Below are 117,088 nucleotides of genomic sequence, written 5' to 3'. Positions count from 1 at the left end.
TACAGAAATTGAATAATTAGGTCCCCTCTCCAGGAAGACACAGTTGAAGAGGAAATCCCAACAAGCCAATGGATGGTTTCAATCAAACATAAAGCCCTCTTTGGAAAATATCCAATTGAATTGGTAGAAGCATTTAAGACCAATCTGGTAACACCCATCAGAGTTTTAAACACATCCCCTCCCCCTCGTCCTTTGACCTAGCAATTCCACTTCTAAGGATTTCCTCTTATTTTCCACATACAGTCATATCTGCAAAATGACATTTGGATGGTACACTAAAACATTATTTAACACAAAAGAAGTTGGTAATGGAGGAATTGGTGGAGGGAGAGACACAGACACATAAAGAGCCAATAGTCACATGGCAGAAATAAGTACTTATCGGTAATTATTTAAATGTAAATAGATTAAACTTTTCACTAAAAGGGCAGAGATTATCAGATGGATTTTGTAAAAATGATCCAGGGGTGCCTAAGTGACTCAATTGGTTAAGCGTCTGACTTTGGCTCAGGTCATGATCTCGCGGTTCATGAGTTCGAGCCCCACATCAGGTTCTCTGCTGTTGGCACAGAGCCTGCTTCAGATTCTCTGTCTCCATTTCTCTCTATCCCTCACTGTGCATGCAAGCTTGTGCGCATGTGCTCTCTCCCTCTCTCTCAAAAATAAACATTAAAAAAACACATTAAAAAAAATGATCCAACTATATGCTGTCTACAAGAGACTCACTTTAGGGGTACCTGGGTGGTTCAGTCGGTTAAGCCTCTGACATCAGCACAGGTCATGATCTCACGGTTCATGAGTTCGAGCTCAGTGTTGGACTCTGTGCTGACAGCTGTCAGCCCTGGAGCCTGGAGCCTGCTTCGAATTCTGTGTCTCTCTCTCTCTCTCTCTCTCTCTCTCTCCCCCTTCCCTGCTCATGCTCTCTCTTTCTCTCAAAAATAAACATTAAGGGGCGCCTGGGTGGTGCAGTCGGTTAAGCGTCTGACTTCAGCCAGGTCACGATCTCGCGGTCGGTGAGTTCGAGCCCCGCGTCAGGCTCTGGGCTGATGGCTCAGAGCCTGGAGGAGCCTGTTTCCGATTCTGTGTCTCCCTCTCTCTCTGCCCCTCCCCCGTTCATGCTCTGTCTCTCTCTGTCCCAAAAATAAATAAAAAACGTTGAAAAAAAATAAAAAAAATAGATAAACATTAAAAGAAATGTTTAAAAAAAGAGAAACTCACTTTAGATTCAAAGACACAAATAGGTTGGAAGTAGAGGGATGGAGAAAGAAATCGAGCTGGATTGGCTATACTAATATCAGGTAAAATAAATGTTAAGATTAAAATTGTTACTCAAGACAAAGAGCACCATATAATGATAAAAGTTTCCATCTATTAGGAAGATATAATAACTATAAACATACATGGACCTAACAACAAAGTCCCAAAACGCATAAACAAAACGTGATAAAGTTGAAAGGAGAAATAAACAATTTAACAGTCTCTGTGGCTTACTTTAGAGAAAAGAAGCCAAAGGCTTACCAGAGGTTAGAATGTTAGAGTGGATTGCAATTTAAGACAATCCTCAGAGGGTCCAGAGGACACACCTTCCGCTGGGACTTTGAGAAGTGAATTTGCAGGGAGGTGGGGGAGGGGCCCAGCGTCCTCGAACTCTCTGATCACTCATTTCTGCAGACCAGAACTTACAGTGGTGACTGCTGCCACTGAATTGAGAAACCTAAATGAAATGAGAGTAACCGGAAGGGGCCAAGTGGTGGCACTCAACCACCAAAGGCAAGGCAGGTATGGTTACCATAATGGATAGCAGAGTCGAAGCAGCCATGAGAAAAGTCTGACCCACAGACTATTCTGTGGCTTTAGCTAGCTGATCATTCTACTCCCAGAAGTGAAATAAACGTGAAGCTTACTAAGTCCTTATTTGCTCTACACAAGCAGAAGAGTCCTAGATCAAGTGAACAAAAGTCCATCTTGAATCATAAAAAACAGAGTCGGGGCGCCTGGGTGGCTCAGTCGGTGAAGCGTCCGACTTCGGCTCAGGTCACGATCTCGCGGTCCGTGAGTTCGAGCCCTGCGTGGGGCTCTGGGCTGATGGCTCAGAGCCTGGAGCCTGCTTCCGATTCTGTGTCTCCCTCTCTCTCTGCCCCTCCCCCGCTCATGCTGTGTCTCTCTCTGTCTCAGCCCCTCAATCAACTTCCAGACTTGAACCAGTTCACAAACCCAAGTCCTTTGAATGAAGGGGAGGCTGGGTCACCTTGAGGAAGGACTCCAGCACACTAGTGAAAATTTATACTGTTCATCTTTCTCTCAGCCTTCCACCACAGGACCTCTGGCCCTTACCAGGGTGACTGTGCATTGGGGAAAAGGCAATAATCAGACCTTTCGGGGATTACTGGACGTTGGCTCTGAACTGACATTAGTTCCAGGAGACCCGAAATGTCACTGTTGTCCACCAGTCAGAGTGGCCCTCCATAGGCCCTTATGGAGGTGAGATATGGGTTCAGTGGTTCCCAAAACCATCCTGTGGCTCTTCACCCGGTTCTGGAATGCACAACTGGAATGCACACTTAGCAGCTGGCGGAATCTTCATATCCGTTCCCTGATCTGTGGAGTAAGGGCTCTTATGGGGGGAATAGCAGAGGGAAAGCCGCTGGAACTGCTTCTACCTGAGAAAATGGTAAACCAAAGCAATACTGCATTCTTGCAATTCCGGAGATTAGTGCTGCCACCAAGGACTTGAAAGAGGCAGGGGTGGTGATTCTCACTACATTCCTGTTCCCCTCTCCTCCATGGCTTGTGCAGACGACAGATGGAGCTTGGAGAATGACCGTAGATTATTGCAAGCTTAACCAGGTGGTCACTGTAATTGTAGCTGTTCTACCAAAGTGGTTTCATCGCTTAAGCAAATGAACACCCTCCCCTGGTACCTGGTATGCAGCTATTGGGCTGGTAAATGCCTTTTTCTCCAGCCCTGTCCATAGGGCCCCCCAGAAGTAGTTTGCTTTCAGCTGGCGAAGCCAGCCGTACACCTTCACTTTCCTATCTCAGGGGCGTAGCAACTCTCCAGCCTTATGTCATAAGTTAGGTATCAGGAATCTCGATCGTCTTTCCCTTCCACGAGATACCACACCAGGCCATTACACTGATAGCGGTATGTAGATTGAGCCTTGTGAGTAAGAAGGAGAAAACGCTCTACACTTATTGGTAAGACAGTTGCATGTCAGAAGATGGGAAATAAATCTGACAAAATTTCAGGGACCCTCTATCTCTGTAAAACTTCTAGGGGTGCAGCGGTGTGGGGAACGTCGAGACTCCCCCTTCTAAGGTGAACGATGAGGTGTTGCATCTGGCCCCTACCACAAGCCAAAAAGAAGCACCGTGTCTGGTGGGCCTCCGTGATTTTGGAGGCAACAGATGCCTCCTTTGGGTGGCCCACTCCGGCCTGGGTGACTCAAAAAACTGAGTTTTAAGTGAGGCCCAGAACAAGAGAGAAACCGAAATGACGGCCCCAAAAGTTGCCCTGCCACTTGGGCCATGAGATCCAGCCATCTCGATCATGCTGGAAGAGGCAGTGGCCGATAGAATTTGCTGTAAGCAAATCGCAGTGCAGGCCCTTAGGATTTGGGGGAGAGGCCTGCCATCCTCTGCAGGCCTCTGTAGGCCTGCTACCGGGCCTTAGTAGAGACTGAATGCTTCACCATGGAGCCACCAAGGTACCATATGACCTGAGCAGCCCAGCATGAACTATATATTGTCTGACACATCAACGTAAAGGTGGATGTACACGGCAGCCCTCCACCATCGTATGGGAGTGGTATATACACGATCTGGCCCAAGCCGACCCCAAAGGCACAAGTAAATGCCACAAAGAAGCAGCCGGTTGGGGCACCCGGGTGGCTCAGTCAGTTAAGCGCCCGACTCTTGGTTTCAGCTCAGGTCATGATCTCACGGTTCATGGGTTTGAGCCCCGCGTTGGGATCTGCGCTGACAGCACGGAGACTGCTTGGGTATCTCTCTCTCCCTCTCCCTCTGTCCCTTCCCCACTCACTCTAAATAAATAAATAAATAAATAACAGGGGTGCCTGGGTGGCTCAGTTGGTTAAGCGTCCAACTTCAGCTCAGGTCACGATCTCACACTCCGTGAGTTCGAGCCCCGGGTCGGGCTCTGTGCTGACAGCTCGGAGCCTGGAGCCTGCTTCGGATTCTGTGTCTCCCCTCTCTCTGACCCTCCCATGCTCGTGCTCTGTCTCTGTCTCAAAAATAAATAAAAACATTAAAAAAAAGTTTTTTAATAAATAAATAAGTAAACAAACTTAAAAAAAAAAAAGTGGCCCAAATGCCCATGGTCCCCACCTCTGCTATATGGTCTCCTCTCGCCTGTAGCTGTATCTATGGCCTCATATGAAGTTTATTATGATCAGCTGGCAGAGCACGTGATCTCGGGTCTGGATTATACGATATACAGGCACCACCTAAAGGGGACAGCTGCAACACTACCGTCCCTCTGGGACATCCCTTAAGGACAATGGTGAAGGGCAGTCTGCCCAGTGGCAAAACTTCAAGCCGTGCACTTAGTTGCTCATTTTGCTTGGAAGGAGAAAAGGCCAAACATGCAATTTTATGCTGATTTATGGGCTGTGCGAACGGTTTGTTTGGATGGTCAGAGAATTGGAAGGAAGACAATCGGAAAATTGGTGACAAAGAAATCTGGGAAGGAGGTATGTTAATAGGCCTCTTTGAACAGGGGACATGTGAAGATATTTATATCCCATGTGAATGTTTACCAAAGGGTGACCTCAGCAGAGGAGGCTTTTATTTTGTTTTAAATGTTTATTTATCTATTTTTGAGAGAAAGAGAGAGAGAGAGTGAACAGGGGAGGGCAGAAAGAGAGACAGGGAAAGAGATTCCTAAGCAGGTTCCCCAATGTCAGCCCAGAGACTGACGCAGGGCTCGATCTCATGAACCGTGAGATGGCGACCCGAGCGGAAATCAAGAGTCAGATGCTTAACTGACTGAGTCACCCAGGAGCCCCAGCAGAGGAGGATTTTAATAATCAAGTGGATAGGATAACCTGTTCTGTGGATACCAGGCAGCCTCCTTCCCCAGCCACCCCTGCCCATTATCCAGTGGGCTCATGAACCTTTTGGCCATGTGGCAGGAATGGAGGTTATATATGGGCTCAACATGAACTTCCACTCACCGAGGCCAGTCTGGCTTTCGCCACCGCTGAGTGTCCCATCTGCCAGTAGCAGAGACCAACGCTGAGCCCCCGATATGGCACCATTCCCCGAGGTCATCAGCCAGCTACCTCGTGGTAGGTTGATTACAATGGTTCCATTATGGAAAAAGGAGCATTTTGTCCTTACTGGAATGATACTTACTCTGGATACGGAATTGCTTTCCCTGCATGCAACGCTTCTGCCAAAACTACCATCTGTGGACTTAACAGAATGCCTTATCCGCCATCATGGTGTTCCACACAGCACTGCTTCTGACCAAGGAACTCGCTTGCCAGCATATGAAGTGCAGCGATGGACCCGTGTGTATGAAATTCGTTGTTTTTTCCCATGCTCCCCACCACCATGGAACAGCTGGTTTGGCAGACCAGTAGTGGAACAGCCATTTGAAGACTTGGGGCGGGGGGGGGGGGGGTGCCAGCAAGGTAGCAATACATTTCCGGGCTGGGGCACGGTTCTCCAGGAGGCTGCATGTGCTCTGAATCATCACCCAATATGCGGTGCTGCTTTTCCCACAGGCAGGATTCACGGATCTGGGAATCAAGGGGCGGAGATGGGAGTGCCACCACACATTTTCACCCCCAGTGTCACCCTCGCAAAGTTTTTGCTTCCTGTCCCCATGACCTTCCGCTTTCCTGGCCTAGAGGTCTTCATTTCTCTTTTTTCTTTTAATGTTTATTTATTTATTTTGAGAGAGAGAGTAAGGGAGGGACAGACAGAGAGAGACAGAGAATCCCAAGCAGGCTCCGTGCTGTCAGTCCAGAGCCTGACGCGGGGCTCGAACTCAGGAACTGCGAGCTCATGACCTTGAGCCGAAGTCGCAAGCTCAACTGACTGAGCCACCCAGGTGCCCCTAGAGGTCTTCATTTCAAAGGGAGGAATGCTTAGACCGGGAGAAACAACAATGATTCCACTGAACTTGAAGTTAAGATGACCACCCAGCCACTTGGGGTTCCCCGTGCCTTGGAGTTAATAGGTGAAGAAGGGAGTTACTCTCCCGGCTGGGTTATTGATCCTGACCACCAAGGGGAAACTGGCCAGCTACCTCACAATGCAGGTAAGGAAGAGTGTATATGGCATGTAGGAGATCGCTGAAGTTTTCTCTAAGTATGACCATGCCCTTTGGATCACCATTAAGGTCAATGGAAAATTACAACAACGCAATTCAGCCAAGACTACTAATGGCCCAGACCTTTGAGGAATGAAGATTTGGCTCATCCCGTGAAATAAAGAACCATGCCCACTCAGGTGCTTGCTGAGAACAAAGGGAATATGGGATGGGTGGTGGAAGAAGGTAGTATATACCAGCTATGGCCACATGACCAGTTATGGAGATGAGGACTGTCACTGTCATGAGAATTTCTAACTTCTTTTGTTCCGCATGTGTGTGTATAATGTATACAGCAAATATCTTTATTTTCTTCCTTATCTCCTCATCATGTGATGTGATGTATTGACTTTATATCATAGTATGTAAGTATGGTTAGCTTCGCATCATAGTAATCAACTTACAAGATATCGAGGTCAAGAGTAAACATCCCCCAAAGACTTTGCACTCTTTCTGGAGAAAGGATTAGTTCATTCTCAGTTGTACTCAGGAGAATTGTATCATGTTTTGTGGTAACAGCCCAAGCAGACGAAGATAGCACCCTTCTTGAAAATCAACTGATCACGAACTTCAGGCTTTATTTCTGGATTCCCCATCCTGTTGCATTAATATATTTGTTTGTCCTCATGCTAGTACCCCTCCATCCTGATTACCGTGGTTTTTTAGTAATTTCCAAAATCAGGAAGTGTGAGTCCTCCAATTGTTTTTAAGGTTGTTTTCTGGAGGAGAAATGTCTATTCAAGTCCTTCGTCTCTTTTAAATTATTTATATTTTTATCAGCATTGTAAGAGTTCTTTCTGTATTCTGGATACAAGTCCCTTGTCAGACGTGTGCTTTGCAAATGCTTTCTCCCAGTCTGTGGCTTGTCTTTTTCACTCTCCTGACGGTATTTGTCATAGCAGAAATGTTTTAAATTTTGGTAAAGTCTACCCTACCTGTTTTCTGTTTTGTTGATTGTGCTTTTTATAACCAAGTAAGGGACTGTTGCCTCATCCAAGGTCACAGATATCCAAGGTCTATATGGTAGGGGTCCAACCTCATTCTTTTGCATGTGGACATCCAGATGTCCCAGCACCATTTGTTGAAGAGTTTGTTCTTTCCCCACTGAATTGTCTTGGCACCCTTGTCAATGTTTTTTTAGTGTAAGTATGTGCCATGCAATATTTGGAATACGCTTAGGCTAAAAAATTATTATACGTTCATCAGAAATTCAGATTTGCCCTGGGCATCCTGTATTTGTATTTGCTGAATCTGGCAACTCTATACTGGCATCTAGTGGGTAGAGACCAGGGGTGCTGCTAAGTGTCCTACAACCCACAGGTCAGTCCCCTCAACCTCAACATGAAATCTGGCCCCAAATGTGAAAAGTACTATTCCCCTGCTGTGAAACAAACATGGGGACAGCATCACCTGACGACCAGCGAGTTAGTGGCACTGGCCCGTTTTTCCGGGAGTAGAAACAGAGGCTCAGAGCAGTGAAACACACTGCTTTTGAAATCCAACGCTAGGGGATTTGGGGGTGGGATTTGCCTGGATAGTCTTAAAAATGGTCCAGGAGAAATTGTCCCAGAAGGGAACCATGAGGCGTTTCAAAGGGGCTGGGTATCCCCCTTGGTGCAGGCATTTCAGATTTGAAGGACTCAATCTCCAAGGAGCCCACCACACCCCCCACCAGGGCACTCAGATTGAGAAGGTTCTGGATGGTCCCAGATACCTGTATTGTTAACACTGACCACTGCGCGCCACCCCCCCCCCCCCCCCCCCCCGCCGAGGGCTTTTTTTTTTTTTTTTTAGGATGTGACATGGAAAGGATTGAGAAAAAATAATGCTTGGTTTGGCCATATTCTCATCACTGGGAGTTCTGCGACCACTTTTGTTGACTTGGTTACTAGTTGTTTTTAAAAATCTAACAGGCGGGGCGCCTGGGTGGCGCAGTCGGTTAAGCGTCCGACTTCAGCCAGGTCACGATCTCGCGGTCCGTGAGTTCGAGCCCCGCGTCAGGCTCTGGGCTGATGGCTCGGAGCCTGGAGCCTGTTTCCGATTCTGTGTCTCCCTCTCTCTCTGCCCCTCCCCTGTTCATGCGCTGTCTCTCTCTGTCCCAAAAATAAATAAAAAACGTTGAAAAAAAAAAAATTTAAAAAAAAAAAAAAAAAAAAAAAATCTAACAGGCAAAGGATGCCTGGGTGGCTCAATCGGTCAAGCGTCCGACTTCGGCTCAGGGCATGATCTTGCAGTTCATGAGTTTGAGCCCCGCATCGGGCACCACACTGACAATGCAGAACCCACTTGGGATTCTCTCTCTCTCTGCCCCTGCCCCGCTTGTGTGCACAACCTCTCTCTCTCTCTCAATAATAAATAAATAAACTTTTTAAAAAAACCTCTAACAAGCAAAAATTAACACTTGCTTCCTATAATAGGTTGAATGGTGTTCCCCCAAAAGATATGGCCAAGTCCTGCCCCCCCCCCCCCCAGGACCTATGGATGTGACCTTATTGGGACAAAGGGCCCTTGCAGATCTACTTAAGTGAAGGACCTCTAGAGGAGATCGTCCTGGATTTAGGGTAGGTCCTGACTCCAATGACAAGTGTCCATATGAGAGACAGAAGAAGAGACACACATAGCGAGAAGGTCATGTGGACACAGAGGCGGAGTTTGGAATGATGGGACCACAAGCCGGAGAACACCTGGGGCCCCCACAAGCTGGAAGAGACCAGGAAGCATCCTCTGGCTTTGGCAGGAGCACGGCCCTGCTGACACCACGAGAGGATAAATTCATGGCCTAAAAGCCACCCGGTCTGGCGTGACTTGTTACAGCAGCCCCAGAAAACTAATACCCCCACCAGGTACCCTTCATCTAGAACCCTCCATTCAACTTATGCTCTATTTGGGGGGGGGCGGGTAACTCTATGTGTTACTACAAATGCATGTCCATTTTTAGCTGGATTGTGTTTAACTTTATAAAGGTCATCATGCTATCTGTGATCTTAGGGACACTTACTCTTTCTTACGTGGTGATTCTATTTCTGAGCTGTGGCCATATTGGTGCCCATCTCTCAAAGCTTCTGATGGCTTTCTGGTCTCCTCTAATCAGCACTGAGCCATGTTTGCCCAGCTGTGGACACCTCCAACATATCCAGCAACTTCTCTCGGCCAAATTGCAAGGCATGTGAATATTCCACTGGAAGAGGGGGAACCGGCTCCTGGTTCGGCACGGCCACCGGAAGTAACACCAGCAACCCCTTCCGGCCCCATCTGTGAGGTTCCCCAGGACCCCCATTCTCACCACGCTGGGTATCATCTCACTTGGTCATTTTTTCCAAACAGCTGGATGCGAAGTGGTATCTCACTGAGATATTCAGGTTATTCTGACGCAACTTTTTAAAAGATTGAATTGAAAAAATTCACATAACATAAACTTTACCGCCTTAGCAATTCTCAAGTGGACAATTCAGTGGCATTTAGTGCATCCATGACGTTGTGCAACCATCGGCTCTATCCAGTTCCAGAACATTTTCGTCACTTTAAAAGGAAACCCTGGGCCTTTCATGCAACTTTCAAGTAAAACTAAGCAGCTGTTCAATTGGCATTCAATCTTTGTTTGTTTTTCCTATTTGGGAGAAAACCAGGTTTGTGTGTATGAGACAGAGGGTCCCTGACTGTAAAAGTAGAATATTCTTTTTTTAATTTTAATTTTAATAGTTTAAAATTTGTTTATTTTGAGAGACAGAAAGCGAGCGGACATGTGAGCAGGGGAGGGGTAGAGAGAGAGAGAGAGGAAGAGAGAGAATCCCAAGCAGTCTCCACGCTGTCAGCACAGAGCCCAATTCAGGGCTCGATCACACAGACTTTGAGATCACGACCTGAGCTGAAATCAAGAGTCGGACACTCAGCCGACAGCCACCCAGACGCCCCTAAAATCATTCTCAGTATATTCTTTTTTTTTTTTAATTTTCAAAAAATGATTCTTTACTTTTGAGAGAGAGACAGAGCACGAGCAGGGGAGGAGCAGAGAGAGAGGGAGACACAGAATCTGAAACAGGCTCCAGGCTCCGAGCTGTCAGCATAGAGCCCGACGTGGGGCTCAAACTCACGGACCACAAGATCATGACCTGAGCTGAAGTTGGATGCTTAACCTTCGACTAAACCACCCGGGTGCCTCCATTCTCAGCATATTCTTGATGCTGAGAAAGAAAGAAAAAATCAGACAAAACAGAAGAGTGGAATATAAAACCACCTGGAGGGGAGCCTGGGTGGCTCAGTCGGTTGAGCGTCCGACTTCGGCTCAGGTCACGATCTTGCGGTCCGTGAGTTCGAGCCCCGCGTCGGGCTCTGGGCTGATGACTCAGAGCCTGGAGCCTGCTTCCGATTCTGTGTCTCCCTCTCTCTCTGCCCCTCCCCCGTTCATGCTCTGTCTCTCTCTGTCTCAAAAATAAATAAATGTTAAAAAAAAAATTAAAAAAAAAATAAAAAAACATAAAACCACCTGGAGCCTCACAACCCAGGACACAAGGTCGACCCTGATCTCCTGCCCGGACGGTAACATGAAAAAAGCTGACACGAGGAAGTGATGGCAAGGATGAGGAGAAACCAGAACTCTCTGGCACGCGGGCTGCCAGAAACGCAAAACGGCCCAGTGGCTTGAAAAGGCAGGTTGGCAATTTCTGCAAAAGGTAGTGACGGACCCACCACGGGGCTCAACTCTTCCCTCCTTGGTGTCTCCCTGACAGAAACGAAAGCGGGTGCCCATCAGAGATCTGGGACATGAAAGCTCACAGCATCGTCCCCTATGGGAACAAGCCCAATGTCCATCATCCGGGCAATGGATGAACCACAATGAACCAGGGACACTCACCACAGCACAGATGTGCCTTCAGGGCATTACGCAGAATGAAAGAAGCCAGACCCAAAAGGTTACGTACTGCAAGGTTCCGTTTATTTGCCATTATAGAAAGTGCAACGTGATGTCAACTGCCAGAAAACAGATCAGAGGTTGCCCGAGGAGAGGCGAGAGAGAGGCACGACAAAAGGGCAGGAGGGAACGTTTGGGAGTGACGGCTGGGTTCACTGTCTTCGCCACGGGGACAGCTACGCCAAATGCAGCAGATCGTTCACTTTGGCCACGGAGGGCAGCCCATCGATGAGCTAACTAGAGCAGGCCCGGATTCACATCCCTGCCCTGCCACTGGCTTGCTGTGTGTGTGACCTCTCTCCCATGTCTCCGCCTCCCGATGCCTCACCTGTGAAATGGGATTCTAGTGGCCCCAACACCCCGCGGAGTATAACTTAGGGCAGCACCTAGCCCGCAGCCATCAAGCACTGGCTCGTGGCGAATGCTCGGCTCTGCTTTGCTTTGTCCACATTTTAACAACTCGTCATTGAAATTAAAAAAAAAAAAAAAAAGTCATTTCAGACCATGCCAAAGTCCCATCGGGTTTCCACCATGGGTGCGTATGGTGTCTCTCTCTCTCTCTTGACCCCTGGCTGGGTCCCCCCCGTAGGTCTTGGCCAATCCGGGCCCATCCCACTTGGTGACTTAAGCCAGCGTGGGCTGCACTCCTGAATCCACCCGCCAGTCCCGAATTCGGAGCTCTGCCCCACATCCTGGCCCAGCCCCTCCTCGAGTTCCCTGCCAGCCTGCGAGTCCAGGAAACTGGAATTCTTCTCTCGCACCAAGAGAGGTCCCTCAAGGGTAAGCAGCGGCCGTGGCCACAGGGAAGTTCCACAACTCCGGAGGAAGGCTACTTGGGATTACAGCCGCTTCTCCCAGCCCAGCCGCCAGCCTTTTTTGCAACCCCCTCTCGTCGGGGTCCCGGCTTCCGCAGATGTGGCCCTCACCCTGCCCTTGCTGAGATGGGGCCAGCTCCGGCAAACCCGGACCCCAGTGAGGGCCCCCCCCAAGAACAGTGGGCTCTTGTGGGTTTCTGTGGGCGCCCCTCTGGGGCCCCATTCTTGCTTCAAAGGAGTTCTTTGTGAAACATGGATGTGTGGCCAAGGCCCCAGCGATGCTGGTGGGGAAAAGAAAAATAGGCATGTGTGTGTATTTTATAGCTCTTCTCTGCTCCCTGAACGGCCTCTTTGAAGGTGACGATGGGTCACAGCAGGCCTCGGGTGGGAGGACAGCTGGCGGCCACCTTGGTTCTAATTTGACCATACGTTGCTTTTTTAGGGGATGTGCTGGGGCGTCTGGAGAAGTGGGTTTTGGCTTGGCCTCGAAGCTCGGTTCCCACAGAGGCTCAAGGCTCCGATTGTGGGCGGCAAGGCTCCGAGGAGGAAAGGCAGTCCCTGGGGACCCCCTTCGAGCCTCGCACGAGGCTGCAGGCTGGGAAATGTCTGGGCTGGGATTCCGCTGTGGCCATTTCAGAAGGTGTTGGGGTGGGAAATTAGCCCCTCCTCGTGGGTCCCGACGGCATGTCACTGCCACCGGTCCCCAGATAGCTGTGTGGCCTCTTCTAGCAGAGAGATGGATAAGCAGAGTCCTCAGAAGCCAGGAGCTGGTGTATTGTGTTTGAGGGTAACAAACGAATCAAAAGGAAAACGGACCACATCACACCCACTAGGACGATCATCATCTAAAGCGGAAAAGACCCAGCGTTGCCTCCCGGAAGTTTGTTTGTTGGTTGGTTGGTTTTAACATTTATTTATTTTTCAGAGACAGAGAGAGCCAGAGCACGAGTGGGGGAGGGGCAGGGAGAGAGGGAGACACAGAATCGGAAGCAGGCTCCGGGCTCTGCGCCGTCAGCACAGAGCCCGACGAGGGGCTCGAAGTCACGAACGGTCAGATCATAACCTGAGCCGAACTCGGACGCTCAACCGGCTGAGCCACCCAGGCGCCCCTGAATCTTCCGCTTTAAAATGGTGAATTCTGGGGCGCCTGGGTGGCTCAGTCGGTTGAGCGTCCGACTTCGGCTCAGGTCACGATCTCACAGTTCGTGGGTTCGAGCTCCGCACCGGGCTCTGGGCCGACGGCTCAGAGCCCGGAGCCGGCTTCGGATTCTGTGTCTCCCTCTCTCTCTGCCCCTCCCGCACTCACGCTTTGTCTCACTCTGTTTCTCAAAACTAAATAAATGTAAAATTAAAAAAAAAAAAAATTTAATGGTGAATGGGATGTCATGTAAATATCATCTCAACAAAAAGAGGACAGAGAGTGCTCGGAGAATCGATAAGGTGTTACTTTCAGGATATGTTGTAAGTGACACGGCGCATGCCGGGATAGAGGAAGTGACCCTCCGCGAACCCCATGTGCGCAGGCAGAGGTGTGAGAGGTGGGCACGGGTCATTCCGAGCATGGAGGATGTCTGTGGAAGGACCTTATATCCAGATGCACCTAGAAGGGAGTAGATGTGCGAGAGGTTTGCGGGAGCTGATGGAGGCTGGCAGGGCCATCAGACCACGCAGCTGCCACCCCGAGAAGGAGGGGAGGAAGGGGGGTGGGGAGAAGCTTGGGGTGGGAGCCATGAGAAGGTTCAGGCCAGGCTGAAGGAGTGCTCCTATTCCGGCCCTGCTCTCTGTCGCTGATAAGCGGGACTATTCCAGAAGCAGTGGTAGCCGGATCATCATCGTAAGCGGGAGTGCCCGCTGCTGACCTATGCGTCGCCCTTTTCTGCCCCACGACCCCTCCGTTCATGAGCCTCTCACGTGACAAGTGATAAAGGCAGCCAACATCACCTGGCTGAGTCACGTGGTCTGTGTGGTTGCTCCGAGCCCCTTCCTGGTGGATGCTTTCCGGAAGGTGTTGATGCTGATACGAAAATCCTCACGCCTGGTCCAGTCCCGTTCGCCCGTGGATGCCTCTACCCCTGACTTCCTTGTCTCTGTCCTTTTCCTTATGGCCCCGGCCCGGGAATCCATGTAAGCTCTCATCCTAGGTCACCTCCCCCTCCCACAAAGTGGGGGGCTCAGGGGCTCCCTCACAGATCTGCTTACGAGGAAGGGTGCCTTTCCACTGCCCCTCAGACCCCCCCTGCACGAGGCTGGACAGCAGCCACTGGCTTGTGCCTATGTGCTCAGAGCAGGCTCCAGGCTCTGAACTGTCAGCACAGGGTCCGACGTGGGGCTTGAACCCACAAACCGCGAGATCATGACCTGAGCCAAAGGCAGACGCTTAACCGACTGAGCCACCCAGACGCCCCTCAATTTTTTAATTTTTATTTATTCATTTTTTTAATGTTTATTTATTTTTGACACAGAGAGAGACCGAGTATGAGTGGGGGAGGAGCAGAGAGAGAGGAAGACACAGAATCTGAAGCAGGCTCCAGGCTCCGAGCTGTCAGCCCAGAGCACAACGCGGGGCTCGGACTCACAGACTGCGAGATCGTGACCTGAGCCGAAGTCGGACGCTCAACCGACTGACCCACCCAGGCGCCCCTCAATTTTTTAATTTTTTTTTTTAATGTTTATTTATTTTTGAGACAGAGAGAGACAGAGCATGAATGGGGGAGGGTCAGAGAGAGAGGGAGACACAGAATCCGAAGCAGGCTCCAGGCTCTGAGCTGTCAGCACAGAGCCCGACGCGGGGCTAGAACTCACAGACAGCGAGATCATGACCTGAGCCGAAGTCGGATGCTCAACCGACTGAGCCACCCAGGCGCCCCTCAATTTTTTAATTTTAAAGGCTGCTCAAGGAACCAGCCCTTTGTTCCAGCAATACCCGAAGGCAAGCCCCGTCTCCCAGCCTCTGGGGGGTGTAGGAGCGAAACTTCAAGAAGCATCCCTTAGCAAACCCAGATGGGTTTCACAAGGACCAAGCCCTCCCTCCTGCCAGCTTTTTGCTCACTTCTCTGTCTATGAAGCCCACTTCCCTGTTCCCCCATTCTCCCTGTGAAAGCCAAACTGATGTTGAGTTCGTGCCACACTGGGCCCTTTTCTTACTGCAAGAGTACGTCCTGACTTTAGCTAGGGTCTGGCTTCATCTTGGACAAGCTGGAACTTGTTCCTCCGGAGGGAAACTTCAGTTTTGCCCTCGAGACCTTTCAGCTTACTGGATGAGGCCCACCCCAATGCCTTAGGGCCAACTGGTGTGGATGATAATCACATCTACCAAAATGTCTCCGTGGCGACACCCAGGCCAGTGTTGACGACTTAACAGCTTAGCCACGTTGAGATGTAACAATGTCCATTGCACTGTCTTGGGATCATCAAGGGCTCTGGCAGGATGAGTCCCTTCTTCTTCTTCTTTTTTTTTTTTAAAGTTTATTTTATTTATTTTGAGAAAGAGAGAGTGAGAGAGAGAGAGAGAGAGAGAGGGAGAGCACAAGTGAGGAAGGGAGATTCTCCCGAGAGAATCCCAAGCAGGCTCCGCACTCTCAGCGCTGAGACCTATGTGCGGCTCAAACTCCTGAACCATGAGATCATGACCTTAGCTGAGGTCAAGAGTCAGATGATTAAGAGCCACCCAGGAGTCCCAGGACGGGTCCCTCTTGTTCCCACTGTGTCCCCAGCACTTGACAGGAACCGGTGCACAGCGGGAGAATAGCAGGTGTTTGTTGAGTGAATACACAATGGAAAATATAGCAGCTCCCGGCTTTAGCCCAAGCCTCTAGGGAATTGTTCCCCAGTCTGGGGGACAGGGGTGAAGGGGGTTTGCTTAGCTGGAGAATCTGCAGAACCTGGGCCTCCGAGGAGGGCAAAGGAGGGCGGGTGGGGGTCTGAGCCACTCTGCAGAAGGAACAGTGGGGTGACAAGGCCTTTCCACTCTGCGGTCAGACTCCTGGCCTCGAGAGCCATAAAACAGCCCTGCTTGGGCTGGAAACATTTTCCTTTAATATGTTCCTGGAGGCGTTGGCAGGGCCTGTAAGGAAAATTCCAGGGGAATAAGGAGAGAGGTCTTCAGCATCCACTGAGGGCTGAGAGGTGGTGGCTAGACCCGGGGCTTTGGGGGGACCCAACTGGCCTGAGGGGAGTCCAAGGGACCCCGGGCAGAGCCAGGCAGCTGTCAGTGCGTTATCTGGGTTCTGGGAGGATCCCTCGGCCTGACGGACCTCCCTGAGCCTTGTGGTGGCGGCGACGGCGGGTGGCCTCACCGGTCGGTCGGAGACAGCTTTCCGCAGGAATTTGCATAAGGCTGTTTGGAGATGTTCTCAGCAAGCATGAGCACGTTGAACCCACAGGGTGCTGAGGTCTGGGGAGGGAGCCTCCCAGGGCCCGGCACAGGGCCACGGGGGTACGGGTCCTATGTGCCTTCTGCTCATTCACCTCCTATGGCTCCCCACTGCCCTGGGATGGAATTCAGACATTCCACGTCATTCCACGTGCTGCCAGACCATCCAGCTCCACCACCCCGGGTGAGCTGGGCCCCACCAGATCCAAGAACGCCTCCTTGTTCTCTGTCACCGCCAGGCCTCTGCTCACACTGACGCCTACCACCCCAAGCACCCTCTGTGGCCTCTGACCTGGCTGACCCTTACCCTTCCTTCAACTGGAGCTTACAGGTGCCTCTTCCTGGCCCCCCACGGCTACCTGTGTATTCGCCATCACAGCTGCACCCGCCCTGGCAAGTAGTGAGAGCAGTTCTTGGTTATAAGTCCTGGGGTGTTGCTGCGGGGAGTGAGGGGACCTCGGAGGGGTAGATGTCTCTCCAACTTTGTCATTGGGGCCGGTATGTCCCTTTGTGCCCAGGAAGACACAACCCCACCTACTACGTGCCAGGCACAACGGGATGCACTTGGGCGGGGGCGGTGGCGGGGGGGGGGGGACGGTAAAACACAGTGCGTGTTGGCATGAACATACAAAGATGATAATTTCGAAGACTGGAGAGTATTTGGAAGAAAGTTGGGTGGTGGTATTTATGCTCAGGGGTCGGGGGAGACCTCCTGAGGTGGTAACATTTAAGCTAAGATTTGAAGGATGATAGGAAAATATCTTGTAAATATAGAGGATGAGCATTCCAGATAGAAAGGATGACTGGCTCGTGGGGCCCCGGGGCAGGAAAGGGCTCGGGAGCTGGAGGAACAGGGAGGGGGCTGGTATGGCTGGAGCAGAGTGAGTGAAGGAGGAGGAGACAGGCCAGAGGGATGGGCTGAGGCCACGTCACGTGGGGCCTTGCAGGCCACAGAGAGAAGGTGGGTTTTATTCTGAGAGAAATGGGGAACCATGAAGGGTGTGTGAGCGGGAGGGAAACACGATCCGATTTATGATTTTGAGACATTCCCTGTGGCTGCTTTGGGGAGGAGGCTGGGGCAGCGTCCAGGCAGGAGTCAGGAGGGCAGACACCGGGGCCGGACGGCAGAGGAGGAGAAGTGGTTGGATTTGTGTATTTTGGAAGCCGAGGGGACGAGAGCTATTGGAGTACTGGACAGAGGGGGCCAGGGAGGAGTCTCAGACGCCACCCAGGTCTCAGGCCCAGCACTGAGTGAATGGTGGGGTCGCTGCCTGAGACAGGAAGACTTGGAGAGGTGACGTCAGGGACCAACAGCCCCACCTTGGCCGTGAGCTTGTGGTGTCTGGTTGGACCCATGTGCCTGGGCTGGCTGGCCAGACTCCAGATGGAACCGTGGGCTTTGGAGGCAAAGAATGGCCTTTGATGTCTGGGCCTGGATGGCGTCCACCGGGGAGAAGCAGGCAGGGGGCATGGGCCAAGCCCTTTACGCCCAACTTTTGTGCAAGCAGGCAGGGCCCGCCCCGGGCCCTTTTATTCCAGCTGGAAACCGGGACCAAATTGAAAAGTCCAGATGTGGAGTTGGACGCAGTCCCGTGACCGTGCGGTCTGGGGAGGCCCAGCGGCCAGGCGTCCAGTGGGTCAGGCCTCCGTGTGGCCTCGCTGGCCACCGCCTGGCCGGGTGTGGGGGGCAGGATGGCTTCGCCTTGAGTCTCTGGCTGCAACAAAGGTTAAAAAAATAATCACCAGGCCCGAGACCTCGCCCCTCCCGTCATCAACCCCAGCGCCGGGTGGAAAACCGGGCCCCGGGACCCCCGCCAGCCCACAAGGCTTGAGACTTGCCCAGGGGCCTGTTCAGGATCAGGGGCAGGGGTCAAGAGGGCAGAAAGCTGGATCCCAATCTTTCTGTACCCATGAGAGGTGATTCAGTTTTCCATCTGGAAAATGGGGCATTGTTCTAGAACCACATCATCCTCAAGTTCTGAAACACCTACTGTGCACTAAGCCCGGGGCCAAGTGCTGGGGACTTGAATGTTGGACAAGCCAAGGCCAGTTCTGCCCTCACAGCTTCCTAGGTGGGCTGTGGAGGATTCGTTGGGGCACCTGGGGGGCTGTCGGTTGAGCATCCGACTTGGGCTCAGGTCACGATCTCAGGATTCGTGGGTTCGGGCCCCATGTTGGGCTCTGTGCTGACAGCTCAGAGCCTGGAGCCTGCTTTGGATTCTATGTCCCCCCCCCCCCCGCCCCTCCCCCACCTCTCAAAAATAAATAAACATTTAAAAAAAGTTTTTTTAAGATGAAGGATTTGCTGGACAAGGGCTGTCACACCCTTGGGACTTGGTTGTTCCATCTCTATGATAGGGATAAGAATAGCCGTCACCTCTGAGAGCCACCATTATTCCTGGGACAGCTTCTTCTTGCTGGACTGTGTATGACCCAGCTTGGAGCACCACGGTCAAGACCCCCATGGTCCCAAATGTTCCAGGCCAAGGGGGCAAGTTGACTGTCGAAAATCAGGTCTTCTGCGGTGCCTGGCTGGCTCAGTCAGCGAGCATGTGACTCCTGATCTCGGGGTTGTGAGTTCGAGTCCCATGTTAGTTGTAGCGATTACTTAAATTTTTTTTTTTTAATTTTTAATGCTTATTTACTTCGAGAGAGACACAGACAGAGCGTGAGCGGGCAAGGAGCAGAGAGAGAGGGAGACACAGAATCCGAAGCAGGCTCCAGGCTCCGAGCTGTCAGTACAGAGCCCGACGCGGGGCTCGAACTCACGGACCGTGAGACCATGACCTGAGCCGAAGTCAGACGCTTAACCGACTGAGCCACCCAGGCGCCCCAAAGCTAATTTTTTTTTTAAAAGGGCGGGGTGGGGTGGGGGTGGAAGGTAGAGATTGGAATCAGATCTGCCTCGTGTTGACTGTGTGGTCCTGGGCAAGTGTCTTACCCTCTCTGGGCTCCCTGCCTCCCTCCCTCCCAGCTCTGGATCATGGTCACCAACCTGATCTTAATGATTCCCTTCAATTGTACATTTTCCCATTTCAGCCCTTTGGGGCTTGAGGCAGGGCTGGGAGCAAGGGAGCCAAACATCATTTGAGCTGCCTTGGAACTGGTGATGGTGTGAGAAGGCCCCTCCTGTGGGCTCCTCCACTACTCGCCAGCCATTGGGAAATAACAGGCTGGCGGTGCAGCCGTTCTGGGCGAAGCCCGTTTCCGGTGATGTTCAAGGTTGCCTGGTACCCGGGAGAGGTCAAGAGGCCACCAAAGCAGGGAAGGGCCTTGACGGGGCCTGGAGCCGCCCTCAGCGGCACCCTTCCGGCACCCTTCCGGCACCCTTCCTGGGTCAGATCTGGGACTGTCCCCCTTCCCAAGGGCAGAGGACAGCAAGAAGGGCTTCTGACAGCGATTGGAGATGGAGGTGGAGGACGAGGACTTGGCACCCCGCCAGGGTCGTCCCCATTAAAGCAGGTCAAGCCTAACAGCCTGGGATCCAGAAAGCCCACGGAGGCAAGAGTGAGGGGTGGGGGATCCAGTCTCTACCGTTTGCCTACTGAGAGTGGCGTCCAGGAGGGGCTCACCGCCACCCCTAGGAACACACACTCACACCTAGAGAGGCCGGCTCAGCCCAGACCACAGTGATTGGCTCGGGGAGGGGCATGGGACGCGAGCTGGGCCAATGAGAGGCAGCCCTGAGACCCGCTGGGCCTATCAGAGGAAAGATGCTCTGTTTCCTCTAGACCTTGGCAAATGTAAGCCTGGCCCTGGCCCACCTTGCTGCCCCAAGGGGCCTGAAGAGCACCGACCAGGGAGGTGCAAATCAGAGCTTCGAGGAGATACCACCTCACACCCGCTAGGATGGCCATAATCACAAGCCTGAAAGCGAGTGTTGGCAAGGAAGTGGATAAACTGGAATCCTCGCGAATGGCTGGCGGGGCTCGTCAAGTGGCGCGGCCACTGTGGAAAATAGTGTGGCAGCTCCTCAGAAAATTAAGCATCGCGTTGTAGAACCCAGGAAATCTCACGCTCAGGCATGAGACTCAAGAGAACTGAAAACAGGTATCCAAAGAAAACTTTGCACAGACACGTTCCGGGCATTTGTTATTCGCAATTGCAAAAAAAAAAAAAAAAAAAAAATCCAACAAACCCAGACGTCCGTCAGCTGGAGAATGGATAAACAAAACGCGGTCTATGTGGACGATCAAATGCTATTTAGGCATAAAAAGGAATGAGGCTCTGATACGTGCCGCAACACGGATGAACCTTGAGGACGCGCCCAGTGAGAGAAGCCAGACACAAAAGGACACATGTTGTATGATTCTGTTTATAGGAAATGTCTAGAACAGGCAAATCCATAGGGACAGAAAACAGATTAGCGGTTGCCAGGGCCTGGGAGAGGGGTGTGGGGGGAGGGGTGCCTGCTAATGGGTACCAGCTTTCCTTTTGGGAGGAAATGAAAATGTTCTGAAATAGATAGAAGGGATTATCGCATGGCATTGTAGAAGTACTAAAACCCAATAATTGTACACTTTAGAATGTCGAAATGATACATTTTACGTCATGTGTATTTTACCACAATTCTTTTTTTTTTTTTTTAAGGAAGAAGGCAGCTGACCCAGAGATCCTGGAGGCTTCATTTGGGGCTCTAGATCCAGCCATGCCTGAAGGCAGCCCTGCCGTTGAGGTAAGGCAGCAAGAAATGGGCTGTCTCTCTGCCTAAAACTTGGCGTTTCAGAAAGTCGGCTGTGTTTGTTCTTGCCCACGTCCCCATCATGAGGAGAAGAGCCTCACCGAAGGTGCTGGGGGCCTCAGGAAGGGCCAAACCCCACTCCCTGGCCCTCTGCTGTCCCATCTATAAGAGGAGAGGGGGCAAGGTCCCGCCATGCCAGCAACAACAGGTCCCAGTATGGACTCACTATGGTGATGTTTCATTGCCCATCACAGGCCTGTGAGCAAGGTGTTCTGAGCTCAGCGAAGGGAAGAAATGGAGGAGGCCCACGTTCCTGCCTTCCATGCGGTGCCACTTTTGGAAGCAGACTGCTGGGGCCTCAGGAGGAGGGTGGCTGGGGCCCCAAGAGGCAGCCCAGCTGGGTGCTGATGAGCTCGCACCTAGCATCTGATAGCTGTGGGTTCAAGTCTTGGCTCCGGCCCTCTGTGATCCTGGTCCTGCGGTTTCTACTTCTGGGCCTCAGTTTCCCCTCTGGCTGTTCTGGGTATCAGGTGCAGCGTCTGCTGGGTGCATAGCTGCTGTCTCAGGGGATCTCATTAATACATGGATGTGCCTGGTGGAATCCGAGCTGGGCTAGGACTGCTGGCATGGGCAGAGGCGGGTGCTGGGTGGGGGAGGGAGGGGGGACAGCTTGCCAGTTTACTGCCACCCGGAGGGGGATGCAGCCAGGGTACAGGGTACAGCCTCCCCTCCATGCCGTGTTGCTGTTGGCTTCTAAAAGGATATGGATGTAGAAGTCACTCCTTGACTCTTTTTCCACTTGTTGCCCAGCACTCAGCGTTCCGGCGCGCCTGGCCGGAGGCTGGCACTGTTTCCGGGCACCTGGACAGCCTCACTTGGCCCTGAGACAAGCACTCACTGAGTGGCGGCTGGCGGGCTCCAGGCGTCGGCAGTGGCGTGGCCCTTCTCTCCTGTGGCTGCTCCAGAGCTGGGGAAGAAAGGGCCTCGGAGCTCCCGTGGCCTCCCGGGGCATCCTTGGACAGCCGACAGGTGAGGGTATGGCCAAGAGGGAGGTTCTGTTAGGGTCAACTCGGAGACTCCATCCTGTGGCACCTCAGATGTGGGATGCCCCAGTGCCATGTCTCAGCCTCCCCAGGGTCCTGTGGCTTCCTATGGCTCTGTGTTTTCATTGAATGGTAGCCACATCACCCTAGGTCTGTGGCTCCGCACCATCATAGCCCCGTGGCTCGAGGGTCCCCACGATCCTACGGCTTTAGCAGACTGTGGTCCCACGGCCCCATCAACCCATGCTGTTATGACTTTGTCCCTCCTTAGTTCTGTGTTTCCTTGTTCTGTGGTCTCATGACTCTTGGATTATTTGCAACTTCATGGCTCTAGGAAAAGGTGAGTTATTCAACCCAGTGGGAAATAGACTCAGGAAGCCTCAAGGGGTGGGTGTTCCAGTGACCCCCCCCCCCACTTAGCACCATGTGGACCAACGGCAACACTGACATCACCCCTTTTCCAGAGGGCTCCATGTGCTTGTTACCGTTCTACAACTCCCGCTCAGAGTATGCTGACGGTTGCTATGGTCTGGCCGTTCCTGGAGGGTTTTTATTAAACCTCAGTCTCCCTCTGTGGCGCAGGAATATGGACACACAGAGAGCCTGGTCTGGCCTAAAGGAATGACCTTTAAGTCAGGGTAAGTAGGGGTCAGCCAGGTAAAGAGCCAGGTAAAGGAAGAGTGCTCCAGGCAGAAGGCACAGCCTATGCAAAGGTCCTGAGGTGGGGAAAAGCCTAAAAGTAAGAGGCACAGAGGCAGCCAGTGAGGCTGGGCTGAAGGCTAACTGTTCACCTCCCCTTTGTCTCATGTAAGGCAAAGGGGGCAGAGAATGGACAAAAAGCTCCTACTGTATGCTTCAATTTCATTCTCTCATTGACTCATAGTGATCTCTGAATGGGGTGGCCACATACCCAGAGAGGTTCCTGGGGGTCCAGCCCGCCAGCCACCCACCGACCCATCCAACTATTCACCCACCCACCCACCTATCCACTCACTCCTCCATGCATCTGCCCACCCATCTGTCTGGCAATCCATCCATCCACCCAGTCATTCCATCCATCCACCCATCCATCCATCCATCTACTCATCTATCCGCCCATCCACTCATCATCCTTCCTATCTGTCCACCCATCCATCCATCTATCCATCCTTCCATCCATCCACCTATTCACCCATGGACTGCAAACATGGCTCATGGCTCTGTCCCTGCGCAGGGACACCACACCCCTTCCTGTGTTCCAGCCCTCCTCCCCCTCCACTGCTCCCTCACCCCTCTGTCCTGGCCACACCTGCCTCCTCCGTGAACCTCCAGTGCATCAGGCTCGTCCCACCTCTGGGCTTTTGCCTCTGCTGTGCCCTCTGCTGGGTGCTCCTCATCAGCCGGAACCCATTCATCTGCCCCGGCCTTGGCACCAACATCCCCCCACGGTGGCTTCCCTGACCCCTAGGCTCCGTTTCCTCTGGCCCAGCCGGCTCCTACTTCTGTGTGGCAAGCGCTCCAGGCCACTGTATGCACTTGTCCACCCTCGAGGCCGCCCACCTCGGGGCTGAGAATCGGAGAGCACCTCCTCCCTGTTGGCTACGAGGCAAAGGGTCTGTATGGTGGATGAAATTATTTGCTTTCACCCCACTGATCGATAATCATTTATTTGGCCCCCATTGTGTGCCAGTCTTCCCACACTGGGGCTGGGGCTCCTCCCCTCCCAGTAGCCTCCCTCCCCCACTGGCCCATGCCCTGGTCTGGGCCTCTGCCTGCCAGGCAGCCGGTGAGTAAACACACCCCGCCCTCGGCCTCCTGCCCCATCCATCACTGACCCGAACAAGGGCCTCCTGTTAATGAGCTGGGGTGGGGGCCAGAGAGGGGCAGGAGGACGGAGAATGAAGAATCGGGATCAGGGCTCTGGTTCCTGTGCTCCCTGCTGCCCACCCACCCATCGTCCCCAGACAGCTGCAGAAACCTGGGTGGGGGACCCTCTCCCTACAGCCTTCACGGGGAGGGGAGCGTGTGACTTCCTTCTCTGAGCATCCAGTGCCCAAATCGAGGCGACAGGACAAACCTGCCTCTCTGAGCCTCCGTTTGCCCATCTGTAGACGGGGGGGGGCATGAATGACTGCCCCCGTGGAAAAGTCTTCACTTTTTATAGAGTAACTTACTCACTTCTGGTGACGACCCTAAGATGTGGGGGGGCTCTTGTCCCCCCATCTCATCTGGGTTTTTACTGCTCCTGTTAAGGTGTAAAACTTTAGGTATTTAGGTATCCTGTTAAGGTGCAAAACTTTAGGTATTTCCATTCTCCACTTCATTAAACAGAGAGAGAGAGAGAAAGAACAAAACTTGTGTAGTTAGCCACACAGGCTGTCTCTCTCCCCGTAACACAGACACAAGTTTGTTTTACTATTACCTACAAAACTCTCATTAAATGTCAGAGGAAAGGAGAGAAGGGCGGGGTGGTCATTTGTCCCTTCCACAGCGATCTCTGGAAACTTATGAAAATAACGCCTGTATAATTTCATTCTCTAAAATCAATACCCATTGAATGCCGCCATTGGTAAATTCCAGCAGGTTCTTAGTAACGCTCTTTCTCCCTTGTAGCAACTCTTCAGTACGCTGGCTGACCTGGACACTTAAAAATTTACATTATAATAAGCGTTTGAACGTGGCTCTTCTCCCTCTCCCCCCCCCCGCCTCCCCCCAAAAAAAGAAAAGGAAAAAGAAGAAACTGAGGCACAGGCAAGTTAAGCAACCTGCCTCAGGCCTCACAGCAGAGCTGGGGTATGAAACTCACGGTCCCCACGCCAGAGAACAGGACCTTCATCACTGTGCCCTGCTGCCCCCTATGGTGATGAGTTCCTGCCTCCCGGGGCTGGGAAAGGGGGAGCAGAAAGGGGAACCCCACAAAAGTGGTATGGCAAGGTTTTTGAACGTTTGGCACCTGCTCAATAAAATTGTAGCCACTATATTTATTGTTTATCTCCTTTCTCTATCGTCACCTTCCTGGGAACCTGGGATGGTACGGGGACAGGGTTGGGGCAGATGGAAAGTGGGAGTGTAGGCAGGGCTTCTTGAAGTTCACAGTGTAAGTCAGGGTGGGTGTGCCCGACTCCAGTGCCTGGATGTCCCCCTGGCGCCCATTCCCGCGCCCCCAACTCCTTGGTCCTTCTGGAGAGATGGGTCCAGTGGGGCTGTCCGAGGCAGGCTGGGTCAGGCTCCTCAGTTATGGATGTAGCAGTGGCCAAATGGCTTCCCTCACTGCCCTGATGAATTCCCCAGACCCTGAGCCTGTGGCCGGGCCCGCCCAGGGCAGGGCAGCTGCCTTCCCGACATACTTTCCCTCTGGATTCACGAGGAGAGGCGGCTGGGTGAGCTGGGGGCGCCCGCATGTCTCCTGGCCCGGCAAACCCCTGCCAGGAAGGGCCCCGGGGCCCCATCACACAGGCACCAGCCCCTCTGCCCCAGCCTGGCCAGGCTCCCGGAACCACTGGGTCTGGTGTGATGGGAAGGGGAGCTGGCTGGGGCGCCAGCCAGAGAAAGGCTCGGGCCAGGAGGTCCTGGGCAGCAGAATCTTCACAGCTAATGAGGGGCCTGGGCCAGCATTTCTCGTCTGGATTCTGTGGCCAAGGGCAATGAGGGGGGTGTGAAGGCCTTAGGGGTCCCGCCTTCCCCAGTTCTAATTCCTGCTGTGTGACCTCGAGCTGTCTCGTCTCTTTTCTACGGAAAATGTGAATAAGGACAATTTGAGGTATAAGTGACAGTGTATAAGTTCCATATTGTATAGCAAGGCTAATGCCGCAGCCAGACGTCGGGCACACGGTAGCTCATTCAATTCTCTCAACAACGACCGCTCCCGTTTTATAAGCGAGGCACAGAGGGATCACGCAACTTGCCCGAAGTCACACAGCAAGGCTGTGCCCAGCCGACGTTTGAACCTAGACCATGTGTCCCCCAAGTCTGTCCTAAAGTACAGTGGTGGCAGTTATAACTATTATTAATAGTAATGATGTTCCACTAATGATAAGGAATAAGAACATGATATGCTAATCCTAGTAGGTAACTTCACGGCTCGCCAGCCCCTTCTCTCTCTGAACCGGGAGATCCCCAGGCTGTGACAAACAGAACAAAACACAGACAATCCCGGGGCGCCCGGGTGGCTCAGTCGGTTACGCGTCCAACTTCGGCTCAGGTCATGATCTCACGGTTCGTGAGTTCGAGCCCCACATCGGGCTCTGTGCTGACAGCTCAGAGCCTGCTTCAGATTCTGTGTCTCCCTCTCTGTTCCTCCCCAGCTTGGACTCTCTCTCTAGAAAATAAACACTAAACACACACACACACACACACACACACAATCCCAGTTCCCAGAGTCAGGGCATCCCAACCTTCTCTGCCAAGAATAGTCTGCCAGGGGTCCCAGATGGCTGTCATACAGACAGCCGCCAGCCCCTGAGCCCTGCCCAGGAAGAGCAGGGAGGGCTTCACGGAAGAGGGGGCATCAGAGCCCAGACTTGAAGGATGGAAGAAGGAGCCCAAGTGTCTTTTTTTTTTTTAATGTTTATTTATTTCTTTTTGAGAGTGAGAGAGACAGAGAGAGACCGAGCATGAGTGGGTGAGGGGCAGAGAGAGGAGACACAGAATCCAAAGCAGGCTCCGGGCTCCGAGCTGTCAGCCCAGTGTCGGGTTCAAACTCGTGAACTGTGACAGCATGACCTGAGCCGAAAGTCTGCCGCTCAACCGACTGAGCCGCCCAGGCGCCCCCAGAAGGATGGAAGAAGGTATTTGGGGTCAGGGGGAGCAGTAGGTGCAAAGACTGGGAAGGACACGTAGAGAAAGTTATTCTGTAATGTGAGGCCGTGTGTGGTGCGCATGAGAGAAGGAGCCACTGCCGGACGGGGGATCTCAGGGTTGGTGAGATCCAGGAGGTAGGAGCACGAACCCAGACTGCTCGTCCCTGGGCCCCTGTTGTTTGATCTGCAGGCTGGGACATCCTCGGGACCTCTGCCTTTGCCGTTCCCCCTGCCCGGAATGCCCTTCCCCGCATTTCCCCGTGGCCTGGCCATGAACAAGGCCACGTGTGTCCAAGTCTCAGCCCCGTGCCCAGCCTGTGGCTTCCATGTGCTCTTGTCTCAGCTGCATGAGGCGCACGCAAGCCCACAGGCCCCGCCGGAGTTTGTGGTTTTCCCAAGAATTCCAGTGCCGGCCGGGAGCGGCCCCCAGGTGTGCTGGACGCCAAGGAAAACAGGAGGTGAGCTCATGGCCCGGCCGCAGGCAGCAGGCAAGGTGGGCACTGTCAGGGCACAGGCTTCACTAGAAATGCCCAGGTTGGGGCTGACTGTTCCCACCCAGCCTCCCCGCCAGGCCCGCTCCTTCTCCCTCACCCTCTGTGGCTCCCTATTGCCCTTGAAGACAGCCTGAGCTCCACACCGCTGGCACTGCATCCTCCTGAGCCCCCACATCTCTCCACCCTGAGATCATTCCTTGTAACAGACCAGACTCCTCTCTGTCTCGGAATCTCCACATATTCTGTTCTACCTGGAATGCCTACCACCATTTTTTTTTTTTTTTTTTTTTTTTGCCTGGCCATGTTCTCCTCACCTTCCTGGTCCCAGTTTAGCATTCCCTCCTCCTCGGAGAAGCCTACCCAGATTCCCCCCACACCGGGCTGGGTCCAGCACCTTGTTGGGGCTCCCACTGCTCTCTGTGTATCCCCATCACAGCTCTGGCGCCTTTGGGTGATTATGCAAGCGGCCTCCCCACCAACCTGGGCTCCCCTAGGGGAAGGGGCCCCCTCTGGCTTGTTCGTCCTGTGTCAAGAGTCCAGCGCAGGACGTGACACACGGTAGGTGTCCAGTGTGTGTTTGTGGAGTAAACAGATGTGTCTGAAACTCCCCCCTCCCCAAGCCACACGTGCTTCACTATGTCAGAACTGTCTTCACTTCGCTCTGCTGATCCGAGTCCTTCTTTTCCTTTAGGTTTCCCTTCCACCTCCTCCGGGAAGCCCTTGGTGACTTCTCTGGAACCTCCCAGGAGAACAGACCGGGCTATGACCCTGCTCTGATTTCACCCTTGCCCCTTGCGGTGGCCTTGGGCTAGCCACTTCCCCTCTCTGGGCCTCAGTGTTCTGGTCCATACGACCGAGGCTTTGAGCACTTGGAAAGCGGGTGGAGAGGGTTAACTCCAGAAAGTCGAAGTGTTTTGTAGCTCAGGAGCGAGGCTGAGCTGGGAGGGACGATTTTCCTGATTAGAAGTAATTTTTATTTTTATTACAGGCTGTTCCCACAGCGGCTGGAGCGGAGCTCGGAAGGTATGGCGAAGTCTCCGCAAACAGAAGTCCTGGCCACCCCCCTCAGACCTCCTCCAGCGGGAGCCCTTTAATTTGCGCACTCCTCTGCTGGGGATGGAAACAGGCACCGAGAGATGTCATTTGCCTCATTTTGAAGCAAGTGAAGAGGGAGTGGAGGGCCAGTCGGCCTGACTGAAAGCAGAGTCGGGGGTGGGGGTCCGAACTTTTAGCGTCTCTTGACCCGTTCCCCAGGTGTGAGCTGAGGGGAGCCGCCGTGCGGATTGCTTCCTACTCAGTTAGGTCCCAATCTTGGCATACAGCAGGCACTCAATAGAGAAGTGAGAGAGAGGGCTGGAGGGTGGTCCCACTTGACTCCCTGCCCTATCGACCCCTACCCCGGCTCCCCGTGACTCAGTTTCCCCGCCGTGTCCGGGTTCAGCAACACCGGGCGGGGCCTCGAACGCAGAGGCCAGCGCCATCTGTTTACCTTGCGGCTGGACGCTGGGCAGGGCCGCGGGTGGGCCGTCCCCGGAGCCGGCTGAGCCGCCGGGATAAATACGCCCCGCGGGCCTCGTGGGCAGCAGAGAGCGAGCTGCAGTCCAGCTCCCCCGCCGCCGCCATGGTTCCTGCCGCCGCCTGCGTTCTCCTGCTCACCCTGGCAGCCCTCCGTGCGTCGGGCCAGGGCCAGATACAGATAGGTAAGCCGCCCCGTCCCCCACGCGTGGCCTCGACCCCCAACCGTACCGGAGGACCCGTGAGGCCTGGGGTCGCGGCTTCTTGGGGGCTCAGGGACTGCTCATCGGGGCATGCAGGTCGGAGAAACCAGGCAGCAGGGCGGACGCTCAAGAAATGAGGGAGTCCCAGGGCCCTGCCGCGGTAAGGACTGGTGTGGCGGGGGTCCCCAAACCCCGACGCCCCACCAGCGCCCCCTGTCGGCGCAGGTGCAGATCTGGGCCCGCAGATGCTTCGGGAACTTCAGGAAACCAACGCGGCTCTGCAGGATGTGCGGGAGCTGTTGCGGCAGCAGGTGCGGACGGGGGGGGGGGGGGGGAACGGAGAGTGCGGAGGAGGGGAGTGAGGCCTGGAAGAGGAGGAGAGGCAGGGGGATGGGAGAAGGAGGTGCCGGTGGAGATGGAGAGGATCGTGGGTACCAAGATCCAGGGAGGAAGTTGTAGAAAAGAGGGAGAAGGGAGTCCCAGGGGTAGAAGGTTCCGCGGGAGATGACAGGGGTCTGTGGAGGGGGGGAGTCCCAAGGAAGGAAGAGAGGTGCTGGGAGGATAGGGAGTCCGAGGGGGTGGAGGGAGGGTCCGAGGGGAGTGGGTGGGTCTGTGGGAAGGGAGTCTGGGGGAGGGGAGAGGAGACTCAAGGGAGGAAAAGAGGGATGGGGCCTCGCTGACTACACCCCGTCTCCCCCTGCACCGCAGGTCAAGGAGATCACGTTTCTGAAAAACACAGTGATGGAGTGTGACGCGTGCGGTGAGCACAGCTGGGGCGGCAGAGGCGCGGCAGGCGGGGAGATCGAGAAGAGTTGGGGAGACAAAGACGGAGACAGCGAAGGAAAGACCGGGAGGAAAAGGGACAGGAAGAGACGGAGGCTGCCAGATGGAGAGACTGGATGAGGGATGGAGAGAGACGAACAAGGAGGGGGAGACAGAGACTATGGGAAGGGAGAGGGGGACACACGAAAAGAAGCAGAGGCCGTGCGAGAGATGGAGGGAGATGCAGAGACGCTCTGGGAGAAGCAGAAAACTGACGCGCGCGGAGATGCAGAGACTGGAAAAGCCTAGCGGGCCTGGAGCGGGGTCCGGGGCGGGGTCGCAGAAAGCCCGGGATCTCGCCACGCCCCCAGGGGCGGCCCTCCAGGAAGGGGCGTGCTCCTGATAGACTCCGCCCCCGGGGCTGGGCCCTGACCCGCCCCACTTCACCACCCGCAGGGATGCAGCCAGCGCGCACCCCAGGTCTGAGCGTGCGGCCCCTCTCCCAGTGCGCGCCCGGCTTCTGCTACCCAGGCGTGGTTTGCACTCAGACGGCAAGCGGCGCGCGCTGTGGACCTTGCCCCGCGGGCTTCACCGGCAATGGCTCGCACTGTGTCGACGTCAACGAGGTGCGCCCGTCCCCCACCCCACCGACGACCCCCCTATAACACCGGTCCCTACAACTACCGACCTCCCCAACGATTTCTTCTTCGGCTGAAAGTGTTCACCCGGAGGCCCTCTTCACCTCCGGGGGCGCCCGTGCGGACGACCCCTTTGACGCCGGGGCGGGGGGGCACTCATCCAGGCCACTTCCCTTACCACCAGTGACGCCGGTCCCGCCAACCCCCTCCGTAGCCAGTGACGGCCGCCCCGACCACTCTCCTACAGCCGAGAGTGGTCCGTCCCAAAGGCCCCCCTCACCTCCGGGGCTCGGAAGCCCCAACGACCCTCCCACCACCGCGAGGAGCCCGCTCGGACGACCCTCCTACGGCCGGGCACGCACGCCTCGACGGCCACTTCCCCCCTCTGCTGGGGACGCCCGCCCTCACAATTCCTTCCCCCGCCCTTGAGCACCCAGCCCATAGGCTCCCAGGAACAGCCCCTCTCTCCGCCAGGTCGCTCCCCTGCCCCCATCAAGGCGAAGTCGCGTCTGACCCCTGGAATAATGGCCTTTGCCCCACAAGCCCCCTCCCCCCTCCAAGTGCTGGCTCATGGCCCTTGAATTTCCTAAGTTCAAGCCCCCAAAATCTTGAGGCGCCGCTCTCGACGGGGCTCTCCTCCTGCGTCCTCTCACCCTCCGTGGCCTTTCCTCCCCCAGTGCAACGCGCATCCCTGCTTCCCGCGCGTCCGCTGCGTCAACACTAGCCCCGGCTTCCGCTGCGAGGCTTGCCCGCCCGGGTTCAGCGGCCCCGCCCACGAGGGCGTGGGGCTGGCCTTCGCCAAAGCCAACAAGCAGGTGAGGGCCGTGGAGGGGTGGGCTTCATCAGGGAAATGGTCCGCTAGCCTTGCGGCTATTTTCCTGCCCGGCTTCAGTGGGAAGGGGTGGAGCCCGGGCCCGGGGGCCCGGGGGATGGATGGAGGAAGGGTCCTCATCAAGATGGTGGAGGTTGGGGGAGGAATGAAAGGGGAGAGGTAGGATGCAGAGGAGACGTGAACCGGGTGGGAGGTATGAGGGGTTTCTGCGCGGGGGCGGTGACCTCTGCGCTCCCTGCCATCCAGGTTTGCACGGACATTAACGAGTGTGAGACCGGACAGCATAACTGCGTCCCCAACTCCGTGTGCGTCAATACCCGGGTAAGGCACGGTAGGAGCGGGGAAGGATCGAGACACTGGGGGAGGGTGAGAAGTGGCAGGCAGCCCGAGCTCACTGCCCGCGCGGCCCGGGCCCAGGGCTCCTTCCAGTGCGGCCCTTGCCAGCCCGGCTTCGTGGGCGACCAGGCATCTGGCTGCCATCGGCGCTCACAGCGCTTCTGCCCCGACGGCACGCCCAGCCCGTGCCACGAGAAGGCCGACTGCATCCTGGAACGCGATGGCTCGAGGTCGTGCGTGGTGAGTGCGGGCGAGCAGAAACGACCTTGGCATGGGGTACGAGGGGGTGGGGTGGGTGGCGAACACGCCGGGGCACCTACTCACCACCCCACCCGCAGTGCGCCGTTGGCTGGGCCGGCAACGGCCTCGTCTGCGGCCGAGACACGGATTTGGACGGCTTCCCCGACGAGAAGCTGCGCTGCCCGGAACGCCAGTGCCGCAAGGTGGGCGGGGTCTGAAGGGCCAGAACGGCGCGGTGGTGGGCGGGGCTCCCTAGCCACGCTCCTCACGCCGGCTGTGCCCTCCCCCCAGGACAACTGCGTGACGGTGCCCAACTCAGGGCAAGAGGACGTGGATCGCGACGGCATCGGAGACGCCTGCGACCCGGATGCCGACGGGGACGGGGTCCTCAACGAGCAGGTGGGGCCAAACGTCGGGGCCTAGGTTAGGCAAGGTGGGGCTGTGGCTTGGGTGAGGGAAGTGGCCTCAGAAGATGTGGACTGGGGCGGGGGGGGGGGGGGGGGGCGGGGTCCAGGAAGGATGACCGCTGCTCTGCGGAGGAGGCGGGGCCTCGGAGCTGGTATGGTCTGGGCAGTGACATTTGCCCCTCTAGGCCTGACCGGCCCCCCCTCCCCCCGTAATCGGCCCTGTCCCCCAGGACAACTGTAAACTGGTGCGGAACCCAGACCAGCGCAATGCGGACGGCGATAAGTGGGGTGATGCGTGCGACAACTGCCGGTCCCAGAAGAACGATGACCAAAAGGACACAGATCAGGACGGCAAAGGCGACGCCTGCGACGACGACATCGACGGCGACCGTGAGAGCAGCAGAAGGGAGGGGGGGAGGGAAGGGCAAGCACCGAGGGGCGCGGCTTGCCTGAGGGCGGAGCTCGGCTAGTTTTTGAAGCTGCTGCGGGTGAGCTCGGTCCAGGGCTCCAGGGACCACGGACTGTGCTCCTGCGGGCAGAAAAATAAGGCGGGGACACGACGCGAAGGGGCAGCGGCAGGAACATTTGGAGGAGGGGAGGGCGGCCCTGTGTCAGATGCTGCAAGGAGTTAAGTAGTTGAACAGAGACGTGAGCCTGCAGTTTAGGGCCAGGGAGGTGCCAGTTTTATACCTGGGGCAGACACTCAGCATGGTGCATTCCCAGTGCCAGCGGAGGGTCCAGCTGAGCTTCCTCTGTGAGTGAGAGCCAGTCCCTTCGCCCGCCGTCCATCAAGTCTCTGAGGCTTGGGCCAATGCCCTACTTGATTTAACTTTGTAGCGCTGGGAGCCCCAAGAGGCGCACGACTGTGTCCCAGGCTAGCCCCAGGTTTGCTGCTGCCTTGCCGAAGTTAGCCTGGTCCCGCCCCCAACCTGGGATCCTGTGCTGTCCCCCTGCTTCTCGCAGGGATCCGAAATACGGTGGACAACTGCCCAAGGGTGCCGAACTCAGACCAGAAGGACAGCGATGGTGATGGTGTAGGGGATGCCTGTGACAACTGCCCCCAGAAGAGCAACGCAGACCAGGTGAGTGCCGGAGGCACCCCAGCTGGGTCAGATCCCTGAGGTGAGCTCCAGACTAGTTAAGGAGACTGAAGCGCCGTCTAAGCATGGTTCCTTGGGGTCAGGAGGACCTTGGTTCTGGAACTCGGGGTCGGTGGGAGGCTTCTGAATTCCTCTGCCTTGATTTCGGACTCCTGCATCCACCTTCCCTAGAGTGATGTGGACCACGACTTTGTGGGAGACGCTTGCGACAGCGACCAAGACCAGTAAGGAGGCCATCTGGGGTGGGGGTGGGGACTGAGGGTGGGAGACCCCGACGCAGCCCTCTGGGAAATCTCACTGTCTCTCTGTCCCACCCACCAATTCTAGGGATGGGGATGGGCACCAGGACTCACGGGACAACTGCCCTACAGTACCAAATAGTGCCCAGCAGGATTCAGATCACGATGGCCAGGGTGATGCCTGCGACGAGGATGATGACAACGACGGGGTCCCTGACAGTCGGGACAACTGCCGCCTGGTGCCCAACCCAAATCAGGAAGATGTAGACCGTAAGGGCAGGGGGCAGGGCCTGTGGTGGGTTAGAGGCTGTTGTGGAGACCTTGGCACGTATGGGAGGGGCTGGGACGTGGTATGGGCGGGACCTATAGCAGATGTGGGCGTGACTAGGCCCTGGGCGGGGCTGGCGCTGACTCCACCACGGGGGTCTCTCAGGGGACGGAGTGGGCGACGTGTGCCAGGGAGACTTCGACGCGGACAAAGTGGTGGACAAGATCGATGTGTGTCCGGAGAACGCCGAGGTCACCCTCACTGACTTCCGGGCCTTCCAGACGGTCGTGCTGGACCCCGAAGGCGACGCTCAGATAGATCCCAACTGGGTGGTGCTCAACCAGGTGGGGACAGGGCCCCCGCGGAAGGTGGTGGGATTGGGTCCTAAGCTGGGGGCTGGGGAACCGAGGACCCATGCGGCAGACCTGAGGCCCTTCTTCCCTTGACCCCATCAGGGTATGGAGATCGTGCAGACGATGAACAGCGACCCTGGCCTGGCTGTGGGTGAGACATGGAGAGGGGTCCAGGCCGTACAGCTAGCCGAATAGGGGGCGGGGCCAGGGGCGGGTCTGAAGTTAGGAAAGGCGGAGCCAGGTTGAATCTGGGCTCTGGGGTCCAACAGTTCTGGACTCTGAAAGAGCGTGACCCAAGGCATGTCACAGGCCCAGGGATGTGGTCGTGGCTGGACTCGGCCGGTAGGGATGGGGCGGGTATATGGGTGGGGATCTGGGCCTAGGGGCAAGTTGGACTCCAGAGGGGCGGGGGCGGGGGGGAGGCAGGGCCCCAATGGGGAGAGCCCCACTGCTCCCTTCTCTTCCCCAGGTTACACGGCCTTCAATGGCGTGGACTTTGAAGGCACGTTCCACGTGAACACGGTCACGGATGACGACTACGCAGGCTTCATCTTTGGCTACCAGGACAGCTCCAGCTTTTATGTGGTTATGTGGAAGCAGATGGAACAGACATACTGGCAGGCGAATCCTTTCCGTGCAGTGGCTGAACCCGGCATTCAGCTCAAGGTGTCCGCGGCCCTGCCTGACCTCCCTCAGTCCCTGAGCTCTCTAGGAGGCCCCAAATCCTCCCAAGGTCTCCCAAAGCCTTTACAGCCCCCTAGCATCATCCTGTGGACCTTAGAGTCCTTTCAGCACCCCCCTGGATTCCTACAGGCCCTCAAACACTCCCCTAGGGCCCCCAAACTTCCTTCGGGCCCCGAAACCTCACGGAGCCCTAAACTTCCCCTCAGGGTCCAAATCCTCCTGCAGAACCCCTAGACCCCAGTAAGTCACTGAAACCCTCCAGCAAATTCCCCAAATCCTGTAGAGCCCAGTTTATCCCATGGACACCCAAAACTTTCTATGGGTCACTAAGTCATCTCGCAGACCCCTCCAAATCCTGTCAGACTCCAAACCTGTCCACGGACTCCCAAATCCTCACGTGAGCTCCCAGACCATCCCTGCCCCCCCAATACCCGACCTGCAAATCTCCACGTGGCCCCCAAGAAGGCTTCCTTGCAGGTATCCCATCCAGGCACCCGAGAGCCTCCCACCACTGCCAAAACCCGTCCCACCAGGCAGGGTTCTGCAGGGCTCCGATAGGCTGTGCAGTCTCTGACTCTGTTCCCCTGTCCCTGGGCATGGCAGGCTGTGAAGTCCTCCACAGGCCCCGGGGAGCAGCTGCGGAATGCACTCTGGCACACGGGGGACACAGCGTCGCAGGTGCGGCTGCTGTGGAAGGACCCCCGCAACGTGGGTTGGAAGGACAAGACGTCCTACCGCTGGTTCCTGCAGCACCGGCCTCAAGTGGGCTACATCAGGTGGGGACCTCGCCCCTTGCCAGTGGACCAGAAGTCCCTTGCTCTGTCCTGGCTCCTGGAGGTTCAGGGGACCTCGGTACCCTTACCTGTAAAATGGGAATGATACGGGCAGGTAGAATTAGCTGTGTTTGGCTCTGGGACATGACACTTCTCCTAGGACGCAGGACACAGCAGGTCCTCAGACGGTGGGGTCCTACTCTGTTTCTCAGTCCCCACTGCACTGCCAGGAAGTCCATCCTGTCACGCGGGGAAGCTGAGGCTCAGGTCAGAAGCCCCACCTGCCCTGAGAGTGGCCCAGGCGGGGGGGGGGGGGGGGGGACACACGGCCTCCACTCCCAGAGAGGAGGGGACTCGTCTTCCAGGGCAGACGCCAAGGCCTCAGAGGGGAGGGCCTAGCCCAGGGCCCCACCTCGCTGTCCCATCCTCCCCCCAGGGTGCGGTTCTACGAGGGCCCTGAGCTGGTGGCTGACAGCAACGTGGTCCTGGACACGACCATGAGGGGTGGCCGCCTGGGGGTCTTTTGCTTCTCCCAAGAGAACATCATCTGGGCCAATCTGCGTTACCGCTGCAATGGTGAGGGGAGAGCCCTGCTTGGGGGGCGGGGGTGGGAGTCCATCCTGCCCAACCTCACCCCCTCTCACTCGCTGGCCCTTTCTCCACAGACACCATCCCTGAGGACTACGAGACTCAGAGGCTGCTGCAGGCCTAGGGACGGGCGTGGGGACCCACTGCTGGAGGAAGGTCGCCCCCAGGGCTGCCCTCAGCACGCCAAGCAGGGAGCTGAGTGCCCGGCTCCGAGGGGTGGCTGGACTGGGGGAGGGAAGGCTGAGGGGCTCAGAGAGGACGAAATAAAGTGTGTGCAGTGGAGTGGCTGGCTGTGGTCTCTGCTTCAGAGAGATCGTGGGGTGGGGCCAGGAAAGGCTGGGCCAGGGACCCCAGACCTGCTAATGACTACCCGTCCCCTTGCCCCGAGTGGCTGGGGACCAGCGGCCTGACTAGGAGTGTCCAACACTGACTGGGGAGGCCCCGGGCCTGCCACTGCATCCTACCCACTTGAGGTCACAGGGCTGGATCCCCACCACTGAGTGCCTGCCCCCAGGATCCTGGGGTCCTTCCCCTTCCAGGCAATAGGCCCAACTAGCTGGCTAGGGGTCGGGGTGAGGGGCTCACACCTGGGTGTCCACGTTCGTGTGTGTGTGTGTGTGTGTGTGTGTGTGTGTGTGTGTGTGTGTGGCGGGGGGCCTGTGTGTGGCTCCCACTTGATATACCTACTGGCCCACGTTCCATCCCCAGTGTAGGGGAAGGGGCAGGAAAAAAGGAGAGGAGGCAGGGACGAAAACATTGGATTTTTATTATGTTTCATTACAAAGGATGCAAAGGTACAAAGACAAAAGCGTCCACGCCAGAGAGGATGGGCAGGGGCCGGCCGAGTGCGCCCTGAGCCGCCCGCCCCCACCCACCGTGGGCACCCAACCCACGGCCCACGGACATCCACAGCAGAGTGTACATGCTGGGGGCAGGGGCAGAGCCAGCCTGGGGACAGAGGGAAACAGGTGGAGCAGGGCTTGGACCGGCAGGTTTGCATATATCAGTGGTGCCGCCCAGCCCCTTGGGGGGCAGTTTCCTATGGGGGGGGGGGGCACAGCGGGGCCAGTGGACCTTGGCTGCCAAAGCCCTCCCTCTCAGGGACTGGTGGCAAAGGCCACAGCTGTGTCCACTTGTCCCGAGTGGACAAGAGGTCGGAAGTGATGGGCTAGGATGGGCTGGGCATTGATCGGCCCCAGAGTCCAGAGCCCTGCAAGATGGGGGCAACACCACGCCCTGCATGTGCCACATGTCCCTGGCATCTTGGGACGGGGTGTTGAGGGCTGGCCAAGAGGGCGGGTGGAAAGAACTATTTGGAGCCAGCATCACTCTCATGTCCAGACCTCAGCCCCCACCCTGTCGGGGAGGACCCTGAGGCCCGAGACCCATGGGTCTGAGTCAGTGACAAGAGGGAAACTGAGGCCCAGGTCACAAGGGTCTTTTTCTCACCGCCGCCCCACCCCCACCCCCCGCCAATGCCTTTGAAGAGCGCCCAGGCCTGGGGATACAGGTTACCCCATCTCCCTCTCCTGGGAGTGGCCACTTCGGAGAGAATGTGTCTGTGGCCAGTTGCCTGTGGCTAAGGGTTATGAAAGGGCCCTGAGCCCCACCCAACCAGGAACCTTGGAGGCCAAAGGCCAAGAGAAACCAAGGAGAGTCAGCTCAGGCTGAGATGACAGGGCAGGGCCTGACGGAGGAGTGTTCCAGGAACCCCTAGTCACACACTGTGAGACCCCCAGAAGGTGGAGGCACAGGTTCCAAGGAGAACGGGAGCAGAAACAGACCTAGCTGCCCACTCACCCCGGGCAGGCCTCCAGCAGTGGGGGGAGGTGCACAGTCCTCCCCACAGTTCTGCAAACCAAGTGGGAAGGGCTCAGGGGGCCACAGCTCCCTCTCCTGGAGCATCACCTGCAGGGGTGATGGGTCAAGACCAGGGGCACCGGACACCCTTGACCTTGTGGCCCCCCCCTACCCTACCCCCACAATGAGAGCCTCTGTGGCCTCTACCTAAAGGTCCATCAGAACCCAGTGAGGGTGGTGGGTGCAGGTGCTGCTCTGTCAGGACTGGGGGTGGGGAGTGGAGGGCTCCCCAATAACCGCCAGGCCTTACCACACCCAGACTGTACCTAGGAGTGGGGATGCTTTCTTTGGAAATGCAGAAAACCCAGAATCCAGAAGGGGCTGGGAGTTTGGAAGGATGCTTGGTTATGAACCAGCTCAGGGTCGGCTGAGATGTGGAGGTCTGGGGAGGGGGCACGTTCCCATGTGTCCTCGGCTGCCCTGGGGGCCCCTCTAAGGATAGTCCCTCATGGGGGCTCATTGGGCCCAGGATGCTGGACGGTGGGGAAGGCAGTCTCTACTGCTTGAGCCCCACTCAGCCCCCCGGAGACCCGACGCCTGCTCCCATCCTGACCGGGCCACAGCTAGCACCTGGCATACAGCTCAAAAACTGGACACCCACCGCTGGACATACGGATGGACACAGAGCCTCTCACCCTCCACGTGGGGGTCTCAGAGTGTTCGACGTCCATTCTCATCTGCCCCACTCTGACACACGGGCCTCACAACAGGGCCCACTTGGCTAGGCATCCTCCGGGGAGCTCAGCCACCCAAAGAAATCATGCCAAACACACAGACATCAGAACCCTCCTTTCCCAGCCCCCCAAAACCCACAAGTAGACAGGAGCAGAAAGAGGCTGCAAAGGCCAGCCTGAGTGTCTCAGGACCCCTGCGCTCAGTGCACACCCTTGGGGCAGGCAGGTGGCTCAGAAGCCAGCAGGGAGGTCTGGGTGGAGGTGCTGCTGGGGAAAGGCCCCAAACACACACGGCTGCCCTCCCCTTAGGCCTTGCTAGTCCCAGGGAGTCCTATGGACAGCAATGGCAGGGGGGACTGGACCCACCACAATTAGGGCTCCTTCTCTGGCTTATCCCCCACAGGAGAGTGTAGACAGTTTTTGGATACTGTCAGCTGTGGCCCCTGAATTTTGCTAAAGGGTCAACTTGCCCCAAGGGGCCGCCCCACCCCACCCCCACCGCTTCCTGCCCAGAAGTATGTCAGAAGGAAGCAGGGCATGTGAGGAGAATGGCGGGGGTGGGGGGAATGCGGGATGCCCCGAAGAGTGCTGCCTGTCTTCTCCCTGGTAAGGACATAGTGGGGGAGGAGGTTGGCATGGGTACCTGTGACAGGGAACACGATCCCGACAAGACCCCTTCTCCTCCCCCACATCAGCCCTGGACACTGTGTGTGGGGGGTGACTTTGATGGGTGGTGGCATAAACCCTCTTCTCTGAAGGACACAGAGAGGGGCTGACCCTGGGCTCTACTTTGGCCCACAAGCCTCTGTGGGGGTAATAAACTCATTGCCCTGGGGGCTTGGAGGACAGAGGGTAAACTGAGGCAGGTGGGAACACACTGTTAGGTTTGTGTTCCTGGGGCAGAAATTCGCACAGCTGTAGGGGACTGAAATCAGGAGCACTCAGGGGGCAGCAGTGGGGGGACAGACAGGCCTAGCCTCTGACTTCATGTGGGCTGAGCATCCAGGCCTGTCCAGAACGAGCGAGCGAGGACACAGGCGGCGGGGTCTATATACAATATTCAGGGGCCCCGGCCCACCCCTCACGGCGCAGCTCGCCTGAAATCACAGTATTTTCACATCACAAGTTAAAGGGCTGGTTCCCTTAGGCTGTCCTGTTTCAGGAAGTCTTGGCAATTCAAGAATATTTAGTAGAGAAGCAATATTTAAGAAATAAACAAAATCCCCTGTTGCAGACCTCAGGAGGCCTGCCCAGGCCCAGGCAGGGATATGAACCCTTTGAGGACACAGGGATGCCTGGCCACTGGCTCCTGGCTGGGACCCCCTCCCTGGGAAAACTGCACCTATGCCCCTCATGAGCCGAAGTGGCCATGTAAATACAATGTCGCCTGTGCCCCTGGCCAAGAGGATGCTGGAAACAGGCTGCAGGGGTGGACACCCTCCCTCTCCTGCCCATCTGCACTGAGAACTGGGTGCCGGGCAGACAGGAAATACGGGCTGACGAGGCTCCCACATGGGGTCCACGATGCCTTGTTTGAAAATTGCATCCAGGAAGGTTTATAATTTTATTAAGGCCATTTTTTTAAAAAGTTCTACATACAAGTCTAATGGTAATCAAACTCTTCTATGTACATGTAGTTTTCTTAAAAAAAAAAAAAAAAAAAAAAAAAAAAAAAAAGTCTCACTCTTTGCTCCCAGCCCCTACCTCAGTAAGAGGCTGGGCCCTTGACCTGGACGGACTAACCCCGGACTAACCCCGTGTCCCTTAGCCCAGACGAGGGTATCAGGGGCCAAATGACTGAGGAGGGGGCCTTCTTACACCTGTGGCAGCCCAGTCACTTGGCCACGTGCTAACAGCCCGGCCCAGGAACAAGAGAGATGGATGTCATTAGATCAAATCTGGCTCCCACGGACAGAGGCAAGGGCTCTTGAGACCCAGAGGCAGTGGCTGTGACGCCACAGAGAAGAATCACACCGAGCAGAAGGTATGGGCCCGGCCTGCAGGCCAAGGAGCCAGCAAGAGCTCAGGATGCGGCTTTGGAGGGACTGCAACAGAAGTTCCTATTTCAGAGCAGCTGACAGAAAACAAAGATAGCCCCGTCACCCCTCCCGGGGCCTGGAGGGTACAGGGACAGCCCCCCGCACGGTGGCCGAGCCCTGATGGTCACCACGGCCTCCGGAGGCACTTCAAGAGGCACCTGGAAACCTCCCGCTACGACAACACTGCTCTCTGCCCCCCCAATCCAGCCCTGCCAGGAAGAACCATGAAAGGGGTAGCTGAAGGGGACGGATGTCAGCTGGCTCTCGGGGTGGGGGGCAAGAGGACAGCCTCATCTTGGGGACGTCAGGACAGAGGGGCTGCAGTTGCCACCAGTCTCGGGGTCTGGGACTAGTCTTCCCTGAAGACCAGCGGACACCTTGAGGATGGCCAAGCAGAGCTGGGTCTCGGAGGGACCCTTCATAAAAGCCGTGGCTCCCTCCTGGAATTCTGCCTCTCACGTGGCTGGAGCGGAGGCACCTCTAGCCACCTCAAGCTTCTGCCAGAGAGCCTACCAGGCCCAATCCGCCCTCACTCAGCCCTTCCGTTTTGAGATAATGTGGGCCTTAGCTAAAACGGCCAGAGACACAGCTCAGATCCGGGCAGGCAGCAGACTGCTTCCAGTTAGCTTAAAAAATATATAACATGGGATTTCTGGAATAAAAACATGCTCTCAGGCAAGTATTGGATCAAAAGAGTCAGCTACTTGTCTACAACCAAAGTGGAAATACAAACCAAAAGAAACAAACAAACAATAACACAACAAAAATGCCCTGGCCGCCCCCTCCCCACCCCATTCTTTAAATAACAGTGACAGTGACCAAGGTACAGAGAAGAAAAGATGAAAACAGGTTGAGAGATGAAAACAACCCCCAGAAACAACCCCTGCCTGCACATGCATCCCCCCTGGAAGGCCCTTTCGTCCTGGCCGGGGGCTTCACTTTCAGGGCAAAGGCGGCCACAGAGGGACCTGGCTGGGGGTGGGCAAAGCGGGAGCAAGGGCCCCAGGAAGATTTAGCTGCTTTGCATGCTCTGTTCACACCTTTTATGTTCTACCTCCATGGGATGGATTCTAGCATTCTCTGAATGTGCTCAGAAATATAAAAGACAGCAGTCAAAATAGTGTTTATTTCGCTTTGTGTCTGCCCCTCTCTCTGGTGCCTTCTCCCCTTGGCAGGGTGGGGCTGGCTCTCTACCTAACCTCAGGCTGGGGGTGGCGGGCAGGTCGGGGGACCAGGAACGAAGGAAGGCAGTGAGAGCTGGACAACAGTCGGAAAATGCACCTCAGCCCACCGCCACCGTGGACCACAGCGCCCCCTCCAGGCCGGCGGCCCTCCCCAACACGCTTTCCGCATTTTACAGGGGGACGGCTCATGGCCCAGGGTGGGGGGCGAGAGAGCACGCGCAGGGAGGCTCCGCGGGGGTGACACGCGGCCTCCCAAGGGAGGTGGACAGCTGGGGGGCGGGCGGGTGGGCAGGGGGCGCTTGGCGGCATTGCAAGCTCAGAATCACAAGCTCGGCCGTTTGCGAAGGACGGAGCGCGGCCGTCCCTGGGCTCAGGGAGACGCCGTCGGGACCACTGACCGGCGGGGTGATGGAGCCGGGGGCTGGGCGGCGGTGTGCCGGGTGTGCAGCTCACAGACGGTCCATCCGGAAGGTGTCCTCGGTGGCCGGGTCGGCCAGGACCATGTCGGGGTCGTTGAGCATGTGCAGTCCATCCAGGGTCAGGGGGTCAATCTTGAGTTCGTCCAGGGGGAATTGGTTGTCCGAGTCGAAGCTGACATCACCGACCCCGGCCAGTGTGCTGGTCAGTTCTTTAGAGAGGCTGGGAGGGGACTCTCCCGTCACTGGAGCCGGGGGTAGGGGGGGAACACAGGACAAACAAGCCTCAGCGTGGCCCTGGCTCTCTGACCCCACGCCCTGTGCCTCCGCGGCCCCTGTCAATGCTCAGGGAAGAGGGGCTTGGGCCACACCAGGGGTGCTTACGTGGGGGGTTGCCCTCTAGGGGACACTGGCAACGTCTAGGGACATTTTTACTTGTCATGACTAGAGAAGAAGGAATGCTACTGGCATCAGGTGGGTGGAGACCAGGGATGCTGCTCAGCACAGGATGGTCCCACCACCCCAGAGAAAGATCTAGCCCCTCGTTATCAGCAGTGCCAAGGCTGGGAAGCCCTGAACTAGGAGCCAGGTCAAATGTTTAGTGTGACCTGGCAGGAGCAGGGGCCTCTCCTGCTCTGCCAGGAGGTCTCCTCCTTGTACGCCACTGAGAAGCAAACCGGGGTGTGTGTGCACGTGTGCATCAGGGACCCTCCCTGTGGGTTGGGGGGATGTCTGAGTTCTCCCCAGAGAGACCCGGATTCAAACCTAGGCTCTCTCCTCTACTTGCAATGAGACCTTAGGCCTTAGTTTCCCAGTCTGAGACAGGGGTATAAAAGTCCTTCTGGGCTGTTGTGGCAATCACAGGTGCCTGATCCTTCTTTCAAGTCTGAAGCTTCCACCCCCAGAGCATCTCCTGCAGACCACTGCTCACACCCCTGGGGTAGGGAGGAAGCACTAGGCCTCTAGGGGTCCTGGCCACGGACTTCTCCGTCCTGGAGATGTCAGTGGGACCACCAGGGGGTGTCACCCTCAATCCTGAGACAGTCCTGGCTTATAAAGAAATTGCTTCTTTCTTCAATAAAACCCACAATCTACAGGGTGGAGCAGAGGCAGCAAAGGGTCTGGGTTCTATGCCACGTGGAGCAGGGACTTACTCACATGTGCTATGCATGTCCCTAGGAGCCTGGGCGCTGTGCTCGTTGGGATGCTCATTGCTGTGTGGCCTGCCGCATGTATGTTGGCTGCATGTGACAAGCCCTGCCATGCAGGGCCCACCCCCTAGTCACCTGCAATCCCACTATTCTCAGCTAATGGGGTTCAGGGACCTGGGGAGCAGATGCGGGGCCGGGTGAGTGACTGGCTCTGTCCTGTTCTTGCTCTGAGCATGGGACACTGGAAGCCTGGTTCAGGGTCTGGCGTGTGTCCCCCTGGCCTGTCCCACAACCCGGCAACGAGTCAAAGTTGGTGGGGTCTGGCCTCCTTTGGCCCAGTCCTGTCACGACTCATCGTGCAGGGCGGGGGCGCCGTCTCTCCGGGGGATGAGGCCTCTCGCAGCTGCCGGGCCCCCCACTCTGCCCGAGACCCCCGCCCAGGATGCCACACACGTGGCCTCACCTGTGAGGATGATGTTGGGGATGCTGCTATGGCTGGGGTAGCCAAGCTGCTGTGTGTCTGGCAGGCTCCCGTGGCTGCCCGTGAGGCCCATCATGGCCGCCTGCGAGTAGTTGAGCGTCGAGCCCGGGCTGTACAGGCTGCTGGAGCTGATGGCGTTCTCCATCATGTTGAACTGCTCCAGCTGCCAGGGGAAGCACACAGGCGTGAGGCCGGCCCTGCTGAGCCCCTGGCTATTGCCGGCTGGCCTGCCCTGTGGCAGCCGGGACCACCTCCTCTGCAAGACGCCCAGCACCCACGCTCACTCGGGGCTGCTGAGCGTGAGATTCTATGCCCAGGGTCTCCCCCTCCGCCCTCTCTGAACCTGCCCAGGCCTGCCTGCACACGGCCCCCTCAGGGCTCACTGGATGGATGGATGGATGGATGGAAGGAGGGACGGGTGCGTGACCTGCTCCGGGAAGCGGCCAACCCTTCTCATGCCCACACGCCCCGGACCCTGGCCTCCACGCGGAGCCAGCTCTACCTCCCGGCAAACCCACATGCACGGCCCACGCTGAGGCACCGATGCTACAGCCGCTGCCTGTCCCTGCCAGTGTTCACCGCCCACCCTTCCTCCCCCTCTGCTGTTGGCCTCATTCTGTGGGCCAGGCACAGATGCCTGGGGAGGCAAAGCCAAGCCACCCCTTCCAAGGCCTGGAGACAGGAGGGAGCCTTAAGAGCGAAGCTCACGCCCGAGGGGCGGGCGGGGTCCGGGTAAGCGTCCGGGTAAGCTGTGGGCGCTGTGACCCGGGCACCCGCTCACCTGGTGGGACAGAGCATTGGCCTGCCTGGCCGCCATCTGCTGCTCATAGTACGAGTCCCCAAACACGCTGCCCAAGGTGGAGGAGTGCTGCAGACAGAAGAGAGGCCTGCTGTCATCACGGTCCCCCGGACCAGGTCGGGGGCTTGCTGGGGCTCAGGCTGGTTGTGCCCACAGGGAGGCCCCTGGAACTTCCTGGAGGATGCTCAGGATAAAGGAGGCTGAGCATCTACCTCAGGCCTCTTGGGAAAGCCCACAACTTCCAGGATGGAGGGGTGCCTGGCTCACTCTGAGCAGGGTGCTCCCCAATCTCAGGATGTTTCTTTCTGCCACCTGCTCCTGGGGGGGCCTCAGTACCCCAATAGCCCCCAAAGAGCCATCCCCCATCTCCTCTACTTGAACCCAGGAATGGGTGACCTGGTTTCCAACAGATGGAAGACAGGGGGGCCACAGGGATTGGGAACCCCGCCTGAAGGGCTCCAGAGTAAAATATGTGATCGGGGCCAAGGCAGTAGGTGCTCTGAATTTCAGGATGAGAAGCGTACTTGGCGAACCTTGTCAGGCCCCCAGGGAGACATGGGACATGGTAGCAGGCCATACATGTGGACAGGACAGGCACACAGAGCCAGATGCTGGCCAAGCGAACATAAGACAGGCACACAGAAAGCCCCGTCTACCTATCTGTCCATGGCTGCCTGCCTGGGGGACCCGAGGACCCATGGGTGGGCAGGCAGCCCAACTCCCATTCTTCCATGGCTAGCCGGGAGACAGGTCTGCTCCCAGCAGAAGAGCAAGGGACTGGGGACCCTCATAGGCAAAAGAGATACCAGAAACAAGAGCTTGGAGCCCCTGCTTATTCCTATGATGCCAGAGAGAGAGAGCAGGATGGAGCCCGGTGGGACAAGGACGGGAGGAGGGACAGCCAGTGCATCGTGGCCAGACCTCACATGAGGCACCAGGCCACAGGAAACAGATCCCCAGCCCGGACACCAAGTCTGTTTCCTCCTTGGTCAGTGGGCTGAGAGCAGAAAGAAAAACGGCCAATGTGGCAAAAATGCCACCTTTGCCCTAAATATAGCCAGCTTCAGGTTTGGAAAAGGGGGCTGCAAGGTTGTGGATGGGTTTCCCCATAGAAGAAGCAGCAGGTCTGTTCTAGGGTACCTGTTTCCATCCCCGTGGCTTTGGACTCAAAGAGGCCCAACACAAGCAGGGGACCCAGGCTAAGGTTTCGTTTGCGAGGCTGCCATCAGAGTTTGCCAGAAAGGTCTGCTCAGGGTGGAAGGGAGGAGCACAGCACACAGTACCAAAGGCCAGCTGCCTAAGGCCCGAGGTGCAGCCAGACAGACACAATGTCCACTCGAGGCCGGGGAGGTGAGGGGAGGCCCCGGCCCACGGGGCCACTGAGTGCAACCTAGGGATCCAGGTGCAGCATGAAGCCAGGCCTGGCGCCGCCCACCCAGCGTGGTCTGCCCCCTAGTGGGCCTCTTGGCCATGTCAGGCCCGTGTCTGGCTCGGTCCAGGTAACGTGACAGCCCTGACCTCACAGCCACTTGAGCGGCCCACCTCCCTTGCCAGCACCCAGTGGATGGATGGACAGACCAACACACAGACACGGGCTTCACAAGACGGCAACACGCTTTCTGCCGAGGATGGACCAACCCGCCTTGGTCTAGGCAAATCTCTACTGAGAAATCTGCTCCACCCCCGAATTCCTCTCCTGCCTCCTGTACAAAAAGAGACATTATTCAAGGACCAGCCTCAGGAATAGGCCCCACTCGCCATTTCCCCTGCCTGGACCAGCTTCTCCCCTCCCTCGGCATCCCATGACACCACGTGACCAGACTAGACACTTCTCGGGAGCCACCAGGGCTCAGAACCGGTGTCGATGTATCCAGAGCCCACAGATACCAAACTGACCTCTGGCCTGCCCTGAGCTCACTGATGCCCTCCCCACCTGCCTATGGAGCAGGAAGCTGCACACAGATGGTCCCAGCAGGACCCTAGGCCACTGTTGGGTGGTGGAGGAAGGATCCTAGGAGAGCTCCTCCTACAGCAGATGGAACCATGAGAACAGCCTTTCCTGAACAGGACACCTGCCATCTCAACACACAGGGCCCCATGTGGGCGTACTTCTGAGAGCTGGGGAAATGGGGACAGCGGGCCACACGTCCCCTGGACCAGGGAACTCAACACTGTTCTTGCACAGTCCTGCCTGGTGAGACAGCTCTTCTCCTTCTTTAGGAGGGGAGGAAAATCCTTTCTCTTTTGTGCCCTGGACCAAAAATGAGGCTTCAGGGCCTCGGGCACTGCTAAGAGGCTCCTAGGAGCTTCTCAGCGTGGTGACATTTTGGGGACGGCATGGCGGGGTCCTGAGGAGGCTCTATAGCCTGGAAATTTCGGGCCCTGATGTCAGCTCTGTGGGCACCTCCTCTCTGGTGGAATGTTGCAGACAGAATTTGGTTATAAGCTGAGAGTTGTGCTAAGGGGACTCCTGAGGAACCCAGATGGGGTATGTTGCATGTATGTGTGTCACAGGTTGGGGTCCAACCGCGTTGGGGAAAAAACCCAAATCTGATGGATGTGGTCGAGCCCCGCCTGTTGCCTGGGGCAAGCCGCAGTCTCCTCGTCTGTGAGATGGGGACATGGACCCCACTCAGAGAAGCTTCCTGCGAGGACACACCCTTCTGTGAGGCAGAAGGAGAAGAGTCTGAGGAGTCAGAGCCCCAGTCACAGGCCGGCCACCGCCTCAGCTATGCCCCAGAGCAGGTGGAGCCCTCCTCCACTCTGGGGAGCCTCGGGCGGGCAGGCCCGCGTGGGGATGTGTGCACAGGCTGTGGGACCCCGGGGTGACCCTGGCAAGAAGCCTGGGGGTGTGGCCAACACCGAGGTCACGAAGGCAGGTGAAGAGCCCACCGCCTCCAGCTCGGGCTCCGCACCGGCCACAAAGACACGGCGGGAACGTGGCAGCTCCTGAGCCGGGCCTGGTGGGGCGGCGCCTTCTCCTCCCCGCCCCAGCGGAGTGGACGAGATGGGATGGAGCGAGGCACAGATGGTGGGGGACGTGGGGGGGGGGGGGCGCGAAGCAACGCTGGGGCGCGGGGTGCCGGGAGGGGGGGAGGCGGTGTCCCTTACTTGCGGGGAGCTCCCGGGGGAGAAGCCTTGATTGGAGACAGGTGAGGTGGGAGACTGGTTAGCCGGGGAGCCGGCACTAGTGCGGTACTGCTGCAGAGCCGGCGCCTGCGACGACAGACAGGTCAGGACGCGCGAGGGGCCCCGGGCCTGGCTTCCTGGGACTGGCCGTTCCCCGCCGAGCATCCCCCCCGAAGACCCCCCGCCCAGCGGGTGAGCACGGTACCAGGAGCACCTGCAAGTGGTGCGGGTCCCTGCGCCCTGTCGGAGCCCGGGGCCTTTCGGGCACGTGTCTCCAAACCCAGCTCCCGGAGGCTGGGGGGGGCGGGGGGCGGGGGGGGTGTGGTCAGAGAACCCAGCTTCACGGAATTGCGCCGGAGGACCGTCGGGGGGGGGGGGGGGGCGGAGGGGTCCACCTTAGCTTGGCAGGCTTCAGAGCACCCACACGAACACACACCCGCACCCACATACACACGTGTGCACACAGCCATACCTGTGTACACACAGACACACCCACACGCACGTGGGCAACACAAGGCCCAGGGCCGGGCAGGCAGCCGCCGCCTTCTGCCGACTCTGGGCAACAGCACAGCCTGCCCACCTCGAGGGGTGGTGGGACCGACAAACAAGGCCATGCGGGGCACACCGCAAGACGTCCGGTACCCGGCAGTCATTACACCGGCACCGCTTGGGACGAGCCTGATGCATTTGCTGTCCAGAGACCTCCCAGGGGCGGCCACCTCCTCACCTGAAGGACAGAGGGCCTTAGCTTCTCACCAGGGGCAGGACGGGCTGGGGCAGGACGGACTGGGGCAGGACCTGGATTTAGCCCCTGCTCTGGTCCCAGTCCACCCAGGACCTGCTGTGTGCCTCTGGGCAAGCTCCCTGACTTCCTGTGCATGTTGTTCACTGAGGCCCGGCTGACCAGCCCAGGGCCCCATAAATGCTCGGTCTCCTCCATTTCCTCAGTGGCCTGTTCTGAGTAGTCTGGAATAGGGGTTGAGCCTGGGAGGGGCACGGGGGCACAACTGGCAAGGTATCAGTGTGGGAGGCGCCAGCACGGTCACTTGGCAATGACCGGTTCAGGCCTTCTCAGAGTTGGAAAGAGGAAACTGTCCAGAGGGATGTTCTCCTTGCTCATTGGAGGCTGCACGAACTCAAGAAAGAGGCAACCAGAGCCCTTGCCCCCAAGGGGCGCAAGGCAACAGAGAGCCCCGGGGGTGGAGGGGTAACATCTGTGCACCTGGCCCAGACATCCCTGCCTCCATTGTCTGCCCAGCTCAAAAGTGAGGCATCACCGCTGGAGGGCGTCAGGGAATGAGGTACTCCAAGCAGGCTCCGCCATCAGAGCTGCCCCCACACCAGCCATGTTTCTGACAAAGAAAAGGCTTGTGCACATTCTTGTCCGGGGGACCCCTGGGGTTTGCCCTCTGAGGGGTCAGAGCAGCTTGGAAACAGGTCTCTCTCCACCTACCCCACCCAGCTCAGGGGGCCTAGTCTCTGCAGAGCACATCATGTTTTGATGACATTTATCTTGGGGTTGGCAGCCAAGGGCTGAGTGGAGAGGGCTTGCTGTACCCTAAACGTAGTCCCTATTGCTCTAAATATAGTCAAAGATAGCCGAGACCACTCCCTTCCCACCAGGGCAACCAAGGTGAAAGTCTGAACACTCGAGAAGGTTTGGGGGTGCAGAGGTCGAAATCAAGCACCCATTACCCTGAGCCCAGGTCCAGGCAAAGGGTCCCATGGTCTGAGCTGTAGGACCCCAGGCCCCAAGCAGGGAGTCCCATGGTCTAAATTGCACGTCTCTGGCCCAGGGCACTGTGCTGCATGAACCGCAGGGCTGGATTCATCCCTTCTCCTCCAAGTTCAACTCTGTCCTTCTAAGTCCCAGCAGTCTGTTCCCCAGGCCCTGAGAGTTCTGTGTCCTCCCTGCCCCCAAGGGAGCCGTTTTTGGATGGGAAGGGTTCAAGTACTGGGCATCAAAGGGCATGGGAGAGGCTTTGCGGTCAGACACAGTATAGTCCATCTTGGGTGAAGTTTGGGACAAATGATCCCTGCTTGTGTCTCAGCTTCCCCATCGGTACAAGGCATGACAACCTTGGCCCGGCAGTGCTTGCTTCAGCCCTGACCCCTGGCCAAGCTGGTCTTGAAGGGGAGCCTTGAGGAGGCTTCAGCCTCCTCACCTGAGTCTTTGGGCCTTGGGAGCCCAATGAGGGTCTCCCACAGCCCCTGGGATCCATGAGCCGCCCCCCCCCCCCCAACCAAGCCAGGCCCCACACGACCCCATCTTAGGCTTACCGAGGTGATGTCGATCCCCATTGGCGGCTGGCCCGGGTTCTCTGGGGGGGACTGGGGGAGAGAGGACGGTACCGTGACCGCGAGCGGGGGCAGCTGGGGCCCCCGCGTCAGGCTGGCGCTTGGCATCAGGGGGCCGCCTGGGGGGAGGCCGACGGGCACCTGTGGGGGTGGCGGGGGCGGCTGCTGCTGGGACGCAGGTGGTGGTGGTGGAGGGGGCTGTGGCTGTGGCGGTGGTGGCTGCTGGGAGCCCGCCTGGGTGAAGAAGGCGTAGGGCAGCTGCTGCTCCAGAGACAGGGCATCCATGGCCACAGCCTGGGGGAAGAGGAGGGCGTCACGTGGGAGGCCACTGGGCAGAAGAGGCCAGACTATGAGTACCTGGTCCCCAGGGGGGCCCCATGGCCTGGCATGCTCAGCAAAGATGTTATGGATAAACAAAGAGACATCCAGACCTTGGACCCCCTAGAGAGGATAGGCCTTTCCCAGGGCCACAGAGGGTTAGGCTGCACCTGGACAGGACCTGGGCTTCTAATCCAGCTGTTTGTGCCCTGCGCCCAACGAGCCTTTCCTTTGCCACACACCGAGAGGCGGGCACTGCCTTGCATACCCGCTCAGGCTCAGGGCTCCACACTCCGGCAACCCAGCAGGCAGCCTGTGCCTAGACCACTCTGGGTGATGGAGATGGTGGTGTGGCCACTCAGTAATTATCAGCTCAGGCCTTCTTGGGGTTGGAAAGAGAAATTTTTCCTGGTTAGAGGGAAGTTTTCAACATTTGTGAGTCTATATGGACAGTTCCTGGGGCAGGCTGGGGCTCCTGCCCTCTGAGGGAGGTTGGATGTGACCAGGAGCTACAGGATATAACAGAGAACAGAAGGCCCAGCCTCTAATAAGTGGCGGTTACATGAACAAAAAACAGTTTCCAGAAAAGGCAGGCAGGTCTAAGGGAGAAGGCACAGGGGTCACAGATCGAGAGACTGAAGACACATTGCCAGAAGCTACCCATGGCTCTGTCTGGATCCTGATCTGAACAAGCAGGCGGGAGACACAGAGGGGAACGGGCTGAGGCCAGGCAGTGGAAGGTATGCCTATCAGTTGTGTTATAGGTAGATAGTGCCATTGAGGTTATGTTAAAAAACAGACAACAAAAATATTACCTATTAGGGATTTTTAAAAAAACAGGCGAAACGGACAAATTCCTGGAAACACACAAACTACCAAAACTGATCCAAGAAGAAATAGAAAATCTGAATAGACCTATATAGCAAGAAAGGAGATTGAATCAGTCATCAAAAACCTCCCAATGGAAAATATTTGGAAATCACATACCCAATAAAGGGTTAGTATCCAGAATATATAAAGAACTTACAAAATTCAACACCCCAAAACCAAATAATCCAATTAAAAAATGGGCAGAAGACATGCATAGACAGTTTTCCAAAGACATACAGATGGACAAAAGACACATGAAAAGATGCCCAACATCACTCATCATCAGGGAAATGCAAATCTATCACCTCACACCTGTCAGAATGGCTAAAATTAACCACACAAGAAACAACAAGTGTTGGCAAGGATGTAGACAAAGGGGAATCCTCCTGCACTGATGACAGAAATGAAAACTGGTGCAGCCACTCTAGAGAGCAATACGGAGTTTCCTCAAAAAGTTAAAAATAGAACTAACTACCCTACAATCCAGCAATCCCACTACTAGGTATTTAGCCAAAGGATACAAAAATACTAATTCAAAGGGATACATGCACCCCAGTGTTTACAGCAGCATTATTTACAATAGCCAAATTATGGAAGTGGCCCAAGTATCCACTGATTGATAAATGGATAAAGAAGATGTGGGGGCTCCTCGGTGTCTCAGTGGGTTAAGCATCTGACTCCTGATTTTGGCTCAGGTCATGATCTCACAGTTCGTGGGCTTATGCCCCAAGTCAAGCTCCAGGCTGACAGTGTGGAGCCTGCTTGGGATTCTCTCTCTCTGTCTCTTTCTCTCAAAATAAATTTAAAAACTTAAAAAAAAAAAAAAAAAAAGGAATACTATTCAGTCATAAAAAAGAATGAAATCTTGGGGCACCTGGGTGGCTCAGCTGGTTGAGTGGCCAACTCTTAATTTCGACTCAGGTCATGATCCCAGGGTCACAGGATTGAGCCCTGTGATGCTTAGCATGGAGCCTGCTTGGGATTCTCTCCCCCACCCCCAACCCCCGCTCAAGCAATCTCTCTCTCTCTCAAAAAATGAAATATAAATAAATAAGTAAAAATAAATTTAAAGAAAGAATGAGATCTTGCCATCTGCAATGACACGGATGGAACTAGAGAGTATCACGCTAAGTGAAATAAGTCAGAGAAAGACAAATACCATACGATTTCACTCATACGTGGGATTTAAGAAACAAAACAAACGAGCAAAGGAAAAAAAGAAGAGAGAGAGAAACCAAGAAACCAACTGTTAGCCACAGAGAAGAACACACTGATGGTTGCCAGAGGGAAGGCAGATCGGGGGACGGGGGAAATAGGTGATGGCGATGAAGACGTGCACTTGTGATGAGCAGCGGGTGATGTACGGAATGCTATATCACTATATCATACACCTGAAACTAATGTTACACTGTACGTTACCTACCTGGAATTTAAGTTAAAACTTAAAAAAAAAACCCTCAAATTTCCCAACAAGGACAGGCTAAGACCCAGGGGCTTTGCTGGTGAATTCCACCAAATATTTAAAGAATCCACACCAGCGTTTCTCAAATGCTTCCAAAGAAACAAAAGAGGAGGGAATGCTTCCTAACTTAGGGCCATAAAGGCCCTAAATTGACTAAGTAAAAAAGAGAAGAATCAAATTACTGAAACCAGAAACAAAAGTGGGAACATTACTACCCACTTCAAAGAACAGAATTAGGAGTGCTCTGAATGATCATATGACAGCACACTGTACAATCTAGATGAAAGAGACCAATTCCTAGACACATACGAGCTACCAAAAAAAGCAGAGGAAACAAAATTATGGTAAACTGAGAAAACAAAAAACCTCTCTGAACATCTCATTTTGGAGAAATTCAACCAGATCCTCAAGAAGGGGAAGTGACATAAAGAAGGACACCCAGTCACACAAATCTGCCCATGACAGCTACAAGAGACTCCAGGCCAGTACTTAATCCATTTTCACGCGCTTGAAATTTTGACAAATAGCCAGAAATGTTGGGAACGTTTGTCTTCAAGGTTCTATAGGCCCCTGGAAGGAGAGGGAGGCCTCCCTGAGGGGCAGAGCAGGCCACGCCTCCCCGCCCCACCCCACCACGCCCTCACACCTGAGTGATGGGTGACAGCTGGGAGAGGGTGGGCGACACCTGCTGGGCCTGCTGTCTCCTTGCCTCTGTGTTCAGGGACAACGGGCTGACGCCAGCTGGACGGTGCTGTGGTGAGGAGCCTGGCGTGCTCATTCCTGAAAGGGAGAACAGGAGAGAAGGGTGGGCATGACTCTGGCCTCCAGAGGGCTGCTCACACACCTTGGTCACTGCTGGGAGCAGCCCAATCACTCAGACAGAATCCATTGCGTCCTAATCACCAAACCCAGGGTGCCCCCCTCCAAGGCCCCAATACCTGTGTAGACTCTGTTCTCTTTCCTGCTCCATCCCCATGCTGGCTAGCACTATCCCACTGATCCTGCCATCCCTCCCAGGGACGTGTCCCACAGGCCCTGCCAATCAGCACTTCCCTGCCTCTGCACCACCACATGATTGGCCCCCAGATGGACATGTGACCAGACTGGCCCAATGAGAGCCTGCCCTGGGACTTCTGATGGAACTCCGAGAAGGGAGGTCTGGAGCTGTGTGAGGAGAGCACCATATGGCCGCAAAGGGAAGAGCCAGCTGGAGAATCAGGGGCTGAGGAGAGGCAGCACCTGAGCTCTAGATCCAGCCACAGTGGTGCTTCCTGGTTTTGGGAGATAATCGGTTCCCCTTTTTTGCCTAAACTGGCTTGGGTTTTGGTTAGCTTCAAGCAAGCTGGTCCTGCCCAGAGGCTGCAGTTTCCTCTACAGCCTCATGCTCTCAAAATTGTACCACCCTGTAACGAACTATTCCTTCAGCCAGATCTCCTTTCAGCCCCAGACCCGTGTATCTGGCAGCCCCTCCCCCATCTCATGTCCACAACCTTCTCCTCTCACCTCATGTGCTCTCCATGCTGGACCATCAGCCCTGCTGGGCTGCCCAACCTAGAAACTCAGTTACTCTCTCTCCACTTCCAACACCCTTGCTCCCGATCGAGCTCCTGTCAGGAGGGCTCCGTGTTGCCCCTTCCGTCACCCTGGCCCCCTCCCCCCGGAATCCCATCCCTGGATGTGTCTGTCGTGAAGGAGCTGAGTGAGGTCAAGTTCAGTATGGAAGCAGTTGGGGCCTGCTGGGTTATCCTGGGGCATGGTGCCAGGGAGAGACCTCCTGATGCTTGCAGGAACCCTGGGGGATTGGCTTGATCTCCCAGTCGGTCTCCTTGTCCTTGCGATGGAAACGATAACAGCCACCCTCAAGAGTTCACTGTGAGGCCCTAATGAGGTTGGGAGCAGGCTCTCAAGACAGTCTGGCCTGTAGTCAAGGCCGGTGGTGTAGAAGCCTGACTCACCTGGGGTAGCTGGCCCCATTCTGCCGAGGGCCGTCAGATTAACCTCGGTCCAGCAGGTGAGATGGCAGGTTCACAGGCCAGTGGGAATGTGCCCAGCACACACTGAGGGGAGATGACGGGCGGCCTTCTCTCCGCCCAGGGCAGCTGCTCACTGGCTGTGTCATCTGTGCGAGGCAAGCCCGGTCACGCCTGCACTTCCCCTCAGTCGCCCTGGCAGCTCCACTTAGCCGTGCACTGCAGGAGGGCCTGGCAGAGCGCTCCCAAGGCAGAACCCCGGGTTCCAAGTTATACACAGAACTCGGGCCCCAGAATCAAGCTGCTGCAAACACAGCAGCATCAAGGGGGGTGCGGACAAGAAGCCTGAGCAGGAAGAGTCCGGGAGATGCCTAGTCAAGGAACACAGAGTCGGGACCACAGGCTGCTCCCTCCTCTTCTCTGAGCATCCACTGCCTCTGACATCCTTCGGGTTGTGAGCACTCAACACCCAGGGAGCAGACGTCAGGGCTCAGTGAGCAGCAGAGGCAAATACCAAGAGAGGGTCAGTGGGGCAACAGGGGCAGGAGGGGTCTGTGGCATACGAACTCGACCCACCACTGCTGGGCCTTCTGATTCTTCAAGAGAAGCCAGAAGTCTAGAGTTTTACACACACTCTCCTGATTTTCAGATGTTGATTCAAAGCATCACGCATGCAATCACGGGCCAGACAAAACACACCGGTAGGCTGGATTTGGTGCTTGGGTTGCCAGCCTCTGTCTATCTTGAGCACAAGGGAGTTTTTAATCCTCCGCTGGGCTGCAGAGTGAGCTCCTGGTCTCACACTGGGCGGCCACCACCCCAGGAGAGGCCAGTTGGGCTGGGAGGGCGGACGGACGCCTTGCTGTTGAATTCCTTTTGGCAACCTGGATCACCTTTGGGAAAAGGAGTGAGGCCAGCTGGAAGGGAAGTCTGGGGCGGGCAGGGAAAGCTGCCAGGGGAGGGCAGGCCAGGTGGCAGGGGCCCAGCCAGAGGCACGCAAGCCTCGTATGCGGGGCTGGCAGGCCTTGGAGCTGTGCCAGGAAGGAGGACCCGGGCCTGCCCTCCTCCAGGTTCTGGCCAACGACCAGGAAAACGACCTCAGCAAATGTTTAAGAGAACGAGAGGGGCCGCTGTCTCCTTGGAGGCAGAAGCCTCCCATTCTTCCTCGAGGGGCTCACGTTCCAACTGGCGGGTGGGCTGGGGGGGCCATCTCCACGTGTGCCAGGGGCCAGCGGCTCGGCTTGATTTAAAATGAGCCCAGAAAGCGGAGCCCCTGCCAGGCGAGCAGCTAGAGCGGCAGGTTCGCAAACAACCGAACACATGTCAGACATTACTGGGCTGACGCTCCCAGCCAGGCGGGCCAGGGTCTGGGCCCCACGCTCGGGGTCTGCGCTTGTTCCCGCGTCTATGGCTTTCACATGTGTTGTGTTTTCCTGTGCTTGTTTAGACTCGGCATGGGCTGGAGGTGCACAGCTCCTGGGCGGGTGCTGGGGGGCTGCCAAGGACCCTCTGGAGGAGGGGGTGGTGCTCTGGAGGCCACAGCAAGACGTGAGGAGAAAAGGGGGGACCAGGAAACAGTGGTGCCTACAAAAGGGGGCCCCTCCAGTGTCCCCAGAGCCAACCTGCTGATTTCTTGCTTTGCATAGGCCTGTGTGGACCCTCCCTGCCCACCCACCTCTCAGGGGGCCATGGGTCTCAGGCTCCCCTGAATCTGCTCACTTTGTCCCGGGGTTGGGGGGGACAGTGGAAGCTGACGCCCTCTGCCTAGCGGCTGAGCCTCGGTGGGCACGGGGCCAGGTATGTACACGCAAGAACAGAGCCTCAATGCTCTTAGGCCAGGGTCCTGCCCCGCTTTTCACTGTTCTGGCCTCTATTTCCTAGTCTGGAAACCTAGGAACACTTGCACTGTCCATAACACCCCTCACCTGCCTCTGGTCCTGTCAGCACCAAAGGCCGGAACACTCCGGCTCAGGTGCCTCTGTTCCCCGTAACGTGGGCCAGACAACTTCACCTGGAAGTCTCTCTACAGTGTTCAGTGGGGCCCTGCCCTGCCACTGGCACCCCTCCTGATAGCCTATTCTCCCTGGGTGGTTAGAAGGGCTGTGGCAAATGTGAATTAGAGCGTGTGATTCTCTCTCAGAAAACCCTGCATGGTGCTGCCCACCACGCTTGGGACAGAGGTAAGACAGGCAGATGGACTGGGCGAGCATCGGCTCCTGGGCAGGATGCAGGGCAGCAAGGTAGCGCTCTCACCGGTCACCAAGTCCTGACATGTGCGGACTCACAGAGGGGTCCACATTCTGCCCATCCCACCATGAGGCTGCTGGGGCTGCCTTGTGTCCTCCCTGGATGCAAACCCACACATCCCACAGTCAACATGGGTGCAAGAATCACACTGGGGACATGCGGGTCACAGTGGGGACGTGGGAGAGCCAGGCATGGCCCAGGGAACAGATGAGAGCAAAGTAGTGACTCAACAGCAGCAGGGTAAATGAAGAAAAGCAAGAGTGAGAGGCTGGAGGTGAGAGTGTGGGCAGGGGGCCACGATGGCTCATCGAGAAGAGGTGTGAGCAGGGATGGGGTGGGCGAGGGGTCCTGCAGCCACCTGGAGGAAGAGGTCTGTGGAAGAGAGGTGGCACATGCCAAGGCCCTGAGGTGAGCTCGCTGGCCAGAGAGGAGATGGTGGGGGGGGGGCGGGAGACAAAGTCGGAGGGCGAACTGTAGTTGATCTCCCGGGCCCCAGGGGTCTCAGGTTTTCACTGGGAGGGAACCGAGGACCCGTGCAAGATCCTGAGCAGACGAGAGCCATGAGGTGATGGCCATCCTGGCTGAGAAGAGGCTGAGAGCTGGTGGGGGAGGTGGGCAGGCAGGTGGAGGCCATGTAAGGTAGAGAAGGTCCAGGTTGGCCCGGGTCCCAATGGTGGGGCTGACGGGATGCATCAACAGGTCAGGGCAGGCAAGAGAAGAGAAGAGGCAAGCCACTGGGAAACCGTGCTGCTCGTCCCCAGGGAAGCAGGGTTGGGCAGCACTGGGAGCTATTAGGAAGGTGAGGGGCCCATGGGATGTCCCCATGAATGTGGCCTGGACTGGAGTGTCCCAAGCAGGTGGAGTGTGGGGGGAGCAGGTCAGGACTGGTCCTGGCCCTCCACGAAGAGCTGAGGACAAGGAGAGGTGGGGGGAAAGCCCGGCACACCCCGGCCGGGTCAAACTCTTGGGGGCTCCCCTCCTAGAATGTTCTGGACTCACCCAGACTCTCTGAAGCCCCCAGTACACCCTCAGAACCACTGTCTGATCCCTGGGGACACCGCTGAGTTTTCCCACCTCCAGGCCTTCACCAAAGCCGTGCCCTCTGCCTGGGATGCCTTTCTGGGCGATACTGGGAAAGCCCAGCCCCTGTGGTAGGTTCTGCCTCCCACTCCATGCCCAGCATTTTGGATGTCACCCTGCCAAATCTTTATCCAAACCCGTGCGTTGTCCTCACTAGGTGTTCAGCTCTGCCAGGGAAGGAAGTTGTCCCGCCTTCTGGCCTGGCCTTACCCTGGTTGGCGCCACCGATGCCCAGATGAGTCAGGTTGGCCGCGAGGTTGCCGGTGCTGCTGGAGCTGCTGAGCGCGGGGAAGGTGGGCTCCTCAGGGTCCAGTGGGGTCGGGAGGGGGGAGGGGAAGTGTATGTTGGTCAGGTCGGGCAGGGAGCCCCCTGTGTTGTGGGTGGCGGGGATCAGGGCTGTAGTGTTTTCCTGGTCAGCGGATGGAAAGATGCTGGGGGGAAGGCCAGACAGAGGGGGGAGGTGAGCTCTCGCTGGCCCATTCTTCCCCAGAAGCTGTGGCGGGGGAGCGAGGTGTCGGGGGAGACTGGTGCAAAAAGATCAGGCGCTGCCATGCTCAGAAAATGACCGTCAACCTACACCTCCAACGGGACCTCAGGAAGCAGCCTACCTATCTATGCAGGATAGGAGGCTGGGATGAGGGTCCTCCTGCAGCTCAGGGACGGGGGGTGTCTGAGGAGCGGGCAAGCTGGAGCTGGGCAGGGGTGGTGGGGGCGGGGCTCGGCCACCTCAGGCAGGGAAGGGGAGCAGGGCCCCATGTCCCCCCCGCCCCCTGTGAGGCTTGTTGACTGGCGGCCAGCGGCGGGGCGCCCCTCTTGTCAGGACTTGCAGCCTGTGAGCTAGCGGACGGGAAGCCCTGCGGTCATCTGAGAGGCCCTGACAGCCCTGGGCATGCAGGGTGGGCCCTGCTGAGACTTACTTGATCCCGGGGACCTCGCAGGACTTGGGCCTGGACCCCGTCTGAAAGAGAAGACAGCGGACACTGAGCGGGCCTCCTGGCGTGCTGTGGCTCCTCGGGGCATGCCTGACCATGCCACAAGGGCCGGAGACGCTCAGCAAGAAGGGAGTTTATCAGGTCCTGGAACGTCTCACAAACCAGAACCAGGCAACCTCAAAGGCAGAGGGGCCTGTCCCAGACATGCCCAGGGGCAAAACCAAGAGTTATGTGCAGAGGGGTCTCTACAGCCCCCACCTCCAGCCCCTGCCCTTGGTGGCCAGCAGGCACATCCAAGCCTAGCTGTCTGCCCATAAGGTGGGCACAGCAGAGGAGTGACATGGTCCCTTGTCAGCAGGCATTTGGGGAAGACGGTGGTTTGTCCGGTCTACACACCTGAAAACCCCAGGCACCACCTCAGCAGTGGAGCCACTGGAAACGTGGGCACCCCAAACCAACCCCCCATTCCATTCCTGGATCGGAGTGGGAGGGGATCCCGGGGCAGGGGCCACCTCTGCTCAGCATCCACTTGTCTACGGCAGGAAAGTACATCATGTGGGGCAGCATGAAGAGGCTCAGATCGGGCACCATGAACACACAGAGGGCGCTCCCCATGCCCCTAGCTGACTCACCTTCCCGTGGTCCCTCAGCTATGGCTCCCACAGGGACCGTGGGGCTGTGCGTGCTCCCGCGCACCCACCACCTGAGGATGAAGACTTTGCCTGCCCTGTGGGGCTGGGAAGGGGGTCCCAGGGAAACCCTGTTGGCAGCAGGACCCTGGCTGGTTTCCTCCTCTTCGAGCTGGGGCCACTATGCCAGCCAAGAACTGTAGGCTCTAGGCAGAGCCCCTAGACTCTCATTCAAGGACAAAGGAGGAAACCCGCCGGATGGCGGCAGACATGACCGGACAGAGCCCGCGTGCTGACGGAGGGCTCTGGCTGTGTCACCTTCCCTCATTCTCCATCCACCTCACAGGCCCTCAGGCTGATGTGTTCTTTAGGGATTATCAGATAAGAAGGTGGATGCACTGGCGGAGAGCTGTAGACTCCATGTGCACACCTAGTGTGTGTGTCGGGGGGAGGGGCTGGGGGGGGGGCCCACAGTGACTGGGGACCCTGAGGGGTGGTGTGCGACCAGCAGCATTAAGCCTCTGCAGAAAATGCCAGAGGGACAGGTTTGTACTTGGCCACTGGCTCCTTAATTCTGTGAGTAAACACTTGCTTCATTACCGGATTTTTTCAAAGCGTGATGACAATGACTTTCTAAAGAACCTTTCAAAAGCATTCCACGAACATTATGGAGATAACAGTGGATTTCTAAACAGTATTAAAAATTCACCCATCATTGCTCCCCCCCCCGCCCACCCCACTCCCCACAAATCCAGTGGAATTCCTTTACTGACATCCTTGCAGCCACAACATTTTGCGTGCTAGTTAGAAGTTTAGCCATGATGCTGGGCTCTGCCGCCCTCTTTTCTCACTCCCAGGATGTCGAGTGTGTTTGCACCAACCCCCACCATCTTCCCTGTCTTCATGGTTCAGCAGCACATTCGGCTGCTTGTAACCCTGATGTCTTTCTTTACCCACTCACCTCTCTGCGACTAGGTGTTTCAGTGGCTTCCCGATTTTGTTCGGGTTGTTAGAATTCTTTTTGAATTATTTTTTTCCCCCTGAATATGAAAATCCTATGCCTTCTTTGTGCAAAACTGGAACATGCAGACATGGATAAAGGGCTGACAATGGCGCCCGCACCTGACACTCGAGGGCACACGCCCCGTTTGCACGTCTCCCCTGGGACTGGTCCTATCACACCCAGGCATCTGTGTGTACACCCTGGCATACCTTGGAGATACTGCAGCTTCAGTTCCAGAACACCCCAATAAAGCAAATATCACAGTAAAGCAAGTCAAATGAATTTTTTGGTTTCCCAGTGCACAAAGAAGTTATGTTTACACTATCCTGCAGTGTAAGTATGCAATGACGGTGTTTTCAAAAAACAAGTTATGTGTCTTTAATTAAAATACTTTACTGCTGGGGCGTCTGGGTGGCTCAGCTGATTAAGTAACGGACTCTTGATTTTGGCTCAGGTCATGATCTCATGGTTTGTGAGATCGAGCCCCACATAGGCCTGACAGCACAGAGCCTGCTTGGGATTCTCTTTCCTTTCTCTCTGCCCTTCCCCCACTCATGTTCTCTCTCTCTCTCTCTCTCTCTCTCTCTCTCTCTCTCTCCCTCCCTCCCTCCCTCCCTCCTTCCCTCCCTCTTTCTCTCAAAATAAATAAATAAACTTAAAAAATACTTCACTGGGGTGCCTGGGTAGCTCAGTCAGTTAAGCATCCAACTCTGGGTTTCAGCTCGGGTCATGATCTCACAGTTTATGAGTTTGAGCCCTGCATCAGGCTCTGCGCTGAGACTGGAGCGCCTGCTTGGGATTCTCTCTCTCCGTCTCTCTGAGACTGGAGTGCCTGCTTGGGATTCTCTCTCTCCCTCTCTCTGCCTCTCCCCTTCTCATGTTCTCTCTCAAAGTGAATAAATTAAAAACAAAACAAAACAAAACAAAACAAAACAAAACAAAACAAAACAGTTGGGTGCCTGAGTAGCTCAGTTGTTAAGCATCTGACTTTGGCTCAGGTCATGATCTTACAGTTCATGAGTTGGAGCCCCGGGTGAGGCCCACTTCTCTCTCTCTCTGCCCCTTGTTCACTCGCACCCTCTCTCTCTCTCAAAAAAAAAAAAAAAAGAGTTAAAAAAATTATTTCTAAAAATGCTAATCATCTGAACCTTGAGTGGTGATCATTAATCAAACGTCACATAACAAATAATGAAAAAATATGAACAATTGCAAGAATTACCAGAATGTGACACAGAGACACAAAGTGAGCAAATGCTGTTGGGACAATGGTACTGATATTCTTGCTCAACACGGGGTTGCCACAAACCTTCAATTTGTAAAAAAAACGCAGCACAATAAAGCAAAGCGCAATAGAATGAGGTGTGCCTGTCTATCTCGAAATGTTTTATGCTTTATCCTGTTCTTTCCACAGAACAGTACCATCGTGAGTGTCACTCATGCCTTTAAAATTCCTTCAAAAATCCCAACTCACCATGTGCGGAACTTTCCGCACGGGGGACTGAGGATACTTTCCTTATAAGACCCCCTTACTGTCGAACATTCAAGTTGTTTCCAGTTGATTTCGAAAGTTCTGAACATCTGCCTTTGAGGAACACATCGCTGTTTGTTCATTTGTCACCTCCCTACGATTTCCTGGGGGGGATGAGCAATGCATGTTGCTGCCCCTTTCACCACACCCTGACCAGCAATGGGTTTTAGTTTTTTGTTGTTGTTTTTTTTTTTTTTTTAATATTCAAAACAGATTTGGTGTTAAGTGTATTTTGTTCTATTCAAATTCTTTGAAATTTGTACTCATGGCACAAATTCTATCTTACCACTAGACATTTTGTAGGTTGTTGGGAAATTTGTTTCTGGACCTGGAGGTAATACAGAGATTTCAACTCAACTGGAAATTCCAAGTAGACTTAATGGAAGTTTAAGGATGACTGTAACCATGTATAAACAATGACAATTACCCAATACTGTGGGTTAGCAGAAAGATCACAGGCTAAGAATTAGGAGGTATAGGTTCTAAACCCTGAGTATCTTCACAGACTTGGACAAATAGGTTCACTATTTGTATGTACTGTGAAATGATCGCCACAGTAAGTCTAGTTCACAGCCAACGCCATACATAAAAATACGGCGCACTTCATGAATCTGCGTGTCATTCTTGTGCAGAGGCCATGCTAAGCTCTCTATGGTTCCAATTTTAGTATATGTGCTGCCACAGTGAACATGGGTTTTAATTCTTCATGGCTTCTGACCAGTATAGCAGGTCTATTTAACACTAATGGCAGGCCTGGTCAAATCTGAGTGAGGTTCACACTTCAGGGAAGGTGTGCTATTTCTCTACCTTTGGCTAGGCTATTAAAAAAAAGATCAAGAAGGAAAACCGTTTTTGAAAGCCCTTAGACTCTTACCTTCTTGGTATCCCATGCTTGCTTGGGAAGATTCTTATCTGTCTCCGATGTAGTTTCCTCCATTCCTGGCACTGTTAATAGTAAGACTGGGGTGGGGTGGGAAGAGAAAGAAAATCAGAACCTTTTCACTTTGAAGCTATGTGGCACCAAAGTGGGGAGCTTCCCTGACACACACAGGGTCATAACCATGACACAAGTGTAACTGCCCCAACAGTAACTTCTGGGGACTGCACTAGAGTACAAAAAAGGGTTTCGTTCAAAACAAAACAAAAAAAACACTTAAAAAACAAAAAACAAGCCAGAGACCCTGTGATTCAAAAAGAAATGAAAACGGGAGCTCTGGAGCTGAGGACATGTATCGATTCTGCCTCCCATGGCAGGTCCTGGAGGCCTCAGGTTGCAGAGAACAGCAGAGAATTTCTCCCGGCCTCCTCACCCTACCTGCCTCTTTGTGGTCACCTGCATCCTAAGCCATGCTGCTCAATATGAGCCGGGGCTGGCTGGTCTACTCATGGTAGCTGTGGCCTCATGAATTAGTTGCAATGCCAGCCAGCCCCAGAGGAGGAGAGGAGGGCAGGGAAGGTCTGGAGGACTGGATGGGCATCATTTAAGGCCCTGGAACCAGCTGTGCCTGAAGGCCCCTTTCTTAGGACCTTTTGGTTAAGGTGAGATTAAACACTTTCTTTATGAGACCCAGTTTCTTTACACCTATTGGAAGTTCAGTCTTTCACTTTCAATAGAGCCATACTGAACACAGCCAGATGGGTCAACTCCTCCTTCTTAAAAACCAGAGAGACTGAACTGTGGGGGGGTGGGAGGGAAGCCAGGCTAACCACCTCCCTCCCTCCTGCCCCCATCACTTCTTGGGCCCCTCGTGGAGAAACAGGGGCAGGTAACATGTCTCCCCTCTCCCCAGGCCAAGGACAACTGGACTCTGAGCTGCCAAGGGCCTCCTGGGTTGCAGCTCCTTTCCATGGTCACAGAGTCCCAAGAGATGACACTTGCCCTGGAGAGCCTACCCTGAAAGTCCCATTTTCCTGGGGAACCCACCAAGGAGACAGCCCCTTCAAGAACAGCTTCCAACATTGGGAACAGGAGTGGAACACCAGATGCCCTGTTCTCTTCACCCCCGGACATTTGGAATCCTCACTTTTATTATAGAGACAGTTCCTTCTGCAATTTCACCTTTGCTGTCTGATGAACAGGGATCCCAGGAAGATGGCATGCGGAGACCTCCCCCCCCCCCCCCCCCACCGTCCCAAGGGGCGAAATTCTGGTTGATAATCCTTACTCTATAGCAGAAGCTCCCTGGTATGTTTACATGTTCACACAGCGCAATGCTACTCCAAAATGGGTGTTTGGACCTTAACTGTACGTGATCAATTCTCTGGTTTCAGTGCCTCTGGGCAGATCAAGCCTGCTGGGGTTTCCTGAGGCTGGCCACACAGCACTGTCCTTCTCTTTAGGTGATGGTGCCCCAGTTTTTCAGATGGCATGCATCGTCCTAGAAGGTCCTGGGGACACTGCCCCAGTGCCCAGCTCTCCCTGAGGAGAGACCAGGGGCCTAGGCACCGATCTGCCCCAGGGGTGTATGCATGGCTCGGTCAGAGAGGAGCCTGGGGAAGAGGTGGGAAAGCAGCAGCCCCTTTCCCACCCACAGTAGGCAGAATGGGCACATTCTGGGTGAATCAAGAGGGTTCTGAGCAGCAAAGCCAGGAAGTATGAAGCCCTGGATAGAGCTGCACCTAAAGCCGAACCTCTCTAGCTCCGGACTCCTTGGTCATGAGCTGATAAATGCCTCCTTCTGCTTGGCTTGCTGCCCACTACAACTGACAGAACGTGTAAGGCCCCCATCTGTGGGGCTATGGCCTGAATCCATGAGTGTTTGCAGAGGCTGTTTTCTCTGCCTAGAAAACTCCTGGGTACTCTTGAAAACCCAAATCAAGCAGCACCACCTCTACAAGTTTCCACACCCCTCCCCTTGTCCCATAGCACCCACTGACTCGTCCTTTGCAGGTCTCTCCATCTTCGAGCTTGTGACCTCTGGGAGCATAGGGGCCACCCACTGGACTCGCCTGACCCAAGGAACGATGCCCGTCAATACCTCTTTTCTGGTGTGCATCCTGGGACCCGCCCGTAAAGGGCTCTGGTTGGGTGGGTGTCATTGTGCTCTGGTGCAGGGCAGAGTCAGAATTGGTCCTGAGGAGAGGAGAGAGACAGTGAGCCTTGGCCCCAAAGCGGACAATGGGACAGTCCTGGCTCCACTCTATCCAGGACATGATCAATGGGACAGGGTGGGAATAGTGGGTCATTTTTGTGAGCTGTTGCACCTGCATAAAACCCTAAGGACATTGTTCTCAAAAGAACCACAGGAGTGACCGTTGCTTTGATCTGCAAAGCCTGTTGAAGACAAAAGCTGCAGCAGAGACGTCCCTCCGTTCCTAACCAGCTCCTCCCTACCCCCATCCCCTCTGTAGGCTTCTCAGCTTTAGGGAAAGGATAGTGCCTTCCTGCTGATACTCTCTGGAGAGGGGGCCCAACGGTCCCACAGTGGCCCAGTCTTGGGGGTACAAGTCCCCAGGCCATCACTGGGTCTCCTTCTGGTGACAAAGACCAACGGGCAACCCTGCCCCCGAGGATAATCAGTTACAAACCAGGGGTAATAGGCAGGAAGGGGAGGCAGTGATACGAGGCTCAGAGAACGACCCAGAAAGAATGCAGCCTCTGGGGAGGGGAGGTGGCATGAGGCACTATTTGGGGGGCAACCAGCCCAAAGGCTGCCAGGAGCCCTGCCTTCTGCACTGGGGACAGAGTAACTCAATGTACTGCCAGCTGCAGGTGCCTGGAGAGAAAGTCCCCAGAAGACCCCCTCAGGCACCCAGGAAAATGTGGGCACCCACGGGGAGCTGAGCAGATGAGCAAAGGTGGATCCAGCCACATGGCTGGCACTCTGGGGATGAAAGCAAGAGCAGCATGAATCCAAAAGGGACATGCCAGCCGCTGAGAGTGACATGGAGGAAACGATTCAAGGAGAAGAGCAGGCTATAAAGGACTAGGCTGGCTGAGTCTCTGACCCTGGGGCCAGCCCAACAGTGAGAGGGTGGTCCGGATCCTGGCTCCCCTACCAGCTGTGTGTCCCTGAGCAAGCATTCTGACCTCTCTGTGCTCAGTTTCTTTATACTGAAAATGCAGAGAATAAAAGCTCACCTACTCCACAGAGCTCTGTGTGTTTTATGTTATTTAATGAATATGACGGTTGAAATATGGCCCGATATATAATACATGCTTGGTAGGAATCTAATTACGTTATTGAATTACCCATTACATTATATATCGTATTTCATACTTTTTTTTTTTTTTAACAGTTTGCTTACTTTGGTCTTTGTTTAATGAAATCATTCATATATATATATATATATATAGATATATATATCACAAAATCTACCATTTTAACCATTTTTAAGTATACACTTCTCTGGTATAATTGTATTCAGACTGGTGTGCACCTATCACCCATTATTTATTATAGGTATTAACTATGGTATTATTATTCTAGACCTCTGCAGATGAGGACATTATTTTTTTTCCTCTTTCAGGTACCATTTATGTGTATTCCTAATCTTCTGGTAATAAATATAGAATACTTTTATAATCACATTTTCAATGACTGTTCAACAATGTGGGAAACCACTCAATATAGTATTAAATGGAAAAAGGCAAGTTACAACACTGAATATCTAATGTAATCTCAACTCTGTCTATGAAAGAAAAAAAAAAGTCATGGAAGGAGGAAAAAAAATTCCTGGAAGACTCTGAAGCTATGACCTTGGTGTTACAGGGATAGAGCTAATTTCTAGAAACTTCTGGATACTTCTTAGTTTTGTCATCTTAAAGTGACTGCATATTGGTTTTCCAAGCACAAGCATGATATGATGTAAGTTTGTTTTTGTTTCCAACAAGAGGGCTGAGGGCCGGCTCTGGGTCACTGACCTTCTCCAGCTGGTGTCCGCGGGCGGCGAGAGGTACACGGTGCCGTATGGGCAGCTGTCCGCTTGAGTGTGAGTTAAGGGGACAGCGCTGTTGGCTCAGGCCCCACCCCGAGCCCCAGGAACCTCGTGGCCAGGCTGCTGGGAGCCTGTGAACAGCTGGGGCCGCAGGGCGGGGGCCTTTCCTGCCTGGCTGCGAGCAGCCCCCGGGGTTCAGCCCTATCCACCTAGCACTCAGCACTCACCCCCTGCAAGCACACGTGCAGGCTGCACCCTTTCCAAGAGGGGCCTCGGCTGTGAAACTGGGGCCCATGGGGGGCAGTGGGGAGTCTGGTTCAGTTGACCTGGGTCTTGACTCTTAATTCTAGGCTGACAGGGCGGCTCCCGGGGCCCGAGGGCTCTGTCTGAGGCCCAGCTGGTCAGGCTGCCCCAGCCACGGAAATGAGAACCGGGAAAGAACAGGCTTCTCTGTTCTAGAATGCTGGGGGTCCCGAGAGCAGCCACTCAGACTCCAGTGATGGTCGGGGGCGGGGGGGCCTGGCTGGCCAAGCACCAAGGGGCGGCCAAGTCTTAGGGGGTGGGGGAGAAACTCCTGACGATCTCTGCTTGGCCAAGGTGCAGAGGCGAATTCTCTGTCTTCAGATGGAGCCTCCCTTGGATGGGTCTGGGTCTGGCTCAGACCCCCCCTCAGCCCCACTGCCTGGGCTGGGCTGCCTTCCACATGGCCCCAACATGTGGACACCCTGCTCACAGCCTTTCTGGGTTCCACTGCCCAGACAGACGTCCAACATAGAGTGGTCCGACCTCACGTTACCCAATCCTCGCCTCACGCTGCGTGCTCCAGCAGCCTGTGTCCCCGTTCCCTGTGTGCCCCCCAGCCCCCAGCCACAGGCTCTTCAGCCAGCCACACTGCCTGCCTCCTCCAGGGTGGCCCTGCAACTGCGCCCTCTCCTGGTGCTGCCTGGGAGGGCTGGGACAGCCCTTACTCCATCTCCAGAGCTGGCAGCTCAGTCAGCTAGACTCAGGGTCCCGCAGTCATCCCCCACTCCCGTCCTCTGGGTAAAAGATATCTGCCGTCCATGTTTGTCCACTGACAAGGGCCGGCGATGTGGGGAGCCGAGCCGGCCACGCTCTCGGTATACTCTGTCCACCAGCCCATGGTGCCGGGTGGTTCGGCTGGTGTCCAGGCCCGAGGACTGGAAGGGTGTCTGGGCGAGGGGAGGGGTAGGGGAGAAGGAGACCAGAAAAGAGAGAGAAACCCAAACAGTTATCAGCTGTGGCCTAAGATCCAACCCAGCTCTGCCCCCAGGATCTGACCTCAGGGCCCCCCGCTCCTGAGACACCCTTTGTCACCACTCTGCAGCCCAGACGGGCTTCCTCCTGCAGCCAGGGCCCCCAGCCTTTAGCACTGCCAGGGTAGGGGCGAGCTGGGGATCCTGGGTGCCGGGTGGCAGGCGTGCAGTGCGGCCGGCATGCACGGGCCAGGCAGAGCAGCACAAGCTCGGGGCCCGGTGCCGGCTGGGGTGCCAGGGGTGCAGACGGCCCAAGCGCCCCCCAGCCTCGCCAGGTGCAGACAGGCCTCCGCCTTCTCTCTCTGGGCCCGGCTGGCCTCCTCTCCCCACCTACGTCATCCCCGGAGGGGCCTGCCAAGAGACAGCCCCCAGGGCTTCCAGCCGAGGACGTCAAGGGGCCCACCTGGCCAAGTGCTGGCTCCCCAGAGGCTCCTTATTGAGCCCTGGCCGGTTCTGATTGAGATAAGCCCCCACTCGCCCTCCCCCAGCACCTCATCCCTTTACCACTGGAGCCAAGTGCAAGCACTTTCCGGAGCCCTGGCCCACGGCGTGGTGGAAGGGGCTTCCTTCCAGCACCTGGGGCTGGCACGAGGCCCCCCACCAGACCCTGCTCTCTCTCCCAGCTCCATGCCCCTGGGGCCCCTGGGAGCCTGCTCCCTGCCTTCCCTGGTGCCATGGGGCTCCTCACCACCTGACTGGGACGAGACTGGCAATCTTAGCCAGCTCTGGAGGCAGCCGGTCCCCCCACCCGGCCATCTGGCCCTTGAGCCCTTCTGTCTTCTCTGGGCAGCCAGGCAAAAGCAATTTCCTTCCGGAAGACTGCCACTGGCTGGAATCACTGCTCTTCCCTACCCGTCCAAATGCCTGAGCCAGTGTTCAGGGCTGACTGCTCTCCCTGGAGTCTGGGGCCCCCTGTCTCTCTCTGACCCAGAAAGGACCCTGCCAGCTTGGGTCTTTTTACACTTTTTGCCGCCAAAGGGCCTTGGGCCTGAGAGACTTCAGTGGCCGAAGGAAGGTGGGAACCTTGCCATCCAGGCACAAACAACAGAGGGCAGGGGCTGTTCATCTCCTCCCAGAGACGCCTAGAAGGCCAGAGGGGAAACCAAGACAGCTGAAGCAGAGCCAGAGGCAGAGAGAAGCTCGGGCCCGGCCACAGCCCAGCTCACCAGGCTGCACCTAGGATCCACACACTCGTAAGTGTGCATGTGTCACAGGAACGAACCATGCAGCATTGATGCCCATGCTCGGAACCCCCAGGCGGGGGTCTCTCGACACAACCACACGCACTTCCCCATACGGGGCAGGGGGAGGTGCAGAGTGGATCCACTTCTGTTTGGCGGACAGGACACATCCCGCCAGGCCACTGGGGGACCACGCAGTGATACCCAGCACCCGCGCACGTGCCAGGGACGCCGAGGCCTCAGCCCAGGGGCTCATTTACCAGAGAGACAGGAGCCGCTGCCAGGGCCTCCCCCAGATATCCGCTGGGCTGAAAATGCAAAGAACCGAGACTTTGAGACACTCCTGCCTCATCCGGCCCCCCAGTGGGATGCCCGCCAGGCCCCAGTATACCCTTGGCCCGAGGGGGCTCTATGCCAGCCCTAGGCAGGGCCGTACTGGGGGGCTGCCCAGAGAGATGCTCTCCTTGAGGGAGAAGGGGATGGGGGAAACAGAGGAAGAGGAGAGGCGGGAAGAGGGGAGAAAACTCGAACCAGGAAGGGCCTTGACAAAGAGGTCAGGCTCCCGGAGCACGTTCAGGATCGGCGCAACGGCTCCACGTGTCTGCTCCAGCGAGGAGGCCATCTGAGGAGGGTCATGCTCCGAGGTGCCCAGGGGAGGCAGAGCTGAGCCAGGTGGACCCAACCTGAGTCCAGGTGCCCTGCTGCACTCCAGCAGCGTTGTGGGAGGAGTAGGAGCTGGGGAGTGACTCGGGTGGGTGGGGGACTGAGCTCCATGAGGGACGAGTCTGGCTACACCTGACCTGTCAACACATGGACAGACGTGGCTGTTTCTGAGGCCCTGTCCCAGCAAAGGGGCGGGTGTGTGGCCGTCTGATGGACCTGTCCCTACAGAGCCCAGACAAGCAGGGGATGGCCCCGGCTCTTGGCCCTGCTCCCAGGCCCACCTTGCCCTTGCTTCCACCTGCAGACCAGGGTCAGGGCAGAGCTTGGGGTAAGAAGCCAGCCCTGAGCCCAGGCAATGGGCCTTATCTCTCATTATTTATGATAAGGACGTGCACAGCGGCTGTGTGGCCTCCGGGAGCCGCGTTGTGTGCGCCTCTGCCAAGAAACGTTCGCAGACAAGTGGGGTCAGGCCACAGGGCCTCCTTCTGAGAATTGCTGGGCTTGCGGATTAGTGAGGCAGGATGGAGCCAAGCCCCAGAGGCCCCGAGCGGTTCCCGATGCCGCACAGCCGGCCAACAGGTGTAGCGGCTGCCGAAACACTCTCGGCCAGACCACAGCCTTGCTGGGGGCTCTGCTGACAGGGGACAGGCAAGGGCCAGGCCATCTCGGGGACAGGAAAAGAGTAGGTGGGGGCAGGGTGAGGCGGGCTGCGGCAATTATTTGGTGACCCCAGCTATCCACTGTGGCCGACACACATGCTTTCTTGCTCTGTGACCAGGGTGGGGCCCAGATGTGACACGTGCCAGGTGGGAGGCTGTGTGGGGGCGTGGGGGCTCACCTGGAAGGGCAGATCCACGGTGCCACTCCCGATCTGGTTCACGTTAGGCAGGGACCCACCGTAGTACTGGCCACGGCTTGGGCCCAGCTGCAGGTACTGAGACTTCTGGAGCTGGAGCTGCAAAAGAAGGCCGCGGCTACAGTGGGGGCTGGAAGCCCACCCGTGCAAATTGTGAGGAGCGCCACCCCAGGGGCCCAGAAAGGAACCAAGCGGTGGGCCAACGGCATCAGTCGCGGAGGGTGCGGGACCCTCTGACTCTGATACTCAAAGGAGCCAGGTGTCTCTCCCCCCAAAATGGCAGAATCAGCAACCCAGGATGCCCCAGGCAGCTCTCCCTAGGTAGGGCAGTGTGCCCTGTGGGCGGGGGGCTGCCTCCATGAACTCGGGGAACCTTGCTGGTTCACTCGCACGATTTGTGAATGAGCAAGAGAGCATCGGGCAGATCTGGAGCCTACAGCCTGTGGAGGAGGCCCCTCACCCACCCAGGGGAGCCATTTCTCATCACAGCCAAAGGCCGCATTCCCGGGGCGCGGGCCAGAGGCTGCGAATTGACACCCGGACACAGGAGAAACTGTCTTTCCAATGGCCTGAATCAGAGGGGCCGTCTCAGAAGCACAGCCCTGGCTTTCAAAGCGCAGGATGTGTGATCCCTCCGGCAGCACACACAGGGCAAGCAGGTCTGCCAGACCCCGCCCGAGTTCTAAGGGGTCCTGCCCAAGCCCCCAGGCTCCATCTGCCTGTCTCGCGGGCCTCGCCGGAGCTGGGGCCAGTGGAGGGCCTTCATCTGGGATGGCCGAATGCCCGCACGGGCCTCTACCCGTCACTCACGTGGGGATCTGTCCCACTGGGCCACACCTCAGAACCAGCGGCCCAGCCCCCTGGCCGGCCGTGGCTGCCTCGGAGTGAGGCTGGGACCTGGCCTCGTCTCCCTTGAACAGCCGATTCCACTTTCCTGGGAATAACAGCAGATGCCCCTGACATGGTCAGTGCCACTCACGGCCCCCAGGACTGAAGGCTGAAGGTCCACGACGCCTGTCACGCCGGCTCTGGGAGACAGACGTCATGTCCGAGGGTTGGTGGCTGGGCATGCGGGGAGGGTGGGCGTCTGCTCCGGCCCCGGCTGGGGCGGTTGCTAGGGTCGACACTGTGTACACAACAAGGCCGGCTCACGTTCCTTCACAAACAGCTCCTGGCAGCGCTCCGTGAGCTGGCTGCCCGCGCCGCCCCGCTCTCCCACGCCGGCCCCTGCTTCCTGGGGGGCCTGGGATACTGGAGAGGGAAGCGAGGCTCAGGAACTGGCCGCCCGCCCAGCAGAGCACCTCACCCAGGTAAACAGCTGTTTCCTGCAAGCTGTGGTGGGGTCAGAAGGGAGAATGACCTTGTTCCATCCTTCGCGGGTGGTTCTTGGGGTCTGCAGGGCCCAGCCCAGGCTCTGTCTCCAAAGGCTGGAGACGCTCACCGTGAATACCCCGCTGCGTCCCTCTCACCCCACAGTCATGCAAGATGAAACAGGCCAGCCCCCAGCCAGGGGGAGAGGGAGACTAAATACAGGGGGCCCCCACTCCCGCCTAGGCACAAGTCATCTCAGATCCAAGACACTCCACATGCTTCCTTGTGTCTGAGCCTTATGGCAGAAGCCTGCATTGCACCCACCTCTCAAGAACCATGTGGCCCCCTTCTTGGCCTTGGTTTCCCCCTCCCTAGTTGTCCAAGAGTGTGTAGGAATGCATGGCATGTGACACAGAAGTGCTTACACTACATGCATTTTTGTCACAGGCTGAGCTGCCAGCTCTGGGACCCTTGCATCCTGTCCAAGCACTCCACAAAGCTGCCATGTTCCAGGCCTCTAGAGAGCCTGGCGTTGGGGATGATCTACAGGACTGGGAACTGACAGGATGCTCTTGACTCACATGCTGCTGCAACACCAGCCCTTCCAGGCCCCACCTCTATCTGAGTCTTTCTTTCCAGCACTGGCCTCCCCACCCAACTCCCCTTTGCTATAGGACTGTCAGGCTTTGGAGTACAGCCCCTGGGTTTGGAGTAGAAGCTGTGTGGGGCCCTGCTCTTCCTTTGGGGGACCTTGTGCCTGTCCTTGGTTGCATATTGGCTATGTAGAAAAGGCCTAGAGAAGTCTGACCTTTGTCCCCAGCTCCTGGGAGGCGGAAGCCCTCTGAACATCCTGCCTGGCAGGACTATCTTTGTTTGCCTGGGCTCTTGGGCCACACCGAGTGGTCTATGCCAACAGTGTGATGTAGGATCTTGCGCCATGTGGAACCAGCTCGCCCTCTGCGAGGACTAGACGTGGAGGTCACCCATGTGGCAGTCAGCCAGGTCCCTGTGAGTCCAGTAAAAACCCTGGACACCGAGGCTCAGGGGAGCACCCGTGGCTGGCAGTACACCATGCGTGTTGTTCACACTTTGGTGCTGGGAAAAGTACAAGCTGTCCGCACGACCCCACAGAGAGGGGACGACTGGAAGTTCCATGCATGGAACGCTCCTGGATACCACCCCAGGCACCCCTTCCCTCTGCTGACTGTAATCTGCCCTTTCACTCTTAATAAACCGTCACTGTGAGTGTAACAGCTTCCGGTGAATCCTGAGTCCATCCTCCCAGTTGACCTGAGTGTGGTCTTGGGGACCCCCTCACTTTGCAAGAGCTGCCTGCCCTCCTGTGCCTGGCCAGGAACTCCAAGGAGCAGAGTACTGAGGTGAGAAGATGCCAGCCTAGGGCTCTGCCCCAAGGACCTGCTGCCTCAGAGGGTGCAAAGGAAGGAAAAACAGCAGAGTGAAACCATCAGGCAGGACCTGATGTGCTGCTGAATGTTAAAGCTCATGCCTCTTCCTGTTGCCAAGCCAGTCTCTCATGCATCCTTCCACACAGCAGCCCTCACTCCGTGTCCCCACAACGGCACTTGCCGCTGACCTCGCCAAAAGAGCTCTATAAACCCAGCATCCAAGCCAGGGCCTGTCGCTCAGCAGCACCTGCTCATGGAACAAACAATGTATGAACACGTTAGTGAATCAATGAGTACCACTGTTCCTGCTCCCAGGGGCTGCCTTTCACAAGCCAGGGGACAGCCCATCTGGAGGCACGTAGGGCTTTTCAGAAGGCCAACACAACTCCCCAAAGTATTAGAGGCTCAAGGTCAAAATAGAGCTTGGATGCCTTCTTCTCCCCCTACCTCATCCTCATGGCTGTTGGAAAAGGGCAGTGCAGACAGCGAACTGAGGCCCAGACAAGGCTGTCATATGCTGGAGGCCACCTGCTACAACAGGAGACCTGCATCTCCCAGGGTTCCTCCCTGCTTATGGCCTGTGGGTCAGATAGCCCAGGGTCTGAGTCCAGGCTCCCCGATTATGAGTGGACCCCATTCCAGACGTAGAGAGCCTAGGCTGAGGGTGTGTGGGTACCCCATTACCCATGCTTTTGCCATAGCCCGACCTCTGCTCTCCCCACTCCTTGGTCCCAAAGCACCCTGAGTTTGTACACCCCCAGGGCCTTGGCCTGTGATGGCCCCCCTTCCATGCCCATCCCACAGGGCCTCCCTGACACCCCACTCAAGGAGCAGTCCCCCCACCCCCCACCCCAGTCACTATCACATCAGCCTCTGGTTTTTAAAGTTTATTTTGAGAGAGACAGAGTGCAAGTGAGGGTATGTGGGGAGGGAGGGGGGAGAGAGACAGAGAGAGACAGAGAGACAGAGAATCACAAGCAGGCTCCACGCTGCCAGCACAGAGCCCAACATGGAGCTTGAACCCACGGAACCATGAGATCATGATGTAGGCCGAAATCGAGAATCGGACACTTAATTGAGCCACCCAGGTGCCCCTGTTTTTGTTGTTTTTAATAAAGTTTTCATTGTAGAAGTTTTAGATTTACAGAAAACCTGCAAAGGTGGTACACAGTTCCCCAACATCCCTCACCCAGCTTTCCCTAAAAGCCATCCTCCTGCCTTACTGGGGCAAAATTAAGAAAGTGACAGTGGGGCAGCACCCCTGGATGACCCAGACCCCACTCATGTAAAGCCTCCCAATTAGTCTAATAGTGTTTGCTGTATTGGAAATGCCCTTGACCCTGTCCACCACTCCCTCTGGTCTCCACCAGACAGCAGGTACCCAAGGCTCATGGTCTGCTGGTCACACTGTGTCCAGTGCCAGGCCTCTGTGTAGTCATGCTGGACCTCCAGTAAGTACTGCCACATGTCTGCCTCACCTCCCACCATCACTGGTCCTTCCAGAACAATATTCCAAGACCAGGCCTCTCAAACCCTCTTGCTCTCAGGTTTGAACCAACTGACCAAGCAGCATCAGGCCTTGGGGTCAGAGGTATCTCAGGGCTGAGGCCAGCAGGACCACGATGGATGGCCAGGAAGCACAGTGCAGACCTCGGCTACCTTGTGCTCACCATCTTCCCACTCCAAGCATTTCCGATGGCACCCCAGGGGTCCCTGAGCCCCCCTCATGGGCACAGAGCCCTTCCCAAGTCTCAGCACACTTGCTATCCCATGAGTCCTACCTTCCGTGTCCCGGGGCTACCATAACAACTGACCACAAACAAGGTGGCTTGAAACAGGGTAGCTTAAAACAATAGGAATTTACCCTCTCACAGTTTAGGGGGTAGAAGTGCAAAGTCAAGGGGTGGGCAGGGTTGGTTTCTTCTTGAGGCTCTAAGGGAGAGTCTGTCCCAGGCCCTGGTGGCTCTGTTGTTCCTGTGCTTGTGGCCACACATTCCTTCGGTCTCTGCCTTTGTCCCCATGTGGCCTCCCCCTGTGTCTGCCTCCAATCTCCCTCTCCTTTCTCTAACATCTGTCACCAGATTCAGGCCCCACCCTAATCAAGAATGATCTCGGGGTGCTGGGGTGACTCATTCGGTTAAGCGTTGGACTCTTGACTTTGGCTCAGGTCATGATCTCATGGTCGTGGTATCGAGCCCCACGTCTGGCTCTGCCCTGACAGTGTAGAGCCTGCTTGGGATTCTCTCTCTCCCTCTCTGCCCCTCCCCTGCTTGCTTGCATGCCCCCCCCCCAAAATAAATAAATAAACATTAAAAAAAAATGATTTCATTTTGAGCCCCTTAATTGCATCTGCAAAGACCCTCCTACCAATAAGGTCACATTCCCAGGTTCTGGGATAAACACACAGACACACCTTTTGGGGGGACGCAATTCAGCCCTAAGACAAGTCCTCCGAGGGGAGAACCAGCACACTCCACTTTCCGGATGTGAAAAGTGAGGCTTGGCAGGCAACGGGACTGTCTGAGGTCACCCAGCTTGGAGGCGACTGAGGAGGGCACAGACTCTACTCCTGGAACTTAACCCCTGCATGACCCTGCAGACCAGCAGGTGGCTGGCACCACGGAGTGTCAGAGGCCACGTGGCATCGGGGATGAGAGCACACCAGCTCCTCGAAGCTTCCAGTCAGAGCATGAATCGCAAGCCCACACACTGACTCCGTCAAGGTGGGATCCAGCGCAAACTTCTCTGTAAAAAGCCCCTTTGGGTCCTGCCTCGGCCCAGGGCCCCGCGTTTCCAGGCAGGGCACCCCCACCTCCTGATACAGCCTGGGCCTGGGACACCTCACTCCACTAGCCCACACAAAGTCCTCTCCCCTCTCTCCCACATTGACACCCATTCCCTGTGCAGAGCCCTATGTCAATGGTCGCTTCTCCAGCCTCTCCCAGCCCCATCTTGCTGATCCTCGGGCACCGCGCACATCCCCCACCTCTGTCCATGCCCACACCCCTGCTGGACGCCTCCCCTCAACCCTGGCAGAGTGGAAGCCACAAAGCTGGGGAACGGGGGCGGCCAGGAGCCCTGGGGAGGTGTGCCATGACAAACACAGACACTTCTCCGGGGCAGCCCCCAGGCCTCCAGGGCCCTGCAGATGATGCAGATGCACCCCCACCTGCCAGCCCCTCCCGTCCTCTCTCTCGAGAGGAAGCTGGCCTTGGCTCCCCCCACCCACCACCCCTCCCAGCAATTGCCATGGCAACAGGCTGGCCTTCTAATGAGATTAAGGGGAGCGGGCATGCTGAAGGCTGAGCTCTGTCCTCCTGCAAAGCCAAGCAGGCTTGGGGGCCATACTGCCTAGGGCCAGGGAGGAGCTGTGTGCTCTGAGCAGACCTTGGTTTCCCCCTCTCACCAAAAAAAGGCCTGCACAGTCTGGCCCTCTGCTCGCCACCAGCCAAGTAGGACGATGCCTCAGGCTGTTTGCAGTGGCACTTCCTCCTCCACTGGGTCAGCCCAACACTACGCACCTCAGCTCCACCTCCACGGGGATCACCTCCTCCACAGTTCACTGTCCAAAACCTCCTGATCGAGCACTGCCTGTCTCCTCTCGTCAGACCGTCAACCCCAAAGGACCCTGGCACAATGGAGGAGCTTGGTATCCACACGAGGAACCTGCTGTCCGGATGAACATGTGAGTATAGAAACAGTTGGCGGATGCACTCAGAGTCCCAGGCAGGGATGATTTTTCTCCTGCATCCACACGGGGAGTACCTGCCCCCTCTCAGGGAAACTGAGGCCCAAGGGAGAAGGGCCAGCTGCCCAAGTGCGCAGGCAAGGAACCACCCGCGCGAGGAAGGTAGCGAGTGAACGCCTTCTCGAGTGCAAGACACTTCGGGGACCAGAGCACAGAGCAAGACCCCAGGAGGTACACACACCTGGCCCAAAGTCCTGCACCTCAATCCTCCCCTGGTGGAGCCTTCAGAAGGCTGCCAACGGCAGAAAGGCCCCCGAATGGGCCACCTGTAGGGGATGCTCCCTGAGACGAAGGGACCAGAGTTTTGGCAGGTTCTCCCAGCAGCCACGGTGGCACGTGGACGGAGCCCCCGAGAACCCCTGAAAGGATGTGATTCTGAGTCACGTGGAGCTGCCAGTGGGTTTTCTGGGGTCACGGCTCCCTGACACGTGTGCATACCCCAGTCTGCGTGGCTACGTCCCTCCAGGTTCCTTCCAAGGCCTGACCCCAAGAGGTTCCCCAGTCTCAGCTCAGGCACGAGGCAGTGAATTTGGGGAGGGCAGACAGCCCCTCCCGGGCTCCACTCATCAACCTGGGCCCCGACACTGCACAGATGATTTCAAGTGACGTGTGCTGTGGACACCTCGTTGAGGCCACAGAGGATGGACTCCAAACACCCCAGGCAGAGTCACCCCGGGGAAAGAAGAACCAAGGGCCGCTCGCTCCAACCAAGGACTCTCAGCCCCTGCCCTGTGGCCACTGAGAGACCAGCAGTGTGACCACTCATGTCACATGTCCATGGGACACACCATCTCTCCCATGGCTCCCCGTGCCTCCCCAGCCCTCTCTGGAAAGGACCGGAAACCTGGGGTTCTGAGGGAGACAGCTGTGCACGCACAGGTGCCAAACCAAGAAGGCCCACGAGTGCTTTTTCTGTCTTCCTGAACTTTTTTATCGAAGTGAAATTAATATAACGTAAACTAAACCATTTTAACATGTACGATTCAGTGGCACACAGTTATATGTTATACATGAGGTCATACGCAACCATCACCTCCATCTAGGTCCAGAACACTTCCATCAACCCGAAAGGAGGCTCCATCCCGTTACCTGTCATTCCCTCTCCTCCTCTCCCTCCCCCACCCCGTGGCAACCACCAACCTGCCTTCAGTCTCTCTGGATTTGCCTGTTCCGGACGTTTCACGTAAGTGGAATCACATAACGTGGCTTTTTGTGACTGGCTTCTTTCACTTAACACAACGTTTTTTTTGTTTTTGTTTTTGTTTTGTTTTTTAAAAAATAATGTCATACCCAACGTGGGGCTCAAACTCATAACCCCAAGATCAAGAGTCACTCGCTCCGCTGGCTGAGCCAGCCAGACGCCCTCACTCAGCCCAGTGTTTCTAAGGTTTATCCATGTTGTAGCATGTGTCAGTGCTCCGTTCATTTTTGTGGCCGAGTTATAGCCCATGATACAGATGGACCCCATTCCGTCCACCAGTTCGGCTGTTGAAGGACATTTGGGTCATTTCTGCCCTTTGGTGACTGTTGACTGGCGCTGCTGCGAATTGAACAGGCGAGTACACGTGTCTATTTGAATCCCTGTATTCAAGTCTCCAGGTATACAGCTAGGAGTGGAGTGCCCGGGTCACATGGTAATTCTGTATCTATCTCGTTCAGGAACTGCCAGACTTGTCCGCTGCACCATTTGACATTCCCACCAGTAGTGGTCAAGACTTCCATCTCTCCACATCCTCACCAACACTTGGTTTCTGCCACCTGATGAGTGTGAGGTGGTCTCTTGTAGTGGTTTTGAGTTGCATTTCCCCGATGACTAATGGTGTGGAACTTTGCACGCACTTACTGGCCATCTGCGTATCACCTTTGCAGAAACGTCTATTTGAGTCTTTCGCCCATTTTAAAACCGGGCTGTTGGGGTGCCTGGGTGGCTCAGTCAGTTAAGCATCCGACTCTTGATCTTGGCTCAGGTCATGATCTCAAGACTCATGGGTTCGAGCCCAGTGCCAGGCTCTGCGCTGACAGTGTGGAGCCTGCTTGGGATTCATTCTCTCTCTCTCTCTCCCTCTCTCTCTCTCTGCCCCTCCCTCGCTCATGTTCTATCTCTCTCAAAGTAAATAAATAAGCATTAAACAAAACAAAACAAAACAAAACTAGGCTGTCTTTTTCTTGTTGAGTTCCAAGAGTTCTTTATATATCCTGGATATTAACCTCTCATTGGCTACGTGGTGTGCAAATATTTCCTCCCATTCTGTGGGTTGTCTTGTTACTTTCCTCGTGGTCTTCTGACACACAAACATTTTTAATGTTGACAGAATCCAATTGGTCTATTTTTCTTTTGTGCCTTATACTTTCAGTGTCCTGTCTAAAAACCCATCACCTTATCCAGGTCCGGGACTATTTACACCTATGCTCCCTTCTAGGAGTTTTAGAGATTCAGTTCTTACGTTTAGGCCTTTGGTACGCTGAGAGTTAATTCCCGTGTAAGTCTGCTGCTGCCCCACTCTCACCCACTGCCGGCCGAGAGGGCTCTGCAGCAGCGAGGAGCGCCAGGCTGGCCCCGCGGAAGCGTGCTGGTACGCTGGAGTTGCTCATCAAACGTCTGCTGGGCGCGGGAGGGAATGCTGAATGAATGAGGGAATGAATGAAAGCGTCACAGGCGTGTGGCCGAGCGTGGATTCCAGGCTGAGTCACCCCTGCCCCCGGCCCCATGGCCGACTGAGACACTCCCCAGCTGCCTCCTCACTCGTTCCCAAAGTGTAAATACAGACCCAGATACACAAACACCGAGTGCGCCTCGGAATGCCTTTAATCAGGCTCTGTTGCCGCTGCCAAATTCCCAACCCTGGCTGAATCAGAGGGTCCTCTGTGAGCACGTCTTGTTTCCCTTGTTGGTGGCGGTTGTTGAGCACAGACGTTCCGGCTGGGATGTGTGAAGGGTCTCTCGGGGCCTGCGCGCAGCACAGCTGGCTCACGGGGGCCTCTTTCCCTGTGAAGGAGACCCCGGCCCTGCCAGCCGGCCGCGAGCCAGACCTGGGTGGGGACTTGCAACCGCTCTGAGACGGGGAGACACGGCTTCACCTCCATTTTGCAAGTGGGGGAACTGAAACACCGAAGGAAGCACAACGGGCCTGTCCCGAGGTCACTCAGCAAGAGGAAGGGGCCTCAGTTACAAGCCAGGGTCTTTCTCCCGCAAATCTCAACCTCCCACGGGCGGCCCGCAAGGCCCTCCCCTGCTTTCTGCCCCCGGACCCTTGCACCCAATTCATTCTTTTCTGGAACCTTCCATGGAGCTCCTTCTCATCATTTAGGTTTCAGCTCAAATATCGCTTCCCCCAAGAAGCTCTCCTTGACCCCCTACTTCTAAAATAACCCTCTGTGTTAACTCTGACCACCATAACTAAATACCACAGACTGGGCAGCTTGAACAACAGACACTTATTTCTCCCAGTTCTGGAGGCCAGGAGTCCGAGATCAGGGTGCCGTCTCTGTGAGAGCCCTCTTGCTGGCTTGCAGAAGGCCCCCTTCTCCCCTTCTCCCTGTGTCCTCACGCGGCCTTTCCCTGTGGTGTGTGTGGGTGGAGAGAACTCTCTCTTCCGCTTCTCATAAGGACGCCTGTCCTATTAGATCAGGACCCCACACTTATGACCCCAGTTCACCTTAGTCACTTCCTCCTTGCAGACCCCATCTCCACACACACTCACACTGGAGATGAGGGCTTCTAATAAATGTGAATTTAGGGGACACAATTCAGTCCACAGCACCCTCTCACGGATATGTTGCCTGCCTGTGTCTGTCCGGCGGGCCGGCTTGCCCAGACAGCTGGGGTCCTGCTTGTCAGGTCTCTGTGGGCACCTCAGGGATGAGTGCCTACCTCCAGGAAGTGACCGGGGAGAGCTATTATCTGGAACTGGAAAACTCAGCCTGAGTCCTCTGGGAACACCACCCACAGCCAGTCAGTCCCAGGCAAAGCCCAGGGGCCCCAGGAATGACCCAGCAGGAGCCCCAAGGGTCCCAGGTGGGGGGGCCTGTGGGGAGAAACCTTCTCGGGGCCTGGCCCTGGAGAGCCCAAGAGTCAGTGAGATGAGGGTGACAAGCAGTGCGTGCTCCGCCAGGGCTACAGGGCTACCAAGACACGATGGATGGAAAGTCGGGGCACCATTTCCAGAATCAGTTGCCCAAATACAAAATAATGCACCTGCTCACCAGGGTCGCGGGCTGGCAGATGGACGACAGTGCTGGACAGCATCTCGGGCGGCTACAAGGGAATGTGACAAAGCAGGAACAGCCCAAGGTAAATCAGCTCAGCCCCTGTACTGGGCTGACCAGTGGCCCCCAAAATTCACACCCCCCCGGAACCTCAGAGTGTGATCTTGTTTGGAAATAGTTTTTGCAAATGTAATCAGGTAAGACTCTTGAGATAAGGACACCCTGGATTTAAGGAGGTCCTTGAATCATACTACCAGAGGGGCACCTGGCTGGCTCAGTCGGTAGAGCGTGCGACTCTTGATCTCGGGGTGGTGAGTTCAAGCCCCACATTGTGTGTGGAGATTAGTTTTTCAAAAAGTCTTGAAAAAAGAAGAGGACACAGAAACAGGGAAAAGGCCACATGAGGATGGAGGCGGAGAGTGGGGTGACACAGCCACAGGCCAAGGAACCCCAAGGACTGCTGCAGCCACCAGAAGCTGGAGAGAGGTCTGGGACAGATTCCCCTCCGGGGTCCCCAGGAGGATCCAACCCTGCCCACGCCTTGATCTTGACTTCTAGACTCCAGAACCGTGAGAGAATAAACTTTTGTCGTTTGAAACTTCCCAGTTTGTGGTTCTTTGCTATGGCAGCCCCAGAAAACTAACCCAATGGGGCTCCGGGGGAGGCAGGGCCAATCAGAGCCAAGCCCAGGGCAGGTGAGGACCCTAAAATTAAACAGCTGGGGAGGGCCGACCATGGGGACCCTCAAAGAACAAGCTAGTAAGGGTCCGGGTAGAGGGAACAGCAAGGGCAGAAGCGGAGGCCCAGGGAGACAGGGACAAAAGACAAGGCCAGGTCAGCTCTGGGAGGAAGTCACTGCGGAAGGGCAGGGAGGGCGACACTGGAGCCCAGACCAGGACAGCACAAGGGATGGTGAATGCCCGGCTGGCAGCTCGGGGGCTGATGATACCACAGTGGGCTCACCAGGCAGGGGTGGCTCACCACAGTGGCAGCTGCAGAAGGGCCCATCCCCAAGACACAGCTCCCTGTCAGCTCGTGGGAGCCCTCGGCGTGACCTCACACCAACCCCACCCCCCCGAGACCCTAGGGGTCGCACCACGTGGAGCAACTGACCAATACCAGAGCTCAGCCCTGGCTACACATGCCTCCCTCTGGCCTGTGTCTGGGCACCATGTCCTACGGGGCCGGGGTGGGATCCAGCGAGCAGGGCCCGGGCAGCACGACTTGCCCCCCGCCGCAGCCCCTCACCCACATACCGACTGCAGGGCTGCGGCACATCAGTGTCGGACCCACAGGGGGCAAGGCACAGCAGGCCAGGAGGCTCCAGTGCCACTCACCCACCTCTGCCTTGTACGAGGCCAGGCAGGCCCAGGGGAGGCGTGAGGGCCCCAAGTGGGAGACGGGGTGGTACTTTGCGGGGTCCACACACGGCCCAAAAGCAAAGCCCGGTGCGGCCAGCAGAGCCAACTGCACATGCAGGCTGCCTGCTGCCGTCATCTGGTGGAGGCCATGGATGACCCTGGACTGCTGAGGTGGCTTTTTACATTTCAGATTATCTGTTCCCCCTGGTTCCACGTCATGGTGTCCACGGGGGAGGAGGCCGACTGCCCCACAGGGGACAGGATGACCAGCACATGAGAGCCACCCCACACCCCATCTGTCTGAGCGCCAGGTTCCCACAGCACAACGGCGCATGCTCATTGTTGGCCAGCATCTCCGGAGACAGGCGGCCGACCCTGGCACACATCAAGGCCCCGTCCAAAGGGCCAACAGCAGCTGGCTTCACCTGTGACTTCTGGAAGCTCTCCCGGCCTCCCAGGGCCTGCCCGGCCCTGGCCCAGTAAGAGGCTCCGGGGAGGTCACAGGGCTAGGGGGCTCATGGCCAGAGGGGCTTCGAGAATGAGGCAAACACAATCAAGTCAACTTCTAAAGAAAATCAGGCTTAAATAAGTTACTTGGAGCTGCCAGTTATGACTACGTTCTACTGTTACTTGCTTTCTGGTGCTGATAAGATCTAGATCTCTGATATTTTTAAGTCCAAACCGCTTGGACACTGCAGCTCTTTCCGGGTTTTGCTTACCCACAATTCATTCTGTACAGCTAATTAAGCTGAAGAAGCCTGGGAATAAAGTTTCGAACAAGGTTAATAAAGTTCCTTGCCTAATAACAGAGGGGCGGGGGGGAGAGAGAGGGGTGTCAGGACAATGTGGGTGGCAGGGCACCAGGGGAGGGGGTGCTTCTCCAAGAGCAGAAACCCTGACCCCAGAGGCTCTCTCCATCCACCCCGACTCTTGGACACTGTACAAGTTTTCTGGGGCTGCCATAATAAATGACCACAAACCAAAGAGCTTAAAACAACAGGAATTTATTCCCGCACCAGTCCAGAGGCCAGATGACTGAAATCAAGGTGTGGGAAGGATTGGATCCTTCTGGAGGCTCTGACGGAGAATCTGCCCCAGGCCTCTTTCATCTGGCTGCTGGTGGCTGCTGGTGGCTGCCAGCAGCCCACGGTGTTCCTGGGCTTATAGACACGCCAGTCCAATCCTGACCTCTATCTTCACATGGCCTTCTGCCTGTGTGTCCCTGTTTTGTCTTCTTGTAAGGACACCAGTCTCTGGATTTAGGGCCCATCCTACTCCAGGAGGACCTCATGCTGACTTGATGACATCTGAAAGATCCTATCTCCATAAAGGTCTCATTCACAGGTTCCGGCTGGACATAAATCGGGGCGGGGGGTGGGGGGGGGGCGGGACCTACAGAGGTCCCATGCTAAGAACCTCCCACAATGGCCACACCTTAAAGCTCAAGCCCCAGTCTTTCTCCCATAGCCCTTGGGCCCCCAGGTGGCACTCTCCCCTCCTGAGTCTCCGTTTCTCCCACTGTCACCTGAGAGCTGAGGGGTGAAGCCAGGTGGCACAGGGATCCACCCAGCACACATCAGCCACAGCAGAAACAACTGGGATCTTGACAGGCAGGTGGTCAGCAGCATCTGCGGAGTCATTTGGCAGGGTCCGTATGGAGCCTGAACAACGTTCCTGCCCTCTGACCCAGTAATCCCACTTCTGGGAAGCTCTCCTGAGGGAGATCGTCCAAATAACAGATTTATGCGCAAAGATGTTCCTGCATCATCAGTCGTCAGAGCAAGGAGCTAAACTGTGCTGCAGGATCAGGCCAAGCCAGGGCGTAGCCTCTACTCTGGAGAAGTGCAGAGGACATGCCCCCCCCCCCCCCCCCCCCCCCCCCGAGCTGGAGATGGATGGTAGGGAAAGCGCCCTCTGCTGAGATCAGCCCACGCGGGCACAGGCAAACCGAGGATAAGGCTGGGCCGCCCCCATCCCAGGACATCCCCTAGTGGGGCCGGACACTGAAGTACAGGGGGCCAGGCGGGAGAGCAGGATAGCCAGCAGCCCCATAAATGCCCCCTGTAACAGGAAAGGAATTCTCCAGAACAAAAGAAGGGCTGTGGAGAACCATGTAACAGGGGTGACAGAGGCCACCTGAGTTCAAAGTGGGGCCCAACACTCCATGTTATCCCCCCAGGACAGAGACTGACACAAACTCAAAAATAAGCCATTGCAATGATCTGGACAGGGAGGGGTCCTGTGAGAATGGAGAAGGCTCCCTAGAGACCATGGGGAGGGACACGCCAGTTGGATGGAGCTGGGAAGGCGGTACTTGGGGTGCAGAGGCCCCACAGAGTTTAGAGAGGAAGTTCTCCCTACTCAGGCTGAGGGGCCTAGGGAGTGGTGGGTGATCTCACACATGGACAACTGCTCACAGACATCTGCCTGGTCCAGTCAGGACAGAGGGGCACCCCACACTCTGGGTAGCCCTCTCCCCAAAAAGGGCACTAGGATGGTAGGGACAGGTAACTATAAGGCAATGTGAGTTGGGGGGTGGGTAGGCAACAGTCAGGAACACAGTAAGAGCAAGATCCAGCCAATGCCTCCCCCTGCTTCATGTGGGTGTCATGTAAGCACTCGATGTGGGTCAACTCAGGTACATGCAGTGGGTTCACTTGTATCCTTGAAAGCTTCTGTCCACATCCCCACCCCTGCAACTTGGGACTTTGACTTTATTCAGAAAAACAATCTTTACAGATATAAATTAAGTATCATGGGATGAAGAAATCTTCCTGGGTTGTGTGGGTGGGCACTCAACCAATGACAAGTGTCCTTATACGAGACACACAGGGACGAGGCCATGTGGAGATGGAAGTAGAGACTGGGGTCACATGTCACAAGCCAAGGAACACCAGAGCCCCCAGGAGCTGGAGAGGCCAGGAAGGATCCTCCCCTAGAGCCTTCAGAGACAGCAGGGCCCTGCTGACACCCTGACTTCAGGTTTCTGGCCTCCAGAATGGTGGGAGAATAAACTCCTGCTGTTTTAAGCCCCAACATCCCCACCCCTCCCCCCCCCCACGCCCCCACTCCGGTCTCTGGTCCTTGTCACAGCAAGCCCAGGACGTGCAAACCACGGCTCCCCTGAGCCGGGACAGATGCCCACCATCTCCCTTTCCCAGGGGAAGCTGAGGCCAAGTGAGCGGTCTCTGAACCCCAACCTCATACCAGGAAACCCACTCTCCCCACCCTCCCCGCCCCAAGCACAGAGAGCACCTCATTACCTCTTTTGTTTCATGTGAAAATGAAATTGAATTCCAGCAAGCACAAAAAACAACATACCTCCACCCCAGCCCAAGACCTAACAGCTGTCACTACCTCGTCATCTCAGACGCTCCTCCTGCAAAGTGGTGGACGAGGGGGCCCTGAGAATGCCGCCACAGGCCTGTCTGTGCTTCCCTCCAGGTGATGCTGGATGTCATTACTGTTGATGCACTGACTCACATCCTGCCTTCCAGGGGTTCTGAGGGGATGGCGGCCAGGTGGCAACCCTCTCACTCCATCTGGGCCCCGCATCCTTCCTCCTCAGGAGCCCCTCTGACCATCCAGAGCTCACAGCTCTTTTAGGCATCCCCAACTCCAAAGGGCCCTAAGGCAGGAAACACCAAACAGATAAGCACATGCCCCAGGGTTCCCCACAAGGTCCTCTGTGCAGCCGGCACCAAGCCTATTGCTGGGAACGCTGCCCTGCACCTGCCACATCACAAACATCGGACCCTTTAAACTGCAGTGTGGTGGCGCTACACGTCCCCAGGGGCCAGACAGCCCCACAGCTGGGTAGAGCTCTACACTTGCTGGCCTTGGTAGGATGGACGCCTGCCTTTCCCAGGGCCTCTCGCATCCATTCCTGGCTCACAGGGGCTCCTGGGGCAGGAGGACTGGGGCAGACGGGGATAGATGTGGGGAGACTGAACGTCAGAACGAAACCAATGTATAAACTGTAGAACCATTCGTAACTGCCCAAAGGCAGAAGCAACCCAACAATGAAGGGGTAAATAAAACATGGTCCGTCCATACAGTGGAGTATCACTCGGCCATAAAAAGGAAGGAAGCACTGACTCACGTTACAACACGGGTAAGCCTCAAAAACATCGTGCCGAGTGAAAGAAGCCAGACACAAAAGGCCACGCGGTGTATGATTCATTTATATGAAATGTCCAGAACAGGCAAATCCGTAGGGACAGAAAGTAGATTAGTGGGTGCCAGGGGCTAAGAGCGAAGAGGTAGGGGGAGCGGGGAGTGACTACTAATGGTGACGGGGTTTCCTTTCGGAGTGAAGAAAATCTGTAACTAGCCAGACATGGCTACAACACCACCGTGAATATACTAAATGCCACTGAACTGTTCACTTCAAAATGGTGCGTTTTATCTCGGTTTAAACATTGGTGGCTCTTGGCCATCCTTGGTGTTTCTTGGCTTGTGGCTGCATCACTGTAATCTCTGCCTCTGTCCTCATGTGGCCTTCTTAGAAGGACACAAGTCACTGGATTCAGGGCCCGCCCTACTCCAGATGATCTCATCTCCAGATATTCAACTTAGTCACATCCTCAAAGACCTTTTTTCCATCACATATTCTAGGGGTTAGAACCTGGACATATATGTTTGGGGGACACCATGCAACCTCCTCCACCGGGGTTGCTGTAAGGCTGCTGGGGAAGGGGCTGCCGAGCGGACACATGGCCCGTGTCTGTGGAGCACAGCCCAGTTCGTAATCACTTGACCTCAGTTTCCCCAGCTGCAACATGGGGCCGGGAGTGCCTCCCTGGCAAGATGGTGGGGCGGTCAGTAGGATTCTCACACAAGAAGTGTCACACGGTGCCTGGGACACGGAAAGCCTATGCACAGACACCAGGGGCCCGCCGTGCACGTCCACAAAACCCACAGCTCTGCGCCCAAACACTAGAGACCCCCACCCACCTTCAGCTGAGCCCCTGGCCTCACCGTGACCCAGGTACACTCGTGTGCTTGAATGTAAGGTGGGGTACGTCACTGCACCTCTAGGGGAGCTGGAGCCTCGCTGATGGCCAAGGGACCTGCCTGGCAGAGGGTCTGCAGTGGGCTGAATGGTGTCATCCCAAAATATGCATCCACCTCCTAACCCCTGTATACATGGGAATGTGACCTTATTTGGAGATGTCTTTGAAGAGGACGTTAAGACAAGATCACGTAGGAGTCGAGTGGGCCCTAATCCTATGACTGACTGGTGTCCGTAGAAGAGGAGGAGAGGCTGACACAGACACACGGACACACAAGGAGAAGACCATTTGGAGGCGGAGGCAGAGGCAGAGGCAGAGATTGCGGTGGAGCAGCCACAAGCCGAGGAACGCCACAGCTCCCGGAAGCTGCAAGAGGCAAGGAAGGGTCTTCCCCAAGGGAACCTTCAGAGGGAGTGCGGCCCTGCCAACACCTTGATTTGGGACCTCTGGCCTCCAGAACTGTGAGAGAATACGCTTGTGTGGTTTAAGCCCCCCGCTTGGTGGTTATTTGTTACGGCGGCCCCAGGACACTAAGATGGGCACAAGACCCTACCCATGCACGTGTAGAGAAAACTCTGAAACGTGTCATTTCTCCGCCTTGACTCTGAACACGCCCCTCGGTGAACGCAGCCCCTGCAGCGGGCGAGCACACGTCTCTACCTGTAGCCGAGGGAACAGACCCCTTGCAGCCTGATGCTGAATCTCACCACCAACTGGGTAACACAAATCACCAGCCGGAACGCCGGTCACGAGAAGCAAGCGGCCCCTCAGCCCAGGCAGGGAGCCAGACAGGGACACCTGCCTCCGTAACAGGTCCTGCGTCCCACCTTGAAAACCTCAGGCTGAGTTTCTGACAGGGGCCCGACGTGCCTCGGGGGAGTGGGGTCCCAGACTCGGCAAGGAAGTCAGCATTTCTCTTGCCAGGGGGTCAGAGCCCGCGGGCCTCCGGTATCACAGGTGCCACAGGGCGGTCTGCCAGCAGCTGCCTTGGGCTGATGGCAAACAAATGCCTTTCGAAAATGGCATCCACATGCTGACACACGGCCTTGCTCGGGTTCTGGGTTGAAACCACCTCTTGCGAGCAGCTCCTTCAATGCTGCCTCCCCCCAGGATGGCTGGCAGGGGCCCCGGGAAGATAAGACAAAAGCGAGATGCCCTCATTACCATGGGCCCAAAATAGCTTTATGCTCCATTTTTTAGACATAGCACAACTATGGAGTTACATAATAACAATGAGAGCCATTTTGTGGTCCAGACCCACTCTGTGCCCCTTGGGTGCCTGCCCTGAGCCCCCCAAGCCCCCACATATCCTGGGCAGCAACTGCTCCAGGCATGGGGACAGGGCAGAGTTGGCCCCTTCACTGCCTCACCGCCCTCAGACCACATGCTCGGCTTGGTGACGTGGGCCCTGCACAGAAGTGTGTGTGGTCCAGTGGACACTTCCCACAATAGGCCTCACCACGGAGTAACTGTGACCTGTCCAAGGCCATGCCCCCCAGGGAAGAGAAAGCAACGACAAGGATTCAGAAAGGTGAACACCGTGGTCTTATGGGGAAGAGACCACTGGTGGCTCCGGTGGCTGGACAGGTGACATGGCAGAGAGACTGTGAAGAGGTCGGGCCACAGGGATAGCCAGGACAGTCTGGAGCAAGGCCTGAGTGCTGGACTGGGGAGCTGAGGCCCTGGCAGGGGGACACTGCAGAGTCTCCTCAGACCCCCCCTCTCCCTCTCCCCCTTGTCACTTCTGTGAGAAAATCCCAGCAGCTCAACCTCCAGGGCCGTGTGTGACCCTCTCCCTGGTCCCAGTCCGTGTCATGTCACACCAGGACACCCACACAGCCTCCTCCCCAGTTCTCCTGCCCGAAAGCCTTCTCTGCACACGGCTGCCAGGAGCCCTTCCTTTCCTTTTCTCGATTAATTACGTTCAAGTCACCTCACCCTCCTGTTTTAAACACACCAGTAGGTTGCCATCCTATTTAAAATAAAACCCGACCCCAGTTTGGAGGTTCTGGAACAAGTTAAACTGAGTTACCACAGGACACGGCAATTCCACTCCTCCGTATACATCACAACAAAATAAAGACTAATGTCTACATCCACACGTCCACACATGTGCTCACAGCAGCCAAAAGATGGAAACAACCCAGGGGTCCATCGATGGAAGAACAGATAAACAAAACACAGTCCATCCGTACAACGGGACGTATTTATTCAGCCATGAAAAGGAATGAAGCTCTGAGACACGCTACAATGGGGATGAACCTCGGAAACATCGTGCGGAGTGAAAGAAGCCAGTCATAAAAGACCACGTGCTTCGTGATCCCATTTATACGAAACATCCAGAACAGGTAAGTTCATAGAGACAGAAAGCGGATTCGTGGCTGCCAGGGGCTGGGGGTGGGGGGTAAGGAGTGACTGCTCAAGGGGACAGGGTATCCTCTGGGGGTCACAGAAATATTTCAGGATGAGATAGTGGTGACGGTTGCACAACACTGTGAATGTACTGTCATTCAGTTGCTCACTTTAAACGGCTAATTTTATGTTACCTGAAACTCACCTCCATGATAAATAGATCATCAATGAAAATCAAACCTGACCCCACCGCCAGGCTGGCTGGGCCATGCCATCCTCTCCCTTGCCCCCTGCCCCACCTCCTGGGTCGTCGTCTTGCTCCCGGAGATGGCCGAGTCCCTCTCCCCTCAGGGCCTCTGTCTGTGCCAGCCCCTCCTCCTGCCTGAGCTCCCCCCAGCTCTGGGGATGGCCACACCCCACCCTGGGGTGGCGTGCCGAGCCCCCTCCTCCAAGAAGCCTTGCCTCACCCCAAAGCCGCATCTGCTGCCTACCCAGTGCACGGCCCTGACCCGTCCCTTGGGCCCAGGAGGACCGGAGCAGTGTCCACAGCTACCTGGGGTCTAACGGGGGATGCCACCGAAAAGAGGAACACGATGTGTTCAGACACACCCAGGTGCCCAATGCAAACACGCACACACTCTCGTGTGCACAGCTGTTCACAAATACGTGTGCTCACTCACTCGTGAACATGGACATGCGTGCATTCACGTCCTCCCCCAGGACTGCGTCTCTCACTGTCGCACCCCCGACTGGCTCCCACATCTGCTCTAGCACCAGGCCCAGCTGTCACCCTCTCCCACCTCGATCCACCTGGTCCAAGCCCCACCATCTCTGGCCCCACAAATGTATAAGCCTCCTGCCTGCGTGCCCAAATCAATTCTGCAGCCTCCAGTCCTCTCTGCAGCTGGCAACCAGAGTCCCGCCAAACCGCCAACCTGAGTAGGTAGGTCCTACAGCGCCTCTCCTCACTGGACCTTCTGGTCCTCACTTCCCCAGCAGCCTCTACCAACACACAGGCCCTGCTCCCCACCACGCACCCCTGCCCTAGGCTCCAGAGGAGCTGCATCCCGGCACCACCTCCAACAATGATCCTCAGAACAACGATCTGCGGGACCCACGAGGGTGGACCACGGCTCACCATGGAATGAATAATCCTCAGAGCCCCCAAGGCTTCTCCCTGCCTGCAGCCCGACATGGGACCTGGCCCTCAGCATCATTCCCCCTCGGTGACCACCCCCCCCCATCACACAGCTGCACACGTGCCCGGGGTTATGATTGCAAGAATTCAGGTGGCAGTTCCAAAGAGCAGCAAAGCGGAAGCTACAGTAGGAAGGAGTATCAACCGTGGCAAACCCGACTGAGGAACGCGATACGGCGCTGAGCAATGCTGGCTTACTCACTCCTCTACTGAGACAAACCTCAAAACCCAGTCCAACTCAGAGAGACGCCAGCCCTGAGGGTCCATGTGAACACAGGCAAACAGCACTCTAGTCTGGGATACAAAAATACCATGACAAGAGCAAAGGTGCACGGGTATCCTGGAGGGTGTCAGGTGATCGAGGGGGAAGCGGTATCCCCCGTGCTGGGATCAGAGCTTTCACTGAGGTGTTGCCTCATGCACGTATCTTTCTGTTGTGAGCTGAATTATGTACCCCCAAAACGAGATGTCCAAGTCCTAACCACTGTACCTGCAATGTAACTTCGAAAACGGGGTTATTTGCAGATGTGATCAAGTTATGACAAAGCCACGATGGAGTGGGGTGAGCACTAACCCAATGATGGGGGTCCTTATAAGACAGGACAGACATGGGGCGCCTGGGTGGCTCAGTCAGTTAAGACTCCAACTCTCGACTTCAACTCAGGTCATGATCTCACGGTTCATGAGATTGAGCCCCGCGGCGGGCTCTGTGCTGATGGCATGGAGCCTGCTTGAGTTCCCTCTCCCTCTCTCTCTCTGCCCCTGCCTTGCTCATGCTCGCTCTCTCTCTCTCTCTCTCTCTCTCTCAAGATTAAACAAATAAACTTAAAAACAAAACAAAACAAAACAAAAAACCAAAAAGGATGATAGGACAAAAAGGAAGGTGGAAACTGGAGAGATGTGGCTACAAGCTGAGGACGCCCAGAGCCACACCAGAAGCTGGAAGACACAAGAAGGCTCCCACCCGGAGTTCCCAAAATGAACCGACCGGCCCTGGCGACACCTTACTTTCAGACTACTGGCCTCCAGAATATGAGACAATAAATTCCTGTTTTAAATCACGGGGTTTGTGGTCATTTGCTGCGGCGGCCCCAGGAAACTAATAAACACAGTGCCTGAACTGTCCCTGAACACTCCCAGGGGACCCTCCGCAAGACTGCCCTCCGCCTGTGTGCCCCAGAGCACAGTGGGAGCAGGAGGAGGCCCTGCCCTCAAAAGGCACTGAAGGAGGGTAAGGAAGGTGCAGGCAGCAGGCAGCAAGATGTGGCCAGGGGGATGGAGACCCCTGAGGTCATCACCACCTCTCAGAGTTGGGAACGATGCCCCAATCGTGCCATCCTGAAAAGCTGAAAACTCTGCAGAAACCCTTCTGATGAGCGTGGTACAAGCCCACCAGCAGTGACATCTGATCTGTGGATGGAAGGCTGCCTCTGTCTGTTCTCAGAGCATCGGTTTTGCTGCAAACAAATTACCAGGTCCATACCATGAGGCTGCCCAAACTCTACTGAGGGTGCTCCCTAATGTCTGCATGTACACTATGCCATCGTCCTAGAGATGGAACCAGTATGATTTCTGGAGCACCCGTGACCCCTTGCTTCAGGAGGTCTGCCTGCGTGAATGGCTTGCCTAGCATCGTGGCCCAGGCTGGAAGCCAGTGGGGAGTCGTGTGGGCCCTGGCGAGCACTTCCACTCCGAGGCCTCTGGGTGGGCCCCAGTGCGAGCAGAGGAAGCCAGCACAGGCCGCCCACAGGAGGCACATGGCTGCTATTTTCAGGGTGGGTTTCCACACTCACAGGCCCTCCCTCTAGGACAAGGAATGGACTGTGTGGGTATGGGGCACAGCTAAGCTGGGGACTCATGGGCAGCCATGGCACAGGCATCCAGGAGCAACCCCTGGGTACACAAAGGGGTTCCCCACTCTGGTCCATGCCCTGGGGCTCTGCCCTGGGCGTACTCTGCAACATCCCTGGGCCTTCGCTTCTTAGCACACGAATGGAATATTCCAGATGCACCAGGGCAGAAATCCCAGCCTTCATCGATTCCTTGGACACTGAACTAAGACTAACCAGCAGCGAGCTTTACAGTTACAGGGCCATGAGCAAATGCCACAAACCTCGACAACGTAAAGTAGTAACACGGCCAATGGAATCAGGAGTGAGTGGGGAGTGGAGGGGAGACCCGTAAGTGGGCACAGAACCCCAGCTCCCAAGGAGGGATGCAACCAAGAACACGGAAGAAGTGGTTTACAAAACCAGTCTGCTCTTGGAAGACCCTCAAAAAGTGAAAACACAGAATTACCACATGACCCAGCATTTCCACTCCTAGATATAGACCCAAAAGAACTCAGGCGTCCAAACAAAAACTTACACACACGTGTTCACAGTGGCACTCGTCACCAATTGTCAAAGAGTGGAAACAACCCAAGTGTCCATCCATGGATCAGTGGACAAACAAAACGTAGTTTGGCCATGCAATGGAATATTACTCAGTCATAAAAAAGAATAACGAAGCCCTGACACAGGCTACAATGCGGACAAACCTCAAAAACATCACACTGAAAGAAGCCAGACACAAAAGGCTGTATGTTGTACAATCCCATTTATGCGAAATATCCAGAACACACAAATCCATACAGGCAGCAAGAGGTTTCCAGGGGCTAGGGAAGGGAGGAGGGATGTGACTGCTGACAGGGATCAGGCTCCTTCTGGGGTGATGGAACTGTTCTAGAACCACAGTGAGGTGGTGGTTGTACAACGCCGGGAATGTACTTAATGCCACTAAACTGGGTCACTAAAAAATGGTGAATTTTATGTTATGTGAATTTTACCACAACAAAAAAATACAAACAAGAAATGAAAAGCATTCTCAACGTCCTGGCTCAGGACAAAGCACACATCAGTGTGAAGGTGAGCAGCAGGCAAGGCCCAGAGTGTCTCATCTCAAGTCTGTGCCTTTGGGACAACAGCATAGGTAGGGAACTGTCACCGAGCACAGTGTCCCTGCCCTCAGAGCAGTATCACCAAACTGGGAAGACACTATGGCCCTATGTGTGTACCCAGAAGAAGAGCATGGCCTGTCAGAGACCCTCGGCCACGTGGCTTCTTGGCCACTGCACATCCCCTCTGCGGGCAGCCCAGGAGTGGGCGGATCCACACGGCACCCGTGCCAGGGGTGGCACGGCCGCCTGTCCACTGCAGCCCAGACAGCCTCGGGGTCCACGGGCCCACATCAGAGCCTGCAACCTGGCAGGCAGGAGCACGGTGGCCGCAGCTGCGGCCTTCCTGAGGTCTGAGAAGCATTTTAAAGAATGTGAACTGGTGGCCAACTTTAAAATTTTTTTTTGAAATTAACTTAAACATCAGAACTGCTGGCTTCTCCTGAAACACCAGAAGTGCCAACAACTCAGGGCCTGGATTCCTGGCTGGTGAATTTTTATCAGACAGAGCAGGGCCAGGCATAAAGGCACCATGGGTCCCCTCACACCCCACACCCAACCCCAGGCCTCCAAGAGGGTCGGCACAGCCTGAGGTCACCCAGCTGGCCGCAGACCCAGGGCCTCCAAGCCTAGCTCATCCCTGCTGCCCTCACTCCAGCTGCGTGGCCTGACCCAAGGCCTGGAGGGAGGAAGCCCCCACCCCACCCTAAGAAGCAGGCCAACTGGGACGGGAAGGTGTGGAGCTAGGATGCTGCACGTGGGCCAAGCAAGGCCCGGAATGCAGGTCTCACCCTGAGCCAAAACCCCAAAGAAATCCACTGTTGCCTGCTCAGCATTTAACCATTAGCAGCCCAGCCCTGAGTGGATGCCAAGAGGCCTGCAAAGCCCTAAGGAGGGGACAGCAATGAAGGCAGAGGGGTCAGCAGCCAGGCCTAGGCATAGGCTTGCTCAAGAGCCAGAGGTTCCTCAAGGGCAGCCCACACTACACCCACACCAAAGCACCCACCTGACAATAGCTCAACACAGCCCAGGAGCCCAGGCTGCTCACACCGGCTCCTGTCTTTGCCCTCCAGCAGTCCCTGAAAATCCTGCATGTGTGGCCCAGCCATCAGGGCCAGTCCCCTCCAAGGAGGGTCCACAGGGCATTGCCTGGGGCCAGCAGGATGGGAGACCTGGGCGGGCAGTTGGAGACAGAGGGAGCCCATCACCCAAGGGTGCTAGAAAGGAGGCTGGCAGGGGAAGCCAGCAGGCCCATGCTGGCTGGGGATAAGCTCTGCAGGCTCATGAGCTTGCCCCAAGCATAAAGCACAAACAGGTCCTGGTGTGCTCCAGGCAGAGAGACCAGTGGAAAAGAAAGAAGGCTGAGGATTTCCGAGTGAGAAGGCCTGTGCTGAAAACAAGCAGGAAATGGGGGGGGGGGGCGCGTGGGGGGAGCAGGCAGGTGGCCAAGGAGGGGACACTGGAGCTGGGAAGAGGACTCCAGGCAGGAGGCCCAGCGAGTGCAAAGGCCCTGGGGTCAGAATGAGCACGATGGGGGGAGGACCAACATGGAGGGGACAAGGGGGCCAGACCGCCCACCAGTAAGCAAGGAGGTGGGGGGAGGAGGGCTCAGAGCCTTGTGGGACCTCACTGAGTATGATGAGAAGCCACTGCAAAGATTTAAGCCAAAGTGACCTGAACCACCTTCCCCTGCCTAGAGTCCTCTGTGCTGGGAGGAGCTGGATTGAGGGGCCAAGTGGGGTAGGCAACATGGGAGTGGGTGGTCCATCCTTGGCCGATGGGGCACAGACCAGATGGGGATGGGACCCCTGACCCCACTGCCTCCCAGGATGGGGCCCAATGAGACATCTGGACAGGTAGTTACTGTCTAGGTACAAGGAAGACTGCCTAGGCAGATAGAACCTGGGAACACTGGTCCCAGAGACTGAGTACTCCCAGGTCGCACCCCTGGATGTACTTATAGCTTCCCAAAGGGTCCGAGGACGGTGTCCACAGCCTCTCTGAACACAGCCCCTGCCTAGGACACTCTGTCCCTCTCTCATCCCCCATGCAGGTGCTAGACATCTTTCCTCCTGATGTCTCCCTCCTTCATATCCAGCCCCAACTCAGACCATGTGGCTAGTAGATAATTATGAAAGGTGCTGCAGCTCTTCTCAGTTCCTGTCACTCTATCTGTCCCCTCAACCAGAGGCTGTGCCCACTGCTGTAGGCTTCCCACTGCCACACTCGGATGAAGTCCATCATGCCTGCAGGAACATGAGGCCAAGCCAGGGGCACTCCCAGCATCCTGTCCCCTTGGGCTCTACCTTCTCACGCCCACGCACCCCACAACAAGCCTCTGCAGCTGCCGTGCCCCCTACCAGGTGCACCTTCTCCTACTCCCCGGGCAAACCTCACTCAGGGTACCGCTGTGCTCAATATGGCTGCCCCATGCCCCATCCGGCACCTACTGCTCCAGAAGTGGCTGCCACACCTGAACCTCCAAGCACCCAGCAGGCTCGGAGCAGGTACCGGTCAGACGTTTGTTGACCAGAGGAGCCTCTCCAGCCTGGCACCCGTGGCTGCCCTCATAAGGGACGCCCGCCCTCATCCTGCTGCTCCTCCTCCAGCCTCTGCCTTGTGATCCCCTCCTAGCTCTTTCGAACATGATTCTGCGTGGATTCAGGCCTCTGCGCCCCTCATGTGTCACCCCATCTGGGGAGGCCCTGAATGCCAAATCAGCCAGCAGCTCACGAGCGCCACCTGCCCCTGTCCTCAGAATGCTGTCCAATGCTGAGGAACCTCCTCTATCCCAGCAGTCCCCACCAATCCTCCCCTCCACACTCCTGCTCCTCCTGGCCCGAGCCAATGGCACCATGGTCTTCTTGTGTCGCAGCCTGTGCCTCCCTCAGGCTTCCCGCACTCACTGGCCTGGCAGGCACCTCTCAGCTCCTGAGTCCCCCAGGACCCTATGCCTTCCAAAGCCGGTCTCTTGCTCCCCCTGACCAATCTTTTCTCAAGCTCTGCCTAAGACTCAAAGCTAATCTTGGGTCTGTCCCTCCCCTACCCCATCAGCTAGTTTCTGGATCATGTCCAAGCTCCCCAGCTTGGCTCTTGCGGCCCTTCCAGATCTGACTCCCACCCCTCTCTCTCTTCTCTCGCCACTCACCCCCTACCCAGATTCACCTTATAGAACAGTCATGCCCCTGACAATCCCCCTCCAAGCTTCTGTGCCTCCATACATGTCATTCCTCCTCTTCCCAAAGACCCTTCCCCTCTCTACCTCCCTCCTGTCCCACCACAGAGCTCTCCTCTTCCAGGCAGCCCTCCCAGCTTGGCCCCACCCTCCTGTAGCCTCTTGTCTCCTCTAAGTCGGTAGCCTCTGCAGGGCAGTCAGCAGACACAACTTCCTACATAGAGCACCAACTGTGCACAGGTATAGTCCTAAGGGCTATCCATGCACTGACACAGATGACCCCCTCCACGAGTGCACCTGAGGAGTCACGATGGGGAATCTGACAGGACCCGGGTATATGCTTGCCCAGGGTCACACAGCTGGGAGGAGGACAGCAGGACTTCATGTTGTTAAGAGGCAATACTGCCCAAAGTAATCTAGAGTCAATGCAACCCCTATCAAAATCCCAACAACGATTTTTGCAGAAAGAGAAAAATCTACCATAAAATTCATATGGATCTCAAAGGACCCTGAATAGCCAAGACAACCTTTAAAAAAAAAAAGAAAGTTGGCCGACTTAACTTCCTGACTTCTAAACTTACTACAAAGCTACAGTGATAAAGACAGTGTGGTACTGGCATAAAGACAGACATAGAAACCAACGGCATAGAAAGCCCCGAAATAAACTCTCACATACATGGTCAAATGATTTTTGACAAGGGAGCCAAGACCATTCAAAAGAGAAAGGACGGTCTTTGCAACAAGCGGTGCTGGGAAAACTGGATCTCCATAGGCGATGAACGGAGTTGGACCGACACCTTATTCCATATATAAAAATCGACACGGATCAAAGGCTGAAAGCTAAAACTATAAAACTCAGAAAAAAAAAAAAAAAACAGAGGAAAGACTTAATAACATTAGATTTGGCAATGACTTCTTGGCTATAACACCAAAAGCATACTCCACAAAAGGAAAAATACATAAATTGGACTTTATCAAAATTAAAAACACTTGTGTAACAAAGGACACAATCGACACAGCAAAAAGGCCCCGTTCTCATGGAACGCGAGAAAACATTTGCAAATCATAAATCGGATAAGGGATTAATATCCAGAACGTCTACAGAACTCCTAAAACTCAACAACAAAAAGCAAATCAAAAACGGGCAAAAGACTTGAATAGACATTTCTCCAGAGAAGATCTACAAATGGCCACAGGCACATAATAAGACGCTCAATGTCACTAGTCATTAGGGAAATGCATATCAAACCACAATGAGATACCACCTGACACCCATAACGATATAATAAAAAACACTGGAAGACAACAAGTGGTGAGGATGTGGAGAAACTGGAACCCTTGTACCCCGCTGGTGAAAATATAAAATGGTGCAACTGCTGTGGAAAACGGGGCAGTTCCTCAAAAAAAATTTAACAGAGAACTGCCATATGATCCAGCAATCCCACTTCCGGCTATATATACCCTGGAAGCAGGGATTGGTTCACCCGTGTTCACAGCAGCCGAAAGGTGGAAGAGACCCAAGTGCCGACCGAAAGATAAGTGAATAAACAAAATGTGACACATACATACAACGAAATATCATTCAGCCTAAAAAAGAAAGGAAATTCTGACCCACTACGACACCGACGCGTCCTATAACACTGAGGACAGCATGCTCAGTGAATTAAGCCCATCACAAAAAGACAAATACTCCGAGTCCACTTATATGAGTGGTCCGATACACAGAGACAGGAAAGTAGAAAAGTAGGAGCCAGGGGCAGGGGGAGAGAGGACGAGGAATTAGTGTTTAATGGGGACAGAGTTTCAGTTTTGCAAGATGAAAAAAGTTCCGGAGATGGGGATGGGAGCACCACAATGTGAACGTGTTTTATGCCCCTGAACCACACATTTAAGAATAATTAAGATCAGTAGGCCCCTGGGTGGCTCAGCCGGTTAAGCGTCCAACTACTGATTTTGGCTCAGGTCATGATCTCACAGTTCTTGAGTTCAAGCCCTGCACCAGGCTCTGCACTGACAGTGTGGAGCCTGCTTGGGATTCTCTGTCTCAAAATAAATAAATTGACTTAAAAAATTAAAATAAGGGGCCCCTGGGTGGCTCAGTCAATTAAACATCCGACCTCAGCTCAGATCATGATCTCACTGCTCATGAGTTTGAGACTCTGCTGACGGTTCACAGCTTGGAGCCCGGAGCCTGCCTCAGATTCTGTCTCTTCTCTTTGCCCCTCCCCCACGCGTGCTCTGTCTGTCCCCCTCTCTAATATAAATAAACATTAATTTTTTTAATTAAAATAAAATAACAATTTTTAAGATAATAAATTTTATGTATGTTTTACCACAATTTAAAAAAAGAAAACTATAAAAAGACAATTGGCACTATGGGATTCCTGCCCAAAACCCACCACCTCAGCTCAACTGCAAGAAAATACCAGAAAACCACCCTGAGCAACAAAAAGATAGAGCAGTTCTCATCAAGGGGTTGAAGGTCACAGATGACACAGAAACCCTAAGCAGTGGCCCTGGATCAGAGACCAAGGACACACGACGACCAAATGCGACATGGGAGCCTGGACGGGATCCTGGGCCAGAAAAAGGTCACGCTGGTGGACATCTGGGGAAATCCAAAGGCAGTCCAGAGTCTAGTTAATAGAACCGTGCTGACACCCACACTGACACGTGACATGTTCAAGGTGGTGAGGAGGTAATGAAATGGTCTGTGCTTCTCGCTGAATCCAAAACTATCTCAAAAGAAAAAGTGAAGAGAAATGAATAAGCCCACTGCCCCCCCCCCAACAAATCTGAACAGCCATGTGGTGGCATCTGTCACATGCCAAACCATGGCCCATGGGTGCAAAGGGTGAGACCCTGCCCTCACAGCTGTCCCACGGGGCACCCTGATGCCAGTCAGGCACAGAGCTGTGTCCTAATCCGTACAACTCTACAGATGGGAAACTGAGACACCGAGAAGTGGAGTCATTTGAGGGAAGCCAGCAGAGGCAGGGCTTGAGCCAGAGAGAGCGACTTGGCTAGTCGCTGGGGTGATGGGGGGGACACAAGTGGCCTCCAGCAGGGCCCTGTTATGGACCCTCAGGGCTCCTCCCTCTGCAAGTGCTGAGCCAGCGGTGAGGGAATTAGCATCTCCTTGCCACCTGCAGGCAAAGACTGAGGCTGCCGGGCCTACAAATCACTCCCGGGGCTGTGCATTGATTCCGTGATGATTTAATGAGCCGCTCCCGTCCTAATTACAGCTATCAAACCCCGCCTGCCTGGGAGGACAGAAGGAATGGAGAAAGCACGATGCTCACAGGTGCAAAAGGACCCATAGAAGAGGGCAGCAGGAGCTGGTCTCTTCAGTTACTTGAGAAACACTGAACTTACTGAGAAAAGCTTTTTAGCCAGGCTGGGCGTGGACACAGTGACCCCTTTGCGAGACATGCTCTGCCGCCCCACGTCCCCAGCCCTCGGGTCCGAGGACTGGCTGGCCCTGCAGAGCTAGCCCCAGGCACTCTGCCTGGCTGGGCCGACACTTCCTCCCAGAGATTTCCAGGCAAATGACCAGCTGGCAGTCACCCCCCCCCCCGTCCCCCACCCCCCCTGCGCCCAGGTGAGCTGTGTCAGATGCACGGAATAAACAGGAAGTGCTTTAGGTTTTCTGTTTTCAATTTTCATCAGTTTTCAGACATAAATGATTTTTTTTTTTTTAAGGGAAAAAAAGGTGTGGCGGAGAGCTTCCCTGCAAGCCCAGCAGCAGGGAAGGCAGGCTGCAAAAGTTCTCAAGGGACTCCACCCCTGGACAGGGAGCCCTAGGCAATGAGGGAGAGACCATGGAGCATTTAGGCTGTATCTGGGAATGAATGCTGGTCCACTAGCTGACTCAGGAGGTCTGTCCTTCCAGGCAGAGACTCACCTCTCTGGACAGAATGCCACACCCCAGCTTTGGGTTGAAGCCCCCATGACCAGTGGGGTGTCAAGCTGGGACCACAGAGAGAGGAATTTACGTATGAAATTAGGACTCCGGGTCTCTTGCAAAAATGCCTTTCCTCAGTACAGGGGCCACCAGAGCACAAAGTCAAGGCTATTTAATATACCGCCCCCCCCCCCCCCACCTCATCATCTGCCTGGGGAATCAGATTCCTGATTCTTAGATGAAAGAACATCTGCCAAGTCAGCAAGTCCTGGTTTGTAATGAATCTAGCACCCATGACCTCTGGGGGGCGGGGGGTGTGGAGGGAGGAGACTCCTGCCCCAGTCTCCTCTCATGTCCCTGCAACCCCTCATATGGCAGTCAGAGGAATCTTTGCTAAACCTACATCTCACATCACAGCCCTGCTTAAAACCTTCCTAGAACACCCCACTACCAGACCCTGACCAGGGCCCACAAGGTAGCATTCCCTGAGCTCGATCAGGTCAGGATTCCCCTCTATGGCAAGCTTCAGGGTCTCCATTCCCATGGCTGGTCCTCATCCCCCGGGCTCAGTTCAAACATCGCCTCCCCCAAAGGGTGCCCACCCCATTTCACTCTCTTAGAGCCATGACCTCAGGGCTGGGGACCAGCTGGCCACTGTTTCTTGTGACTTGTTCAGCAAGGCATCCCCACAACACAACACCAGGTAGGTGCTCCATACACACTGACTGGAGCAATGGACCTTCCAGTCCAAACTGTGGCCACTGCAGGGAGACCTCACTGGGCAACCTTGACACTTCTTAATGCTGTTTCCCAGGGCATCATGCTGCCCCAGGCCCACTGGCCCCAAGCCCACATGCGTCTGCAGTCCATCCCATAATACACCACGCATGGTCAATACTCCAACCTTCTCCCTGAAGTTGTTCAGGCAGACTGAAGCTCCAGAAAGACCACCATGTTCCCCCCACCTGGGTCCTTGACCCCTCGGCACCATGTTATGTGTTCCAGATTGATAACAGGAAGACACAACACATTCTTGGTATTTAAGGGGGGTAAGCCTGACTGTGTGGTGGGAAGTTGGCCCTTTTAAAGGACACTTGCACCTAGGCAATTCCAGAATGAACTGGAGACAGGCCCGCCCTCAAGGAAGTCACAGTCCAGTGTCTGCTTAGCACCTGCTGAATGCCCACTACGTGCCTGCTGAGTATCTGCTGAGCATATCCTGTGTGCCTGCTGAATTCCTGCTGAATGCTTGCTGAACACATACTGTGTGCCTGCTGAATGCTTGCTTAAGTACTTATTGTGTGCATGCTAAATGCCTGCTGAGTGTCTGTGGTGTGCCCACCAAGAGTCCACTATGTGCCTGCTGCCAGGTACCTGCTGAGCACCTGCTAAGTACACACAGTGTGCCTGCTGAACACCCGCCGCCTGAAAAGTGCCCACTGAGCGCCCCCATGCGTTCACTGTGCACACACCTCCAGGAGCTCAGCAGCAGCGACCACGCAGTGAGCATCTATGTACTGGCCCGATTCTGGATGCCTTACGTGCATTAACCTAAATCTGACCACAAAGCGACCAGAGACCCCCGTGACCTCTGCTTCACAGAGAGGAAGTAGAGCACAGAGGAAACTCACCCAGATCTAAGCTCACCCAGAAGGAAGCAAGGAGAAGCCAAGCCCTGGGCTTGGCACCAGGTGCTACAGAATCCCCCCACATTTTCTGTACTTTGTTTCCATTTGGCAAATAATAAATATTGACTCTCTCTATGTCCTTGGCCCGTGAGGCAGGCAGTGGCTTCCTTGTTTGTGCACCTGGACCCCCATCCGACCGGCAGCACCATGGCTACGCCCAGCCGGGGCTGGGCACCCACCTCTGGCATTGGGCTGGATGTGGTAGCAGGAGGAAGGAGAGGGGGTGAGAGACACCCCAGCCAGAAACAGGGGGCCATTCCATCCCATGAGCTCCAAAGCAAAACAGGACTCTCCCACCCCCACCCCTGGTTCTCTCTGGTTCCCCCATCACAGTGAGCCCCACCTTGCCCTCCTTCCTCTGACCTCCTGATTAACTCTGTCACTATTACCCCCTACATGTCCCAAATCAGCCCTCCCTTTGTCCTCACCATGGCCCACCCTAAGCTGCTGCATACCCCCTCCCTGTTATGGAGCACAAGGACACACAGGTAAGGACACACAGGTGAGGCCACACCCGGTGCGTGCATGCACGGGGACAAATGCGATGAATGTCTGGTTTGCAAAAACCCAGGGACAACCTTCATGATCCTCAACAGATGGATATGAACTAAAGTCCAGCATACAAAAGGGTCCCTCTATGCCTACGTTAAGAAAAACATGAGCCCCAGAATCAGGCATGGGTTCAAACCTGGCCCCTCCACACACAGTGAGCCATATCGCCTCTCCCACCAGTTTCTCATATCTGCAACAGGAAAAGCAGCAGCTCTTTCTCGTGGGTTACTGCAACAACCCACTGGCCATACACACGTGGGCTCTAGCAAGTCTGGCTCCTGCCACTCCCTGCATCTTCCTGTCACTTATGTTGTCATCCTGCTGGAACCTTCCATGGCTCCCCATGGCCCACATGCAGGGTCTGGCCCAGGGCTCTCCACCACCTGCCCCACCTCCCTCGCCGCTGCTCTGCCCATGAAAGTCTATGCTCCTAGAGCACAGGGTTCTAGGAGCCCGGAAGGCTCTGCTCCACCCTGACCGGCTGGCAAACTCCCAGAGCAGCGTGAAAAGAAAGAAAACATACAGGACACTGGGTTAGTCCAACTCGGATCGAACCCCAACTCACCTGTTTCTAATGCTCTGTGACATTCTCCAAGCCTCAGTCTCCCCCTCGAGAAACTGGGGAGGATACCATCGCTGCCCGGGGGTGTTGTTACCTGTTGCCAGGCTTGACGCTCGTATCTCACGGAACCGGGGCTCCACCCAGCCCTTCTGCGCCCGCACAACCCCAGCATATCGAGGGCTGCAATAGCAGGGTTGCTCAGCCTTAGCACCGCAGACACCTAGAGCCAGATTATCCTCTGGGAAGGGGCTGTCGGGGTTGGGGGGGCACCACAGGTGGGGTGGGGCTGTCAGGGCACTGCAGGGTGTTGAGCAGCATCCCCACTCCACCCACCAGACGCCAATAGCATAGCATCCTCCGGCTCTAAGTCCTGACAACCAAAAACATCCCCAGATGCTGCCAAATGCCCCTGGAGGCAGAAATGGATGGGGTGAGCACCCGGTAGGTACCACGCCATCTTTGATGCTTCCAGGCCACATCCCACCCCTGACATCACCACGGCATTTTCCAGAGGGTCCCATTTGAAAAAACTCCCTAGCACCAAGTACTCTGAATCCTGACCCCTGAGCCTGCAGAAACAGAAAGCCCCCAGCACCAGAAACCAGAAAGCCCCCAACACAGAAAGCAGCAGAAAAGGGCTGACACTTAGCCTCCCACAATACCTGCAATGGCCCAGCTCTGACCCAGAGAAATCTAATTAATTCCAACCAGGACCAGAAGGCCCACTGCAAGGACAGGAGTCACTTTGCACTGTACCCCTGGCCAGCTTTAGGAACAGTGACAGTGGAACACCTTCCTTGGCTCTATGCACCAACAGATACCACCGTGCCACCAACCTACCGCCAGACAGCTGGTTCACACCCCTGACCAAGGCTGGCCCTCTCCCTCTGCTTGGCACAGCCCTGGTGACCACAGTGCACAGGCCTCTTGGAAAGGCCTGCACGACAAGGTCTTCAGGTCCCCACTCAGAATTCAGGCTCCCACAGTGGATCTTCAGAAGCAGAATCTGGGAGGAGTCCAGGAGTTTGCATCCTTCATCTCCAAGGTGGTTCAGGGGCCCCAGAAAGTGAGAGAACAACCGCCCACCATCTTCCCAACCTTCCCTGTTGCTCTAAGTCAGCAGGTCTCAAACTGCAGGACAAACCCATTGTCCTGGGGCCCGCAAACTCCTTCTACGAAGCGCCAGACGGTACATATTGTCACCTCTGCAGACCGGGTGGTCTCCGTCAAAATGACTCAACTCTGCCACAGATGAGACATAAACGAATGGGCGTGGTCGCGTTCTAATAAAACTTTATTTACAAAAACAAGCGCAGCTTACTGATCCCTGGGTTGGCAGGTTAAAAAATCAATTCAGCGGGTCCCCACTACCATTCTACGTTAAATAGAAGAAAACTGATTATATCTACTTTCCCCAGGTGTTGACAGGGTCAACAAAGGGAGGGCTGGACTCCTTGGAGAAAGTCGTTTTGATTTTATGTTTGCTGCTGGGTGCTGGGAAGCCACAAAACACAGATTTCTAACCATGAGTCAGTCAAGGAAGTGAGCAGGTATCTTCAGGACTAAGCCCTCAGCTCTCATCCTGTCCCTCAGCCGGTCACACGCTCCTCTTGCCCAGCAGGTGTTTGCTTGAGCCCATTTTCACTGTGCGGGCACATGCTCAGGAGCGGAACTGCCATGTGTATTGATTCAGCAGGTGGTGGCAGGTGGTGACAGGGTGCTGTGGCAGGGTCCACCTGTTCTGGGGAATCCAGGAGGACTTTCTGGACCTGTAGTGTGCATGGAACCAGGGGTGTCTGGGACCGGGCATGAGCTCTGGGAAGAGTTCTCTGCCCAGGACCTCAGGCTAGTGGGGGACACTCAACAGTCACCTGTGGGAAGCACGCATGGAAAGGCTGGAAACGAGGCTGGGGCTCCCTCCTTTCAAATGACAACTTAAAAGCTGGTCTCTTGCAGGCTGTGGAGACTGCAGCTCCCAGCCTGATCTAGGAAATGACTTTCATAGGGAGAAGAGCCACCGGTCACACACAAAGGGGCATGTGATGCACCCCAGAGCCACCACTTCTGTAACAACAATAGTTAATGACAGAAAACATGTATTCCCGGGTCTAAGCCGCCAGAGGAACGTGGGTTTAGCTGCAGAAACAATCACATCTCAGAGAAGCCAAGACCCAAGTGGGACCAAGCATGCTCTGGCAAGCGATAGAAGGTTCTAGTTTATGGTTTTAATTCCTTGTTTTGGACACGTTCTGTGTGATTGTCTCAGGGCTGAGCAGCAACTCTACTTCCCAGCTAGGACACCACTCTGGGCCTCAGTTTCCCCATCTGCACAATGGGGAAGACGACACCTCCTCTCTGAGGGGGGCTGAGCATCAAGGATCAGGGAGTGAGTAAAGGCCACATGGTGCCAGGCAGGGATCAGGAACCAAGGGTGCAGAGGGCAAACTCTACCCACTGCCTTAGGATACAACCCAAATACTCATCTCGCCCCCGGGCCTTGCTCCTGGTGTTATCCCTCTGGTTCAGTCACCACTGGCCTGGGGGCCAGCGACGGACTGTGGGTCTCCAGTTCCTGATGACAGACGAATGAAGGGTGCACTCTAGGCCACACGGCCTGTGCCAGTGGGCCAGAGAAGGACAGATGTGTGCATCTGCAGACAGCCCCCAGGCCCACTGTCCCAAGGTGGTTTCAGCAAGGCACCCAGACTCTGCCTTAGCCAGGGGAGAGAGTGACCTGGGGCCGCCGTCACAAACGACCACAAACTGAGAAGTGTAAAACAACAGGACTTTATTCCCTCACAGTTCTGGAGACCACACGTCTGAAATCTAAGTGTCAGCAGGGTCGCATTCCTTCCAGAGGCTCTAGGGGAGGATCTTCCTTGGTCTCTTCCAGCTCCTGGGGGCTCCAGGCATCCTCGGCTCACGGGTGCAGCACTCCCGGCTCTGCCTCCGTCATCACATGGCCTTCTCTCGTATGCGCCTGTGTGTTCTCCTCTTATGAAAACACCAGTCACTAGATTTAGGACCACCCTAAATCCAGTATGATCTCATCTCGAGTTCCTTACCCTGATTTCATCTACGTCTTTTCCAAATAAGGCCACAGCCACAGGTTCTGGGGGGCAGGACGTGGGCAAATCGTTTTAGAGGCCCCTATCCTGTTCAACTCAGTGTGCAGCTCACAACCTGGAGAGCAGGAGACTGCTGGGGCTTTCTGGGGGCGGGAGATGGCTCACTCCATCCTCTCAAACAGAGCAGCTCGGGGAGTCCTGCGTGCGTGTGTGTTGAGGCTGCAGATGGCACCAGACACTTGAAGCAGCCGGCACAGAGGCAAACAGTGCCAAAGCCAGGACTGGGGCCAGGACCGGGGGCGGCCTTCACGCTCAGCTAACCCGAGCCACCGCTGCGCTATGCCTGCCGCCCAGGGACCCGTTTTCCTCCAGCCTGTGCAGAGCCACCCCCATAACAGGGTAGGGCCAGGAGAACACCCTCCTTCGGTGCAGCCATAACCGGCAGCCCTGGCTGGGCCGCCACGGACTGCTTGGCGCGTGGGCTTTCTCTGGCCCAGGTGCTGCTCCCTGGGATGCTCAGTGATCAGCCACACGCAGAGCCTGCTGTGTCCCGAGTCCCGGGCAGGCAGGTGACACACCCCGTTCCTTCCCCTCGCCCCCGCCACGAGATCTACCCGCACATTCAGACGGCTCTGTTGCCGAAGCATCACCAAAAGCCACCGATCCTGGTCACTGCCACAGACACCTCCTTGCCCAAGTCACCTCTCCCCAGTCCCCGACGTAGGTGCTTAAGCAGCCTCGCACCAGCTGCCTGCTTCCCGTCTCACGGCCCTTGCCCGTTCAGCTCACAGCCATCTTTGTGAGACACGAAGAGTCCTCGAACGGTGAAGCGGGGAGTTACTCTTCGGCCAAGCACCTCCGTTCCTTGGTACACACTCAAGGGAGAAGACCCGCAGCCACACAAGCTCCCGGGCGCGTATGTCCGCGACAGTGATACCCACAATGGCCAAAAGGCGGAAACAACCCAAACGTCCCTTGATGGATGAATGGATATATGGAAAGGAGCGGAGCCACAAAATGGAGTATTATTCAGCCTTAAAAAGGAAACGACACACAGGCCCAACATGGTGGATGTACTTAATGCCGCTGAGCTGTAGGCACAAAAAGGGTGAAGGTGGTAAATTTTATGGCCTGTGTATTTTACCACAATTTTTATAAAAGGAATGAAGCACCGACACACACGACAATGTGGATGAACCTTGAAAACATCGTGCCGAGTCAAAGAAGCCAGACACAAAAGGCCACACCTTGTGTCATTCCATTTACATAAAAAGTCCAGAACACACAAATCCATAGAGACGGAAAGCAGATTAGTGGTTGCCAGGGGCTGGGGGAGGGGGCATGGGGTTTCCTGCCGGAGTGATGGAAATGTTCCCAAGTTGACTGGCGACGGCTGCACAACTCTGTCAACACACCCAAAACCCCTGACTAGTACGCTTTAAGGGAGTAAACCGAACGCACCGGGAATTGCACCTCAATAAGCAAAGGCTCGCCATTCACCATCACAAACCCCCCCAGGGCCCCCCCCTTGGTGAAATCCAGGGCTCGACAAGCCACTCGTACCTCACCTCGACTCTTGTTCTCTCTACATGCCAGCCTCACAGTCTTCTCACGTGTTCTCTCAACCTCACCAAGCCCTTCCCACTTCAGGGCCTCTGCACCTGCCTGTCCCCCACCTGGGGAACTCTTCCCCAGTGTGAGGGGCTCCATCTCACCACCAGGATGTCAGCCCCCCACCCTCGCCAGAACTAGCACATCACTCTGTTGCCTCTCTCCAAGAACATATGTTGTGTTCATTTGCAGGGATCCTCCTATCCCCCCTAAAACCACACTCGCTCCCCCAAGAGCATGGCCCTCGCATGCCTCGTATGCTGCCGGCTCCCCAGCACCCAAGATGGTCCCTGAACAGTCCCTGAAATGTGCCGCTGCAACTTTACAGGTCAGGATTCTGAGGCCCAGAAAGGTTAAGAGACCTGCCCAAAGTCACACAGCAGAGCACCACCGCCCTCCCTGCACCTCGGGCTGCCCCAAGTCTGAGGACAAGAATGGAATACTCATGCACCCACCCCTCTACCCTGCGATTTCAATTTTTTTTTTTTCAACGTTTTTTATTTATTTTTTGGGACAGAGAGAGACAGAGCATGAACGGGGGAGGGGCAGAGAGAGAGGGAGACACAGAATCGGAAACAGGCTCCAGGCTCCAGGCCATCAGCCCAGAGCCTGACGCGGGGCTCGAACTCACGGACCGCGAGATCGTGACCTGGCTGAAGTCGGATGCGTAACCGACTGCGCCACCCAGGCGCCCCTCTACCCTGCGATTTCAAAGTGGTCTCCCTGACATCACACCCCATCCCAATACCAAATCTGGTCCTCGGGGTCCCTGTCCCTGGGTGAGGTGACAGCATGGATTTATACAAAAAGGCTGCATGCCTGCTTTCACACCATACTGACATGCCTACCATCACCGAGGACTGTAGGCTGACACATGGGAACTTAAGTAGCCCTGCTCGTTCCAAGAGTGGACATGCTGTCAAAGAATTCACGGGAAGGAGCAGGTACCAAACCGGCCATGTGCCACCTGTTCAACGTAGAGGTGAAACTTCAGCATCTATCACAGGGGAAGGCGATGTGGAAGGCTGCAGCCACGGCCGGGCAGAGGGGGTGCCTGAATCAGGTGTGTTCACTTCACCTGCACCAGGCACCGCAGATACGCCACTCATCACATGCAATGGCCAAACGGGGTTGGAAAGACTTTGCTCATCCTGGCCCCAGGTGTGGGAAAAGCCATCGGCCTGTCCAAAATGGCACAGCCATACAGGTGGGCAGAGAGCTTTGAACTCTATCTGCCCAGGTGCAAAGGTTGCACCCCTGCTCATTCAACCTTTCCTCCAAACTGAAGGATTTTTAGCCTAAGCACTGCTGCCATTTGGGGCTGGATCACTCTCTGTGGTGGGGGACATCCATGAATTTTGAGGTGCGGAACGGCATCCCTTCTTTACCTACTAGATGCCAGGAGCACCTCCTCCCCCAGATGACACGACCCAAATGTCTCCAGACATTGCCCAATGTCCCTGAGGGACAGAATTGCCCCCAGTACAGAACATTGCTCTGTCTCACAAAATCCAGTGTGAGCTCACCTCCACCCAGGGCTCATACCCAACTCCCAATGTGAAAGAAGACAACAGAGAGGGAGGCGGGAGACAGAAATGGTTCCCAGGACCGAGAGAACCCCTATCCACGTATCTTAAAAATCTCTTCTAAATCCATCAATAGATGACAGAAAAATAAACGTGGCCCTCCTAGTCAGTGGAGTATTACTCAGCCATTAAAAGCAATGAAGTTTCTTTGATAATATGCTACGATGTGCATGACCCTTGAAATTATCGTGCTGAGTGAAAAAAGCCAGACACAAAAGGCCACATGTCATATGATCCCATGTATATGAAATGTCCAGAACAGGCAGATTCATAGAGACAGAAAGCAGACTGGTCGTTGCCAGGGGCTGGGGGAGAGAAAAATGGGGGGCTGGGGGAGAGAGGAATGGGGAGTGACTGCTGGTGGGGATGGGAATTCTTTTGAGGGTGATGAAAATGTTCTGGAATTCGCCACTGGTGATGGTTGCACAACTCTGTAAATACACTAAAAAACACTGATTTTTACGCTTCCAACAAGTGCGTTATATAGTACACGAATCAATAAAGCTGTTATTTTAAAGAAACCTTTTTAACAACAATAATACATTTCCAACCCCGACACAGAACCCAGACCTCCAATCATGAAGACAGACGTCAGCCTTGTGTGACCCCCTTCTTCTTCCTGCCACACTACATACAGCTGAATGCTAACACATGCTACATGCTGGAGACACGACGAAGTAGACACTCCTGCCCTCAGAAGCCCTGATTTATGGGGACACTCGAGGCGCAAGCTTGCTTGCTTGCTTGCTCGACTTCATTCATTCATTCATTCATTCACCAATTATCTCTTCTTCGACATCCTAAGCAAAAGCACAAGTGGCTGGAGCAGGAACAGGCAGTACCCGGTCAATGGTGGGCACCCCATCAATAGGTGCCAAACAAATACAACGAAATAGAGATTCGCATTCCAGCCCACACAGTCACGACCTCACAGAGAGACAAGCAACTAACTAGTAAATAACGTGACCCGAAAGTTGCACCTGAAGAATCAGAGACTGAGGCTCATGTCACAGAGGTATGTCTGCCTGGGACGGTCAGATTGGAGGCCAAATACGGACACCGGCTATATAGGGGTCTGCAGCTCCCATCCACACCCTCCCCAAGGCCCCAGGGTGCAGGACAGGGGGAGGGTCCCACCACTCTGCAGGAAGCAGCAGAGACTTACTGTCACCTGTGCGAAGCGCGCTCTCCTCCTTGAACCAGAAGGAAGGACTTGCTAGGCACCCTTGACAAAAGAGGATACTGAGGCCCGAGGAGACTGGCACCTCAGTGCAGTCATTGGGCCGGAGAAACGGGCCCAGGAGAAAAGACAGACCTCCAGCTCCAACCCTGCTCAGGGCCCGCAGTGGCTTCCCAGGTGAGGTTAGTAACCTGGTCTGCCCCTGCGTGCCACACACACCCATCAACCTGAGGAAGAACTGTCCCTCCACCCTGGTCCTGACAGGCCAGGAGCCATCCACGGCCAGCTGTCTCTTGTCTCAGTGGGAGGAACACAACCTGGTCCCCACCATATGGGCTACATGGGGAAGGGGTAGCTGTCTCCACTCCAAGCTCTAGAATGGAGCACAATCTGCCTTCCTGACCACCCTCAGGTCCCCACAGGAGAGGACGCCAACAAAACTTTCCCTCGGGTAACCCAAAAGAGAGAGGTACCGATCCCACCTCCAGTCTGCAAATGGGCATATACCTGTCCTTCCTCCAACACCCAGGGAGTGAAGGCACAGGTGACAAAGATGCAGAGACACCTGTCCCTTCAGATAGCAATGATGTCGGGGCAGCTGTTCCCCTCAGGCGGCAATGATGTGGGGGCACTGGTCCCACACCAGGTACCGACGATGTGGGAGCACGTATCCCCCTCCCCAGGTAACAATGATGCGTGCAAGCAGCGCCCAGTTCATACACCTCAGTGTCCTCCTGCCTCCCCTAGGTAGCAGTGATGTGGAGGCACCTGTCCCCCTCAGGTAGCAAGGATGTAGGGACACCTGTCCCTCCTCAGGTACCGATGATGTGGTGGCACCTATTCCCTCCAGGTAGTAATGATGTGGAGGCCCCTGTCCCCTCCAGATAATAATGATGTAGTGACACCTAGCCCAACCTCCAGGTAGCATAGATGTGGGGGCACCTGCACCCTTTCAGGTATCGGTGATGTGGGGGCACCTGTCCCGCCCACGATGCCCGGGGCGTAGGGACACCTGTACCCTCCGGCTGTGCCAAGCCCCGCCCCACGGCGCGCGCCCCGCCCCCGCGGCGCGCGCCCCCCGCCCCGTGCACACGCCGGACACGCGCCCCCTCCCTCCCTTCCCGGCCCCGAAGGGTCGACGCGGGCAGCCCCCTTACCCGCGCGGCCCGCGTCAGGCTCAGGTCCTTCATGACCTCCTCGAAGGCCGCCGTCTCCTCTGCCTGCTTCTGGTTGTGCAGCGCGATCTTCTCGCTGAATTTCCGCGGATTGTTCGAAGTCGCCATCTTCTCGCCGCCACCTCCTCCTCCTCCTCCTCCTCCACCTCCTCACCCCCCCCCCCAACACTCGCCAGTGGCACCGCGCAAGCGCCGGCTGGGCCCGCGGGCGGCGGGCAGTGCGCAGGCGCCTTGGCGGTCGTGAGTGCGGCGCAGGCGCATGGAAGTAGCGCGCGGCGCGGGGGCGAGAGCGCATGCGCACGCCCCTCCGGCGCGTTCGTGTCCAACAGAGGAGGCGGGGCGGGGGGGGGGGGGGGGGCGGTGCGGAAAGAGTAGGATTTGAGCACATGCGTAGTGTGCAGACTCCTGGCCCGCTGGACAGCGGCCGCCTGGCTGTCGGACGTGCATGGTTCGGGGACGGGTCCAGGCGCTGGAGCCCCCAAGAAGGAGACCGCCGAACCCAAACCCTTCCAGTTTACAAGGATGGGGCCAGCAACCCATAAGGACAGATAGCACCCCGAGGCTTGCCGGGGCTCGAACTAGTTCAGCTTTGAGACCAGTTGAAGGAGTTGCTCATTCATGCATTCATTCATTCTACGAATATTTATTGAGAGCCTGTATGTGCCAGGCACACTGGGGAAAAGGCGGGAGCAAGCAGACGTGGTCCCTGACCTGATGGGGTGTGCAGTTGGGGGGAGGGGGGGCGGGGACCGACATAGCCAATAAATGACCCAAGAACATTTCTGATGGAGATAATTGTGATGTGGAAAATAAAACTAGCGATGGACTGGCAGGATATTGATGTTAGGGAGGGAGACTCCTACCGCCACCACTGTCAGGGAAGTAGGGGGGCGTCTGAACTGAGCCCTAAACCTTGAGCTCAGCCCCCAGCCCAAAATCCCAGGCATCATCTTTAACACGTTGCTTTCCCTATCACCTTACATTTGACCAGTTTCTACTCTCTGTATCCTTAAGCCCAAAGAACCAGAACTACAGGGCTTCAGCCTCTCTCTGCAAATTCCTCCAGTCTAGTCTTACTGAAGGAATGCAGCTTTGCCATGGAGTGCTAAAGGAAAGGTCCGGAAATCCCACCCAGACCAGACCCAGCAGTGAAAAGGGTAACAGGATCTTCCTAGTTGGCAGAAGAGTGACCCAGGGAAATGAGAGGTTCTGACGTCTAACTGTCCCTTCCCAAGCAGAGGGACGACAAACACCAATATCAAAAGGTTTATATTCGGGAGGCTCCAGGAGTTTCCCATCATGGACAGGGCGGGAGCCAAGAGGGGCAGCTGGAGGAAAGTGGGACAGCTCTCATTGCACAAAAGTACTTTTTACTAGGGCAAGGGATGGCTGGAGGGGATGCTGGTGGTGATCACAGAGGGACATGAGTACTTTCTGAACACGCATTTATTTACACATTACAACAGTTTAGTGAACTGTCCGTATTAAATATATATAAAACAGGATTTTTTTAAGTTTATTTATTTTGAGAGAAAGAGAGATAGAGAGTGAGCAGGGGAGGGGCAGAGAGGGGGAGAGAGAATCCCAAGCAGGCTCTGCACTGTCAGCACAGAGCCTAATTGGGGGCTTGAACCCACGAACCATGAGATCATGACCTGAGCCAAAACCAAGAATCTGACACTTAACCAACTAAGCCACCCAGGCTCCCCTCTATATAGGTTTTAATTTTGAGTCTCCTGGGCACTGCCACTACTTTATTTTATCCTTTTTGTTCATATGGTTTTGAGCACTTTCGTGGACTTCTAACCTTTTCCCCTAACAAGCATCTGCCATCCCCTTTTGGGTGCCAACAACCAACTGCCCTTCATGGAACACTCTGTAATTTTCAGTCCATGATGTGGGGATGAACTCACATCATTCAGTCCATGTGTGGGCTTCACTACCCCCTCTCCCCACAAATACCCCATCCCAATTTGGAAGTCTGCCAATCAGCAGAGCACATTGCTTTGCTCTCACGATTGGTTCAGGGCAGGCATGTGATCCTGTTTATCCAATGAGATCCAGTTCTGGAATTTTTGCTTGAGCCACGAGAAAGAAAAGCATCCTTTTTGCTTGGATGGCTGGTTTGAAAGAAGACACAAATTTGCCATTCCCGAGGTCACCTGAAGAGAGATGGCCCAAGAGAGTGACCCCACACAGAGCAAAAAGAGCCAAAGGTAGAGAGACACTGAGGTCCTGGATCCGGCCATGCCTGAAGCCCAACACTCTGGCGTTACCATTTATATGAGCCAATAATTTATTCTCCTTTTTGCTGAAGTCGATTTGAGGTCCATTTTCTGGTCTCTGGCACTGACTGAGACTACAGCTTCTGTGAATCAGGTGCAGAGCTGGGCGTTCTACAGATATGGTTTCCAGTTCCAGCCACCATCCTGTAAGATTGGAGAGGAAATAGAGACAGAGCAAGATGGCAGCTGTCTGTAGCAAGTTGAGTGCCAGAGCCAAGCCTCAACCCCAGGGGTTTGTAAGGTTTAAATGATGTTAATACATGTCAGGTGCCTGGCTTATAATAAGTGGTCAAAATTGCTGGTTACTCTGATCACTGACATACATGCCTGCACCAAGCCAGTTTCCGGGCAGAGAAAATAAAAAAATCAAAAAGATTTGGGAGGTAGCAGGGGTTATCAGGTCACCGAACCGGGCCATGCCCACAGAACAGAGGTGAAGAGCCAGTGCTCATCCTACTCACCCCCATTCACCCCACACCCAGGCAGTAACTCAATCCGTCCTAAACCCTGATGATGAGTCAGAGGAAGCTGTGAGCCTGCTTATTGCGCAATGGCCGGACAGTGACCCAAGCCCTCCTCCGGCTCCATTGACCCCCAGCCCTGAGGAAGGCGAGGCTGTGGCGTCTGGTGACCAGGGTAGAACCCAGCCCTGCCGTTTTTGCTTTCCTCCCTCATCAAAAAAAAAAAAAAAAAAAAAAAAAAAAAAAAAACAGCTGCTAACACTAGTGTGGTCTGGATGGGCTTCTCAGAGCAGCCCGGGGTCTCTGTAAATCAGGGTGGATCTCATGTTCCCCATCACACTCACGAAAAAAAATCCACCCTCCTCCTGGTGGCTCAGGAGGCCCCCGTGCCCCTTTCCCCCTCCCTGGCTTCTCACTGCAGCCACTCTCTAGCCTCCTTGCTGCACCACCTCCGGATCTTGACGTGTGCTGTTGTCTCCGCTGGCTGCTTTTTCATTGTTGTGGCACCATCACAGTTGGAGCCTTCTCATCTTTCAGGGCTCTCCTCTGAGAGACCCTCCCTGAGGGTCCATCTGAAATATGCCCCTGTGTGCGTCCCATGACCCAGGAACATCCCACTCTCTGAAGGCAGCTGTTTCTAGGGTCCTATCTGCTCCCTGCTAGACCGACTGAGATCAAAAGCTGAAAGTATGTTCACCCTACCCGAACATTCCTGGGCTCAGGTTCCCTGTGTGATGCACAAAGGACACAGACACACCAATTCCTTACTCGTAAGGCTTATTCTCTATCCCTTGAAGGTTCTGAGCACTTCTAGCCTCATTTTATTTTTTTTAAGTTTATTTATTTATTTTGAGAGAGAGTGTGTGCGGGAGGGGCCGAGAGAGAGAAAGAGAGAGAGAGAGAGAGAGAGAGAGAGAGAGAGAGAGTCCCAAGCAGGCTTTGCACCATCAGCATGGAGCCTGATGAGGGGCTCGAACTCACAAACTGTGATATCATGACCTGAGCCAAAATCAAGAG

General features: G+C 55.7%; 2 protein-coding genes, 1 long non-coding RNA gene and 1 other non-coding gene across 15 annotated transcripts; 2 read left to right on the top strand and 2 right to left on the bottom strand.

Annotated features, from left to right (window-relative positions):
* The first annotated feature begins 28,969 nt into the window (after positions 1-28,969).
* On the top strand, positions 28,970-36,652 carry COMP (cartilage oligomeric matrix protein). The gene is made up of 19 exons (XM_060630707.3): positions 28,970-29,132; positions 29,376-29,461; positions 29,859-29,910; positions 30,369-30,538; positions 31,228-31,365; positions 31,629-31,703; positions 31,800-31,958; positions 32,057-32,161; positions 32,250-32,357; positions 32,596-32,755; positions 33,329-33,447; positions 33,637-33,689; positions 33,793-33,974; positions 34,138-34,316; positions 34,428-34,476; positions 34,795-34,991; positions 35,613-35,785; positions 36,219-36,358; positions 36,448-36,652. The coding sequence occupies exons 1-19, from the start codon at positions 29,054-29,056 to the stop codon at positions 36,492-36,494; spliced, it is 2,271 nt and encodes a 756-aa protein (XP_060486690.2). The 5' UTR covers positions 28,970-29,053; the 3' UTR covers positions 36,495-36,652.
* Positions 36,653-40,541: 3,889 nt separating this feature from the next.
* CRTC1 (CREB regulated transcription coactivator 1) lies at positions 40,542-113,481 on the bottom strand. Of its 12 annotated transcripts, XM_060630699.2 has the most exons (16): positions 113,308-113,481; positions 71,275-71,391; positions 70,034-70,081; positions 68,371-68,508; positions 67,305-67,366; positions 65,419-65,513; positions 63,315-63,400; positions 59,266-59,306; positions 58,559-58,779; positions 53,698-53,831; positions 50,543-50,695; positions 50,384-50,434; positions 48,086-48,190; positions 44,957-45,043; positions 44,158-44,338; positions 40,542-42,788 (listed from the first exon to the last, which is right to left on the bottom strand). In XM_060630699.2, exons 1-16 carry the CDS (start codon positions 113,431-113,433, stop codon positions 42,577-42,579), a joined length of 1,857 nt encoding a protein of 618 aa, XP_060486682.1. In that variant the 5' UTR covers positions 113,434-113,481; the 3' UTR covers positions 40,542-42,576. The 12 variants fall into 12 exon arrangements, with proteins under 12 accessions (XP_060486682.1, XP_060486677.1, XP_060486685.1 ...); XM_060630694.2 differs by having other exon boundaries at positions 50,384-50,695; XM_060630702.2 differs by lacking the exon at positions 48,086-48,190.
* Positions 63,028-63,129, bottom strand: LOC132679939 (U6 spliceosomal RNA). The gene has a single exon (XR_009610425.1). It is a non-coding gene; the product is annotated as a U6 spliceosomal RNA (small nuclear RNA).
* LOC144615720 (uncharacterized) lies at positions 76,636-78,833 on the top strand. Its single transcript, XR_013554271.2, has 3 exons — positions 76,636-76,732; positions 77,618-77,694; positions 78,224-78,833. It is a non-coding gene; the product is annotated as an uncharacterized LOC144615720 (long non-coding RNA).
* Positions 113,482-117,088: the final 3,607 nt, after the last annotated feature.

The sequence above is a fragment of the Panthera onca genome, chromosome A2, assembly GCF_046562875.1.
Source record: "Panthera onca isolate mPanOnc1 chromosome A2, mPanOnc1 haplotype 2, whole genome shotgun sequence".
In the NCBI taxonomy this organism is placed as follows: Eukaryota; Metazoa; Chordata; class Mammalia; order Carnivora; family Felidae; genus Panthera; species Panthera onca.
This window is presented reverse-complemented; position numbering and strand designations above follow the sequence as displayed.

Coding starts and splice junctions, on each gene's coding strand:
- COMP (XM_060630707.3), top strand. CDS start 29,054: ATGGTTCCTGCCGCCGCCTGCGTTCTCCTGCTCACCCTGGCAGCCCTC. Junction 30,539..31,227: donor ACTGTGTCGACGTCAACGAG/GTGCGCCCGTCC, acceptor TTCCTCCCCCAG/TGCAACGCGCATCCCTGCTT. Junction 32,162..32,249: donor CGGAACGCCAGTGCCGCAAG/GTGGGCGGGGTC, acceptor CCCTCCCCCCAG/GACAACTGCGTGACGGTGCC.
- CRTC1 (XM_060630694.2), bottom strand. CDS start 113,433: ATGGCGACTTCGAACAATCCGCGGAAATTCAGCGAGAAGATCGCGCTG. Junction 68,509..70,033: donor CAGCGGCTCCTGTCTCTCTG/GTAAATGAGCCC, acceptor CCCCTCGCCCAG/ACACCCTTCCAGTCCTCGGG. Junction 44,339..44,956: donor CCAATGCTCTGTCCCACCAG/GTGAGCGGGTGC, acceptor TTCCCCTGGCAG/CTGGAGCAGTTCAACATGAT.